At 44.8% G+C, this 120,832-nt stretch overlaps 4 protein-coding genes across 10 annotated transcripts; 3 read left to right on the top strand and 1 right to left on the bottom strand.

The window, feature by feature from the left end:
- The first annotated feature begins 572 nt into the window (after nucleotides 1–572).
- Nucleotides 573–28,526, top strand: LOC107396077 (ceramide kinase). Its single transcript, XM_015975605.3, has 13 exons — nucleotides 573–1,076; nucleotides 10,651–10,785; nucleotides 12,200–12,322; nucleotides 12,392–12,517; nucleotides 18,584–18,650; nucleotides 18,735–18,880; nucleotides 19,480–19,554; nucleotides 21,010–21,162; nucleotides 21,240–21,345; nucleotides 22,538–22,608; nucleotides 22,925–23,130; nucleotides 23,215–23,435; nucleotides 23,521–28,526. The coding sequence occupies exons 1-13, from the start codon at nucleotides 932–934 to the stop codon at nucleotides 23,606–23,608; spliced, it is 1,662 nt and encodes a 553-aa protein (XP_015831091.1). The 5' UTR covers nucleotides 573–931; the 3' UTR covers nucleotides 23,609–28,526.
- Nucleotides 28,527–50,614: 22,088 nt separating this feature from the next.
- Nucleotides 50,615–75,562, top strand: cdhr5b (cadherin-related family member 5b). 2 transcript variants are annotated; one of them, XM_015975597.3, is made up of 15 exons: nucleotides 50,615–50,972; nucleotides 59,215–59,390; nucleotides 59,484–59,534; nucleotides 59,653–59,742; nucleotides 59,828–59,914; nucleotides 60,034–60,135; nucleotides 60,234–60,419; nucleotides 60,527–60,617; nucleotides 60,683–60,780; nucleotides 62,486–62,686; nucleotides 67,458–67,568; nucleotides 67,788–67,854; nucleotides 68,309–68,620; nucleotides 71,846–72,012; nucleotides 74,439–75,562. In XM_015975597.3, the coding sequence occupies exons 1-15, from the start codon at nucleotides 50,867–50,869 to the stop codon at nucleotides 74,997–74,999; spliced, it is 2,406 nt and encodes an 801-aa protein (XP_015831083.2). In that variant the 5' UTR covers nucleotides 50,615–50,866; the 3' UTR covers nucleotides 75,000–75,562. The 2 variants fall into 2 exon arrangements, with proteins under 2 accessions (XP_015831083.2, XP_015831085.1); XM_015975599.3 differs by lacking the exon at nucleotides 68,309–68,620.
- Nucleotides 63,280–109,449, bottom strand: LOC107396067 (GRAM domain-containing protein 4). 6 transcript variants are annotated; one of them, XM_054734153.2, is made up of 21 exons: nucleotides 109,151–109,449; nucleotides 108,945–109,047; nucleotides 99,648–99,880; nucleotides 99,458–99,563; nucleotides 97,597–97,717; nucleotides 97,460–97,527; nucleotides 97,251–97,383; nucleotides 94,441–94,466; nucleotides 94,042–94,133; nucleotides 93,802–93,893; nucleotides 93,211–93,259; nucleotides 93,017–93,088; nucleotides 92,901–92,944; nucleotides 92,711–92,820; nucleotides 92,268–92,422; nucleotides 92,079–92,096; nucleotides 88,884–89,031; nucleotides 88,708–88,801; nucleotides 85,804–85,894; nucleotides 85,431–85,499; nucleotides 63,280–64,473 (listed from the first exon to the last, which is right to left on the bottom strand). In XM_054734153.2, the coding sequence occupies exons 3-21, from the start codon at nucleotides 99,837–99,839 to the stop codon at nucleotides 64,180–64,182; spliced, it is 1,974 nt and encodes a 657-aa protein (XP_054590128.1). In that variant the 5' UTR covers nucleotides 99,840–99,880; nucleotides 108,945–109,047; nucleotides 109,151–109,449; the 3' UTR covers nucleotides 63,280–64,179. The 6 variants fall into 6 exon arrangements, with proteins under 6 accessions (XP_054590128.1, XP_054590127.1, XP_054590129.1 ...); XM_054734156.2 differs by lacking the exon at nucleotides 108,945–109,047 and having other exon boundaries at nucleotides 64,171–64,281; nucleotides 64,352–64,473; XM_054734152.2 differs by lacking the exon at nucleotides 108,945–109,047.
- Nucleotides 109,432–118,227, top strand: LOC107396068 (cytosolic 5'-nucleotidase 1A; the record flags this gene model as incomplete). The annotated part of the gene is made up of 6 exons (XM_054734163.1): nucleotides 109,432–109,509; nucleotides 114,740–114,856; nucleotides 114,932–115,067; nucleotides 115,139–115,261; nucleotides 117,547–117,677; nucleotides 117,761–118,227. Coding segments are annotated over 6 exons (831 nt in total), but the record flags the coding sequence as incomplete, so codon positions are not given.
- Nucleotides 118,228–120,832: the final 2,605 nt, after the last annotated feature.

Here is a 120,832-nt window from a genome sequence, read left to right on the forward strand (position 1 = left end):
ATTATTAGTTATTATTGTTGGGTAAAAACAGTATTGGATATAAACGGTATGGAAATGATTTTGTCTGGGTAACATCTGGTGTTTTTAAATTAAACGAAGGTTCATTTATTCTCATTATATTTTGCTATTACTCTGTAGCTCCGGCGGGGAGGTGTTCGACCTTGCTTCCTGGTCCTGTTATCAGTAAACAGAGAAGTCCAGACGACCTGGGAATGTTTGTCTCCCTGGGTGAGAGTCTGGGAACAGAGTGTATGTGTTTATCTTTCATTGTGTGTTTGCTGAGTAATTTCAATAAAACCTTTCTGCAGGCATTTGCCTGACGAGAGACCGAACAGAGCCTACTGGTGTGTACCTTCTTTCTCTCCGATTTTGCAAAGTCTGATGGTTGATTATTTGGTGATTGGTACTGATAATCTATGACATGATAACTCTAACCCCCTTGTGTGTGTTGGATTTTCTTTGAGGTAATCCTGGACTGAATAATAAAATTACCCAACAATTATTGTTATAATTATTATTATTATTATTTATTACTACTACTACTACTACTACTACTACTATTCTTATGGCGTAGAGGGTTCTTTTATTTTGAAGAAGGTCATTCTTTCAGTCGGTCATATAAATCTTCCAAAAGGTGACAGCAGGTGGAACTAAAATATAAAAGCACTCAACTTTCTGCGACTTTTCTGCTTTTTTTCTGACAGTTAGTGAACGCAACACTAAGCCCCTCCCACTTCCGGTGGAAAACCGCTATCTGTCATTAGGAAAAAGCTCCTGAGCAGGAATCCGCTACACGGTCCTCTTTAACAACACTGTTATATCTGGAGCGTTGCGTCTCCCTGGACGAACAGAGACAACATGACCTGGCGGACCTAGCTGTCCCGGGGCTGCTGTTCCCTCCTCAGCCGGCTGAAGGACGGAGCAGGACGGAATGACTCCGATGGATAAGCCGAACAGGCTGCTGTTGCTGTCCGAGCTCCGCGTCAGGGACACGGCGTACAATGTGAGCCTGAGCCGGTCCCTGCTCACATGGAAAAGACGGGCCTCCAGCCCGGTGTACCACCCGTTCAGACCCAGTAAGACCCGGGTGACGCGTTTCTGTGCCCGTTTCTGTGTTTCTATCCTTTTGTCTGGTTGCGTGCGAAGGCCAAACGCGACACGATCCAGACAAGTAGACCCGGGGAGACGTGAGCTATCCGTTTGCATAACAACAGTCTGTCACCCGAGAAAAACAACATACCACAGTAGCTCACGGTGTTCGAGACCAGCTGAGAGGAAAACGTCTGGACGAACATCCGGGGCTTAATACACACGCGCGCGCGCACACGCACACGCGTGACACGCACTAGTCAACATCATATATGTCTTGTACCACATAATTTTTAATCTGAAGCTACATATTAAGCATATTTAGGGAAGAGCATTGTTCCTGTATGTGTTTAGTGTGAGATGATAGTAAATATTCCCTTTCTTTCTCCAACAACTTTACCTGATAGCTAAGCTAACTTTAGGCAAACCAGCAGCACAACAAATATTTTCAAATAAGACTCACAAACCTGAGTCAACACCAGTCTCATCAAAGCTGGGGTTCTGTCGCGGTACTTTTGGTCTAAAAAACGTCCTTATGTCCATCTTCACTCATGCGTTTCAGGCGACTGCAGAATAAGCCGGTGTCGGTACAAGATCTGCTCGGGTGCAAAATCGGCTCGGGGTCCTTCGACTGCCGATGACGTCAAAGTACGGCAAACCCACTCGGACAAAATACACTACACATCTATACTGTTGGAAAGAATTTAGCAGTTTCGTTATTAAAATAATGTTTTTAAGACGTAAGTTTGTGTTTATAATGGTATTTGTAAAATAAAACACTATATTTTATTCATAATGTTGAACTCCTCTTTGAGCACATCCCTTGAAAAATCATAGGTATTGGCAACACCTGTGAAATTGAATTTGCAGGAAAGAAGTGTGTCCCGTTTATTGAAATATTTTGTGTTTAGAGTTTTTGATGTCTTTTCCATGCATAGTTCAGTTACGCTCATAGCTGCTAGCCAAAACTCTGGAGTTAAAAGTTTTCTGGCTTTACTAAAATACCTGTCTGTACTTATTTGATTGATGGTAGTTTTACTTTCTTTTAGACTCCAAATGTAATCATTTGGCACGTTTCTAATTCATAATTTGTAATAATGTAATCTGTGATATTAGCATTAGCATTCCTATGGGTTTTTCCATGTATATTAGCATTGCGCTAACCACTCGCTGCCAAATTGCAGCCTTTGCGATTAGAAAATCTCATTTGTCACATCGCAATTTAATTGCACATGCAGTTAATCGTTCAGCCCTAATATACATGCAGCTCTATGCTAAAAGTGTATTTTCAAAGAGGTAATGATGGATTTCTTTGTAAAAGTTGTCCATCTTTCCAACAGAAAGATTTGCTTGGACCAACGTAACGTGATTACGTAATTCCGTAAGGTTCATGTTCAACCAATCAACTACTTAGACGTCATCGGTAGTCGACGGACCCCGAGTCGATTTTGCACCCAAGCAGATCTTGTACCGACACCAGCTGCTGAAGGGCTTCTTCTTCAGTGGTGGAGGCTCAGGCAGGCTGTATACAAACTACTGCCAGCTGCTCCCTCTCTGTTGGACTTTGGTACTGCATGTTACTTCCGCGATTTAGATCCGGGGCTTCAGCCCAAGTAGCCGGGCCTAACGCCGCCCCTGAGCTTTGTTTTGTAGATCAGACTCACTCAGCATGAAGCCTAGGCAGATACAGGTTCAGAGGAGAACACACACACACACACACACACACACACACACACACACACACACACACACACACACACACAAAACAGTATGTTATAACTGTAAATAAAAAAAACATTTGATTTTTCTTCAGAAATTTCTGAATAGAAAATGTACATGAACAAAAAATCTGAAATAGCAGAAATCAAGCATAACATGTATTACAACCTTGTATTGATTTATTTATATGTACAACTTTCAGTGTCTGAGTTTCCGTAGATATTGTCTGTCAGTGTTCAGGAGCTTATAGCTGCTGTGGTATTCTGCAGAGCAGTTCTTGTCCTGCTGCAGACTAAACTATTTCTTGCACTCTTTGCACATCCAGGGAGTGTTTTTTATTTTATTTTGTTGTTTATTTTTTGCACAGAGTGTACCTGTTTCACCCCTGACCTGCCCTCTGTGCTTTGTTCACTCCTTCTCCATTGGTCCAGGGACAGGGATGTGATCTTGAGCGGAGGTCGCTGGAGGGTTTTCATCCTGTGCACACTGCTGCTCCTGAGATAGTTGATGTTTCATGGCCTCCTTCTGCTACTTGTTGCTGATGTGTTTGTGGAGCTGGTGGTGAGAGGTAGCTGATAGCCAGGGGTTCTTCTGGGGATAAATCTGGGTGTCGCGGGTCGACGGTACCTGTGTCTGACTTTGTTGTCCAGGAGTCCAGAAGACGTGGAGCATCTCCAGCAGCACCCTGTCTCTGACATTGTCTATTGCTGGTGATGGTGGATGGCTCTTCATCAACAGAATCTCTAAAATTATAAATATATTAGATTTTATAAAACATACTCAAGTGGTAAAAACTAGAAAATGAAAACTGTAAAAAAATAAAAAACAGAACTAAAGCTAGAAATATATTTGAACTGTAGATAAACTTACTGCAGCTGTGATGGAAAATCACCTCCATCCACACCTGAATCCTCAACCACAGATGTACACGGACCTTTTGTTTTCCTGGAAGTAGCAATAATAGTATATGATAGTATAGTAATAGTATTAGCAGAAATACTAGACAATAGAAACCGGAACGGGTTCAAACCGGAACGGGTTCAGTGCAGACTGAGATACTTACTGCATTTGGGATGGAAAAACAATGTGGGCACATCTTGCTCCTCATCAACCACTTTTGAGGGAAGTTTCCGCTTCTAGAAGGTTTCCTGGTTTCTGGTTTATTTACAAAAACAAATCTAACGTATAAAATAATAAAAAGCCTCAGTGGAAAAAAGACTGACCAAACGAGTACAAAAAGCGGCTAAGCAATGCCAAATATGACGAAATATTGTCTAAAATTACTAAATAAAAACAAAGTAGGAAAATTACTGAAAATAATTATTATTTACACCAGTAGAAGAGATAGAAGTTGAAAATATGCATCCAAAACAATCCCTCCGCTCCTTTATGAGCACGGCACACGTTATTTGGAATCTTAGGATTTCCAAGGAAGATCCGGTCTTTGTCATCTCTGATTGGCTAGAAAGACTCTACTACGATTGACCATTTGGTTTAGCAACAAACTGGTTGTCCTCGCTAAGTGCAGACTGTCCTTTTCCCACCAGAGGAAAGCTGGTTTAGGGAGTTTTGTAAAGAAAATTTCAACTTAGCGCTATAGTAACCTTTTTGTTCTGTTTTGCAAAACGTTTTGAATTTATAATCTTGTTGCACTGATCAAAATGTTGGACTTTATAATTGGCTCTCAAGCATTAGAGTACATAGGATGAACATATGTTCCTTACCTGGATATGAAACTTAATAAAACTGCCCCATTCATGTAACATGATGGAAGTTGTTACTTTTACTGAATGATCAATAAGAGGTGATGTTCCATATAAATATGAATTTTCAACCTTATTGGTCTTTGAATATTTGATCGAATGTGAACTTGGGTTCTTTGGACTGCCAGGAAAACACACACTTCATAATAATTCAGAGTCAAGAATGTAGTTGATAAAAATGAATTTAATACTATATTTCTAAACTAAGTCCTAGAGGGCTGGTATCCTGCACATTTTTGTTGTTTCCCTGTTACAAACAGTTGATTCACCTGTGCAGCAGCTCTTCAGGCTCCCCAGAAGTCTATTACTCACCTGCTGACTGAAATCAGGTGTGTTGAATCAGGAAAACACTAAAACATGTGGGATAACGGCCCCCGAGGACCGGAGTGTGGCACCTGTGTGTTGTGCAACCATTACCACAGCTTGCCCTATTTGTCCAAATAATTCCATGATTACCATCCAAACACGAACACACACAGGACACAGCTAAGTTCAGATAGTGGAAGCTAACTATTAAAGTGAGGCCTTCTCTGGAGCTAGCTGGTAGCGCTAGCTCTGATGCTCATGCTACCTGTCAATGAAATCTAAATATCATAATTTCAAGCGTTTAATAATTACACCTAAGCATAAGAGTTACATAAAATACACCCTACTCAGTTGTCATGAATGTAAACTAGATCTATTAAACCTAAAATGATTTTTGAACCAGGCTGTAAACATGTTTATTTTTGCTGTGAAATTAGCATTTTAACGTGAGGATCGTCGCAGTTTGGAAGCCAGCCCCTGGTGGATGAGAGTGGACCTGCAGTTTTCGTGTGTGTGTGTGTGTGTGTGTGTGTGTGTGTGTGTGTGTGTGTGTGTGTGTGTGCGTGCGTGCGTGAGTGCACGTGCGTCCTCACACGACTCAGATCTCTTTATGAGATGCTTTTGGGTTAGCTTGTTGACGTGATCGTCTGCCTGTGAATTGATTCTGATTCTGGATTTTGAACAGCTGCTTCACGCCTCTGCTCTCCTGGTGGTACCCAGAATAGCTGCAGGCCAGTGTAGCAGGAACATGTGTGAGGATGTTGGGAGATGCACTAGAGACGAAAACATGTCAAATTGTTGTGTCATGTTTAGTGTTAAGAAATCTATCCCTTTAATGATATTTACTGGATTTTAATGTGTGCAATAATTCTCTTACAAACTAAAATCATGCAGAGACTGTGGCATTTGTTTTACCTGTCAATGTTTATTATTGCTATTATTATTTATTTGTGTTTGGTTAGTAGTGGAAGGATCCACAATTCTTCATTTTACTCTTTCTTCACTTTACCTTGCAAGTCCCTGGTCATTTGGTGACCTCGTGGGATCAGCTGTGTGGAATGCTTTCGCTGCTGTTTTGCATCTCATAATGAGCTCATTAATGTGTTCATAGAATAATCAGTAATGGAACGAATGTGGGAAAGTTTAACTGTTGTTCTCCTGCAGGGTCTTGTGCTCGCTTGTTTCCTCGTCCACCACACTCAGACAGGAGCTTATGTCCCACAATGCAGTGGGCCACATCCAGCTGATCCGGCTTAGCGACTGTGTTGTTCCTGTCTGAACATGTTCCTGTGATGGATGGATGAACTGTAGCTTCTGATTGTGCTTCAAGCTCCAATAGTGATTTTGTTCCCAGATGAGGCCATTTGGCTCTTCTTGTCACGATGTGGGCAGGAGGAAGTTTAGGACCCAAGATGCAGGAAATCAGATGAACGAGGCAGGAGGTGGAAGATGAAATAAAAATCCTTTATTAGGAGTAATCCAAGACGGCAGGGAGCCAAAAACCAAAAATCCAAATGAAAACACTAGAGATCCAAAAAACACCAGAGAACTAGAGACACTAGATGCTAGAGAGCGATGAGAAACTAGACTGACACGAACAATAGACCGACAAAACACTGTAACACAGACAGGGTTATATACACGGGAGGATGAGAGGGAGATGGGCTGTAGGTGTGTGGGGAGAGAGAGACCAGGTGAACTCAATCAGGGAGGAAACAAACATGACCTAATAATAAAAACTAAAGACAAGAAAAGCAGGAACATAACTTATAATCTAAGGGGGGGAACCTCAAACACCGATGGGAAAAACACACTAGAGAGACTAAATAATATGAACAGCTGTAGCTAAAGGAAAATGACCTGAGAGAAAAGCCTAAAGACCAGAAGGGCAGCAATCATAACTAATATTCTAAGGGGGGAGGTGAACCTAGAGGAAAAACACTACAGAAAGAAAAACTACAGGGGGGTGACTAAAAGGGGGCCACAGGAGCACAGGACCTGGGAGGGGGAAACCTAGAGGGCTGAAGATCTGGGGGCAAATGGGGAACACCAGGAGACACATGAGGAAGACGCAGACAAGGACACATGAGGGCGCTCGGAGACACAAAAGGAGAACCTAGAGAGGGATGGAGAACACAAGGAGACACATGAGGGGAGACACAGACGCAGACCATGACACTTCTCAAATGAAAACAAACCACCGTCTGCTGATATTAGAGGTGAGGTGATCCATTTTGGAACAAACCATGTCTTGTCAGAAAGGTAGAGTGTGTTCTGATCCTGGGTCCATCTCCATCAGGTCCAACAGAGACATGCTTTTCTACCCTGGACCTCCTGGTTCAATGTTCTAGTCTGTTCTTTACTTGCTTCTGATAGAACCGATTGTTGTTTGTAATAAATCGCTGCTTTTAGGTCCTTCATAGATCTTTCTGTTTATTATTGTATTGCTTTATTCTGTGATGTGATCTTCCATCACCTGGTTGATAGAAACAAGCCCACTGTACAACCTTAAACTGTAATGCTAGAAATCATTTTTAGTGAATATTTAAACAGACATTCACTGTGTTGGTTAAACCAAAATAAACCCAAGTTCATAATGGTTAAACCCAACGGGTTCGACTCCTGGTCTTGGCAGTAATTTGTTTTCTTCTTGTTTTAGCTACACTTGCCATTGTTGTGTTTTCAACCCTTTATTTGTAAACGGTTTAAAATATAAGGACTAATCTTTTTTTTGCTCTCTTTACCCAATGTGAGTCCATGTGAGGTGAGCAGAGTTTCAGCTAAAATGCTGCTTAGAAATGACCAAATTCAAAGACACGAAATATTTTGCAGAAAAATATCTGTAAAACGTTCTCTTTCCGAAGTATTTATTTTATCCGATGGCGCCATCTAGTGGCTGACAAGCATATCACACAAATTGTTTCTCCTGTTTTTTTAGGATGGCGACTTCATGTTTCTTGTTTACTAATGGGCGTCTGTAGCCCATAAACAGCTAAAACACGTGTTAAAAGTATTATCTTCATATATTTATATGTGTTCTCATATATTTATGTTTTAGAGACTTACTTGTCCGTGAATAGTTAATCAACTCTGCATCTGCAGAGGTATTCCTTACATTTGAAGCATTTAAGTGGTAATCTAACGCCATTGGTTAGTTCTGGTTGGTATATCTATATCTATGTGTATATATATAATAAAAATACATATTGCTTACATTATATCACAGTACATGTTAAGATAATCACTTAAACGGATTTCAGAAAAATCATACATGAGTTCTGAAAGGGGAAAACTCCGGAAAGATACTTTAAATACTTTAAAAATATCAAATCTGATTCAGCTGGCTAAATAAATAATTGCTGACGCCACTGGGATTCGAACCGACATCCGGACATGGCAAAACAAGATGAAAGGTAGACACTTTAACTGGACTACCAAGACCAATACAACAGCAGACTTGCCTACGATGCGGTTGTAGGCGTGTTTTTTCAGAGCGGCTGTTAAAGTTAAAGTCCCATTAGTTGTCACACACACTGATGTCTGTGCGAAATTTGTTCTCCGCATTTGAACCATCCCCTGGGGGAGCGGTGAACTGCAGACCCAGCTGCACTCGGGAACCATTTGGTGGTTTATACCCCCAATTCAACCCTTAATGCTGAGTGTCAAGCAGGGAGGCATTGGGTCCCATTTTCTCAAAGTCTTTGCCCTGACCTGACCAGGAATTGAACCCCAATGTCCCAGTCTCAGGGCGGACACTCTACCACTAGGCCACTGAACTGGGGTGGAGCTTAACTGAAGCAGACCATTTCATTTCCAGATGAGCATTCAGGCTGATGAAAATAACTCATATTTAGGATAAAATGACACCTCAGTAGTGCCAATGGTAACATTTATCATATATTGCTCTCAAAGGTGATAGAGCGTGATCTGGTCCTTTAGTAGTCTTGTTGTTTATGTTGGTTTCTAGGTTTAGTCTTCCATTGCTCATTTTTGTCTTTGTTTTGTCTGTTCTTGCTGCTGTAGAGCACATCGAGTTTCCTCTGTGTATGAAATGTGCTACATGAATAAACCGTCACGTCTATAAAAACGTACATTTGACCTCGTGGACATGACGTCGTACTGCTCATGAAACTTTCGCTATGACGGATGCTAACAAGAACTATTTATATCCATTAAAACTAGTGATGCTGAAATTTTTGGGCCGATACCAATATCCGATATTAATATCACTGTTATGGCCGATAACCGATATACTGACATGAATTCTTCTTAAATCAGCAGATTTTGTATAGAACTAAATTATTAAAGCTGAATTTATGTTATTATGTACACACAACACGCACATTTGTGGTTCTGAGATGATTTAATTCACTGTTCACATGACTAAACAGTTACACACCACCACCCCCACCCTCTGAAACAGGCAAACAAATGGAGACGAGATGGAAAAAATATTGATTGTTAATATTGGCGTGGTTTTATTTATCAAACCGATACTGATATTGATGCTGATATATTGTCTATCCTTAATTAAAACTCTGTTAAGCTAGTCCTAAACAAGCTAGTTTGTAGCCTTCTATCACTTTTATTGTTGGTTTCACAGTTAATTGGTAATAGCTAGCTCCGCTGTTGGCTGCACTAACAGACACTGTCTTATTAACAAATAACTCTGATGGGGACAGAAGACAGGTTGGACAGCAGCTGTCAATCACACGCACTAGCGAACCTCAAAGTATATTTGGGATTTGCATTGAACTCTTTTTACAGAGACTGACTGATGAGCCTGAGATGAAAAACGTGAAGCGCGTACATCATTTGTTAAGCACTGATAATCTTATTTTTCACTATGGTGAACGCACATTTCTATCCACCATCAATTTCTAGATAGTAATGAAATTGTTCCAGTGTGTGAAAATAACACTATTAATCAGCATGGTGAGCCTTTCTGTCGTCAGAAATCTTGTCCCCCTGGTGGGAGGTAGCACCTGTGACCAAGTCTGTTGGGGATCCAGATCTTTTAGGCTTATGAGGTGAAGCGCTGTTTATCACATAAGGGTACATCAGCGAGAAAGTAAGAGCCGGTTTGTAAGCTAGCTACTCTAACTTTGGTGATCACCGCTCTCCGTGAGCCACAGACACAGGCCGATCTAAAATAATTACAATAAGTTCATTTATTTCAGTCATTTAAGTTGAAACTAATATATCTAACACAAATGACCAAGCAGCAATCAAAATTCAGACATGTTGCTTTGGAAACTCACCACGACTAAGCACCAGTTCACTGTAGCATAACACATCTGCCATGTGGACCGTTTTACCTGCAGCGTCAAACTTGAAAGTCAAGTTGAAAGAGGTTTTCTGATCGTTATGTTCTTTGGGAGAGATCAGAAGCTCCAGCATCGGTACCGTCGATGAGAGCTGTATGTTGACTTGAGTTTATTTGTTTGCCCTCAAAACCAGAATTCTTTAAAACGGTTTCATCTCATCAGCTGAAACCTGTTCATCATGGCCACAGGTTTTTCTGACTTCATCTCCATGGAAACGATAGTCAGAAGTACAGTAGTTCTGGAGGATTTTGAGCCTCAACATCCTCAGAGTTAAAACAAACAAAATAAAAAAACAACATTAACAGGACACACACACTCTCTACAGGAGTGTTTTTTATTGTTCACACAGTGCACTTTCACAGTTACTCTGGACTAAATCATGTACAAAAACATCTTCTTAAAGACAATTTGATGTTCTTTGCTTGTGTGTGTGTGCGTTGCTTCAGGTGTGTGTCACCGTGTACCAGTGTCAGAGATCATCTCTGTCAGAGAGGAGCAGAGTGGCAGCAGACAGACAGATGAAAGCAGCTGGAAGAAAATCAAAGAAGGATCGGGACAGGACTGCAGGCAGGCCTTCACAGGTACAGTCCCTCCAGCGGGAGACAAAGCCCAGACACACTTAGGGTTAGAGAGACTGTTGAAGTGCATTTCATCCATGTGTGTTGCTGTGGTCCTAAACTGCTCTCATCTCCGTGGTTTAAGCGATGTTTTTGCTAGATGTGTACATTCCTTTAGTTGGATGTTCCTGTGTGACGTGACCCCTGGATGCACCTGAAGTACTTCCTGTTGCTGCTTTTAAGTTGGTTAGGGATGTAAGAAAACATCGATATGGCAATATATTGTGATATTTTTCCTCCAATATTGTATCGATATTCAGAAGCCATGTATCTAATTTTTGGAAGAATTTACATTCAAACATTTGTGTATTTTCTTTTCTTTTGGTGCATTTCAAACGCCGACCGCTATTTGGCAGCAGTGTGCAGTGGGTTTTGTTTCCACCACTGAAATGGAAATCCTTCTATTAGTGTTCAGATACCTCATGTTAAACATGTAAAGTGTCAGTTTGAACTGTTTGTTGACTTCTCCTATATTAAATTCTTTCTTTATATATTGTATCCAATCAAAATTGTTCCATCTTATATTTTAAACTTATTTTATCTTTATCCAGTGTTTCACCTGAGGGAGCCCTCTGCCCCCTGGGGCGGTGGTTGGCTGTGGCGTCCTGGGTGCTTTCCGGGTGTGCCTGAGTGGAGGTGGGGGTCTCTGCCCCCCCCCTCCCACCACTCCCCACCCCCGGGCGCCCTGTGGATCTGCTGTCGGGGCAAATGGCTCCCCTGATGGTGTTTCCTTAACTTGGCTTGTCTGGCTCATCTGAACTCAGCCCATTGTGTTCCATTTTTTATCTTATGTCCGTAAGCGTGTGTGTGTGTGTCCGATGATGAGTATAATGGGGGGTATTATTGTCATCTTGCTTTTATATTTATGAGGAGAAAGGTAATGTGGGTATGTGGGATCAATTCATTCGTAAAGCACTTTGAGTTGCATTTATTGTATGAATTGTGCTATATACATAAAGTTTGATTTGATTTGAAAAAATCGCTAATATTGTCTGACTGAATGTGTCGTGATACGAATCGTATCCTCAGAATTTCACCAATACACATCCCTAATGTTCGTTAATCTTTACGTAATTCAGTGAAAAGAAATGTGTAACGAGAATTTGCTGCAATAGTCAGGGTTTAACAATAACTCGCAGCTGTGAAGTTGGGGGGATTAGAGCGGTTCATGCAGCTAAAGCAGGTGAAGCCTGCTTAAATACCCTTTAAAACATAGGCCACGTGTGATTTCTGTGTTTATTCTCATGCAAAAAGGATCTTTTCTAAATTCACACAACAGATTAAAGCTAGACTCTAGTGGAAAGGACAAACATACTAAAGAGGAAGTTTCTTACTTTATTATTCGTGAAGACTAAATGGAGGCTCTGTTGTGTTTCAGTGTCCTATGTGGAGAGGTGTCAGCAGCACCGCTGGCGGTGTGCTGCGGTCACCTTCACGTGTCCTGATGGGGGGCTATGTCAGAGCTGGGTTGGTGCCATCGCAGAGCAGCTGGCAGCTATCAGTAGGTCTTTACACCAACACACACCGGCTGAGTGATACACACCTCTGTGACGTGGTTGTTGTTTAACAGCCAGCAGACCCAGACGCCTGCTGATCTACATTAACCCGTACGGCGGGAAGCGTCAGGGCGGGCGTGTCTATGAACAGAAGGTCGCTCCGCTGTTCGCTCAGGCTGCCATCTCCACACATGTCATCGGTAGGTCCTCCATCACGTTTTTCTGGTTCCTGTCATTACAGGTTCATAAACACCTCTTTCAACGGGAAGTTTTTACATATCGGGACATAATAAATGTTAAAGATCTCATTGTTACCGGGTTTCAGATAAAGTGAGTACAGCCTAACAAACAACAAGATGGATTCCATCATGTTGGCATTTCTCCAGAATCGGGAAATCTGTGGGATTGTCACCAGTGTGATCTTCTCTATGAAAGCAGGAGTTTAGTGAGTTTACCAACAGATCCTCCTTGAACCATCACCTTATCGTGGTGGAGGAGTTTGAGTGCCCTAATGATCCTAGGAGCTATGTTGTCTGGGGCACTTTGCGCCCCTGGTAGGGTCTCCCATGACAGATGGGTCTTAGGTGAAGGGTGAGACAAAGAACGGTTCAGAGGATCTTTCTTGGATGTAAAAACAAAGAGTCGGAGTACCTGGCCCGGAGGGTTACTGGGGTCCCACCCTGGAGCCAGGCCTGGGGTTGGGGCCCATGTGCGAGCACCTGGTGACCGGGCTTTCGCCCATGGGGCCAGGCCGGGCCCAGCCCGGACTGGATACATGGGCTCATCCACCTGTGGACCCACCACCCGCAGGAGGAACATGAAGGGTCCGGCGCAGTGTGGATCGGGTGGCAGACCAGGGCGGGAGCCTTGGCAGTCCGATCCCCGGACAAGGAAACTGGTTATTAGGACATGGAACGTCACCTCGCTGGCGGGGAAGGAGCAGGAGCTTGTAGCAGAGGTTGAGCAGTACCGGCTAGATATAGTCGGACCCACCTCGAAACATAGCATTGGCTCTGTAACCCAAGTCCTTGAGAGGGGTTGGAAACTCTTCTCTGGTGGAGTTGCTCCGGGTGAGAGGCGGAGGGCTGGGGTTGGCTTTTTGTTAGCCCCAAGACTTTGCCCGTGTGTTGGGGTTTACCCCGGGGGACAAGAGGGTAGCTTCCCTGCGCTTTCGGGTCGGGGAACAGGTCCTGCCTGTTGTTTATGCTTATGCGCCAAATATCAGTTCAGAGTACCAACCCTTTTTGGAGTACCTGGGACGGGTGCTAGATAGTGCTCCATCAGGGGACTCCATTGTCCTGCTGGGGGACTTCAGTACTCACGTGTGCAATGACAGCATGACCTGGAGGGGTGTGATTGGGAGGAACGGCCCACCTGATCTGAACTTGAGTGGTGTTTTGTTATTGGACTTCTGTGAAAGCCGCAGTTTGGCCATAACAAACACCATGTTCGAACATAAGGATGCCCATCGTTACACTTGGTACCAGGGCAGCCTAGGTCGCAGGTCGATGATAGACTTTGTATTCGTATCAACTGATCTGTGGCCAAATGTTTTGGACACCTGAGTGAAGAGAGGAGCGGAGCTGTCAACTGATCACCACCTGGTGGTGAGTTAGATTAGATGGCAGGGGAAGATGCCGCATAGACCTGGCAGACCCAAACGCATAGTGAGGGTCTGCTGGGAACGCCTGGCAGAAGAACCTGTCAAAATGGTCTTCAACTCCCACCTCCGGCAGAGCTTTGACCGCGTCCCGAGAGCAGTGGGGGACATCGACTCCGAGTAGGCCTTGTTCCACTCTTCGATTGTTGAGGCAGCTGTTGCTAGCTGTGGTTGCAAGGTGGCCGGTGCCAGTTGTGGTGGAACCCCTGTACCCGCTGGTGGACACTAGAGGTTCGGGGAGCCGTCAGGCTGAAGAAGGAGGCCTACAGGGCCTGGCTGGTCTGTGGGTCTCCGGAGGCAGCAGACCAGATAGTCAAGCGGGGTGCAGCAGTGGCAGTTGCCGAGGCAAAATCTTGGGCGTGGGAGGAGTTTGGTCAGGCCATCGAGAAAGACTATCAATCGGCGCCAATGAGGTTCTGGCAAACTGTCCGGCGCCTCAGGAGAGGGAGGCAGCAACTCGCTTACACTGTTTACAGTGGGGATGGGGAGCTGCTGACGTCAGCCTTCAGAGAGTACAGACGCTTTTTTCTCAGCTCCCTTATCGGCTTCCCCAAGGCTCTTGTCCTGTCTGCCTACAGAGCACTTCTCTGCATTTCTCCTGAAACCACTACTCTTTTTTGGAAATATGGACTTAATTAATTGGTCATTCAACGTGATTGACAAAATTTTCTCTACGATGAGAACGGAGAAGGGGGCTCCCACCTGTCCCGAGGGGACATTCGCATCGGGATATGCACTCGATTCTTGGGAGGTCTGGCGAATCGTGTGCCTCTCTCAGCTGTCCATCGAGGACGTGGAAGATTTGTGGATATTCGGCCTAATGATCACTGGATTTCTTCTGATTGGAGTGGGAGGATATCTGGTTTTCTGGAAATTTGGGAAGACGGGAGCGATTGGAGTGCGACCCGTACCCACGGAATGTGCCGCTCGTGCGGTGACCTCACAGACTGGGACGTTACTCGAGGTGAACCGTAAGCTGGACAATGTCCTTGCGGCGTTGCCTGTGTTAGTGCGCAAGATGGATTTGATCTCGGAGAGGGTCGCCGGACGATGCGGGGATGTGGAATGTAAAATTGGCTTCACTGGTGGACATGAATGACCACTTAGAGACTACAAGACGGAGGGGAAGATTATCTCTGTCTACCCTAAACAAAGTTATGTTTATCCTTATCTGACGCCATAGCAGCCTCTCAAGGCTGCCTCAACACACCCCCACAAAAGGAGGAATGCCGACAGATGCTGTGTCCCGACCTTCACCCTCTCCCTTCAGGCTGACATGTCTGCAGGGACCTCAAATGTGCTCTCTGTTCCTTATCTCTCCCTCCCACCTGTTGTTCTGCAGCTGGTCGATGCGCCGCAGTGGCAGCTCCCATTGGAGGCTTCAGGATCCCGCCCACCCCCACCTCCCCATTGGACTCTGATGTTGTACACGTGCTGTCTGTGCTTCCATGTCGGGTGTTTTTTTGCATTGGAGTGCTACACCCTGCTGGTGTAACCCTGTTAATGCCTTTTTTTCCCCTCCCTGAACTTTCCTCATGTAACACCCTTTTCATCTAACTATTAAGGTAGCGCGACTCATGTTGCGAATGACCGCAGTCACCAATTCTTGTTATGTGTCTTACCCACGTATGTCTGATCTTTGAATTGTGTGTGCTGAAACTGAATTTCATTTCTCTGTATGTCCCGCACATGTGGAGAATATGACAATAAATCTCTCTTGACTCTTGACTCTTGACTATAGTCGGGTGGTGGAAGGAATACTTTGAGGAGCTCCTCAATCCCACCTAGGCGCATTCCAAGGAGGAGCTAGAGCCGGGAGACCTGGGGATGGACTGTCCAATCTCTGGGGCAGAAGATGCTGAGGTAGTCAAACAACTACACAGCGGCAGAGCCCCGGGGGAGGATGAGATTCGACCTGGGTATCTCAAGGCTATGGATGTTGTAGGGCTGTCGTGGTTGACACATCTCTGCAACATTGCGTGGTCATCGGGGACAGTTCCTGTGGAGTGGCAGACTGGGGTGGTGGTCCCCATCTTTAATAAGGGTGACCTGAGGGTGTGTTCCAACTATAGGGGGATCACTCTCCTCAGCCTCCCTGGAAAGGTCTTCTTCAAGGTACTGGAGAGGAGGGTCCAATCGATAGTTGAATCTCAGATTGAGGAGGAGCAATGTGGTTTTCATCCTGACCGTGGAACTGTGGACCAGCTCTATACCCCTGCAAGGGTGATGGAGGGGACATGGGAGTTTGACCAACCAATCCACATGTGTTTTGTGGATTTAGAGAAGGCTTATGACTGTGTCCCCAGGGGCACCCTGTGGGGGACGTTCCAGGAGTATGGGGTGGGTGGACTTTTGTTAAGGGCCATTCAGTCCTTTTACCAAAGGAGCGTGAGTTTGGTCCGCATAGCCGGTAGTAATTCAGACCTGTTCCTGGTGAGGATTGGACTCCGCCAGGGCTGCCCTTTGTCACCGGTTCTGTTCATAACTTTTATGGACAGAATTTCTAGGCGCAGCCGCGGTGTGGAGTGTGTCAATTTTGGTGGCAGGATAATCTCGTCTCTGCTTTTTGTGGATGATGTGGTCCTCCTAGCTTCATCCAGCTCTGACCTTCAGCTCTTGCTGGGTAGGTTCACGGCCGAGTGTGAAGCGGCTGGAATGAGGATCAGCACCTCCAAATCTGAGACCATGGTTCTCGACCGGAAAATGGTGGCTTGCCAACTCCGGGTCGGTAGAGAGGTCCTACCTCAAGTGGAGGAGTTTAAGTATCTTGGGGTCTTGTTCACGAGTGAGGGTAGGAGGGATCGGGAGATCGACAGGCGGATTGGTTCAGCATCTGCAGTGATGCGGACACTGAGCAGATCTGTCGTGGTGAAGAGGGAGCTGAGCCAGAAAGCCAGGCTCTCGATTTACCGGACCATCTACGTCCCAACCCTCACCTATGGTCATGAGCTTTGGGTAATGACCGAAAGAATGAGATCGCGGATACAAGCGGCCGAAATGAGTTTCCTCCGTAGGGTGGCCGGGCTCAGCCTTAGAGATAGGGTGAGGAGCTCGGACATTCGGGAGGGACTCGGGGTAGAACCGCTGCTCCTCTGGATCGAAAGGAGTCAGTTGAGGTGTTTCGGGCATGTCCTGCCGGCAGGAGGCCCCCGGGTTGACCCAGGACACGTTGGAGAAGTTACATCTCCAATCTGGTCCGGGAACGCCTTGGAGTGCCACCGGAGGAGCTGGTGGAGGTGGCCGGGGAGAGGACGATCTGGAGCCCCCAGTTGGGATGCTGCCCCCGCGACCCAGACCGGATAAGCGGAGGAAGACGACAACGACGACCAACAGATCCCACAACATGCCGAAGCCCCTCATCCACGTGTGTGTGGAGTAACTGGATTCTGGTCCATTCTTCATAATGTTGCTTCAGGTCATTCAGGTTAGTGGAGATGCGTTCATTTTACCGCCGGGTTCCTGGACCATTATACAATCTCGATTCTTTAGTTTTTTTGTCATTCTGTTGTAGATATGCTCCTGTGTTTGGATCACGGTTCTGTTTTCTGACCCGGTCTGGTCCAAACTTCAAATCTGTCAGACTGTGACAGACTTTGGTGTACAGGAGTTCATAAGGCGTGTGCGGAGCAGTAACCACCAGCTGGGGTCAGCTGTTGGTGCTGACATGAAGCTTTGCATTATGAGTAATCATCTCTAATTTGGTCTCCCCTGTTCCAGAAGTCTAGGTCCACCATTTTGCTTCCTAATTGTCTCCTTGCTACCTTTAACCTGTAGAGTCTGGGTTTTGTGGCAGGGTCATCCTCTCTTGAGGAGATTAAGTGTTTTGTAGGCATGGGACAATAACACATTTTGCTGGATGATATATTGTCCAACAAATTATTGACGATAAACAATATTATCGTTGACATATCGAGATCAAAATAACCACTTATGTAATATTTATATATCATAATAGTGGAACAATTAAACCTTATTTAACATTAGAATGTCCAGAACCAGAACTTCTAAATAAATAAAACAAACACAAAATAAATAAATAAATACATAAATAAATAAAGGACCCTGTTAGAAAATATTGCACCAAAAACAACAAACTAGACCCCGTCTCTCTAAAACAACAAATACAATGGCCCATCCAGTGTCAACAACCAATGCTTCACTTCAAAAGTGGTAGTAAATAATAATAATAAAAGAGTTGTTCATTTCTTAACCTCGATATATGAAGGCTGGAAAAATTATTGAGTTCATTTTCATCTATCTTACAATTTATTGATTATCGCCCCAGCCCTAGTCAATTCTGAACTCAGGATTGTTATGAAATGACCTTTGACCTTTCCCAAATATCTATGCAGCAACGTCTGGCCATCGCGGAGGTCTTTCCTTCTTGGGGTTGTGTTAACACACGCCTGTCTGCTCCTGCTTTGGGAGGAGCAGCCGTTGATGATGGAGGAGTTCAGTAATCCCTCTGATGTGTTTGTAACATTTAGTTTTGGTTTAGTGACGGTTGAACCAGATCATTTTTATGTCCCGGTGTGTAAAACCCTACCATTGAATAAGGGTGGACTTTCTTTTGGACTCTACTGAACATTTCCACATGTTGCCATAGTAACTGAGCATGCCAATCATGCGAGGGATCACCTGAGGACGGACGCAGAGCTGAAGAAGTATGACGGGTGAGTGCAGCTCCTTCTTAATGAGCTTGGATTGGCTGTTGAAGATTTGACCTTTGACCTTTGCACTTTGCGTCCCTGACTCAGAGTGGTGTGTGTGGGCGGGGACGGCATGTTCAGTGAGATCGTCCACGGTTTGATTTGGAGGACGCAGATGGACAGCAGCTTAGATCCAAACTCTCCGGATGAGACTCTGACTTCCTGCTCGCTTCGCATCGGAATCATTCCTGCAGGTCAGAAACTCGGACCTCTCTCAGAGAAGATGAAGCGCTCTGATTTTATTTGTTGTTCATTTACATCAGATGTGTTCATCAGCTGTTTTTGTGACAGGGATGGTTTAGATGCAGTGAGAGCAGCGCAACAAGGTGCCTCAGGGCTGATTAGTGAAGCTAGTGGATATCTAGTGTCAGGTGTGTCACCAGGGGAATGTTCGGTTTGGTTTTAGGAGTCAGAAGGAAGTTTCTGCTGAGTCAGCATGCCCTCTGTCTTCTGGTATGTTGGTGTGATTCCTGGTGTCAGAATGGGTCCATTGTTCTGACTTTCAGCTCAACGTTGGATGAGATGAAGTCAGGGAGGATGGGCTCCTCTGATGTACAGCTGAAGCATGAACACAGCAACCAAAATACAGAATGGGGTTTGTTAAACAGCCAATCAGGAAGCAGCTGTCTCTGTCCTAAATGTAACTCCAAGCTCTGTCATTTCACACACACACACATACACACACACACACACACACACACGCACGCACGCACGCACACACACACACACACACACGCACACACACACACACACACACACACACACACACTAACTTGCTGTTTCTTTGTTTCAGGTTCCACCGACTGTATCTGCTTTGCTACTGTGGGAACCAATGACCCCGTGACCTCTGCACTGCACATCATCGTGGGTCAGTCCCCCGTTCTCCAGACACAACATTTGTAGCACCATCTCCAGCTGCTGTCCATGCAGCCTGCAGCGCTGCGTGTGTCAAGCACGCCGATAGATTTGATTTTGCCACCATTTAGCTCAATTTATTAACCACTGACAGATGATAACAGTGGTGGTCAAGGCTGGGGGTGGGGCTGGGGGCGGGGCTTTGCGTGTCTATAGCAGCTTTATTGTTTTTCCCAAAATAATTCTAAATGCAAAAATATATCAGAGTGATTTGATTGGTTCACAGTGTAGCTGCTGTGTTTGTAAAAAAAGTCACTTTTGTGTGTGTGTGTGTGTGTGTGTGGGTGTGTGTGCGTGCGTGGGTGTGTGTCTGCGTGTGTGGGTGTGTGTGTGGGTGTGCGTGCGTGTGTGTGGGTGTGTGTGCGCGTGTGTGTGTGCGTGCGTGGGTGTGTGTGCGTGCGTGCGTGGGCGTGTGTGTGCGTGCGTGTGTGTGTGTGCGTGCGTGGGTGTGTGTGCGCATGTGTGCGTGCGTGTGTGTGTGTCACCCCCCGCAGCAGCTCGTCCACGGCTGCAGGTTCCGGATACAAGGGGAAAAACAAGCGACTCATGGTCCAAAGAACAGGCAGGGGAACCACTAAACACTAAACCAGTCATTTATTTGCAGGAGCAAAAACATCGCTGAAAGTTCAGGTCTTTAGAGACTGAAGAAGTAAAAACATAAAAGCAGTCCCAAAAACAGTCTAAAACGTCCTGTGCAGCACCATGGGAGGGACGGTGTCCAGTACAAGGAGCCACCTCTTGGCTCCAGCTGGCCCGTGTTGACCTACGTAGCTGGGACCCAGTCTGCCCCACCTTGTCCTTTGGCTGTCAGGCACAAAGTCGACCTCCTGCAGCAACCTGTCTGTGCTGCCGCCATGGCTCCGGCGTCATCCTCTCGCCCGCTGGCTGCTGCGCACACCGCCAGTCTCTGCAGCCCCCTGGCACAGCTCCGCTCCTTGGACATGTCACACCCTCCTCGGCCCAAGGCCCAACAAGATGCAGAGGCACCAGCACCAACATTGCACCACTCACATGGGAGGAGAGGGCAACTCACAATCCTCCACACTTGGTCGCTTGTCCACATCCCAGGACGGTGCTCCAGGTGCCGTTCTGCATTGCTGGGTGGTTGGGCGTTCATGTCCTTGCCAGAGACGCCACCATCCAGGGCATGTCTCTGGTGTCTGCTCCTCTCCTGGACTCTTTCCTCGGTTCCGTTTATACCTTGTTTAGAGTCCATTGCACCTGTGGGCATTCCACATCTGTTCCCATTTGTTCCAATTAGTGTCTCTGGGAGGTACCATAAAGGGAAAAACCATTCCAAACACAAAATAAGCATGTCAACAATAAAACACAAATCATGCAACTTAAACTGAATCCAAACTTTTCCACTTTGTGACATGTGCATGTGTGTCACTCCCTCTCTCTTCAGGAGACTCTCAGCCTATGGACGTGTGTTCGATCCACCACAACAACACGTTCCTGCGATACTCCGTCTCCCTGCTGGGATACGGTTTCTATGGCGACGTGCTAACTGACAGTGAGAGGAAGAGATGGATGGGACCAGTGAGATATGACTTTTCAGGTAGAATTTCAGCATTTTTTTAGATGACTGAACAGTGCTTCCTTCTGTGATTTAAATGTTTGTTGTTTGTCCTTCAGGTCTGAAGATGTTCCTGACTCATCACTACTATGAAGGAACCGTGTCCTACCTGCCGGCCAGAGGCGTCGTTGGAACGCCACGAGACGCTGCCAGATGTCGATCTGGGTGAGGGGGCTGAAGGAGTTTAGAACAAATAGAAGAAACATGAGAACTGAGCTAATTCTAATAAACACACCACGGTAAAGCAAAGTGCTGCACAATAATAAAATGTAAACAAATGAGACGGTAGGAGCAGATAGAAAAGCACAACACAGGTAAACATAAACAAAACACAATTTCAAACAGCATCAAAAAGAATAAACAAACTCTACCGTGTGTCAGAAGTCACGACGAATAGGTGTGTTTGTAATATTTAGAGTTGGGAGCCGCTACTGAAAACCCCGTCTCCGGTCTTTGGGACCACCAAGAGCCGATGGCCAGGTGATGGAAGGGCTCGCTGAAGGATGGGAGAACAGGACCCATTAGGCATTCTTGGACCAACAGAAGGATTTTAAAATCTATCCTGAGGCACACGAGGAGCCAATGGCATAGTGGATGTGCTCGTGTCCGTGTTCCAGGGAAACGTCTGCAGCGCTGTGGACTCATGGCAACATAACATCTGATTCCAGTTTGGAGAAAACAAGTCTGTCCGTGTTGCTTAGATGGAACGTTCCCTATCTGCCGTAGCTGAAGAAGATTTTTCAGAACAGAGCTGATCTTTTCATTAGATTACCATTTATATCCTCAGGAGGCAGAGCGGGTTGTCCGGTAATCGGAAGGTTCGATCCCGGCTCCGACCAGAGAATGCTGCTGTTGTGTCCTTGGGCAAGACACTTACCCACCTTGCCTGCTGGTGGTGGTTGGAGGGACCGGTGGCGCCGGTGCTCGACAGCCTCGCCTCTGTCAGTGCGCCCCAGGGCAGCTGTGGCTACATCGTAGCTCATCGTCACCAGCGTATGAATGGTTGATTGTGTTGTAAAGCGCCTTTGGGGGCAGTAGAACCCTAAGAAGGTGCTATACAAATACAGAGCGTGTACCATTTGATATTCTGAAGCATAATTATCCTCGTGTTGGTGACCGATTCTTCTTCAGAGGTCTGAGGGGTGTGTGAGGTGCTGTTAGAGCTGAATACAACACATCACCTCTGATTTGTTTCCATTAAACTCAGAGGATTAAGAGTAGTTCAGGACTTGATGTCAGAGGCTCTTCAGTAATGCCTGGATGGATGTGTTAAAGCCCGTTATCTGAAGGTGTCGTTTCCTACAAATACTGAATGTTGTGGATTTGTAAAGCTGTTGCTGTGTTTCTGTGTCTACAGCTGTGTGGTTTGTCAGCATAACGGACCGAAACCTTCAGAAAGAGCTGAGAAGTACGAGACGGATGACTGTGGTGAGTCCAACAACCATCTAGAGCTCTGCTCACAACACACACCATAGTGGATCTTGGCTAAGGCTGCCAGCCACGCCAGACGAGTCGTCCTCAGTCGTGTCACCACTCAGTACAGCTCAGGGTTGGTTTGGGAGCAGGAGTATACAGAAGTAGATCTGAAGTGGACGAGGTCCACATTTTAAAACGTGTGATCGTCCTCATGTCTGGTTAGTCCTAACGCTTTGTTGTTTGATGAGCTCGGAAGTTTCCGGTGCCACTTTGCAAACTTGCTCTGGTTGATGGACCACTAACAGCTGAGGTCACACCTGCTTTTCAGGAAATGACGGTGATTGGAGGACGATCCGAGGAAAGTTCTTGGCCATCAACGCTGCCAGCATGAGTTGTGCTTGTCCCCGCAGCCCTAAGGGCCTCTCACCTGCTGCTCATCTGGCTGATGGGACCACTGACCTCATCCTGGTCAGAAAGTGCTCCCGCTTTGACTTCCTCAGACACCTCCTCCGACACACCAACAAAGAAGACCAGGTAGGTCGAGACAGAAAACCTAGTCACTGATTTGCTGCCCCTGAGTCATCGAGCAACAACAGCCTTCTCGTCCTCCTCAACCAGTTTGACCTGAACTTTGTTGAGGTCCACCGCGTGGTGCGTTTCCGCTTCATGCCTCGTCACTGCCAGAGCGACTCGGACCTGGAGCTGGACCTGCTGGAAAATGGCAAAAGGCAGATCTTCGGCCAGATCTGCAGAGACCACCCAGCGTGTGGCTGTGCACCCGCCTACAGCAGCTGGAACTGCGACGGCGAGATCCTAACCCACACAGCAATTGATGTCCGGTGAGACAGCCCTCCAGAACTTTGACACTTCTAATGTTTAAACTCATACGTCTCTGAAACAAACCCTGGCATCTCTTTTTCCCAGAGTGCACTGCCGGCTGATCAAGCTGTTTGCACGTGGGATCGAAGAGCCACAAGTGTTTGAAGATCTCACCAACCCCTGTGCAATTTAACTCCATCGAGCTGTCGCTGAGGTCATGTGACGCCCACCCCTACAGAGGGAAACCAAAGTTTGTTTTCTAGGTTTTAAAACAAAAACAAAGCGCCTCTAGGTTCTTCAGCACCTCTGGAGCAGACACCAGGGCCTCGTGTGCTCAGACAGGAAGGATTGCACCAGACGGATTCATGAGGTTATATCAAAGGCAGCAAAACAAAGACAAGTCACCAGGATTTCGCACGGTCCAGTTCAGAAACACATATCAGTGATTACATGAAAGCTTTCTCAGATGTTCAGAATATTCTCAGCGTCACGTCCCACCCTGTTCATACATGGGATCAAATTTATGACGAGTCATATTCTCCCTCCAGCGGCTCTTAGAAATGTTTTTATGACCCACTAGAGCTCTGGATCTCTGACGTGGGGAATCCCTCACACCGCAGTCCGGGGCACTGACCCTGGTACATGAATCAGCGTATCTGCAGGTCCTTAAAAAGTCTTAAATTTGCTTTTCCAAATTTAAGGTCTTAAAAATCCTTAAAAAGGACAAATAATCCTTAAATACAGTTTCCAAAGGTCTTAAATGACCAAAGGCCCAATAAACAAGATTCCTTTATTTGTATAAAATTTTCGTGAATTTCTAGTTAGTGTTCAGCATTTTTTGTGTGTGATGTAAGCGGAACCGTACACATTCAGTTGGTTGTGGAAGGGGGCTATTTTTAGATGAGCACATCAGCTGGTTAAGCTAGTGGGCGCTTGTGCCATGGGGAAGTTTAATGGTAACTGGATGGCTAATCCCACGTTTGCGACGTGGTTAGCACCAGTTCCAGCCAGTAGCTGGAAATTATAGCTTAAATTTGGTCAAAGTGGCCTTAAAGAAGGTCTTAAAAAGTCTTAAATCTGGCTCCCTTAAACCTGCAGATACCCTGAGGAAGCACATCCTGCAGGTGTGGTTGTGTTCGGACCCGGGCTTGACGTCTGCCAAGAGCAGGAAGCAGTAGTTAGCCACCGGGTGCGTTTCCACTAGCCGCACCACGCTTCCAGAACGTCTCAAGCTCAGCAGTTCTGATCGGGCCAGACAAGAAGTCAAACACAGTATCAGTGTAAAAAAATCCATAAACTTTCAAAATAAAAGACGCGTGCTGTTTTACAGTTGTTTTACTAGTAAAAAAAAAAAAAAGTCATTTCCTGTGAAACCTCCGTAGTCGAGCTAACAGAACATGAGATAAACCACAGATGGTTCTGGATGCTTGCTGTGGCGTGAACGGGTGAAATGGCGTGATCCTACGGGAGCGACCACGTGGAATGCCTTCGCCGCTGTTTGGTGTCTGAAACGCTCCTGGTGGGGCGTTACATGCTGCTTACGTCGCGATGGTGCCTACTGCATTAGCTGTTGCTATCCTTGTTCTTATAGAGACAAGGTCTCATCGTATTGAAAACCCTTTACTTGTTTAAAGTCCTGTTTTTCCCGCATTACGTGCTGCAGGCTCCGCCTTCCTACGGGATCCCAGAAGGTAAACCACCTAGGGAGCAGGACTCTGGTGCTTTCACCTAAAACTCTGCGAGGCTCGTTGTTGTTTTGCTGCAGATTTTTCCAATTTTGTGTAAAAAACGTGTGCTTACAATCTTTCCGTGAGGGGAACCAGGTGGGATAGCCGTAGGAGGATTCATGCATTCACAAAGCCTCTGCTGAGTAAATCTGGTGGGTTCTGCTGCTTTCGTTCAGATGGTTATGCCAACATTTGATTTGTGTATTTTATACACACATAACAGTCACTGCTGGTGGACCAGCCCAGATCCGTGCCCAGTAGCTCAGCAGGATTGTGATGGCTTTTATAAACTTTGGATGTAAAACCAGAGAAATGAGGTAAACATTAGGAACCTGAGTGTTGTTGTAGCAGCCGGTTGAATAGGCCCTGATAGGGACCCCCATCAGAGACAGGTCTGGGTTCCAGCCTCCCCAGTGAATTTCAATTCAATTCAATTTTATTTATATAGCGCCAAATCACGACAAGAGTCGTCTCAAGGCACTTCACATAATAAACATTCCAATTCAGGTCAGTTCATTAAGCCAATCAGAAATAATGTTTCCTATATAAGGAACCCAGCAAATTGAATCAAGTCACTGACTAGTGTCAGTGACTTTACAGCAATCCTCATACTAAGCAAGCATGCAGCGACAGTGGAGAGGAAAACTCCCTTTTAACAGGAAGAAACCTCCAGAGAATCCTGGCTCAGTATAAGCAGCCATCCTCCACGACTCACTGGGTATCGAGAAGACAGAGCAGACACACACACACACACACACACACACACACACACACACACACACACACACACACACACACACACACACACACACACACACACACACACACACACACACACAGTGCAACACTTAAAACAGGAAACAGGAAACGCCTTACCGCCAGGTGCAGCAGTTGGACTCAGGATTGCGCGGTGTTGACTCAAACATCTCAGTCTAAAGTTTCTGATGTCCAGACCTTCTGGGTTCAGCTTTAGTTTGATTGTATCTGCGATAGAAAGCACCTGCTGCATGTTTGAGGGTTTGCAGGCACCAGCCCGCCATTTTCAGGGTCACAAATCAGTCTCATAGAGAAAAACAATCCAGACCTTGGTCTTCGGACTGTGGCATATGTTGCTGTGTAGCGTTTTCTCCTGTCCTCACTGCTCCGTTACCTCAGGAAGGCTGCATTCAGACTTTTGGCTTCAAAGTTGTATTTATGACATGATTTCATCCAGATATTCTAATAGGTCAAAGGACTGCTTGTTATTCCAGCTGATTGGGATTAAAATGGGATTTTAATTGCCCCTCGGGGATAAATCAAGTTTTTCTGATTAAAAGCCAGGTAGCACATGAATCCATGAGCTTGTGCTCCACATGCAGATGACCAGTTCAAACACTTCCTGTGTAAACGACTGCTCAGTGGTCGGTGTGGTGGGATGTTTTAAACACGTCTGGTGGGTTGATTCATGAAACTTTACTTGCTTTATTATTTTCGCCTCCAACTTCTTCATAGAAACATTTAGATCAAAAGCCTGCAAAGAGAATAATTCCTGTTTTAATCTGGCTTCTGTCCAGATTAGCCACACTCAGCTGCGGCGGGTCTGATGTAAGAGTAGACAAAACGATGACTGACTTCTTTTCTCCCAGTGAGTGATTCAGGTTCTGTTCTGGACCTCCTGGGCCTCCAGGAGATGTTCTAAACCGGAGTCGTGTGGAACCAGAAAATGTTTGCAACCTTAACCAAATTGTAAGTGTCAGAAATGTTTAAAGCAACATTAAATACGTCTTCTGCTTCTCCCTCCTGCTGGTTAAAGGTGGAGCTACAGCTGTTGTAAACAGCCCGCTTCTGACCCGGATGTAGTTTCTGACCAGCAGCGGGCCACAGACTGAAGTTACTCAGGTTTCTGGCTCAAGAACCACTGAAACCAGTTTGAAAGCAACAGCCTTAGTTGTTAAAACTCTCTAGTGTTGTTGGACTTGGCTGCAGACTTCCCTCTGAAGACGTCTCCACGCTCTGCTGCTCTGGTCAGGAGAGCGCTTTGCGACGGGCGTGTGTTAAAGCCCAGTGTTGATGTTCATTGAAGCAACTTTATTTAGATGTTCTGGGGAACGACCCACACTCTTAGCACTATTGTAGCTTTCTCCGAGCAGCTTGCTGCTCTCTGAATGTAGCAGCGTTACAGGAATGCTGTTCACTAACATTAACGTGTTGATGGTTTCTACCTCTGAATGGTTGAAATGGGATTTTAACAGATGAGAGGAAGAGCACCAGCACTGGACCATCGGCTCTTTCCTTCCTGCTGACAGTGAGCCAGACTCAAACAGGTGAAGGAAGGAACCAGTAGCAGGTCACAGTGTTCCAGAGCACTGACCAATCAGCTTTCAGCTTTTTAATGATCCCAGTCTGACCAAACACCTGCCGGGGTTTACTGATGTAGCTCTACTAGTGTCTTTGATGTTTGTGACTGAAGTCGGTGTTTGGGTGCAATCCATGTAAGGATGAAAGATCCACATCAGCTTGCTGTATAACCCAAAATGATGCGTGTCACACCCAGGACAGCTGAAGGTGATGTTTTATTAAGTCAGCTCTTATAAATGAACATTTGAGGTGCTCCCAGGTCAGCCTTTAGCTAAACGCCAGCATCACAGTGGTTTGATGGAGTCCTGTGTGCTAAATGCCTCTGAAGCAGTTAGGAGATTATATCAGGTGGACTTTAACAACTGTAGCAGGAGCTCCTCAGCTGTCAGGTTGAAACTTGAGTCTGAAACGCCCTCTAGTGGCTAGCTGCAGTACATGTTTTAGGCTCCACCCCCTCCATGTTAACAAATGAGATGAAAAAATCAGGATCCTCCTCAGATGATTTGCTGATTCTCATATTTAGTTTCTTGTTGCTTCATGTTCAGCTGTGAGCTTCTCCACTATGCTTACCTGATGATGTTTTCTGGCGTCATCATAAACTCTCTAGATGAGACTTTTCAGAGGAAATTTGGTTAGAGGAAAAGCTTTTATGGATTCGAGCATCACCAGAAAAGAAACGTGATGAACTCATTAAAGGACATGACGGTCGGCCCTGTCCTGTTAGGGTCTTCAGACCATTTGAACATTATTGCCGCCTGGACTAGAAACTCTGAATTGAATAATTGCAAACAAAACCATGCTCAGTAGCTAAACGTAGAATGAAAGGAAACTGGTGCTGTGTTAAACATGCGTGCATGCTTTGATTATCTCTTCATTTTTCTGATCAACCGTTTTGTTTGGGTGAACCGTAGACCTCCATGTTTGATGTGTTAATGCATTAAAACCTTTGTTAACCTGTTTGACTCATAAATCACGTGACCTCTTTATCCACCCCTTCGCCCCACAATAGCAGTTGCATTATCAGATAATAAACTATTTTCAACACTTCTCTGCTTCTATGGTGGTTTTTCAGCAGCTCTTTGGTGGATTTTGAGTATTACTGAGTAACAAAATGAAGTTAAAGTAAGCGTGTGTTGTCATCAGTTAGTGGAGGATTGACTGAACGCCGTTCTATTTGTTTAGTCAATGGTTTTGCTAGATTAACTGATACGTTGTTTGTATTTCTGAGTACCAACATCCGACCTTTCTGAGGCTCAACGGGGTTTTCACACCGTTGCCAAATTTCAGCACTTAGTTTTCTACGTGTCCAAGCACCGTAATCTGGTGAGGGTTTATGCAAACAAACAGTGCATATTTACTGAAAATCACTCACTCACGTTCTCACGTTTAGTTTCAGTACTTTATTAAATACCAGGCATTTTGAAAATAACATTTAAATCACCCTGCATGACAACCCTTGAGATTGGATTTCAAAGTGAGGGAATCCTGCCACCTGGTGGACAGATGCCACCACTGCACACTTCTCTGTGATGAGGAACCATCAGGATTAAAGTTTGTTGTTCGTTCACTAACAAGCATCTGTTCAAACAAGAGTCACATTTTCAAGCCCATCCATTCATCCATTTTCATCCATCCATTTTCATCCGCTTATCCGGAGTCAGGTCGCAGGAGCAGTAGCCTAAGGCGAGAGGCCCAAACTTCCCTCTCCCCAGCCACTTGGGCCAGCTCCTCCGGGGAAATCCCAAGGCGTTCCCTGGCCAGGTGAGAGACATATGGGCCATTCCCATCTGTACCGGGTCGGCCCGGGCCGGGTAGCGTAGGTTGTTTACATATCTGGGTGGCCTGGAATTTTCCCGGGCCAACCAAGGCTCATTCCCGGCCCTCTTCCCGAGGGGTACTGCTTCAGGCCGACCAGGGCCAACACGCCCACTGCTGACAGCAAATTCACACCTTCCATTAGAGCAAGCCTCTGATTGGTGGGTAGAATCAGCCCATTCACACCTTCCATTAGAGCAAGCCTCTGATTGGTGGGTAGAATCAGCCCACATGGGCTTAAGGCAAGGATGTGTGGAATCAACCGGGCCAGGCTGGGGCCGACTGGGGCTACCCGGCCCGGGCCGACCCGGTACAGGTGGGAATGGGGCTATAGTCCCTCCAGCGTGTCCTGGGTCTACCTTTAGGGCTCCTCCCGGTTGGACATGCCCAGAAAGCCTCACCGGGGAGGCGTCCAGGAGATATCCTGACCAGATGCCAGAGCCAACTCAACTGGCTCCTCTCGAGAGGAGCAGCAGGTCTACTCCGAGCCCCTCCCGGATGACCGAGCTTCTCACCCTGTCTCTAAGGGAGAGCCCAGACACTCTTCGGAGAAAACTCATTTTGGCCGCTTGTATCCGTGATCTCGTTCTTTCCGTCACCACCCAAAGCTCATGACCATAGATGAGGGTAGGAACGTAGATCGACTGGTAAATCAAGAGCTTCACCTTCTGACTCAGCTCCCTCTTCATCCCGACAGACCGGTACAACGCCTGCATCACTGCAGATGCAGCACCAATCTGCCTATCAATCTCACGCTCCAGTTTTCCCTCACTCGCGAACAAGACCCCGAGATACTTGAACTCCTCCACTTGGGGCAGGACCTCATCCCTGACCCGGAGAAGGCATTCTACCCTTTTCTGAATCAAGGCCATGGTCTCAGATTTAGAGGAGCTGATTCTCATCCCAGCTGCTTCACACTTGGCTGCGAACCGCTCCAGCGAAAGCCGAAGATCATGTTCTGATGAAGCCAACAGGACCACATCATCTGCAAAAAGCAGAGACCTGATCCTCAGGCCACCAAAATGGATGCCCTCCACACCTTGGCTGCATCTAGAAATCCTGTCCATAAAGGTTATGAACAGAATCGGTGACAAAGGGCAGCCTTGGCGGAGTCCAACTCCCACTGGGAACGAGCCCCGACTTACTGCCGGCAATGCGGACCAAGCTCTGACACCGGTCATACAGGGACCTAACAGCCCGTATCAGAGGGCCTGGTACCCCATACTCCCGGAGTACCCCCCACAGGGTCCCCCGAGGGACACGGTCAAATGCCTTCTCCAAATCCACAAAACACATGTAGACTGGTTGGGCAAACTCCCACACACCCTCCGGGATCCCCCTAAGGGTATAGAGCTGGTCCAGTGTTCCACGGCCAGGACGTAAACCTCTTAATAAATTAGGATCAGCATCGGTCTGCTTTCACAGATGTCATGTAGTCAACATAATACCTGTGGCCTCCATCAACATGAAGGGCTGTGTTTGTCTCACAAAGGTTAACACAACATTGTTCCAGACATATAGAACAAAAGTTTTCCCCCTGCAATACTGACTATTGGCTAAATATCCATTGCATGTGCTGGTCATAAAATAGAACATCATGACAAAGTAGGTTTATTTCAGTAATCCCATTTGTTACGTCCTGGCTATGCTAGGAAGGTAAGGAGGTAACATAAACCTGTGACCAGATGGAATGGAAGGACTACATGCAGTCAATAAAGAGAAGCAGCAGATAAATAAACTTACAATATACAGAATGGCACAAATAAATACTAACAGAGAAAAAACTTACTAAACAAACAGGGCCTTCACAATATTAACTTAAAACGCTCATAGCTGAGAATATACCAAACAAACAAAAACAGGCTCAGGAGGACTTCAAATGAAAGGGCAATAGCATTTACCACACCTAAATCCAACCAGAGGAGCTTTAACTTTCTACACAAACCACCTATGGGTCTAACCAAGCTTCTAAGGAACAATATCACACCAGTAATCCTCCACAGTAGTCTAACAGCACAAAGTCCCAACAAAGCTGACCAAGTGGGGAAAACAGCACACCATCAGCTGCTCCCCATCTGCAGGAAGACCAGGAAGTATCTTAAAAATCCTGCCATGTGAATTCATGGATTTTTTTTTCACATTCTGTCTCTCACAGTTGAAGTGTACCTGAAAATTACTGACCTCTGTCATCATTTTAAGTGGGAGAACTTGCACAATCGGTGGCTGACTAAATACTTTTTTGCCCCACTGTACATTTTTTTGCTGAGCTCAAGTACGGTTTTAGTAAGTATTCTACGCAATGTTTGATAAATGAGACCCCTGCACCCTTTTCTCTTACACTTTCTGTTTTATTTTCTTTTATTTTCAGATCTAAAAGGTTCATTACCGAAATACTGCCGTCATGTCCTAAAACTGAGCTCCATTTCATTCTAAATAATTAAATGGTTAGATTTGTGGATTTAATGTGTTGAGCATCGAATGTTATCCTCGTTAAAATAAAACCTTTGTTAGACGAAGGGGGGCTGATGTGATGACATCACAGCGAGGCCACAGAGGCACCAGCGTTCCTGACAGCGTTCACATGGGAGCTCCTATCACAGATGCATCATCTCACCCACATCACATCGGGCTACAACAGAAATGATCACAATTCTTTCCTTTGACTTCTGTAATGAAACCTAAAAACCTAAAATGAAGAGGCAAAGTCATCTTGTGGGTTTTCTGAGTGATACTTCTGTCTAGCCTAATGAATGATCTACATTTTAAACACGCCTTCTAAAAAAGGAATAAAAACATCAGAATTTGGGTCAAAAACACGTTAGAGATTAAAGCCAGACTTCCAGCATATTTCCCCCAGTGCTGGACCAGTCTGAAGGAGTGGATGAACACCGCCACCTAAAGAACTGCCTCTAGAAGAAGAAAATATCATTTCTATAGCCCCTCTCAAGATAAAAATCACGAGGCGCTTCACAAAAACTAAACATGTAAAAATAAAAAAAGAATTTAGAAAATGGTTAAAATTATATTTTAAATGAGCAAAAAAAGTAAAATAGACAATTGTGATTAAAAAATGTTAAGAAAGAGAGAGAGTGAATAGGAAAGAGGGAAATCAGTGGATCCTGAGGAAGGTGGAATAGGTGGGGAGAGCAGAATAAAGAGAGAGTGGTGAAGAAGGTCATACAAAAGCCAGCTTGAACAAGTGAGTCTTCAGCTGCTTTTTAAAGGAGACCACTGAGTCCACTGATCTCAGGCTCAGGGGGAGAGAGTTCCAGAGTCTGGGGGCCACAGCAGCAAATGATCTGTCACCTTTGACCTTTAGTCTGGTGCTGCACAACCAGTAGGCTTTGATCACTGGACCTCAGGGACCTGCTGGGGGTGTAGGGACTAAGAAGATCACCAATGTAGGATGGTGCTTGTCCATGTAAGCCCTATAGACCAGAACCAGGATCTTGAAATGAACCCTGAAGTTGACTGGCAGCCAGTGAAGCTGGAGGAGAAGAGGGGTGATGTGGGTGTGTTTGGAGGACTTGGTCAGAATCTGAGCACAGGCATTCTGAACCACCTGTAGACGGTTCAGGGAGGTTCTGCTCAGACATGTGAAAAGAGAGTTACAGTAGTCTAAGCGTGAGGAGATGAAGGTGTGGAGAACAGTCTCAAGTTCAGAGCGGGACAGAATGGGACTCAGCTTAGCAATGTTCCTGAGATGGAAGAAGGAAGAGCGAACAGGAGAACTGACATGAGAATCCAGGGTGAGTGCTGGGTCAAAGGTCACGCCAAGATTCCTGACAGAAGGTTTGGTGTGAGAAGCAAGCTGACCAAGAGAGTCTCTGACTTTGGGAACCAGCTTGTCTGGGGCACAGATGAGGATCTCAGTCTTATCTTCATTCAGCTGTAGAAAGCTCCCAGCCATCCAGGTTTTGATAGAGTCTAAGCAGGTGTGTAACAGCTGCAGCTTAGACATCTCATGGGGCTTAAAGGAGATGTACAGTTGGATGTCATCTGCGTAAAGATGGTAGGAGATTCCTTTGAAGGAGCTCAGGATGTGCCGAAGAGGAAGCGGATAGAGGAGGAAGAGCAGAGGCCCCAGCACAGAACCTTGTGGGACACCATGGGTAAGAGAGGTGGTGGAGGACCTAAACTTGGAGACGGCCACAGAAAAGGAACGCTCAGAAAGATAAGAGGAGAACCACTCCAGAGCAGATCCTGATAGGCCTACCCAGTCTCTCAGCCTCTCCAGTAGCAAGTAATGGTCAACAGTGTCAAAGGCTGCAGTCAGGTCCAGCAGGACCAGAACAGAACAGTCCCCTGCATCACTGTGAGTCAGAAGGTCATTAGAGACCCTAAGAAGAGCTGTTTCAGTAGAATGAGCTCAACGAAAACCTGACTGGAAGCAATCGTAGATGTTATGTTCATCAAGAGCAGCTGTGAGTTGTTTAGCCACAACCTTTTCCAAGATCTTGGAGTGGGGCGCACTGACAGCGGCATGGCTTCTGTACTGGCCCCTCTGACCACTGGGAACATCTTTGCATCCCACTGAAGGAGCTTCTGGAGGTGGTTGGTGAGAGGTTGGGTTCATTTTCCCTGCAATAGTTTCTTGTTTTTGTGATCTAGATCCTTAGAAACATCTGACAAGGCAAGAAGAATGAGGTAAGCCTTTTTCTATGATCTGAGTGATGACTATAGCCACGTTAAGTTCTGCTATCAGCCAGAGCTTCAGCTGCATCGAACCCACCTGCATGGTCTCCGTGACGGCTAAGCCAATGCCCGAGCCCACTTTCAGCCTTTCCTCTGCTTTAGCGACAGTCTGAGGTGGTCCTGTGGTGTCCTGAAACTGTGACTGATTCTGCACAATACACAGTTTCTATCAACTACTGTGTCGTTTACCAACATCTGGATAGATGTTGTAGTTTTGGTGAACTGGCTGAGTGGACACACACACACACACACACACACACACACACACACACACACACACACACACACACACACACACACACACACACACACACACACACACAAACACAAATCAGTGTCACCTGGATAAAGTGTCGGGGTTCAAATCCTGGTCAGGTCCTACCAAAGACTTTAAAATGGGAGCCAATACCTCCGTGCTTGACCCTCGGCTGTAATGGCGTTGGATTGGGGGTGTTAAGCCACAGCTGCAGCTCACCACTCCCCATGGGGAAGGGTGAAATGTGGAGAGGAATTTCACCAGTGTGATGATGACTAGTGGGACTAACTGTAAACAAAGCAGAGAGGATATGAACACGTTTAACGGTGGAGTCCAGTGCTGTTCTCTGCCACTTGGGCCAGCTCCTCCGAGGGCATCCTAAAGCGTTCCCAGGCCAGCTTTGAAACATTGTCCATCCCGGTTGGAGTTGCCCAGAAAACCTCACTAGGAGGCGTCCTAAACAAATGCCCGAGCCACCTCAGTTGGCTCTTCTCAATGTGGAAGAGCAGCGGATCATGGGTTGGAAATAGGGGGAAGCCTGGAAGCCCTCCTGACTTCTGCCGGGAAGACGGACCAAGCTCTGACACGGTCGGACGCCTTCTCAAAGTCCACGAAGCACCTTAGGCTGGTTGAGTGAACTCCCACGCACCCCTAGGAAGTCAACCACAGGTTAGATTTTAAACTTTGTGGTAGAAAATCTAAAGCTGTAAACAAAGTTCTCATGAAAAAAAAATGTTTCTTCTGAATTAACTATTTATAACGCTCTAAAAACCAGATTCTAAGTGCTTAAGAATGAAATCAAACCAGACATTCAGATGACAGAAATAAAGGACATTAAACAGACAAACATCAATGTTATAAGTTGATCATTAAAGTCAGATGAAGAAAAGGAAAATGAATAAGCTAATATGAAGGTGGACCTCTGAATGAGGACTGGGGTGGGTGGATGGAGTAGACAGATAACTTTGGAGGAAACTCAGAGATCAGAGCCAGGAAGTGATCCAAGATGAGAGGAGTCCAATCAGTTGCTTGAAGAACAGATGAAACTGGATTATAATCTTACAAAGAATCCCAACGTGGCGCTGACTGAGGACTTCACATCCACTCGCTGCTGCTGAACGCACACAGAACAACTTCTACCCACTCAGAGTCTCCTCTGACAGCAGACACGATGAAGTAAACAGGAGCGTAAATCCTGGCAATAAACCCTCTGGCTGTGTGTCGGTGGGTCGATGGTGCGTTCTGACGTGTGGCTGATTTCATGTGAGCAAACACAGCACATCCCTCACAGGTGGTTAGGTCTCATTAGGGAAGTCAGAGCCGGTAATCCCATTAGGACTTCAGGAAGTCAACAAAGCAACGCCGCTGGAAAATCCAAGTCCAAACTCAACGTGTTGACACGGTAAATAATCACAACTGTAAAGTGGGACTGAGGCCTGGCACGGGGTCGATACCCGAGGGGGTACAAAAGGAGGCGCCGCGGGTTCTCCACCAGTCTGCAGGCCTGATCTGGGGTCCGAACGGGATCTGTCCAGGTGAGTCAGCTTCTGTTTGCGGTCGGTTGGTTTTTAATAGAGGGAAAGGTCACTGGTTTGGACTGGTTAGCAGTTGTGCTGGGAGAAGTTAAAAACTGTTTTCTCTAGACTAAAAACTGGTTTCAATTTGACCAGCAAGGTCCGGCCTGAGTTTACAGAAATAGAGACTAGTTCTGACTCAGAGGACCCAACTGGACTTCTACCGTGATCATGTTGCTGGTTGGTTACAGCAGAAGGTCAGAGGTACCCACAGTCACTCTTATAGTTCTCCCAGAATCATGTGACGCTTCTGAAGGTCACACGAGTTCATGATTGGGTTTAGATACAACATAAATCCACTCTAACTGGTCCCCTGTCTGCTCAGAGTTAAACTTTATTTCTCCAAACTGAGGTTGTTCACAGAGCTAAAATGGTTTACAGACTCACTTGTGTGGAACTGAACTTCTTTAATAAGATAAATGAATAAAAATAAGTACAGAATTTCATGAGAAAACAGAACAAACCTTTTTTTACTCAAACATCTGCATATTTTTAAGTCAGGGTGTGTGATTGTAATGCTGTGGGGTCGTACCTCGGGTTAAGCACACGCTGTAAAACGCTGCCTATAGAAACTACCCAATAAAACAGAGGTAACACTTTGCTTCGTGAATTCATACCCCACATATGCTTGTAAGTAACACCTCATATTCACCGCTGAGAAAAACCTAAACGAGAAAGGTCAAATCTAACTGACATTTATATACTACACAGTTTTCTACGCTAGAGGACAACAAACTAAAATGTAAAACACATGCCAGAACTGGAATTGAACCTGCAACCTTCTGCTTACTTTACCTTCTGAGATGTACTGCTGCCCAATGTAATTCTGGCTTGGATATGAATTCCTTCAAACAAAAGCAACACAAAATAGTAGATTTCTGCTTTACAAAAACTTTCATTCACTCTTTCAGATGTGCTAAAATTTGAGGGCTTCTGTAACTTAAGATGCATGAATAGTGAAAACAGCACGGGAGCCTCCGACCAACATGGGCAAATGTTCCATTTGTAAATGAAATAAATAGGTAAACCATCAGTGCTGAACTAATATTATTGGGTAATTACAATATATTTGTTAATTAAATAAAACAGGTAGAATTAACTCATTTTTCTTTATTTCAGTCTTGAACTAATATGTTTTGTCACATTTAGATGGATTTATTGGGTGATATTAAACAGGAAGTTTGTACTTTTATGTTTTGTAGACAGATGTTCAGTTTGTTTATTTTTGTTATTGATAGATGGAAAAATCTTTACATGAAACACTTTATTATGTATATCTGAACACTTAGGGATGAAATATGGAAATATGAATGTTTTATACATAAACATGTCATCTGTTTAACGTGAGTGAGTGAGTGAGTGAGTGAGTGAGTAAGTGAGTGAGTGAGTGAGTGAGTGAGTGAGTGAGTGAGTGAGTGAGTGAGTGAGTGAGTGAGTGATATTGTTGGATTTAAGGGAAAGCGTCTGACTCTTGGAGTCTGGGATGAGGTCATTTCTCTGTCTGGCCTGAAAAACAAAGGCACTCATGTCTCATTAGCTCTGTTGGACGTCTGCTTGAGCCCATCTGTGCTCTGATTGGTCGGGCTCTGCAGACAAGACCTCCTCGCCAAACAGAAAACTGTGTTTGATGATCAATATGTCTCCTCAGGAGATCATTTTTTAACGCCATCATGATGCCATCCATCAGTGTCACCCAGGTGTTCCTTCTGCTGGCCCTCCTTTACCTCACCAAATCACTTCCTGTCAGGTACCTTTACCTCACTGTTTTATTTCATCTCCACTGATCCTGGCTGTAATGCAGGTTATGGATGGTTTTTGTAATCGGCCGTGTTGTTGTTAAAACCATTACTTCTCTGCATGGCTTCCTGTGAAACTACGAAAGACCTCACTGTATCACTTTTTTGTCAGGCAACATCAACTCATTACATCACTTCCTTTCAATTCAATTCAAGTTTATTTATATAGCGCCAAATCACGACAAGTCTTCTCAATGCACTTCACATAGTAAACATTCCAATACAGGTCAGTTCATTAAGCCAATCAGAAAAAAGTTTCCTATATAAGGAACCCAGCAGGTTGCATCAAGTCACTGACTAGTGTCAGAGTCTTTGCAGCAATCCTCATACTAAGCAAGCATGCAGCGACAGTGGAGAGGAAAACTCCCTTTCAACAGGAAGAAACCTCCAGAGGATCCTGGCTCATTATAAGCAGCCATCCTCCACGACTCACTGGGGATGGAGAGACAGAGCAGACACACACACACACACACACACACACACACACACACACACACACACACACACACACACACACACACACACACACACACACACACACACACACACACACACACACACACACACACCAAGTAGTGTTTCTATGGTTACATGGTGATTTCTTAGTAAATATTCTAATTGGTGAGAGATAAACTTTATTGTATTTATCCTAGTGAATCTATAATTAAATGGGTAAACTAGTAGTAGCACATCCAACGTCAAGAAAAGCAAAATGTTATTATCAGGAGAGGGAGGATGTTTAAGTGGTTAGCAGCAGTGTGCTAGACGATGGCCCCCTCCATGAGGCCACCACAGCTCAGCAGAACATCATTGTAGCTTCTTCTGGGGAGAAAATCACTTAGAGAAAAAAATAAAGTTAACAGCTGAAATAGCAGGAAATAATGCAGTTAAAGAGCAGATTGTAGAAGAAAGTAGTAGAGTGTGGAAAGTGGTCAGTGTGTCCTCAAGCAGTCTAAGCCTATAGCAGCATAACTACAGAGATAACGCTGGATAACCTAGCCTTTTAGATGGAGGCATGTTGGAGGCAGGGCAAGGGAGAGCCGTCTTTACCGACTGTACACTCCACCTCCCTCTACTCCCCCACTTGTCCAGATCTGGGCTAACATCAGATTTTAACCATAGGCCCTATCAAATAAAAATGTTTTAAGCATATTCTTAAAAGTAGACAAAGTGTCTGCCTTACAGACTAAAGCTAGGAGCTAGTTCCACAAGAGAGGAGCCTGATAGCTAAAAGATCTGCCTCCTGTCGTGTTCTGTGTCCCTGTGGTCCCCAGCCCCATCCAGGTTCCCTCGTGTGCCCCCTTGTGTTCTCCATCCCTCTCTAGGTTCCCCCTTATGTGTCTCCTTGTCTGCATCCCCCCTCAGGTGCCTCCTTGTGTTCCCCAGCGCCCTCCAGGTTTCCTTCTAGTCACTCTCCATAGTTTTCTATAGGTTCCGGTTTTCCTTAGTCTCCTTTAGTGTTTGTGTTTTCCTTCTCCACTTATTTATTTCTCCCTCACTCCTCAGGTCTTTAGTTATTTATATTTTGGTTCTCCTGTGCCCTGAGTCTTTTAGGTTTATTTATGTAGTCTCATGGGTTATGGCTTATTCCCCTCCTCTGCTTAGTTTTCCCTTCCCATTTGGTTTATTGATTTGATCAGGCTCTCCTCTGGTTCTCTCTCTCCCCACGCACCTGCTGCTCGTCTCCTATCACCCAGCCCTGTGTATAAAACCCTGTCTTGTCTCTCAGTGTGTGTCGGTCCATTGTCGTTGTCAGTGTTGTTCTGTTCCTCCTCGTGAAACTCTAGGTTTTGGTCATCAAAGAGCTTTTTGTTTTTGTCAGTCGGGTTACTGACTTTAGGCTTGGCTTCCTGCCCCTTCTTGGATTTTTGGATTTTTGGACATTGACTCCTAATAAAAGGACTTTACGTTTTTTACGCTCCTGCCTTGTGTCATTCTGGGTTTCTGCATCTTGGGTCCTGACCTCCTCCTGGCTCAAACGTGACACCTCCCATCCTATGTTTAGATATTCTGAGAACCACCAGTAAACCTGCAGTCTGTGAGCAAAGTGCTCGTTTAGGAACACATGGAACAATCATATTTCAGACAGCACCACTTCACTGCATCCATCTGATAACGGTAGATGTTTAACAGACTGCATTAATACAAAGTTTTCTAGTCATTTACAAGTACTTCAGACTGAAAGCCCCGCATTGCCTCCTCATTACAACACCTCCTCCACACCTTTCCATGAGCGCACTGATGAGAAAGCTCAGTTTGGGCCCGAGAAGCAACATGAGATTCCTGTGAAATAACATGTCTTCAAGAAGGAATCAGGAGGCTTTCCACTCTCACAATAAAAGGACAAAAGTTGCTTTTCTTCACTCCTTTTGAGATGTGTATCTTCCTGTAATGTGACGTACAGAGATGAGGATGAGCTTGAGGTTTTCCTGACTGGGACCAGACCCCTGAACGCACCGTGGTCTCTTTCTGACACTCTGCTCGAGGCCAGACTCAGGTGACTTTTCACCATCTGCAATTCACTCTCTCATTTGCTTACTAAGATAGAGAACTTTATTAACTTTATTAAGGCTTCTGTAAACAGAGAGGTCAGTGATGATCCATGCTTTTCCCTCTATCAGCAGGTGACCTGATCGGTACTCTGATTGTGTTTCAGGCACATCTTATCTGCAGGTCTGGACCGCAGGAGACAGCTGGGAGACATCGAGTTCTCCAACAGGTACTCAGAGTTCCTGCGCTCTAAAGCCAAACACAGCTCCATCTGTGCCTTCCTGCGCCGGATGCAAGGAGTCAAGAAGAGGTGAGAGTCTGCTGGCCCTTCAGAGCAGCTATTATACAACCAATGTTTTTGATCACAACAGGAAAAACTAGACACTAGCAAGGAATAAACACATCAGACTGAACTGCTTCACTACATGGACTAGACCAGGCGTGGGGAACCCTGGTCCTCGAGGGTATCCTGCATGTCTTTGCTCCAACACACTAGATTCAGTGGTTGATTCACCTGTTCGGTAGCTCATCAGGCTCTGCAGAAGCATATTAATCACCTGCTGATTGAAATCAGGTGTGATGAAGCAGGGTTGAAACTAAAATAGGCTGGATAGCGGCCCTCCATGGACCAGGGTTCCCCACTCCTGGACTAAACACTAGAAACATCTCCTTATCACGTACACAGCACTTAGATTGTTGGAACTTTATGGAAAATCAAACACAATTTATTCCAGAATGCTTGTTTGTTGTTATTTTTATTTAACAGACTTATTTTCCTGCATGTTCCACCTGTGCTTCAAAATGTAGGAACTATGACCATGAATTAAAGCAATAGTTCAAATCTTTTGAAGTTTTTTTCCATCCAGAACAATAAAAACAGCAATGTTCCACCTGAACTCTTTGAACAACCTCAGTCTTGAGAAATAAAGCTTGGTTCTGGTTAGCTTGGTGAGCTAATGGCTAGTCACAGCAGGGCTGTCGTTAGGACTAACGTTTTCAAGCACTTCAGATAATTTTATAGATATTTACTCTGTTTGAAAGTTTGCATCACAGAGACCTTCATGGTTATTGACAGTGGGCATTAGCCATAGAGCTAGCCATCAGCCGTTCACGTCTCTGCAAGGCTACCCATGTGATACACAGATTTTTCACATGAACTTTACGAAACTTTAGGATTATATCTGAACTATACATTGACGAGGTAAAATTAATTGTTCTGCATGAAGGATGCCAGTGGCATGCTGGCATCTTTGGCATTGTGCTGTGTGACTGAATGGGCTTTTGTTGTGGCCAGTCCAAGGCACACCAGTACAATAACCAGGCTGTGTTATCTGCATCATGATAGGCCACACCTCTGAGGTGGATGCATCATCTTGGCAAAGAAGAAGTTCTCACTAACCCACATTTAGACTGATTTCTGAACATTTTCTGGGAGAAAGGCCTTTTGTACACAGAAGACTGGAAAAAAATCTTATCACTAAATTATTTTTCACATCAGTCCATATCGATATGGACGATATATCACGATATACAACTAATCACTATAACGGGCTGATGATTTTGCTGATTTCGTTTGCCATGTTGTATGTTGGTGTACCTATGCTGTCTACTATTGGTCTAAGTGGTGTTGTGTATTTTTGGCATTCCATAGATTCTTGGTGTTATGTTTGCTGTAGGAATCCAGTGTTTTCAGTTCAGTAGATATCTGCGACTTTTAGCCCGGTGCGACTTATATTGAGGTGCGCTCTATAGTCCGGAAATTACGGTAGCTAAAATACGTCCACACGTCTGACCTGTCGGGTCCCTTATTCTCCCAGATGTCATTTGCTGTGTCCTCTGACGTCTCCTTTTCCTTTTGGGATGCTCATCTCTTTCTGGTTTTACTAGCTCTGTCCTACCTGTTACCTGCAGTATACAGCCATTAGCATCACATCAGGTTGCTGTGTAGCCCCAATCCAGCCACTGATTGGTCCATAAGGGAACAATACTTAATGTGATTGTCTGTTCATCTGTTCTATCAACCTTTCTATGGACCCATTCTCACAAGTCTATCGAGAAAAAGTTATTTCAAAGTATATTGCTGCTTTTTTATACTGCCCAACCCCACTTACATCAGCCCAGCTCATTCCCAGTGGGAGAAAACCAAGTATTGTGTTTATGATTTTTGTTTAGTGTACTAATGCTTATGACATGTTTTTGTCTACAGTGGTGTTGGGGGAGATGTGGAAAAGGTGAACCAGCTGCTGAAACAATACGTGTGTCCTTCTGTCTACAACAACTGGCCCGTTGACCTGTAATAGGTGCTCAGCAGAGACAGCAGGAGTTTGATCACTGGACATGGACAGTACTGAGGAGCTGGATCCATCTCTTACACACAGCAGTTTCAAGCGGAAACAGATCATTTTGTTATTAAACAATGTTTCATGATGATTGCTTGTGTGTGTATTGATTAAATTGATGGTTTCTAATGTGCATTTGTGTCTCCCATTTTCTTGAATAAACAAAGCTTTTCAGAAATCGAATGATAAAATCTCATTCAGTTGTTTAAACACTGAACCCCCAAACAAACAAACAGCTTCCCTGAGTTTAATCACTCTGAGTTTTAAAAGTCAACTTATGGATGTAAACCAAGCCCGAAAAAATTCTGCAATAAAATTGAAGCCAACAAGGAAGTGGCACCAATTGCAGTTCCACCCTCATCCTCTAGGTGCTGGCGCCAGAAGTGAGCGTATCCTCATTGACTCCCATGTTAAAAATGCCCGTTTCACAGGAGAAATAAACATGTTTACAGCCAGGTTCAAAACCATTTTAGGTTGAATAGATCTAGTTTACATTCATGACACCTCTGAGGGGGGTGAATTTTTCTGCTTAAGTGGAATTTAATGCTTAAATGTCTGAATAATTAACGAGCATCAGAGCCACGTGACTTCAGACCTATCTCTGGAGGAAGGCCTCGGTCTCACTTTAATAGATGTGCGGCCATTTTGGCTCTCCGAACGTTAGTTTTGTCTGTGTGTGTTCGTGTTTGAATGTTAATTGTGGAATTATTTGGACACAGAGAGCAAGCTGTGGTTATTGACCGCACTAACAGGTCATCCAAGCAGTTTCTTCTTGTTTTTATCAGTAAGTAAAATTATATTTCTTTACTTTATTTCTCTGGTTGAATGTTTAAATATGTCGTGTCATTTAACTGCTTGGTCAAACATCTTAGTGTGGCTGTATAAGAACCTTGAGCGGGTCCCCAGCTTCTCCTGTCTCCTGCCCGGGAACGGTTGCTAGAGCAGGCAGCTTCAGGTTAGCATGTAGCTGATGTCCCGCTAAACTCTGACCGTGGAGCAAGAGCTGACGAAGGTCACGACGCCCGGCTACAATCACAACAGTCTAAGGCTCTGCTTGTAAATCAACAGTCCTGGTCCATAATAGATCTCCACAGGTGACCAGCATGAATACAGCCTCGAACGGAAGCCAGTCTGCCATGCGGGTGGGCTACGCCGGTCCCTGGAGCCCTTCTTAGCTTCTTATGTTAGCTAAGTAGCTATGTGGCCTAGTGGTAGAGTGTCCGCCCTGAGACTGGGAGATCAGGTTCAATTCCTGCTCGGGTCATACCAAAGGCTTAGAAAAAAATGGAACCCAATGCCTCCCTGCTTGACACTCAGCATTACGTGGTTGGATTGGGGGGTTAAACCACCAAATGGTTCCCGAGCGTGGCTGTGTCTGCAGCTCACCGCTCCCCCAGGGGATGGGTCAAATGCAGAGAAGAAATTTCGCACACACATCAGTGTGTGTGACAACTAATGGGACTTTAACCTTAACTTATTGTTCCAACCGTAACAGCCCCAGACCCAGCCTCAGCTCTAGCGATGGGTACCGAATTCGTTACTTTTTAAGGTACCAACCGAATTCCATAGTACCGACTGAGCACCGAATCACGTCATTTGAAATGGTGCCTCGTTTCGGTACCCGTCCTTCATAACGAGAACTTGCCTAGACAGCTGCGCATGCGCAAGAGCATTATGTGGTTGGTCGCTGCGAGCCAGTTGTAAACAGAGCAGCATGGTAGAAAGAACGCACGCTAAAGCTTGGGTCCACTTCACTAAATGTGATGGGTAACTGGGTGATGATTAAACCAGCGACAACAATCTAAGTGAGACATCCTCATCTTAATCTGCTCCGGTTGCTTGCTTCTTTCTCTTCTGTTACTCACAGAGTACAGTCGCTTGCCTCTTTGCTCCCTTATCTTTTCCCCAAGGCTCTTTGTCCCATCTGCCTACAGAGCGCTTCTCTGCATTTCCTCTGGAAATCACTATTTTTCAGAAATGGATTTAATTAATTGGTCATTCAACACGATTTTTTTTATTATTATTTTTTCTACGATGCGAACGGAGGAGGGGGCTCGCACTTGCCCTCAAGGGACACATGCAGTGGGATATGCGCTCGATTCCTGGAAGGTCTGGAGGATCGTATGCCTCTCTCAGCTGTCCATTGAGGATGTCGAAGACATGTGGATATTTGACTGGAAGTTCACTGGATTTCTTCTGATTGGAGTGGGAGGATATCTAGTTTTCTGGAAATTTGGGATGACAGGAGCGATTGGAGGGCGACCCGCACCCACGGAAAGCACCGACCGGTTGGAGACCTCACAGACTGGGACGTTACTCGAGGTGAATCGTAAGCTGGACAATGTCTTAGCTGCGTTACCGGTGTTAGTGCGCAAAATGGATGTCATCTTGGAGAGGGTCACCGGATGGTGTGGAGATGTTTAATACCTAAATTGGCTTCACTGGAGGACTTGAATGATCAATACAGACTTCAAGGCAGAGAGGAAAATTATCTCTGCCTGACCCAAACAAAGTCCTGTTATCCAATCTGACGCCAAAAGCAGCCTAGGAGTTGCGTGCAACAACCCCCACGATGGAAGGAATGCAGACAGATGCTGTGAACCCCACCCCCCCCCCACCCCCTTTCCCGCCTTCAGATTGTGGTTTCTGCACAGCGAGGTCATCAAAATGGAGGCACTCAATGTGCTCTGTGCTTTCCCATGACCTCCCACCCACCTGGGGATTCAGTTGGCGAAGCACCACACAGGCTGCTCCCACTGAGGAAACCAGGATCCCTTAAACTGCATTAGTGAGAAGTACAAATGATATTCTCATGGCCTCAGATAAGAATCTTGTGTCTGTTCTAGTCTTGTTAGATCTCAGTGCTGCTTTTGACAGAGTAGATCACAATGTTCTTGTAGAAATGCTTGAACATTATGTAGGGATCAAAGGAACAGCACTAGGCTGGTTTAAATCCTACCTGTCTGACAGATTTCATTTTGTAAATGTACATGACAAATCTTCTTCATACTCCAGGGTTACTTGTGGAGTACCACAGGGTTCAGTGCTTTGAAGATTCTTTTTACTATATATATGCTCCCAATTGGTAAAATCATTAGACAGCATGGGATAAACTTTCACTGTTATGCTGACGATACTCAGTTATATTTATCCATTAACCCTGATGAACCTAATCGGTTAGGTAGATTACAGGCTTGTCTTGAGGACATAAAAAAATGGATGAGTCTAAACGTTTTGCTTTTAAATCAAGACAAGATGGAAGTTCTCATCTTTGGACCAGAAATCCAGAAAAGGAAATTGCTTAGTCAATCACCTGACCTGAATGGCATAAAATTTGTCTCCGAGAACAAAGTAAGGAACCTTGGTGTTATTTTTGACCAGGACATGTCATTAAAATCCCAGGTTAATCAGGTTTGTAGGATTTCCTTTTTCCACCTTCGGAATATTGCTAAGATTAGAAGCATCCTTTCCAGGAGTGATGCTGGTACTAGTTCATGCACTTATTACATCAAGACTGGATTACTGTAATTCATTACTCTCAGGAAGTCCACAGAATGTAGTTAAAAGTCTTCAGCTTGTCCAAAATGCTGCAGCTAGAGTTCTGATGAGAATTAAAAAGAGAGATCACATCTCTCCTGTCTTAGCTTCCCTACATTGGCTACCTGTTAAATTCAGAATAGATTTTAAGATCCTTCTTCTCACATATAAAGCTCTTAATAATCAAGCTCCGTCATACATCAGTGATCTGATTGTTCCACACGTTCCTAACCGAGCACTTCGCTCTCAGACTGCAGGTTTACTGGTGGTTCCCAGAATATCTAAAATTAGGATGGGAGGCAGATCTTTTAGTTATCAGGCTCCTCTCCTGTGGATCCAGCTCCCAGTCTTAGTCTGTGAGGCAGACACCTTGTCTACTTTTAAGACAAGGCTTAAAACATTTTTATTTGACAGGGCCTATGGTTAAAATCTGATGTTAGCTTAGATCTGGAACAGGGGCGGCTCCAGGATTTTTTTTTCTGCAGTAGCTTAATAGTTGCTTAGTGACAGAAAGGAGTTGCAAATCCTAAAATTGTTCCAATTTAGCCTGAAGTTGTGTACTTAATTAAAAGAAATGACTCTGTATGACTTTTTAATAAGAGGAAATTAGAAAGAAAGAAAGTAACAGGAAAACATACTAATATGATCATAAATAATACTAGATATTAAAGTCATTGTCTTTTCATTACACAGTGAAAAATATTGCACTTTTGGACTGTTTTAACACTGTAATTTAATGTACCAAAATAAACACAAATCACATGCATTATGGTCAGGGAGGGTGTAGTTACTCACCAACTGATGTCAGATTAGAATAATGCGTCTGTTGTTGTGGTTCAAGGCGAAAGCATCGATGGTGTCCTGCTCATCAAGGGCTCTTGCACGTTCTGCGTTGATGGACAACAAAGCCAGGTTGCTGTTTCTTGAGTCCCCGCTTTTGCTCCTCAGGCATGTTTTGACGCGCCGTAAACATGAAAAGCTCCGTTCACAGGTTGCAGATGTGACAGGCAGTGTGAGTGAAATGCATAAAAGTCTGTGCAGATCAATGAATGCATCCTTGTATGGATGAAGAAGGGAGAAAAACCCCTGTGTGGTGTTTACAGTTTGTCCGTTCTGTCTTTTCTGGTCAAGCATCCGTTGCACTTGGTGCAGTTCTGCAGAAAGGTTGTCTTTGCTTACTCCATAATGCTGAGCCATGGGTAACAGGAGATCCATTTGAAGAAAGGACTGATGTTTTGGATTTAAAGCAGATGTGCCTTGTAGAACGCCACATGCTTCAGGTGAAAAGCGTCTTTTCAGTTCACTGACAAGTCTATCGATGACAGGGTAGAAACAGTTGTGTCTAATGGCATCAGGAGAGTTGAGGGCTGGACGTCTTCCTGTTGGAGCTTCAACTACAAAGCCTTCTAACTTTCCCGCAGTTTGCACATGTCGCCTCTCTGGTCTCATCTCTGTGAAGATGCCGGCCTTGGTTGACAGGGTTTGAGCTCTATCCCAAATGTCATGCCAGAACTTTTCGTTTGCCTTTTCAGAGAGAGATGCAATTGTGGACTCAACAAGGTCTGTAGCAGATGCAAGTTGAAGATCTGGAGACTGGAGGTGATCAGACAAGAATTTGGTGGTGCGAAAGAGATCCTCAAACAGAGCAAGCTGCACAACAAACTGAAAGTCAATCAGGCCCTTTAGTGATCTTGCTTCTGTCTTCCTTCGGGCATTTGGCTGCTGCATCATATCATCAAGTGACGCACAGATTGCTGGCAGAGTTTTCTGAATGGCTAACAGTGCAGAATACTGACAAGCCCATCTAGTTTCAGACAACTTTTTTAGTTCAAACAGCTTATCTGCAGCTTGAAGCTCCTTTTGTTTCTTCATGAAAATACTGTGCACAACAGAGCCAGAAAAAAAATTATGCAGCATCTGCACAATTTCAAAGAATTCTCCAGCTGGTTCGACATTATTCACACAATCCACCAAGACCAGATTTAGACGGTGGGCATGGCAATGGACATAAAGAGCTTGTGGGACCTCCTGTCTAAATTTTTCCTGGACACCATTATTACACCCTGACATGACAGCTGCCCCGTCATAACACTGGCCGATACACCTGTTGTGATCAATGTTGCATTTGCTCAGAGTCTGTTTGATGGCTGTCAGAAGGGAGTTGGCATCTAGCCCATCAGCTGGAGTAAAGTGAAGGAACTCTTCCCATATTTCATCATTATGCACGTACCGCACAGCCACAGACACCTGCTCCTTCTTACTCACATCTTTACTCTCATCAACTATCAGTGCAAATACGCCAGCCTCTTGTACTTCCCTGCTTATTTGCTCCCTGACCATATTTGCCATGATGTCAACCAGTTCATCTTGTATGTCATGATGAGTGTACTTCACATTTTTGGGATTATTGGCAATTTTTGATTCAACTGTTTTGTCAAACTTCCCAATGACATGTAAAAGTTCAATAAAATTGCCTCTGTTAGATGTTTCAGATTCCCTGTGTCCTCTCTGTGCAATGGTCTGACATGCAGTATAGCGTAAAGCTTCCACAACTGCACGCATATATTCCCGGTTTTCACGTACCGTTTTGGAATGTCCCTCGCTGAGTGCATTGCTTATTTTGGAGCCACTCTCTTTTCTCAGCTTAAATTCAGACCACGCATCCATTGCATATTTATGGCCAGCACTGACATTGTGTGTGTGGAATGACTGTGTAGCTTTAACCCATGTGCTGAACCCATCCTGGGTAAACGCGGTCTCTTTCCGAAACTGCCGGCCTGGGTGAGCAAAATGTCTGCATGCAAAGCAAAACACACTGTCCTTGTCGGCCGAGTACTCCAGCCAACTATATTGCTCATACCATCGGCGGTTAAAGGACCGCATTTGTATGCCGCACTTTTTAGCCCGGTATTTTACCAGTATTGGGCGACGTGGTCCTTCATGAGGGGTTTGGCTGATATCTGATGAAGTTGAGTCGTTGTTTGTTCCACTGCCTGGGACAGAAAGAAGCGGGTCAGGGCGCGTCTCTTCACACAGCGCGGGCACCTGTTCTCCTCTGTGCTCATCACATTCATCCTCGACCCGTGGATCCTCGCTGCTGTTAAAATCCGTGGCGTGGTCCTTTTCAATGGTGGAAGTAGCTGCATCATCCGTCTCCGTTGATAATCGCGGTCGTTTGGGTGGAATAAGATATTTGTCCATGTTTGCATCAGGCTGCTTTGTAATAGCTATGCGCTAGCAAGACAAATCTCAGTGCTTCTAAAAGCATGGGGTCAAATCGAAGTCTCGCGATAGCACCAGTGAGGCACGTCTTTTTTTGTTTTTCCAAGAAATTTGTTCTCCAAAACTATAAGTAAAACTACCACTTTTTATGTTAGATTAAATATATATATTTTAAATTATTTAATGTAAAAACTTTATACAATCTTTGTTACAACATAATCAGGGTTGCTAAGCAGTTGCTTGGTCAAATCTTGTGGTTGCTATAGCAACACCAAGCTACTGCCTGGCGCCGCGTCTGATCTGGAAAAGTGGGGGAGTACAGGGAGGTGGAGTGTACAGTCGGTAAAGACAGCTCTCCCTTGCCCTGCCTCTAATATGCCTCCATCTAAAAAGGCTAGGTTATCCAGAGTTATCTCTGTAGTTATGCTGCTATAGGCTTAGACTGCTGGAGGATACACTGACCACTTTTCACACTCTACTACTTTATTCTACAATCTGCTCTTTAACTGTTATTTCCTGCTACTTCAGCTATTAACTTTATTTTTTCTCTAAGTATTTTTCTCCCCAGAAGAAGCTACAATGATGTTCTGCTGAGCTGTGGTGGCCTCATGGAGGGGGCCATCGTCTAGCACACTGCTGCTAACCACTTAAACTTTTTCCCTCTCCTGACAATTACTTTTTGTTTCCTTGACATTGGATGTGCTACTGCTGGTTTACCCTTTTAACAATAGATTCACTAGGATAAATACAATAACGTTTATCTCTCGCCAAATAGAATATTTACTAAGTAATCACGGTGTAACCATGGACACATTGCTTGGTGTGTGTGTGTGTGTGTGTGTGTGTGTGTGTGTGTGTGTGTGTGTGTGTGTGTGTGTGTGTGTGTGTGTGTGTGTCTGCTCTATCTTCTCCATCCCCAGTGAGTCGTGGAGGATGGCTGCTTATACTGAGCCAGGATTCTCTGGAGGTTTCTTCCTGTTAAAAGGGAGTTTTCCTCTCCACTGTCGCTATATGCTTGCTTAGTATGAGGATTGATGTAAAGTCACTGACACTAGTCAGTGACTTGATGCAATTTGCTGGGTTCCTTATATAGGAAACATTGTTTTCTGATTAGCTTAATGAACTGACCTGAATTGGAATGTTTATTATGTGAAGTGCCTTGAGATGACTCTTGTCGTGATTAGGCGCTATAGAAATAAAATTGAATTGAATTGAATTAAGCAAACAAATTCCACAGGTAGAAAAACTCAGCATTATGATTATATGACACACATAAAAATGATGCTGTCACTTCCTCGTTGGTGTCTCTTTCAGGCTCTGAAGGCTGTCTCCTGGTTTATTAGTTTGTGTTTTCACTCTGTTGTCAACCATAAACTCAAATCAGGAAAGAAGACCTATCGATAACGAGAGTGTAAAGCAAAGGACATACCTGTGTAAAAAATTTAAGAACTGATCAATTTACGACATCATCAGCTGTGTTAATCATCACAAATGTGTAAGCATGCTGGGGTGAGATGGCTCAAGTCAAAAGACACAAATTAAAGGCAGTCAGTCCCAGAAAAAGATCTCATATGGTTTCTCGGCAATCAGAAGTGCACCTTTTTATGATGGGTGAAAGTCCACCACAGCCGTAACAGCAAGCAGATAAGCAGAGAACAGAGACATGAAGGCCAGTTCACACAGAGAGGACGGAGACATGGACGCAATTCATCCACAACTCTTCAGCTTCTTCCTGTTTTTCCTCCAAACCTCCACCGTGACAGCGAACAGTGAGTATTGCTTTGTTTCACTGTTTTATCAGGCTGATGGTGTCTCCTAACAAATAAAGTGGTTCCTTGTGTTTGTTGAGACGGATAAATAAAACGACAAGAAGAAGGTAAAGACTGAAACAGGAAGTGGTGAGTCATGAAGGCAGCACAATGGATGGCGAGTTCAGGAATCATCACATTTACTTACTTTCAGATCTGACAACATTTATCTCAACCAAACCAAGTCATCTCTAAAAGTCTCTGTGTTCTATCCACCATCCTTTATACAAGTGTACACAGAACAGGGCAGCTACACGGCTCTGAATCTAAAGCTGTGATTCAATTAGTCGATACTCAGCACGACTCACGTTGATTCGGTTTGTTTGGACTGCGTTTCCATTAGTATCCAGTCCATGGTCACTACTGAAAATTATTCCAAGTGCACCGAGCTGGGACGAAGACGCGACATCTGTGATAGTCGGTCACTGCTTGGCTACTGGTTGCTTCAGCATTCAGGACATTTTTTTATCTGCAGACAGGCATATTTATTCAGTGTTTTTGGAGAAGTTGACTGATATGTGGCTAATGAAACTACCAGAATGCACCATGCATTAGAGGAAAGAGCCAGTGCACTGAGAAGCCAAATTTAAAAGTAGTGGTGTGATCTAGAGATGGAGAGATTCACCGATCTGACCCGGTGGTTCGTTCATAACATTAGCGACGTGACTGCACTGGTAGCTTCGGGTACATCGGTTACAACTGATGGCTGCATCACATTGTATATTTCCATGGGTGTCTCTCGTCGGTAAAAACCATGGTTACATTGATTACATCATAGTTTACCTGCTGTCCTTATCTCTTTCAGCGAAAACCAGGTGCTGCCCACTGCGCATTGAAAGTGGTAGCATGTTGGGGCTATTTTAAAGGGACTTTTCGGACTTTTAAATTTTTATGCTCACGATTGCCCCCTCAGGCCAAAAACGTAACGGCAGCTTCTATTGTAGGCTCGTGCACGAGGTGTGCATGCTGTACGTGCACACTCCTTAAAGAAAATAACAGCTGAGACAGTACCGTGTGTGTGTGTGTGTGTGTGTGTGTGTGTGTGTGTGTGTGTGTGTGTGTGTGTGTGTGAGTGTGTGTGTGTGTGTGTGTGTGTGGCCCAGAGGACAGAGGACAGGAGAACGCACAGCTAATTAATTAAATACTTTGGTTCTGTACCTTTCTCTTCAGCACAGCCAACAAAGGTTTAAGATGGGTCAGTCCTCCTGCATGCTCAGATCATTCCCTTCCCTTGCTTGAAAAATTGTTCCAAAATGAAACGTATCTGTAACATTTAAATTCTTGATGACAGCTGAAACAATGTCAAACCAAAGAACGGTTCGGAGCGAAAATGACTATTTTGTTACTAATTTGCAGGAAATATCTAGAAGAAAGTTCTACAGAAAGTAGCTAAGGGTCCTCAGAAATGTAGCTAGGTTTGTCACTAGGCGTTAGGAACAGCGACAAAGTCGCTGAGTTGGCACTACCTCTCTCTCTGCTGCTAAAGCTACTAATAGCAAATGCTACGGGCGATGCCTGAGCGTGAACACGCATGAAGCAGCCTGCTCGACCCGAGCATCTCTCTTTTTCTGTGATTTTACAGAAAAACAGGCAATCACAGTAAAAATGCCAGGGCTCATTCTACAGGACCAGGGCATTGCAGGAGAATGTATGAAGAAGAAAAATAATATTTCTATACATGTTTTGGCTGTCAAACTTCCATAATGCCCCTTTAACTGAGATACGTGCTTCCTGTCTCAACTTGCCAACGTAAAATCAACTTCTCCGTGACACTGTCTCTGGTTTGTGCAGCCACGTATTTTTAAGAGCGTTCTTATTGACCTGAGCACCTGAAGCTTTGTGTGAGCTAATTTAAGATAATCACTTATTACTGTAACATGTGCAGAATTAAAAAAACTCCAGAAGGAATGACGTTGTGCCGTTAACTGTAGTTCATAGAAGTCCAATAAACTTCTGAGATACGCTCACATCTCCAGCATTCACTTCCTAAAGGAACAGTAGCTTTAGGCTACAGCAGCTCTCACAATAGCTCCTTATGGATCAGTACAATATTTTATGTTCAGATGCTTACGGTGTTTAATAATAATTCCTAATAATTATGAGATGAACGCTAACACTTTTTTGATTCTGTTGGTTTGTTTTTCTGAAAAGAGTGACTGTCTAAACCGCATTTCAACCCTTCAATGTCAGCAGAGTAATAAAAATATGTATAATATGGAAAAATCACTGATGAACTGCATTGTCTTTTCATGTTCAGTTAATTGATAAATGAAATAATGGAAGATCAAATACATTCTTCTGTGATGATGTTTAAAAACCAGATGTGGGCTTGCTATTTCTTCTTAATGTGCTGAGTCGTTTCACATGAATTGTGTCAAATCGACTTATGGGAGCTTCTCGTAGCACTACTCAGTGTGACACGGATGGGTGTGGTTTGGGTGGACAGCCTTTTCGAGCAGCATGGTTTGGTCTTTTCGCAAAACTATTCAGTACCTGGTTTGATACGGGAGTGAAGTGGGAAAGACCTTCATGGCATCAGGTTTAACCTCTCTAGCACCTACAATGCAGCTCTAAACCTAATTCCCAAACCGTTTCAGTCTAGGTCCCACCCTCCTGCATCTAATCAAATCAACTACTCCATTACAACCAGACCTGACGACATCAACAGCTCCATGTCTTGTTTTTATCTTGTACTGTTTAGTAAAATGTACAGATTGCGAATAAAAACACAGATTGAATGTACGAAAGGGGATATAAACAACTCCTTGGGAGGTAGAAAGGAGGGGCATTAATAGGTAGTTTCAGCTCGTTAAGCTCATTAGCGTTTTTAAGCTTGACTCTCCCATGTTCCAGTCAGAACTGACAAAGCTCCTCGGACGAGAAGCGAAACATCTTCAGGTAACTAAAGAAGTCCAGTTGTCTTCATCTGACCTCCTTTAGATTACCATGACCTGGATGACTAGGAATCTTCACCAGCATATGTCCTAGCATGCTGACCAGGTCTGAATATGCACCGGCCACTGATTGGTTAAGGGGTGGAGTCACTGGTCGTTTCCAGGTTCAACATCACCACCACTGTCACCTCACACTGTTTACGGATCGCCTCGACACTAACACTACTGACGTGGTTCTATAGGACATGTTCTAGGAACCAGGGTCTTCACCGGGTTTTCAATGTTGTAACTACTGTAATAGCTTGGGTCAAAATGAGGACATTTACCCCAGAAAACACTTGTAAATCTAAATATCACCTTCCAAACTAAACTTTGAGTTGGTGAGAGCTGTAAACATTTCAGATTAAACCTTTTTCGTGTAGATAAATGTCCTTTGGTGACAAACACGAAAATGTTTCAGTTGACTTGGATGGAGCAGGTCTCGAGCTGACTAGCTGTTAAACACCTCCAGGCTGAAATCGCTAATGGATGTCCCCTTCAGCTTCAAAAATATTCTCGTTTTATTTTAAATGTACAAAACAGATCATATGATCTTTCATAGATGAACTGTCAAGGAGTCGGAGTACCCGGCCCGGGTGGTTACCGGGGTCCCACCCTGGAAACAGGCCTGGGATTGGGGCCCGTGAGCGAGTGCCTGGTGGCCAGGCTTTCACCCATGGGGCTGGGCCGGGCCCAGCCCGAACCGGAGAAATGGGCTAATCCAACTGTGGACCCACCACCCGCAGGAGGAACATGAAGGGTCCGGTGCAATGTGGATCGGGTGGCAGACCAAGGCGGGAGCCTTGGCGGTCCGATCCCCAGACAAGAAAACTTGTTTTTGGGACATGGAACCTCACCTCGCTGGCGAGAAAGGAGCAGGAGCTTGTGGCAGAGGTTGAGCTGTACCAGCTAGATATAGTCGGACTCACCTCGACACATAGCATTGGCCCTGGAACCCAAGTCCTTGAGAGGGGTTGGACACTCTCCTTTGCTGGAGTTGCTCCGGGTGAGATGCGGAGGGCAGGGTTGGCTTTTTTTTAGCCCCAAGACTCTCTGCCTGTGTGTTGGAGTTTACCCCGGGGGACGAGAGGGTAGCTTCCCTGCACCTTCGGGTCGGGGAATGGGTCCTGACTGTTGTTTGTGCTTATGGGCCAAATATCAGTTCAGAGTACCCACCCTTTTTGGAGTCCCTGGGACGAGTGGTAGATAGTGCTCCACCAGGGGACTCCATTGTCCTGCTGGGGGAATGCAGTGCTCACGTGGGCAATAACAGCATGACCTGGAGGGGTGTGATTGGGAGGAACGGCCCGCCTGATCTGAACTCGAGTGGTGTTTCGTTATTGGACTTCTCTGCAAGCTGCACAAGGATGCCCTTCGGTACTCTTGGTACCAGGGAAGCCTAGGTCGCAGGTCGATGATAGACTTTGTAGTCATATCATCTGACCTGCGGCCGTATGTTTTGGACACCCAAGTGAAGAGAGGAGCGAAGCTGTCAACTGATCACCACCTGGTGGTGAGTTGGATCAGATGGCAGGGGAAGATGCCGCGTAGACCTGGCAGACCCAAACGCATAGTGAGGGTCTGCTGGGAACGCCTGGCAGAAGAACCTGTCAAGACGGTATTCAACTCCCACCTCTGGCAGAGCTTTGACAGCGTCCCGAGAGCAGTGGGGGACACTGATTCCGAGTGGGCCTTGTTCCACTCTGTGATTGTTGAGGCGGCTGTTGCTAGCTGTGGTCGCAAGGTGGCCGGTGCCAGTCGTGGTGGCAACCCCCGTACCCGCTGGTGGACACCAGAGGCTCGGGGAGCCGTCAGGCTGAAGAAGGAGGCCTACAGGGCGTGGCTGGTTTGTGGGTCTCCGGAGGCAGCAGACAGGTACCGGATAGCCAAGCGGGGTGCAGCAGTGGCAGTTGCCGAGGCAAAATCTCGGGCGTGGCAGGAGTTTGGTGAGGCCATGGAGAACGACTATCAATCGGCTCCAAAGAGGTTCTGGCAAACTGTCCAGCGCCTCAGGAGAGGAAGGCAGCAACTCGCTCACACTATTTACAGTGGGGATGGGGAGCTGCTGACGTCAACTGGGGCTATAGTCGGACAGTGGAACGAATACTTTGAGGAGCTCCTCAATCCCACCTAGGCGCATTCCGAGGAGGACCCAGAGAAGGGAGACCTGGGGATGGACTGTCTGGGGGCAGAAGTTGCTGAGGTAGTCAAACAACTACACAGCGGCGGAGCCCCGGGGGCGGATGAGGTTCGTCCTGGGCTTTTCAAGGCTATGATTGTTGTAGGGCTGTCATGGTTGACATGTCTCTGCAACATTGCATGGTCATCGGGGGCAGTTCCTGTGGAGTGGCAGACCGGGGTGGTGGTCCCCATCTTTAAGAAGGGTGACCTGAGGGTGTGTTCCAACTATAGGGAGATCACACTCCTCAGCCTTCCTGGAAAGGTCTACTCCAAGGTACTGGAGAGGAGGGTCCGATCGATAGTTGAATCTCAGATTGTGGAGGAGCAATGTGGTTTTCGTCCTGGCCGTGGAACTGTGGACCAGCTCTATACCCTTGCAAGGGTGATGGAGGGGGCATGGGAGTTTGCCCAACCAATCCACATGTGTTTTGTGGATTTGGAGAAGGCTTATGACCGTGTACACAGGGGCACCCTGTGGGGGACACTCCAGGAGTATGGGGTGGGTGGCTTTCTGTTAAGGGCCATTCAGTCCCTTTACCAGAGGAGCGCGAGTTTGGTCCGCATAGCCGGTAGTAAGTCGGACCTGTTCCCGGTGAGGTTTGGACTCCGCCAGGGCTACCCTTTGTCACCGGTTCTGTTCATTACCTTTATGGACAGAATTTCTTGGCGCAGCCGTGGTGTGGAGTATGTCGAGTTTGGTGGCAGGAGAATCTTGTTTCTGCTTTTTGCGGATGATGTGGTCCTCCTAGCTTCATCCAGCTCTGACCTTCAGCTCTTGCTGGGTAGGTTCGCGGCTGAGTGTGAAGCAGCTGGGATGAGGATCAGCACCTCCAAATCTGAGACCATGGTTCTCGACCGGAAAAGGGTGGCTTGCCAACTCCGGGTCGGGAGAGAGGTCCTACCTCAAGTGGAGGAATTTAAGTATCTCGGGGTCTTGTTCACGAGTGAGGGTAGGAGGGATTGGGAGATCGACAGCCAGATTGGTTCAGCATCTGCAGTGATGCGGACGCTTAGCTGATCTGTCGTGGAAAAGAGGGAGCTGAGCCAGAAAGCCAGGCTCTCGATTTACCGGTCGATCTACGTCCCAATCCTCACCTATGGTCATGAGCTTTGGGTAATGACCGAAAGAACGAGATCCCGGATACAAGCAGCCAAAATGAGTTTCCTCCGTAGGGTGGCTGGGCTCAGCCTTAGAGATAGGGTGAGGAGCTCGGACATTCGGGAGGGACTCGGAGTAGACCCGCTGCTCCTCCGGATCGAAAGGAGTCAGTTGAGGTGGTTTGGGCATCTGGTCAGGATGCCTCCTGGACGCCTCCCTGGGGAGGTGTTTCGGGCATGTCCTGCTGGCAGGAGCCCCCCGGGTCGACCCAGGACACATTGGAGAGGTTTCATCTCCAATCTGGTCCAGGAACGCCTTGGGGTCCTGCTGGAGGAACTGGTGGAGGTGGCCGGGGAGAGGACGGTCTGGAGTCCCTAGTTGGGATGCTGCCCCCACAACCCGGACCCGGATAAGCGGAGGAAGATGACGACGACGAAAACAGACTAAAGAAGTGAACAAATGGCCACATAAAAGTCTTCATTGCATAAAATTGTGCCTCAGACTGTTTTAATGAACATCTCCTTCTAGATTTGGTGGATTATTAATTTGTGGTGGGTGGAGACATGAGTAATTAACTACCAGCATGGACACTGGGAGTTCCTGAAAGTGGATTTCATAATAAAGTGTGTAGGGTAGAATCAGAGAAATCCTATTGTTGTGCGAGTGTCAACAGCTCCAACTCCAACCCCCTTAAAAAGGAAAATTCCTCATTTTAACAACATTTACTGTAATTGTTATTTGTTTTCAACCTGAAACTCAGTTATATTCTTAGGAACTTTCTTCAGCGACTCCAGATTGAACCCCAACAGAGCATCTTTAGTCCACATCTACACACGGAGTAACTGTTATAATGTCCTACTTTTTAGAATAAGACCAACATCTGTAGAAATTTTGAACATGTTTTTTTTTCTTGTTGCCGCGCCACACAGTGCTGGTGCTCGCAGGTGATCCTGTCAACGTTGGTCAGCCCGTGAAACCCAGATTCAGGGGTTTGCTGTCAGAAAACATCAGATCTGACTAAACCTTTGTGACTTAAATGAGAATATCATTCACTCTCAGTGAAGTGAATTTTTCTGTGACAAGTTAAAACTGGTTTCCAAATGTTGTCAGTATTGTTCAGGATGCTTTCATCCCTTCAAATACGACTTAGAGGTTTTCTAATATGAAATCTGGTTTTATTTAAAAATCTGGTTCAATAAATGAATACATTTAATTTAAATTTCAAAGATGTTTCAATTCAAATGCTGCAAAAGTTTTGAAATTTGGTGCATTTTACTCTGAAATGAAAATGTTCTTTAGTTCATGAGTTTAATTTGTATTTTCTGTGGATAATAATCCAAACGGGATTCGTGTTGTCAGGAAGTCAGAACTTCTATAGTGTTCTAATTTGGAAATTATGAATGTAAGGAATATATTGTTAACTCTTGTCTGATAGATGAGGGGGGAAATTACTTGATCTGATCTTTTTCTTACCTTTTCGACGTTGTTTAATGTAAAGTTTTGTTCTGTACAAAGTTAAATTACAGCAATCCAACCAAACAGAGCCTGGATTTGTATTCTGAACAGTTTAAGGAGACGTGTGTGACGCGTCAAAAAGCAGAACCTGCTCAACTATTAAAACCACTAATGGTGAAAAACATCTAAATGTTGTAGCAACTTCTGCATCAATATTATACAAACTGTTTGAATCATTCTTTTCTGCTGAAAGAGAACTTTGACGTACACGAGCGACCGCTGTTGTTTGCCATCAACTGTCGTGATTGGTTAAAGCAGCTCTCGGCTGTGGGCCCAAGTGCAAGTGGGTGGGCTCAGGTCCGGTAGGCCCCACCCACAACACCAGTGTTGTCTTTCCTGTGGGAAACGGGTAACAATGGCTCTTCGATGGGAAAAGGTTGCCGACCCCTGGCTTACACCAAACACGTGTTCTTATACTTGATGTTGGATTTTGTCTCCATCAGACTAATAACTGAATTTCTTTCTCTACCAACAGTCTGCGACGCCCCTTCCGCCGTAAACTTTGCAGAAAACAACAAAGTGGGCGATCCTGTGACAACCATCTTTGTCCAAGCTGGAGTGATCCTTGAACTGACCTCCACAGACATCCCCTTTAGACTTGATGCAAACCAGCTAATAGCTACAGCTGTGCTGGACTATGAAAACACAGAGGTCAGGACTGATGCTATTTCTGGCTGAGACTCGTTTTTATTCATCAGTTCATATTTTCTTTACTATAGGAATGCTTTCTAATTGTATTTCCAGACCCAAATCTTTTCTGTTGGCGTCCTCTGCAGGTTAGAAGAAGTATCTCAAGTAAGACTGGATTTTATTATTTTAACAATAATGAAGCATTTGAAGCAAATATGTAAAACTAAAGTTAAAACTCCACAGCAGCAACAAAGTTCATTCAGATGAAAGCTTTTGTTTCCAGAGAACCCTCAGAATCACCATTCTTGTGGAAAATCTAAACGACAACCCGCCCGTTTTTGACCAGAATGTGTACCACGCCAGTGCCAACGAGGTAGTATTATAGTAGTATTGTGATTCCGTTGGTGTTTTCTTCCTCCCCCCTGACGGCCTTATGTTGAGGGACATGTCCTCCACAGCTGTCTCCCATAGACACAACTGTAGGAAGGTTTGCTGCCACAGATGCTGATGGACCTCGGATCTTCTACCAGCTGGCATCTTCCCCAGTAAGAATCGAGGTTTTTTCTGGTTTGTTTTGTCATCCTTGATCTCCTTCTCTCACCACTCCAGAGCCATCATCCCAGATCCATGATTTATCTGTTTTTATTTATTGTTTTTTTGATAGAGTGAGTTTAAACTCAAGTCATCCATTATCCCAGAAATCCTCGTTAACGGGCGCCTCGACTATGAAAAAGTCAAAGAGTATCAGCTTGTGCTGGAAGCCCAGGTGAGTATTGCTGTCTGGGGATATTTAGATTTTATTCCACCATAAGGTGGAAAAAACGGCTTATTTTTCTAGAGTAAGCAGCCATTTTAATGTCGTAGGACACGCCGCTGGCGTCACCACCTGAGGAAACCTCTTTTACTGCCACCACAACCATCATGATCTCCATCTTGGATGTTGACAACAGACCTCCTTGGTTCCAACCTTGCCACCAAACTGAAGTGAATGGAGCTGTGGTCTGTGAGACAACTGGCTACACTGGCAAAGTTGACCTAGATGAACAAGTGGTGAGTTGCCTCTGTTCCACAGCGCCGACTCCAGATCAGCTGCTGACAGAATATTTTTATGTGTTGCTGCTTTTGAAAAGCTAAACAAGTGTTTTGTTCCTGTTCAGACTGGAGTCCTACCCCTGAAACCAGGTCCTCTCTATGCCATTGATGGAGACTTTGGGATAAATGAGCCGATTAGATACTCGTTCCTTTCCGGTAAGGAGCTTAGAGTTGCAGTGGTTGTTATTCCTGAAGCAGCTCAGTCTGTGTTTGTGTTTTAGAAAATGAACCGGGCCTTTTTGTAATCAACCAAGACACCGGAAACATCACCATGTCGAGGCCAGCCGATGTACTGGAGCCAATCAGACTGACAGTTCTGGTAATATAAAAAGCGCGCGCGCACACACACACGCACACACACACACACACACACACACACCTTCATCAAGGTAACCTCTCATTTTGAAAGAAGGTCCTGGGGGGATGCGAGTCAGGCGCACAGACATGTATAAAGACAGAATCTACAAAACCATTCCTCAGTGCCTGTCTACTATCTTTTAGACCCGCCTCGTCCACACAGAGGTCTTCTGCCTGGGACGTCTGCTCATATGGGTGCTCACTCCCAAATCTTAGTGGTTCCATCCTTCACGGTGGTTCTGACACTTGCTAGTCTTTGGTCTTCCTCCTTTCCCTCAGCCTCAGGAGCTTGAGATGAATTAGAAAAAGCATCTTCTATCACTTGTATTCTGATTACTGACAGATGTGTGTGTGTGTGTGTGTTGATGGCTAGGACTCTGCGCTTACCATTTAGCTAGCTCTTTAGGACCTCTTTAAGAAATCTGAAATGCCTTTAGATACTTCACCCCCTACAGTTGCGACCACCTTGGATACTGTTAGGGATTTTATCAATAACCCAATACCTGCAGCTAGAGAGAGAGAAAGGAGAGACAATTAAGCAGACAAGTCACCAAATTGCAATCGGGGCAGAAGCTCAAGGCAACTGCCCAGAGAATCTGCCCTGAGAGTTTATTCATACAAAAACAAAAAAGATGAGACAGTCTGTGAGAGTGAGAGAGTATGTGTGTGTATGGGAAGTTACAAGGTAACAGGTATGCGTGGGTGTGTCTGAGCGAATGAGAATACTTTCAGGCATAGAGTAATACACTCAGTTAATAGGATTAATGATCAAGAAGTAATAAAACATTACATTTCTATAGCAGATACCATTCGTCTGTTTCTCCAGTTTAAATGGCATCCAAAGTTCTTCCTGGTGAGGTACACCAGTGAGTCTAGTTCATTCTTGGTGTGAGGCTGAATGTGAACCATGTAGAGGGGCATCTGATAACTTCTTTACCCTGTAGTTGGGGTCTGGAGGCACTCTTTGGGGAAGTGGTGCATTCCCAATAGAAACATGTGACTGCTGAGCTTCAGTTCTTCCACACTCAGGGGCGGTCCTCACTGCCGGTAGAGTTGTAGTTAGGACCCAAAGTGCAGGTGATGTAGCAGGTGCAGGTTGCAGGTGCAAAGAATGGAATTTTTTTTTTAAATAAAGGCTGGTATGATGACATGATGGGAAGGGGAGACAAGAATGTGCCACAGACCAGCACAAACAGAGGGTTTAAATACCTGAGGGTGATCAGGGAGACAGGTGGGTAAGGTAACGAGGGGCAGGTGAGCTCAATCAACACTAACAAGGGAGACGAGACACAGGAGGCTACAGGAGCAGATCCTGACAGTGGTTGTTGCTGGCTCTTCTTTATATCGACGGTTTAAATGGACCCGTTCTCATATTTCTATGGAGGAAAATGATTTTGTTGTTGGAATGGAATCAGCCACCAAAGAGCTACAACAGGACAGTAGAGCTGCTCTTTCAGGCCATGTTGATTTCCTCCTTGGTTACGCATGCTTCATAAACACGTGTTAAACTTAGTCTCATTGATTTTTATGACTGGCTTCATGGGGTAGATTTGCCATGCTTGTTGGGTTATTTGAAATGAGCTTAAGTTAATTTGGGACTCCTAACTAAGCGTCGTCATGAGGCACAACTAAACGACTGTATCTGTCCTGAAATGTTCCTCACACAGGCTGCACAGAGGACCAACACTCACCAGTTTTCTACAACTAGTGTTCTGATCGACGTCATTGTGAAGAGCCTTCACGCACCGCAGTTTCAGAGGCCTGAGTACGAAGCTCTCATCACCTCAACAGGCTCAATGGCAGTGGACCCAAAGAACAACCAGCCATTACAGATCCTGGCCACGGATGATGACTATTCTGCTACTGGGGTAAATGTGGCCAACTCACAGAGGTGTACTGTAAAGAGATGATCTAAGGCACAGAACATGACGGATGGTTAAAACATCAGAGGCAATTTACGTTACATCTTTACATTAAACAATGTTATCAAAAGGTCTCTAAGACCTATTCTAAAAATGGTCCTCCGAAGTACTTTCAACCCAGGCCACCAGGATCCTCCCTGCAGGGCTGTCTAACTCAGGCAGCAGCTTGGCATCTCCATGTGGTCCTCTTATCTGTAGTTCTGCGTTCCTGCAGCGCTTCCTCCCTTCGGCACGACTCGCCCAGTCCGCCTGGATCACCACAGGATTATACAGGCCAACACCACCACACTTAAGCCTAATTTATACTTCTCAGTCTACGTCGGGACAAAGACACCCAATGCCATTATGCTCGACGTGCTCACAGAGGAAGACGAAACCGGGTTTATGCTTCTGCGTCAGCTCCACACGGGACAGACACGCATGGATTGACGGAAGCATTTTGCCCTCAGACGTCTCCGTCTCCTGGAGGTGTTGCAAAGCAATTCCCCGCCAGGACAACAGAGGGCGTAGCGCTGTTCTGTGGTATCCTGTCATGTATCGGGTCCAAGTGCATTTACTATTGTTTTTATTCCGTGTGTTTTTTGTTTTTCAGAGACTTTATAACATGTCCCTCATCCTCGTCCACCTCTTTATGAGCTCGTCACCTCTAATAACTACGTTTCCCATCATTTCCATCCACAAATAAAATGCTTGCAGCGTATCTTTTCACCCTCAAGTCATGGGTGAATAAAATGTTCATATTTTAAAATTTTTTCCTTGAGTTATTTTTCAATCTGCTCTGCGTCTGCCGCTGGACATCTTCAGCTCTCTTTATGTCTTTGAGAGGGGCAATGGCAGCGCTGTAGACAAAGTGCCGTCCTGACCAATCATGTTTGCATTCTTCGTCTTGTTAAACGGACGTTTACAAAAACGAGCTTGACTCCGTCTGTCCTTGTGAGCCTGCTGGAGAGCCCTCACAAGGACGGATAATGGCGCTGCGTGTCTGCACTGATGCAGAAGCATAAACTAGGCTAGAGACGTGCCCCAATTTCTAACTATCTGTCGAAAGAGACGGAGAATGCAAGCTTGTTATTGGGCAGGAAGCTGCTTCCTGTAAATTTGTCAACAGCTCCGTCTTTGCCACCTGAAAAGGAAAGAGATATTTAGCAGAGGGATGTAATTTTTGGGGGGACCCACTTTTTCCGGAGTCAAGTTTTGACCCCTGCACCTCTTACTATCCAAAACAATATTACGCTATACAAAATAGACACTGGTTGAGCACTAACCCCCCCCCCCGGTCCTCATGCCAGTTGTGTGTCCCCACCTCAAAAGTCAAAACTACGTCCATGATTTAGTGAAAGACACAAAACAGAATGAAAAATGAATTGAGGGCAAAGTGTGAAAATATAACTGCTTATTCACCCGTGACTGAAGTATCACAAAGATGTGCAGCAAGTGTTTTATTTGTGGGCAGAAATGATGAGAAACGTGGGTTTAAAGGTGCCGATCGCAGGAACACATGGAGGAGAATGAGGGACAAATCTGTTTGTGTTCATCAGTCTCTGAAACACAATAAAACAATGTAAACACAATAGTAAATATACTATCATGGACGTAAAGGTGGCAGGATACCTCAGAATAGCGCTGCACCCTCTGTTGTCCTGGAAGGGAACTGTTTTGCAACAATCCCCAGGAGACGGAGAAGTCTGAAAGCAATGCGTCTGTCGATGCGTGTGTGTCTCACCCTCGCGAAGCTGACGGAGAAGCATAAATTAGGCTTTATTCATCACACATTTTTGAAAATCTTAGGCTTTAGCTAGGGCGTGCATAGACACATGCCCAACGACCAGTGTTGGGAGTAATGCCGTTTAAGTATAACAACATTACTAATGGCATTATTTTGTTTGTAACAGAGAAATCAAATTAACATATTTTTCCATCGTTGCAATGCCGTTATTATTACTGGTCATGTAAAGCGGCACGCTACTCCGTTGCTACGATGTGGCTGAATGAAGTGCAGCGGTTGTCAGGCTGCCTGAGAGCCACACCAGTGATGTGTTGGTCATGCATGAAACGGCTCTTAAGCCAAGCTAAGCCAGAATGGGTGACGCCGGGGGTTCTTCTCAACGCCGAGGAACCTTGCTTTGATGTCTTGGCCCCGCCCTGGTTGCCTAAGATACGTCATCAGGAACCGCCAAAGCGTGTTCCAATGTTCATGTTCGATCGAGGCGTGTGTTCTCCGTTTTTTAGCCATTTAGCTAGCTGAGCAAGGATACATGGAGGTGTCTTGTAGCCTAGCCTTGGTCAAAAATTACCGGGAATACTCTGCAATATTTTCACAAGGATGGCGGATCAGAAGCCGGCAGATAACTTATTTACAATGTTTTTCTTTTAGATCCAAAGAAGTTATCTTTTATTGGTTAGTTGCTTAGTAGTTGCAGCTTAGCTGGCTAGCGGGTAGTAACTCGTTTTTATACTTAATTTAACAAATATATACAAAATTTTAAAAGTAAAAGGCTCGTTATATATTTATATTGAAACTTATACGTATGAAATATAACATTATCTCCCGTGTCACGTGACGTTACGTGACCGCCGTGGAAGCCGCGGTCACATGATGCAAGTCTGTTCCATTTAACCGTTTTCTTTGACCAAGTTAAGGGCAGTGTCCTCGTAAGCAAGGCGCCTTGTGCGGCCAGGTGCCTTGACATTGAAAAACACCCCGGCTTTACGGCACCTGCCATCCCACCCCGAGCAGGTATTACAAATGGCAAGACGGTACACAGCGCCGGACACATCAGGGTGTTTGCTTGCAGATCAGAGGCGAGTGTGTGTGCACAGCACCGCGCACACTCATCCCTCCGATCACTATAAAGTAGGGAGGAGATTGGCACGAGTACAATTCCTAGGACAATTATTACAACATGATGGACCTGTAAATATTAGTAGGGACAAATTTGTAAAAGATGAGGAAAGAAAATTAAACAGCACTTCAGAAAGGTGACGAAATGAGTGAAATCAGCACTAATTACTTTTTTAACATAAGATGCCCTGCTGGTGTGGTACACCTATGTGTGGGGCAGCTAATCATTCTGCTCCCCTCCCCACTCTGCAGCCAGCCCAACTTAGTGTCTCTGGGGAGCTTCACAAAGAAAAAGCATCCAGTTACAACAAAATAAACCACAAACATAAGTCATCATGCAAATATGAAAACAACTAATTGTGCAACTTAAACTACTGAAATGGACACACTTCCCACTGTGCAACATAAAACCCAAAAAAACACTTTGACTTAGTGGGAAAAGTTGTGATGTTAATAACGTTAACATAAATTCATTCATTCATTCATTTGATAATGGCACATTATTGAAAATGTATTCAAAAACCAATAGATGTAAATACAGTGTTATAGCAAAAATGCTAATTTACATCCCGAGTTGCTGGGCAGAACAAATTCAAAGAATTAAATGTTAACAATAGACTTGCAACATCCTGTTTTTAATAAAAACAATGTGGCTGAACAATTAAAGTGTCTGTAACTATAAGTATTTCATGTGAATGCTAAACAATGCTAGCCTGGTAAGGCATCCTATAAATGTGAGATATTTAACCACAACCCATAGGGAGAGGGGCAGAATCTTTCAGACTGTCTCCAACACAGACATGAAATACGCAGCTGGAGTGCAACAGCCTCACCGCCATATTGGATGGGTTCCTCACTCTCCAAACCCAACTGGAGTCAACGCAGAGTGAGCAATGATGCCAGTTTATTTGTGCAGCCTATGGTTGCACCAACCGGCATACTATTGAAGACAGATCACGTGGGATTTCTGTTGACCTTTCCAGCCTACTTGATGGGATTTTATATTTTATTTATCATGTCATATCATAAGTCTGATTTTGTGAAAAACCGTAATAAAATGTGTTTTTAGTTGGTAAACACCTTCCTCAGTAGAAATAAATGTGCTGAGGGCACATGGAGACCCATCCAAGATGGTGGCTGGCCACTACTGCAGCTTCAGCAGGCAGCACCATCTACAGGGCTTCAACGTATATGACGTCTGTGGTCTCCACATGCTATTAGACAACAACCAATGAGACATACTCCCCGCTACATATGTCAGTCAATGGGGCAGTCCACCATCCACGGACAACAACATCCTTTTTCCAAATAAAGGACCTAAAGACTTCTGGCTGCTCTTGACTCAAAGAAAAGCCCAAGCCTAAATAGTCCACAGTTAATGCCAAAGCCATTTCAAATGAGCTGCCACCATCTTGTGGTTTTGCTCAGTCGCAGTTAAATCCGCCCACAGACCAACAGAGCGCTGTGATTGGCAAGACACCAGATGTTTGTGCCTGCTGAGGCTACAAAGACACGTGGCCAGACCGACCTGCCAATAAAATCCTTTTGCTTATGCTACAGTCTGTCTAGATTTGCAGGCCAGAACAAGGCCTGTTTATTTAGGGGGCCTTTCTTGCATTACACTAACTTGGCTCATTAAGATAAAATCTTTTACAACCACAAGACCCTTCAAAATGACAATTTACATTCATTTATTATAAGCCAACAGTCAGTTTGCAACCAGAAATGACCATTTTCACAAAATATGAGAAGAAATAACATGAAATTAGGATTCATTATTGGTCATCACTTCTGTTTACGTTACAAACTACATTATTTCTCATTCAGTCTCTAACCACCATATGAGCTGTAACGATTTCCTTTCTGCTCCAACAGGGAATTAATCCCTACATAACTTATTCAGTTGAAGGAAGCAGTGACCTTGCTATTGTTGGAAGCTACTTGTTCATGGTCAAAACTCTCCCAGAAGGCACATCCTCCTTCCAAGTGAGTTTAACCGTGACCGTCTTCTAAAAAGAGTACATTGTTGGTAGCACTTTACAATAAGGGTTACGTGGTGCATCATTAATAAGTTTTATACATTTATTAACGTTGCCATTATGGTTAAGCAGCTAATACTTTAATTTAAAGTTAATAAAGGGACCCTTATTTTAAAGTGTTTCCAAGTGGTTTTATTGGGCTGTCAATATCATTTTCAATTTTCAGATTTTGGCCAAAGACACAAAGACTGATGATACAGCAACAGCGCGACTTCGGGTGGAGGTGAATGTGGGTAAGTTAAACCTCTACAAAAATCATTGAAGCTTTCCTGCTCAGTTCTGCATGACATATACACGAACGTAAAGCTGACAGAAAGGGAGGCTTCCTATTGGTCACCAGACTAAGAGCTCCTTTATGTAAATTCTAGCTTCAAATGGAAATAAGAACTTTCTCAAGAAGGAAGCTCTTGCATATAGACGGGTTTGGGTGTGTTACATTTGCTGCAGCAATGCCCTGTGGTTGGTCAGCTCTGATGTCAGTTAAAATCACTGAGTTTACCTGAATTTAATGACAGAGCTGCCCGTGTTTTCCTAGAGGCTGGTTGGTTGGCACTATTACGTCACTCTGGGTCAGTTCCATTTGTAGAAATGTATTACAAACATTCAGATTTTACAGAATAGACGAGACAACAATGTGAAAGTGAAGCTCTTAAAAGAAACCAGCTTCTAAGTGTAATTTCCTCCCAGGTTCTTCCACCAGCAGTTTGCCCCCGAGCACCACAGACATTACGAGCACAAGCGTGACCATGGAAGAATCCACTGCCAGTGGCGAGATGACTAGTGAGCTCATGCCCACAACCAACCCCAGTATGTCCACTGGCTTCTCCAGCACCAGCACCAGCACCAGCATAACCATGTCCACTGGCTTCTCCAGCACCAGCACCAGCACCAGCATAACCATGTCCACTGGCTTCTCCAGCACCAGCACCAGCATAACCAGTGAGAACCCCACATCCCCCACTGAAGGAGGACCCTCAACTTCGATCACAGCTCACCCAGGTGGTCACGTGGTTCTTCCAAGAGTTTCGCTCTTAGATGTGATACGGTGTAGTGGAGCAAAACTAAAGGATTCAAGGATGCAATGCCACAAAATAAAAACACGTCAGGCTTTGGGATGGACCACTCCAGTTAGAGCAAAGTGGAGCAGTAGCTCATGCAGCAGTATGGGTCTTGCTGTTAAATTCAAGGGCCGCCATTTTGAACTGATAAAAACCATTTTGACATAAAAGCCATAAACCAACCACAGAGCATTGCTTTGTCATGTAGGGATAGCAGAAGGAACACAATCACACTTCCCAGGGCGACAGTGGTTCCAGCCCCCTAACCAGAGGGTTGTGAGTTTATGTCTCTCTCAGTCTTTGTGTCCATGGGCAAGATACTAAACCAGGGCTCTTCAACTCCGGGACTGGAGGGCCGGTATCCAGCAGGTTTTAAGTCTAAGTTATACTTCTCCATCTGCGTCGGGACAGATACACGCAACGCCATTATCCGTCCTTTGAAGGGCTCTCAGACAGGCTGGCAAGGACAGACGGAGTTGAGCTCTCTTTTTTAAACATCCGTCCATCCAGACGGAGAGAGCAAGCTTGTGATTGGTCAGGACGCTGCTGTCGTCTACAGCGCTGCCATTGCACCCTCAAAAACAAAGATAGCCGAGGATATCTAGCGGCAGACACGGAGAAGCTTGAAGCATACCTTGCGGAAAAACTATCAATATGAACGCTTTATTTTGCGGTGACTGAAGGAGTGAAAAGATACGCAGCAAGTGTTTCAGTCGTGGATGGAAATGACGGATATACGTGGGTTTAGAGGTGGCGAGCGCATGAAGAGGTGGAGGAGGATGAGTGACAAATTTGTCTGTTAAAACGTGTCTTAAATACAAAAAAAAACACAATATAAATGGATACGTGACAGGATACCACAGAACAGCGCCACGCCCTCTGCTGTCCTGGCGGGGAACTGCTGTGTGACGCTCCCCAGGAGATGGAGAAGTCTGAGGGCAAATTGTCTCTGTCAATGCATGCCTCTTCTGTGTGGAGCTGACGGAGATGTGTAAATTAGGCTTTAGTTTTAACCCTGCTTTAACACACCAGCAGGTGATTAACAGGCTTCTGCAGAGCCTGATGATATATATATATATATATATATGTATATATATATATATATATATATATATATATATATATATATATATATATATATATATATATATATATATATATATATATATATACACCGGTAAATATATATGTACATACATATATACCAGTAAATATATATATATGTATATATATATATATATATATATATATATATATATACATACACTGGTAAATATATATGTACATACATATATACCAGTAATATATATATATATATATATATATATATATATATATATATATATATATATATATATATATATATATATATATATATATAAACTCTCCTAACAAAAGAGACTTAGCCAAACTCACATATCAGGATAGCATAAAATAACTTGGAAGCAGTTACAGGCGTGTAAGACATGTAAATAATCACTGTTTCTAAATATTGAAAAGAAGTAACTGACCGTTTGTCAACAGGTAGATGGTTCCAATCCAGCGGTGCTTTAACACTAAAAGTACATCTTCCCACTTCTTTCTTTAACTTTGGTACAACAAAAGACATTTGTTCGTTAAACCTAGTATTGTAATGACAGGTAGAATGCACCATGTACCTTTTTTAAGACAACTGGGAATCAAAGAATATATGTTATACAAAAAATAAACATTAACCAATGGCAAGCTTTCCTACATGCTACAGTGGTGTGTTGGGAAAGGACAGCACAAAATAAAACAACAGATACGGTTATAAACAACATCAAGAGGACGAAGGCAGGACATGGTAGTATTTTGGTAGAATCTGCATAATCTAAGATTGGGAATAAAAGTTGTTTAGCGATACGATTCCTCATTTTAAAATCAAACCAATCAATTGATTGATAAAGAATTTTTAGTTGATAATTCACCTTATTAGTAATTGATTGGATACAAGTTTTAAAGGATAGATCAGACTCAAGCCAGACACCTCGGTATTTCACTTTATCAACACATTTCACTCAGGAAGAGTCTAAAAAAATAAGTTTAGAGATTCAGTAGAAGCTGAAATAGATGTTTGTCTCCAAAAAAGTATTGAGTGTGATTTCGTTTTATTTAGAATATGTCTATTGTAAACCAGCCAATGTTGTATGGTGTCAAAATTACATTGAAGGCAATCAAGAATATCAGGTACAGAGGGCTTAGAACAATATAAAATAGTATCATCATGTGAGCAGAATACGTAGAAGAGTACAAGGAGAGATCATTAATAAAAATAGCAAAGGCCCGAGAGAAGAGCCTTGAGGCACACCCCTGGAGATTCCATGTAGAGAATCCTTTAAATGAAACAAACGGTCAGCGGTGATGAAAGAATGAATTAAACCAGAGTAAAGCTGTTCTAGACAGTCCAATCACATTAAACTTATCCAAAGGCAAGTAGTGATGGAGTAAATCCAAAGCTTTAGTGAAATCCACAAAAATGGCACCAGACAGGGAACTCTGATCAAAGCCTAAAAATATCTCATTGACAAGTTTGGTTAAGGCAGTAGTAGTCGAGAAGTTTTTTCTGAACCCAGATTGAACCTGAGGAGAGTACCTTATTAGTGTCAAGGTAGCTATAGTTGGTTCAAAAGTAGTTTTTTGACTTTAATTAATGAGATGGGCCGATAACTATTACATTCACAAGCATCACCACCTTCATCAATCCCATCCGGACCATGGGCACAAGATGATGAGAGTGAGCGTATTGTCTTAGTAACCTTGGAAGGTTACTAAGGCAATACGCTCATGAGAAAGATAAACTACCTGAGAAGATCCGTGGTAAGAAACCAGCTCCAGACCGGAAAGATGTTGAAACAAGCTGCTGTGTTTTAGCTAAGTGAATGAACAAGCTGAAACTGACTTGCCTGTTTGAAATCACATGAGGAAACACAAAACATGCATCTAAACCTTTCTTCAGTATGGCTAAACACATTTTCCTGTCGCCTTTGATTGGATGAAATAATTTCTCTGGAGATTACCAGGTGGCCGCTATACTAAGTAAGGCCCCGTCACAAAATCCTACAAATTGTAGAGTCGTTTATGGCTGACCACCAGACAGATTCAGACTCTTTATTCTTCTCTGATGTACTGACTTTTGCTCTTCCAGTGGTCCCATCAGGTGGATTTGGAGTGGTGGACATGGCAGCACTCGGAGCAACCCTGGGTGTTCTTTTGTTTGTCTCTCTGGTGGTCATCGGGGTGCTTATTTATTGCATTCAGAAAGGGAAAAAGGACTGGAAGAAGATCCAAGAAGCGGCCATGTTTCAAAACTCTGTAAGTTAAAGTGTGGTGAGTCTTCAGAGTGAGGGCTCTGCTGTTCTATGTAGGCCTCTGCTCTGGGCTGTTGTTTTGGTCATGGTGAAAAGGCAGGTTTAGTTTTTACACACAGAGAATTATTGAGCACAAACCTACCATTAGGCTTACTTTAAAGGTAAAATTCATCGTTTTTATAGGAATCATAGGAGGTTCATCAAGAAATAACTCATCATATGATCATATTTACTGTCAAACAACCCAGTGATGGCTGCTCATACTGAGCCAGAAGGCTCTGGAGGTTACTTCCTGTTAATAGGGAGTTTTACTCTCCACTGTCACTACATTAGGTGCAGCAGTAGCTGTGGAGGTAGGGCGGGTTTTCCAGTAATTGAAAGGTTGAAGGTTCGACCCTGGCTCCCACCAGATTGTGTTCTTGGGAAAGCCATTCAACCGGCCTTGCCTGCTGGTGGTGGTTGGAAGGACCGGTGGCGCCAGTGTTCAGCAGTCTTGCTTCTGTCGGTGCGCCCCAGAGCAGCCGTGGCTACAATGTAGCTCATCCACATCAGCATGCGAATGTGTGGATGGGGGATTGTAGAACCCTAAAAAGGTGCTAAATCCAGGCCATTTAAAGTTAAGGTTCTATTTAACCTCATTTATACTTTGTCTGCGTTGAGACAGAGACACGCAACAGAGTGTTGGTGCAAGAGCCGTCCAATGTGCTCACAGAAGCTGTTGCCCCAAACTTCAACTGTCCGTCAAAAGAGAAGGAGAACACAAGTTTGTGATTGGTCAGGATACCATCCATCCATTTTCATTAGGGTCGGGCGGGGCGGGGGGGGGGGGGGGGGGGTGCCTATCTCCAACGGTCGACGGGCAATCAGGTGGGGTACACCCTGGACAGCGAACCAGTCCATCGCAGGGCAACACAGAGACACACAGGACAAGCAATCACACACACACACTCACACACACACACACACACACACACACACACACACACACACACACACACACACACACACACCTAAGGGCAATTTAGACAGACCAATTAACCTAGCAGTCATGTTTTTGGACTGTGGGAGGAAGCCGGAAGACCCGGAGAGAACCCACGCATGCACAGGAAGAACACGCAAACTCCATGCGGAAAGATCCCAGGCCGGGAAGAGAACCCAGGACCTTCTTACTGCAAGGCAACAGCTCTAACCACTGCACCACTGCACAGCTACTGGTCAGGATAGTGTTTCCTGTAAATTTGACACAATGGTAAATGGTAAGTGGCCTGTATCTGATATAGCGCCTTCTAGAGTCCTGGAACCCCCCAAGGTGCTTTACAACACAATCTGTCATTCACCCATTCACACACACATTCACACACTGGTGGTGATGAGCTACGATGTAGCCACAGCTGCCATGGGGCGCACTGACAGAGGCGAGGCTGCCGAGCACTGGCGCCACCGGTCCCTCCGACCACCACCAGCAGGCAACGTGGGTTAAGTGTCTTGCCCAAGGACACAACGACAGCGACAGACTGAGCGGGGCTCAAACCTGCAACCTTCCAATTACGGGGCGAGCACTTAACTCCTGTGCCACCATCACCCCAATTGACATTTGTAAATACACTATTGTGGACCGAATATGTGACTAATGGTGGCAGGATACCTCAGAGTAGCACTGCACCCTCTGTTGTCCTGGAGGGGAATTGTTTTGCAACAACTCTGTCAATGCATGTGTGTCTCACCCTCGCAAAGCTCACGAAGAAGTATGAAGTAGGATTTATTCATCACACACTGGTGAAATTATTTTCTGCAGTTGACCCATCCCTGTGGGAGCTGCAGCTGTGGCTGCACTCGCGAATCATTTGGTGGTTTAATCGCTGACGATAACCAGTGACTCGATGCAATCTGCGGGTTCCTTATTTAGAACACTTTTAACTAATTATCACAAAGAACTGAACTCAGTTGTTTACTTTGTGAAGAACCTTGAGACGACTCTTGTGGTGATTTGGTGCGGTATGAATAAACCTAACTGATTTGTAAAAGAGGTGATGCGTGGTGGCGCAGCTGTTAGCACTGGTGCTCGCAGCAAGAAAGTTGCAGGTTTGAAACTCAGCTGTGGCCTTTCTGTGTGGAGTTGCATGTTCTCCCCATGTACTCGTGGGTTTCCACCGGGTACCCCGGTTTCTGCCACAGATCCCAACACATTCTATAGGTTAACAATTGTACGTCACTTTGGATAAAAACGTCTGCTAAATAAATAAACGCAAACATATAGGTGCTGAAACCTACCGAAGCACTGGGCTCTGTAGAAAGTCATACAAATAAAAGCCTTTGGAGAGGTCTACTGTCAGACGAATGGATGCTTTGAATTTTGTCAAACCCCTTTTCCAGTAAGAAGTTGTAAAACGACACTTGTTTGTTCATTTCTACTTTCTTTTCTTCAAAAAGCTAAGCCAAGGCCCAGAAGGTAAGAAGGATGGAATGCAGTACACCAATGAGGCCTTCCAGGGGGATGTTGATGGAAGCAGCATGGGCTCAGATGGTCCATATTGGGGCATCAAGACAGCTCAAGGAGACCAACCAACAGAGTGGAGCATCCCTTCCAACGAGATGAACCAGAGGTCTTCTGCTGTTCCACTCGCCATGCTTCCAGACAACACCAGTGACACTGGCTTAGATAAGTCTGATGATGAAAAAGAGGTGAGGCCCATTCTGACCAAAGAACGACGGGTTGAGGAGGGATACAAGTCAGTCTGGTTTAAGGAGGACATTGATCCTAATGCCAAGGAAGAGGTGGTCATTATCCCAGACAGCAGAGAGGATGAAAGTGAGGAGGAAGATGACAAACCATCATCTAGTGGCAAAAACACACCTGACGAAAAGAATTCACAAATAAAAGCATCCAGGGTCGCCTTTGCTGACTCGGACCTAGATAGTGGTCTCGGGGTGAGGATGGATGAACCAGCAGACGACTCAGATAGTGACCATGCTCTGAACATTTCTCTTTGAGAACCGCCAAGAGAAAGCCATAACAGGAACCACACTCGACACACCAGCAGTCAGAGCCACAAGGCTTAAAGTTTAACGGTATAAATATCAGTTTGACAAGTTAGATCACAGGAACTTTAATCCCCTTTCTGCTTTCTTATGTTTGCAAATATGTCACCTATAGACAAAAATCTAATTAAAATCATCAGCTCAGGTTTAGTGCAAGATAAAAAAAACACGTAAAGGAAAAGTTACTGTCATTTAGATTCTGCATAAAATACCAACAAAAAGAGTCTGCTTCTGAAAAGAGGAAAAGCTGAAGGATCATCATTATTATTGCTGGTTTATCGTTTAATTAAAACCTCGAGTTTGTTTCTCAGTGCTGAGAGATGAGACGGTCAAATACAGACAACAGGAAAACCGTTGCTGCTGGTGATAAAACTGGTGAATATGTTTTAGTAAAACTAACTAATCTGTTGATCTGAAATCATTTAACCTGGATTACAGCAGTAAACTCTTTGTTTATATGTTTCATGGGTTGCCTTAAAATTTTACCTCCTTTAATAAAAACATCCTTAAATTTGTGTTTATGGTGTTTTTTACTGAGTTCTTTAGTTAAGGGATTAAAGAAGTAAACTTAATGGTTTCCACACATATAGAAACATTCTTAAATAATCAAAACCATCAGTTATGATGTGATGAGAATCTGATGGTTTATAAAATACGTAAACACTCAAAACTTTCAGATATCAGTTGTTTTCAGTTTAACGTCAGCTATTCCCAATTCATTATTTTCCTAGAAACCAGTTTACAAATGGTCTAAAACATAGATTCCCTAAGTGTGGTGCGCGCACCCCTTGGGGTGCGAGAGCTGCCGCTAGGGGGTGCGCGAAGTGAAAAGTGTAATGGCTGCGGAGCTCAGAGAAGTCTGTCATATGTCACCATTAGCGTAGCCAGAAACTCATTTGTGGGTGGGCCAAAGAAAAAGTGGGCACAATAAATGCAATTGAAAACAAGCATATTTTGCATGTGTGTGTGTGTGTGTGTCCTCCGCATGTTCCCTAGCTTCATAATAATGCGCGCCGAGCTTCAGCACTCTGGCCTGCGCAAGCTGTTAATAGCAAGATATGTTCCGTATTTGATCATTTTTAACAGTGTTGGAGGAATCAGAAGGAGGCGAGCCATTCTGGCAGATTGTAATTAACACCCTGTCTCATGCAGGTGTTCTGACATTGTAAACCTCACACACAGAACATTGTGGATGTTACAAAATAAATCAAGAAAGAATTCCCATCTGAGCATTTTAGCATTATTATATTAGCACACTGACTGTGGGACAGCATTCTAAACGTGTCAGGCTATTAACAGCGCGCTGAAGATCTGAAGTTCAGAGTGCGTCTGTCAGAGGTCAGACGCGTTCCGGCGGAACCACGGCTCACGGGTGCACATGTGAGCATATCTGGGCTGGGCAGAAGCAATTGTACAACATTGGTTTGAATAGCACCAGTAACGAGACGTGGTGACTGGAGCGGCTCATGGAGCTGTGCCGCACACACACACACACACACATACACTGATTCAACAAGCGCACGTTGCGCAAACTCCGGCATTGCGCTGCACCGTCAGACTGAAGGCAGAAATGAGTGCTGCCTCCTCCGTGATAAAAAAACTTTTAAGAGGTTTTATAAAATTTTTCATTCAAGGTCATATTAAGATATTAGCTTCTATTTTGGGATGACGTATTAAAGTCGGGTCCGCTCCAGCCAGTGACTCCTCATGAACCTGACCACAACTCATGTTACTGCAGCACTTGTTATTCCAGTCCGCGTGGCAGCGGATCGCAGATTCAGCCACACCATAAAACAGCAATAAGTCGGTCTGAGGCAAAAGTGAACCTCATGGATAGCTTACCATCTTCTCCCCTATTGACATTTGATTACGCACAAGTAGGTGACCAGCTCAGGTTTACGCAGAGCAGAAGGAAGGAGAGCGCTCTGGCTGCACAGGTTAAACGTTCCTGCTTTAAGAAAACCTTTAAATTGCATTGCTTATGTGCTACCTGGGCACTCTAAATATTTATTTAAAATTAAATAAAAGGAAATTGTAAAGGTATCGAATGTTTATTAATTACTATTTAAAAAATAAAAGTGATGGGGAAAAAGGTCGATCACATTTTTTTAACCCTGTTTGTTTAGCTTGACGTCTGATGCCCTGATGTTGGGGCTGGGGGGTGCGTCGACATGGTCGGGACATAGAAGGGGGTGCGTGGCTAAATAAGTTTGGGAACTGCTGGTCTAAAAATTTCTGTATTTTGTGAAAAATATTTATTATTATAAGTCAGTGCCCAAAACGTCTTATGCAGCTTCATTAGAAACAGCTTGCTTTGTGGGGAGTAGGATTTTGGTCCATTTCCTGGATGTTCCCTGGATTATGGGGACCAAACACCTAGTCTCTATATTCTGAGGGGTCCCTAGGCAGCAGTGAAGTGTGCTGTAGGAGGGACAAGGTGGTGATGGGAGGTTAGTTGCAGCAAGACAGAAAACGTGAAGGGTACAAGTGGAACGGAGATGTTACAGGAAGTAGAAGTAAAGAAAGGGCTTTAAGTACTTTGGGTCTACGGTCCAGGGAGGTTGGAAAAAGAAGCGTGTGAAACAGGTTTGAATGGGAGAGAAAAGTGTCAGCTGTGATAAAAGGGTTTCAGCAAGAATGAAAGGAAAGCTGTAGAAGACAGTAGTGAGAGCAGCCATGTTGTCTGCTTTAGAGACCGTGTCCACGAGGAGAAGACTGAAGGCAGGCCACCAGGAAACTGGAGGTTGCAGAGCTTGAAATGTTGATGCTTATTTTGGGAGTGAAGGAGGATAAGATCAGGAATAAGTTAATCAGAGGGAGGGACGTCTCGAAGGCGAAAGAGAAAAAAGATTTTCTGAGTGCTCCCCAAGATGTTACTGAACTGGGTTTTGTTTTTATTAGTGATAAATACCAGCGCGCGCGCACACACACACACACACACACACACACACACACACACACACACACACACACACACACACACACACACACACACACACACACACACACACACACACACACACACACACACACACACACACACACACACACACACACACACACACATGGAATCACACTGTAAGTGAAGGATATTTGATTTTACTTGAATACAAAATTGACATCAAATTTTACAGCAGACATAAAAACATGACACCTGTTTTAATGACACTTTTATAAAACACTTTTTGTTTAGAGAAAAAAAAGCAGTGAGAAAAGTTCAGTGTCCAGATCTAACATTTAACCTGGCACATTAACAAATTCCAATAAACTGGAAATTTGGGGTGGAGCAACCAGGCATCTTGGCATCAAAAGTAACGATCAGTAACAACTTGGCTTTATTTACGCTGAGCAAAAATAGAAACACTTTTTTGTTTGCTCCCATTTTTCATGAGCAGAACTCAAACATCTGACAATGTGTCCACATACACAAAACACCCATGACTCAAATATTGATCTGAAATCTGTCTACATGTGTGTTAGTGAGCACTTTTCCTTTACCAAGATAATCCATCGCACCTCACAGGTGTGGCATGTCAAGGGGCTGATTAGACAGCATGAATAATGTACAGGTGTGCCTTAAACTGCCCACAATAAAAGGACACCCCGATGTGTGCGCAGTTGTGCTTTATGGGGGGTGGTGGGGCAGAAAACCAGTCAGTATCTGGTGTGGCCACCATTTGTCTCACACAGGGTAACACATCTCCATCCCATTGAGTGTATCAGGTTGTTGATTGTGGAACGTTGGTCCACTCCTCTTCAATAGCTGTGAGAAGTTGCTGAATGTTGGCAGGAACTGGAACACAATGTCGTATACGCCGATCCAGAGCACCCCAAACATGCTCAATGGGTGACATGTCTGGTGAGGATGCTGGCCATGCAAGAACAGGGATGTTTTCAGCTTCCAGGAATTGTGAACAGATCCTTACAATATGGGGCCATGCGTTATCATGCTGCAACATGAGGTGATGGTCGTGGATGAATGGCACAACAATGGGCCTCAGGATCTTGTCACGGTACCTCTGTGCATCAAAATACCATCAAGAAAATGCACCTGTGCTCGTTGTCCATAACATATGCCTGCCCATACCATTACCGCACCACCACCATGGGCCACTCGTTCCACAACACTGACATCAGCGAACCGCTCATCCACACAACACCACACACACAGTCTGTCATCTGCCCTAAATAGTGAAAACCGGGACTCCTCTGTGGACAGAAGGCCTCCCCAATGTGCCAAATGCCATAGAATGTGAGCGTCTGCCCACTCAAGTCGGTTACGATGACGGTCTGCAGTCAGGTCCAGACCCCGGTGAGGACAATGAGTAGGGGAGTAACGGTACTCAAAAATGGTATTTGGTTCGGTTCAGTGTTTTGAAGAGCTCCGTTCCATTTTTTCCCAGGTTATTTGCGCCGCTATGAGAGACACGCTCATACAGAAAAGTGTTATGTTTGACTGTTGATGCTCCATATTTTTATTTCTGTAGCTAGCCTTAAAAAGTCAGCTTCCTCTGCGCCGTATTTTTTGTTGTTGGATGAACACTTTACATCAATTGTCTCAGGGGAAAGTTCAGCAGACGTGTTTGTTTCCATATATGCCGCTGCGTGTCTGCATTGTGAGGGAAGGGGAGAGGGGCGAAGCGATGCCCCATTCAGCGTCTCTACGGGCTCCAGTAGCAGCGACAGCCAGCTAGTTTGATCCGCTCTGAAAGGCGTTGATCAGAATTTGCAGATCACGTTTTTAAACGGAGATCGGGCGCGTGCAGCCATCATGCGTCACTCAATACAGCGTCCGTGCGGAAACTTGCCTAGGAACTTTTATCTGCTGCTCTTAAATCACGCAAATAAAAGTTCATTATTTAAAGGAAAAAATAAACCAAAACGGTACACAAGTGGACCGAACCAAAACGGTTCAACACTCCCCTGTGAACCGTTACACCCCTAACAACAAGCATGCAGATGAGCTTCCTAGAGACGGTTTCTGACAGTTTGTGCAGACATTCTCTGGTTATGCAAACTGATTGTTGCTGCTGCTGTCCAGGTGGCTGGTTTCAGGTGATCCTGGAGGTAAACATGCTGGATGTGAGGGTCCTGGGCTGGTGTGGTCAAGTGTGGTCTGCGGTTGCGAAATGCTGTTGCTTATGGTTGCGAATTAATTTCACGGGCAACATCTCTGGTAGACATTCCTGCAGTCACCATGTCAACTGCACGTTTCCTGAAAGGTGGCGATATCTGTGGCATTGTGCTCTTTGATCAAACTGCACATTTCAGGGTGTCCTTTTATTGTGGGCAGTCTAAGACACACCTGTACATTATTCATGCTGTCTAATCAGCCTCTTGATATGCCACATCTGTGAGGTGGGATGGATTATCTTGGTAAAGGAAAAGTGCTCACGTAGACAGATTTCAGAACAACATTTGAGAGTCATGGGTGTTTTGTGGATGTAGACGAATTTTCAGATATTTGAGTTTAGCCCAAACACAAAAGTGTTGTGTTTCTATTTTTGTTCATTGTATTAACCTACAATCAAGCAAACAAGAATGGCCATAAAGGAATGCTTAAGACTCAAAGATAAAGAATTACTGAAGTTACAAAAATCACACTTGCATCTTCAGAATCTCTTCAGCTTTCACTTTCCTTTTAAACCAGCTGTTACAAAGCTAAAGCTAAACTTAGTGGCAATACACAAAGAACTACAGGACACGTCACATGAACTCGTTTAGGAGAATTTCTACTATTATATTTGACAAAATTGTATTTAAAGAACAAATATGCAAACAAAAAAACCTGACAACACAACTGCTTTAAGTTTATTAATATATGGCAGTAAAAACTAAATAAACTTACTTTTAAAACTGTAATCCTTTTTAGTCTGCCGTTTTAAGAAGAACAAAAATCTCCCGTTGAGCCCGTAATGAATCCTTGGATATTCTTTGCCAATGAAACACCGGGCTGGTTAAAACGAGCAAATGTGAAAACGCATTTTGAATATCCTTTGAATTTGGACAGCCTGGTCGCTTCGCTGTGATGTCATCAGCCTTAAAACGCGTACTCGGAAAGACGAAGCCCCTGGATTTGGACACAGCCACCATTAAAGCTACTGGTTGTAGCAACAATAAGCTAGGTTTAATGGACACATAGAGATGCATACAATCAAGCTAATTGAGCCAGACTGGCTAAATGATCAGGATGATCATGAAGGTTATGTTTGATGAAGGGAAAACTCCAATAACATACTAAATTAAACCATTTCAGATTAAGTACGTTACTTATGATAGGGTAGAATTATTTTAAAACATAATCTCTTAAAGTAGCATTTGTACTATTTTAGTTGTATGATTATTTCATTTCATTTGAAGAGATGATAAAAGTAAAGCTAAACTAATACAAAAGCACTAGTAGCCTCTGAATGTTTTTCCACAATCAAAAGCAAAATCTTATATAGGAGTACATATCCCTCCCGGCAGTACACGTACAACTATGTTTTAGGTTGGAGGAAAACCCAATTAAATCTATTAACATTTATCATTTACAAAATGCTAGTATTGGCTAACTGTAAGGTTTAGTTACAATACAACACAGAAGTGTGTAACTAGCAGTGTTGGGCAAGTTACTTCAAAACTGTAATGCATTATTTATTACTTGTTACCCTCATTTTAAAGTAATTCATTACATTACAATATTACTGATTTTAAAATGTAAGACATTACACTACTTTTGCATTACTTTAAGTTACTTTCACCAAAACAACTTCAACATGTATCTGGTAATGTGACGCTCAGTGAGCTCATGACATACAGTATGTGGAAAGCCTATAAGCTTATGAGTTTGTGTAGAAAATGATGCAATCTTAATGAACTTGTGTGAGTAAGCTTTATAAATGCCTCAGGACATTACAAACAATCTTTTTTAAGTCAGGTTCTCAAATTGTTCCACTCTTCCCAGGTGTACGAAAACAATTCCACCTTAAAAGCATACCGAAAAACTGAGTGAGAATTATGCAGCAGCCAAGAGTTTCACTGCAAAACTCGTCCAGTCCATGTTTGTTTGTTGGTCAAAGCATAATTTTCTCTGAGTGTGAGACTTTTGGATTAATGGCAGCAAGCAGCTCCACTCATCGATCCTTTAATAGGTAAATAAACACATTACAAACTAATCAAAATGTTCATACAAATGTTTCTGTGCAAACAGATGTCTTTAAACATCAAGACTTTAAAAACTAGAAATTTGCATTTAATAATACAAAAGCAGTAGAGAAAGGCAACAGATCCTAGATGAAGATAGCAACCTGCTTAGACCATCTGCCATGCAGCAGCATTAGCCCGTTGCTCAACCGCCACACTGAAGCTTCAGCCAGACCTTTACCGGAAGGAGAGAATCTGAAACCAACGTCCGAGGGGAGTAACTGCTTCTGTTTAGCATCTTAGGGGAGAAGTTTGTGTTTTTGTGAATGGAAGTGTGTAGGAGCCAGTGAAGCGGAGGTGCCTGGTGGCGTTACCGAGCTTTAAGGCACGTCCACGTCATCGTCTAACTAAAGACCACGTGCATCTACCACACCGGTCAGTGACGAAACATCAGCCGTGTGTGTGTGTGTGTGTGTGTGTGTGTGTGTGTGTGTGTGTGTGTGTGTGTGTGTGTGTGTGTGTGTGTGTGTGTGTGTGTGTGTGTGTGTGTGTGTGTGTGTGTGTGTGTGTGTGTGTGTGTGTGTGTGTGTGTGTGTGTGTGTGTGTGTGTGTGTGTGTGTGTGTGACATACAGCAGTTTTTAAAGAAATGCTAACCTAACAGACAAAATCCACAAAATTATTTTCCAGTTATTCTCCATTTTTGTTGAAGATATGAACACTTTTTGTTAGTGGACTAGATTTGAAGAGGAGACGTTCTGGTGATCTCTTGCATCCTATTGGCTGCCTGGATTTAAACTATAAAATACTGACGTCTGAAGAAGCGTTTGGTTAAGATTTTCAAACACGCCTAAAAGTTCTTCTTGGGGATTGTTTGTCAGGACGGGTCCTGCACCAGACAACAACTTTTGAAGAAACGGTTTAAAAACAACCAAAGTTTAAAAAGAGCTTGAATTAGATGATTCAAACCCAACCAACGATGTCGCTGATTTGATTCATTCACACTGAAACTATGAGAGCAGACCAGCAGCTCAACCTGTAGACAGCAGCTGACTGAAGGAACCACAGAAACTAGAAAAGTTTGTGTTAAGGCTGCGATCATGTGAAGGCATACGGGGCTGGATTAGAAACCACCTACAGCACACGGCCCCCACACACACACTCAGGGGCATGGAGGTGGTTTCCAACATGGCCTACGTCTCTGGGTTGGTGCTTTTAGCTTTATCCACAACCTTTGTGTACTGAGAGAAGATTGCGTCAAAAGCTTCGTCTCTGTGGATCATGGCTCCAAAAATCATCGGCTGCAAAAGAACAGAGAGTCAGCTTCGATTTCAGTCGGTTTACTTCATGCAAACATCCGTCAGAGGAGTAAACGTTCCACCGGTGTGTGATGACTAATGGGCCTTTAACTATAGACATAGAATTACCATGGAAACGGTCTTAACGGTGATATATTTACCACACACATTAAACTCAGCCTCACTGGGCTATGGCTGTTAGCGGCAAAGGGACAATCTACAGTATCTCAAACATTTGCTGTTCGCTGGATTCAGTGTCTTTGTAACGGAGTTGCTGCGGCATCTCACCTCAAACTCTTCTGGGTTTCATCTCCAACCAATCAAACAACAGTAACTGCCTAGAGATTCTGGCCCTGGAACACTGCTCCAGCTAACATTCCCTCTGCAACAGTTGTCCTCACATAAGCTACGTTTCGAAGGAGGAAACAGATTCTTTTAAATGCTTTCTGCTGTTCTTGGTGCATTTATTTGGGCACAAGGTACAGAGACTTTTACATGAAACCCCTTTTTTTATATTAAACTAATTTCCCACAATTTAGAGCCTCAAACCAGTGGCAGCCCAGTGATACGCTGAATGCATTTGCACTGTAGATTGTCCCTTCACCTCCCCCCTCCTGGACCCTCTGCAGTTCGCATACAGAGCCAACAGGTCTGTAGACGACGCCATCAACCTGGCTCTCCACTTCATCCTGCAGCACCTGGACTCCTCGGGAATCTACGCTAGGATCCTGTTTGTGGACTTCAGCTCTGCGTTCAACACCATCCTCCCTGCTCTGCTCCAGGACAAGCTCTCCATGCTCAACATACCCAACTCCACCTGCAGGTGGATCACTGACTTCCTGACGGACCGAAGGCAGTGCGTGCGGCTGGGGAAGAATGTTTCCACCACTAAGACTATTAGCACAGGATCTCCACAGGGCTGTGTACTTTCTCCTCTGCTCTTCTCCCTGTACACAAACTGCTGCACCTCCAGCCATGACTCCGTTACACTGATCAAGTTTGCGGACGACACCACCCTCATCGGGCTCATCTCTGACGGTGATGAGTCCGCCTACAGGAGGGAGGTGGAACGGCTGGTGTACTGGTGCAGCAGCAACAACCTGGAGCTCAATGCTCAGAAGACAGTGGAGATGATTGTGGACTTCAGGAAAGTCACAGCCCCATCTCTCCCCCTCGTCCTGACGGACACCCCCGTCACCACTGTGGTCTCCTTCCGATTCCTCAGAACCACCATCACACATGACCTTAGGTGGGAGCCATCCATCAGCTCCCTGAGACCCAGCAGAGGATGTACTTTCTGCGGCAGTTGAAAAAGGCCAAGCTGCCGGCCCAGATGATGGTGCAGTTTTACACGGCCATCATTGAGTCCATCCTCACCTCCTCCATCGCTGTGTGGTATGCTGGAGCCACGGTGAGGGACAAACAGACTCCAGCGCATTGTGCGCTCTGCTGAGAAGGTGATAGGCTGCAGCCTTCCATCTCTCCAGGACCTGTATGTCTCCAGAACTCGGGGGCGTGCAGGTCGGATAGCAGCTGACCCTTCTCACCCGGGACACAGACTTTTTGAGCTGCTCCCCTCAGGCAGGAGGTTACGGTCCATCCGGACCAGAACCTCCTGCCATAAGAACAGCTTCTTTCCATCTGCCGTTAGACTTGTGAATAGCTTATAAACACACAACCATGCTGGTCTTCTGTACTCGACACATCGTCACGTTATCGGCCATGTTACCATTACCTGCCATTTTTATAGCTGAAGGTTTTATTCTATTTTTATTCTTATTGTGTGTTCATGTTATATGTAGCACATTAGTACCAAAGCAAGTTCCTAGTTTGTGAATCGTTTGTTCACTGACAATGGCAATAAACCTTTTCTGATTCTGATTCTGATTTCACTAACACACAGTAGCAAAGTGACGCTAGGTACATGTGATTTGGTCGTTGAACGCCACACTGGGATCTTACCTTCAGGGTGTACGGCGTTGCTACAGAGATACCCATCCCTGACCCAGGCAGCACGGACAAAACTTTGTACTGTAGTGGACGGAAGAAGAAACGCCATTAGAATGAGTCTGCATCAGCTTCTGATGCAGGTCTGCTACGTAAATACGCTTATTGGGGTGATAAACCTAAAGTTTATACCTTAGCTATCAAACTAAATGCTTTACTGAAAACATTTACATAGAATCAACAGAAGCTGCTGAGTGCTCAGACCAAAGAGAGACGGGAAGTCAGCTGTGGAATAAAGCCCTGGTCAAAGAGGTCAGATGTATTGTTGGTTTGTTCAGAAGAGAAGATCCACCTGGACAAAAACAAACGGGTGACGACCAACACCGACCTTCTGGATTTCAGTGATGTCAATCAACTTGATGACTTTGTTTCTTTTTGAGGATCCGGACCTGGAGCTGGAGCTCTCAAAACACAGGTGGCTGAGAATAAAAGACATTTTTATAAGCATTAGCGGAAATCCACATTTTATATCCTCAGGTTAACTTTGTGTGGATTTACACGGAAAAGAACAATAGCATTTTCACACAAAGGTTTCTTTCACACTTAGCAGAAAAAGGGGACCAACGGACCATTTTCGAACATCTGGCCAACACTCCTACATCTTTTCCCAGGAACGTAAATTTTACCAAAAGACTTGTTTGTTTCCCTCCTTAAGCAATCGAAAAGACGGACATTATCAGGACTTGGTCTGGTCCATGTCAGCCTGCCAAGACCTGGCTCTCCCCCAAGGTTTGAATGCTCGTTAAACCTTCTCAAGGGACATTCTGGAAGATTCCAGGATCTCGCTTTTATCAAAACCCTGGAATTTTTCTGTTTATTTATAATCAAAGAAGGTGTTTAGGTTGTTTACCCTTAAAATAGAAGTCAAGGTGCTCTAAGTTAAAATCGTATCAGCCACAGACCTAAACTGTTTGTTTTGTGTTTTCTTTCATGTTAAACTTCTGCCATTGTGTTTCACCAGATCAAAACCATGCTAAAAGTGATACAGTCAAGCTTAAGACCTGAAGTTAATTCTTTCCCATTTAAAGTAATACTTTGATGCTAAAGTAAGACTTTTTGAGGCTTTATATAAATAACCGTGTTAAATTGGGAGCATGAATTTCCCTTGGTTGTAAGACAGGGCTATGTGAAAGAGCCACATTGCCATCAAGTGGTTAAGGAATGAAATACATGTGGGTGTCACCCAGAAGGTTATAAAAGCCACAGAGCAAACCTCGTGTCAGCAGACTAAGGGCCAAAGATGCCTTAAGCAAATCTCTGCTTGGCTTTTCCATCTTAGCCTAGCAAAGCGTCACTCTTAAAAGTTACAGTAAAAACTTAGGTGTTTGGAGCCTCTGACCACCCTCCCGGCGACGGAAAGCAGGTCTGTGAAACATCTCATCTGGCTGACTTTTGTGCTAAGCTCGATTAGTGAACTCAGATTAGTCCATTTCTTTTATGGCTTGTTTATTTTGATCCCGCATTCATGTTTAGCTCTCAAGATTTATCTTCTTTCTCTGCCGCACACAAATCCTTATTCACACTAGGAGTTGTATGAACTAGTCGACTAGTCGACTTCACTGCTCTGTAGTGATTTTTTATGCCTTTCAGAGACTAGTCGCTGTCACATGATAATGAGCGACAAGATGCAGTCCTCGGAAAAGACAGCAGGTGACGAGCCCCTGCGCATTGGGAGGCAACGTGCTGTGCCAGAGTGCCGGTACTGACGCCCGCTGTGAAACGGACATTTAATCAAATTGTGACCTTTACCCTCTTGCAATTTAACCTTCCCCTCACCCCCATCCTAACCTTAACCAGCGTGCGCATGCAAAGCTCTGATTGTTGACGCACTCCAGACATCTGCGTCGTGAGCACGGTCACAGTAACATCAAATTAGTTGTCGCCACCTCAAAAACGAATTTAACACGCAATCGTTCATGTCGGCTCATTTCCTTTGATGTTTTCTGTCTTTTATTTGTGCCTGATGCGTTTCGCTGCTGTGGAGCGGGGTGCGTCACCTGTTTTGTCCTCCAATAATTTCACCTCACTGATGTAGTCGGTGAGCAGCGCGCACTCCACTGTTTTTGCGGTCGGTAGATATTTTAGAACTGCAGTTCAAAGGTAACTCATAAGGTGAATATATATGAACCCAGGTAGCAGTTTCTCTTTAGGATTGAGAGGAGATGCAGGAAGATAATAAACAGGCAGGACAGAAAAATAGTCAAATAAAAACAAGTTAGTTTTTGTACCTGGTGGTTGCAACAAACAGACACCATTGAAGGTAATCAGAAGTGAGGAACAGAAAATAAAATAATTATTTTAATGTTTAGAGCAGCAGGAACTCTGAGAGGCTGCAGGCGCATCAGTGAGTTTGTGGCTGCTGCGCAGGGGGAGGGGGGAGATGGCTGAAGTGGAGCAGTATAGATGCAGAAACTACCGCTGTTAAGAGATGTGTTTAACTTTGAAAATGTGGGTGCAATTTTAATTGTCAAAAACTCCAGCGACCCCCCCCCCCCCCCCCCCCCCCGCTTCAGGTGTATGACGTCATCAACGACTAGTCAAAGTCGACTTGATTTTCATTACTTGACAGTCGACTTTAAAAAAATTAAGTCGTGCAACCCCTAATTCTCACACACACACACACACACACACACACACACACACACACACACACACACACACACACACACACACACACACACACACACACACACACACACACACACACACACACACACACACACACACACACACACACACACACACACACACACACACACACACACACACACACACACACACACACACACACATTTATATCAAATTTTATTTCATACCACACAAAACCATCAACCCTAACCAGCTCCAGTTCAACCGCTGACCATTAGCACACCTTCCCAGAGCCTGTCTGTGATGCTTTTGCACGCTGCTGCCATACTGGCCTCCACCCCACAACCTCAGAACTTGCCAGTTACTTTTAGCCACATGACACCGTTCACAGCAGTCTTTCAACCGCCAGCTCACAAGATTTACGTTGGATCTCTCGAGAGCCCAGTCTCAACAAGGGGCTCTGTTACCAATGTCAGTTGTACTCGCCAAACTACCGATAATCTTGAGACTGGTGGTTTATTTTTAGCTGCCCGCAGGAGCCCGACGACAACCTGCTTCCCTACGCAGGGCTCTCCCACCAACCGCACCAGCAGCACACAACGCGATGACAGAACGTTGGTGAAAGAGGATGCTAGCTGCTCACTTTTCCGTGACATAAAGAACTCCATGGCGGATGTAGTCCGTTGGCGTCTTCCTGTCTCGGTTAATCAGGCAGCATCGCCAGCCGTTCTCACACACTGAAACAAAACCACAGAGATAAAAACTTCAAACTGGACTCGTTTTGTGACCAGAACATTCATCAGCTGCTTCTGTCCTCACCTGGCAGAGGGCGCTCACTCTCTGAGAGATTGAAGACCTCGTGGAAAGCTCCTCTCTTGGTGCTGTAGTATCGTCCTCCATCTTCCTCTCGGCTGACACCCAGAGGAGCAGCTGTGGAGACATTGCTCCGAGTTCCCGCAGGCTGAACCTGAACATGAGGGTGAGGGAGGTAGGAGAGTCAGAACGCAGTTCCAGCTGGTGGAGAAACCAGAATCCTAAAAAGGGCCCGTGTCAGATAGCGATGTGGCGGCACCGTGGAGTGGCTAGCCCACCGGTCTGACAGGCTGCGTTTTAACATCTGGTTGTTCATCTTCATTTTAATACATGCCTGAAAATAACTAGTTTGGGAAATCCGGGTGCAGAAGTTTAACTCTGAAAAAAGTCTTTGGATTTGTTACATCTGCACATAAAACCATCCTGACCCTTGACCTTCTAACAGCAGTTACCAGGATAAAAGACCCAACGCAGACTGTCCACCCACTTCATGCCGCAGTGTTTCAGTGGGAGTGTCTAAGGATCATCAGGGCGACGGTGGCAGAGGAAAGCCAACACCACAACCGGAGGGTTGCAGGTTCAAGCCCCGCCCAGGCACTCTCAGTTGTGTCCTTGGGCGAGACACTTTACCCTCCTTACCTGCTGGTGGCAGCTGTGTACGAAGGCCTCGCTTTAGTCAGTTGTGGCTTCATTGTAGCTCACTGCCACTAGTGTGTGAATGTGTGTGAATGACTGTTGTGTTGTAAAGCACCTTGGAGGGTTCGAAATAGTTCTAAATAAATACAGGATATTTACCTCATTTTGAAAACTGATATAAATGTTTTTGCCTTTAAAACAACACGATCACCATAAATCCCCCATGATCCATCAGCACTCGGAGCACGACTCCACCACACAAGCTGGCGGCGCCATGTATGAGATTTAATGTGGTTTAGGACATGTAGTGTAAATCAAATCCTGAGATGTGAATTTTGGCTCCATATGATCAGAAAAACAACGTCATAGTCAAAAAACTGTTTGTTTAGTCACGTTGTGTCTCTCAAACATGCTCCGATCTTGACTTTTCTTGGTGTGCCCCTCCTTTTCTTCCAGAGGCTAAAATCACACGAGTCAGGTTGGGTCAAAAGCTGGCAGAAAACTAGCACCATGTCACACACATCAAGATATGGAGTTGCTGTATATTTAGTCATCCTCTGTGGCTCGGCTATATTTTTTACATGACTTTTAGTCTTTGAGTTGAGGATGGTCCAGCGTGGACCTCCGGGCTCCCGTAGCAGCTCTTCCCTGTTTTCAGCTGTTCTTGTCTGCCTGTTCTCTTCCTCTGACCGATTATCAAGCATCTTAAGTTTCATTAGTTGGTCTCTGCGTCTTTTAAACTTCATGTTATGAAATTATTTATAATTCTTATCCCAAGTCAGACATTTTAATGTAAATTATTCATTCATGCTTTAACGTCCGCCGCCCATCTACAGCAGCCACCGGCAGTGATGTGCCCGTGTGCTGACTGGGTTTCTTTTGCCCTCGAGTCAGAGCCATTACATTTTGAGAATCTGCCGATACAGAGTCCCGATCTGATACCTTCAATACTTAAAAGAATGAAAAAAGCCAGAATGTTCCTTATTTTTAACTGAATCACTAACATTTAACAACCCTATTAACAAACAGGACACTTCTGTGAGACAGCTTGAACAAGTAATAAACAACATTAATTCTTCACTTTTAGACATTATTGCAAATATAAAAACAAATAGCACCTCAACTTAAAATATCTGACGGGGGTCTTTTTTGCCTCAGCCCCCAAAATGCCTTGATACGGCCCTGGAATGAGTTTTGAAGGGGATCTGAATTGTATCAAATACATAAATATGACATGCTGATAAATGATTGCTTTATAAAGGTAAAACATGGAGTGGGATAAATCTAACTTTTATTTCAACAACTTTGTTTTGTTTTCTTGGTTTTTATTTTCTATTTTCTGTCTCTGATCTTCCTGCATATCCTCTCAGTCCTCCAGAAAAATTGCTGCCTGCTTCCTACTTTTTCACCTCACCAGTTACTTTTTAACTGAGCAGATCAACTGGATCTACCGCGTCTGGACCACGGGTGATGAGCGCTGCAGCGACATCTTAACGCGTCAGGGCCGGCTCCAATAAAAGACAGAAATTATAGAGAGAACGTGAACGACCGTGTGTTAATTAAACATTGAAAATGTGAACAGGTCTTTTCACACACACTCATATCAACCTGACACACATGTTTTTGGTCTGTGGGAGGAAACTGAAGAAAACCCATTCATGCACGAAGAGAACATGCTAACGCCACACAGAAAGCTGCACAGGCAGGATTCAAACCAGCAACCTTCTCGCTGCAAGGCAGCAGTGTTTCCAAATGCACCCCCATACAGCCCATGCTGAATAATCATGATTTCAACATGACCAAAAGAAACATGATGTTTACTGTTGTACTGAATCAGCCTACTGCCAGACTAAGTATCAACCTTCTGGGTCATTTTACCAGACCTTCACAGCGAGCGCGCATCTAAAAGGACACCCTGAAAGAACCGCTTTTCGGGCCACTTCGAAGCGAAGAAAGTCCCCCCACAACAGTGTTTATACCACTCTCTGGTCTCCAACAGAGTCTCTTAAAAAACGTGTTATTTCTGAACGTTTATGTCACGCAACGGCTGGCCCTGTAAAATATGGCAGCTAAATAAGTTTGGGAACCGCTGTAGTAAAGTATGGATATACAGTGTAGTATGGATGTATAGTGTAGTGTGGATATATAGTGTAGTTTGGATATGCACCACTCTGGGTTTGTGTTTGAAGGCACACTCTGATACTAATATTAACCCATTACCTGTGAAAACACCTGAATTAAAGATGTTTTTGTGTTTGCTAATAATATCATTGTGGCGGCCATCTTGAATTGAATTGACTCCTGAAGTTTGTTCACTGAATACTTTCTGGGAGTTTCATTGAAATCCATTCAGCGATATCAGAAATTTAGCTAAGACGAAAAACATGTGTGTGCATGCACACACACACACACACACACACACACAAACTATCACTATCACATCTAATGAGTCAGCGAATCGGTAAAAAATACCAGCTGGTGGTAATACCTATACCTACAACGCGCACACACACACGCGCACACACACACACACACACACACACACACACACACAGCAGGTCCTACCTGTTCACACTCAGACGGCTGAGAGAGAAGAATAAAAACAGCTCAGAGACGTCACCGCAGCAGCGACACAGTGTCTATGTGCAGCAGATTCATTCACTCATCACTTGCAGATGTGTCACCTGCTGTCACATGACTCACACATGAAGCTGACCTCAGAGCAGCTGTGTGCATTTGTGGGACTGGACTGACCCGTCTGCTCAGCGTGATGTTGCTGCGCTCTTTTAGCTGCAGGTCGGTGGGCAGGTTGGTCCAGATGATGTAGGGCGTATCAAAGCGCCGCCTCAGCTTGGGACAACTCTTAAAGATGAAGTCGATGATGAAGAACTTGATACCCACATACACACCTGAGGAGGAGGAAGGACCTGATCAGACACACACAAGCAGCAGCCGTAACAGGCAGACTGGCCATCAGGAGCTCCAGGACATTTCCTGCTCGGAGATTCTACGTCTCTGAGATGTTCTCCTGCATCATGGTCCAGCAGTTCTCCTGCTACAAGCCTCCAAGTCAGGATGTATGCACACAGACTAAGTCTAACATGCTTTATTCTGTTGCAGGTTCATTTTTTCTGCTCATTTAAGTGTTTGAAGGTGCAAACTGAATGTGTCAATATAGAAAAGAAATAAAGACGTACCCATAATAAACCCCAGCAGCTGAAACGGCAGGAGGCACGAGGCGATGAAGGCCAACCACAGTCCCACATACAGCTTCTGGGTCAGCTCTGGCTTCACCCACATGAAAAGACTGCACACACACACACACACACAGTGTTAAGCTGCCCTGTAGAGGGACCGTCAACAGTATTTTAAAGTTTTTAAACGTACTTTTTTATTTTCTCCAGAATGTTGGCCATCCTTCCAAACAGATTCTGAAAGGTGGAAGAAAAGAGGATAAGTGACTAGTAGCGACTTGTAGCCACTGATTGTGAGTCTCTGCCCACCTGAGCCTTCTGAGCCACATCCAGAACCAGCTGGAACTTCTCAGATACCGTCAGGTCTTCTTTAGGTGGCTCCTGGGAAAAGACCGACCCACACAATCCTTTAGCGTTTTCCTGCTCGTGTTACACATGCTCAAAACGTTGATACCAGGTGATACAAGCCACATTTTCTGCTGGAGTAAGGAGAGACTTCTCACCACTGGCTCAGTCACTTCAGGTACGATGCTCCACTGGATCCTCCATCCCCTGAGAGCAAAGGAACAGCAGAACACAGGAAATCCCAAACTCAATAAAATGTCCAAGTCAGATTGTTATGAGAGAGAAAAACATCCAGGTTGTTCCATCTATCGGTTGCGTAGAAACGTCCCGACATTTTCTCCCTCCTGAGGGGACACGTTAGCTCAGCATTGGCCTGCTGGTTAACACCTACATGCTAGGGTGTCTGGGAGTTGACGCTCTAAAAAGGAGTGGTCCACATGTCTTTGTGACAGCTAGCCTAGCCTGGCTGTACTCATTATCACTTCCTGATATTTGGACCAGCATATGTTGTGTTTTGGTGCTGGTAAGAGGGTACTGGTGATGGGATGCTGGTCCACCAGCTAAACTAGCACCATATGCTAGTTTTTCCAGCAAGGGAATCAGACATTTAGCTCTACAAACTAAAAACTAAGCAGTTGGAGAAATTCAAACATTTTAAGCCAAAAATGTGTTTTCTGAAACAGCAGAACTACTGACTTCTCTGGTTTGGTTTCTGGCCATGTGATTAGCTGGATGCAGGAGCAACTGACCTGGAGATGAGGTTATTCAACGAGAGACGTAGGATGGCGAGGAACAGGAACATGGGGACGGCCAAGCCTTTCCACGCAGCGTACATGTAAACCTGCAGAGGACAAAGTTTGACTCGTCACCAGGAAACCAGTAAACTGCATACAGAACCGTTAACCCTTTGTATACGTGTGTGTGTGTGTGCGTGCGTGCGTGCGTGCGTGCGTGCATGCGTGCGTGCGTGTGTGTGTGAGTGGGCTTACAATGAAGGCAATGGCAGATGTGTAGACGGAATTCCAGCTGGATAAGGCAGAGAGGTTCCTCTTGAAGTTGGTCACAGGTCTAAAGCCTCGTTCTGAACAGAACTAAGCACACTCAGACTCTTTCACAAATATAAATATGAAATTTTGGGCTGAAAATAATAACGCTAAGCAAAGAATCTAGGATTATTTTGTCTGTGTCAAAATACTTTAATACACAAGCTGAAGAATTCAGTCAAACTGAAACTTTAAACTTCTATATGATTGGTGGAGTCCCACCAGGGTGTGTACTTGGGCCTCTACCGTTTATTCTGTATGTTTCACATAGACAGATGAGCCCCTGCTCTACAAATCACTATCACATAGAAGGCTACACACTGGTAGTGAAACAGAAATACTCACTGAGCCGCCTCATGTTTTCAGTCAGCCTGGAGATCAGATATAAACAAACATTAATTATGACTTCAAACAAACAGAATACATTGACCCTTCTAACAGATGCTGAAGGTGTCTCTTTGTGGGAGCGACTTCATCGTAATCTGTGTCCACTTATCATATATAGCTGAATTCTTTATATGCATCACAGCGTGGTACGAAAGCTGCACAGATGGTGGCAGCTCCCACTCCCAAGGGATGTCTGAGAGGAGCCATTTAGACAAACAATTAAATGATTAGTTTTAATTAGTGTTTGTCTAAATGGCTCCTCTCAGACATCCCTTGGGAGTGGGAGCTGCCACCATCTGTGCAGCTTTCGTACCACTCTGTGATACACGGGTGAAAGCCTGGCCAAACAACTCAATTAAATGATTAGGTTTAATTAGTGAGTTATTTGGCCGGGCTTTCACCCATGGAGCCCGAAGAGGAGACGTGGGTCCCTCTTTCCATGAGCTCACCACTCATGGGAGGGGCCAAAGGGGTTGGGTGCAATGTGTGTCGGGTGGTAACCGAAGGCAGGGACCTTGGCGGTCTGATCCTCGACTACAAAAACTAGCTCTTGGTACATGGAACGTCACCTCTCTGATGGTGAACGTGCCGGGCGTGGTGGTTGAGGTTGAGAGGTTCCGGCTAGATATAGTCGGACTCACCTCGACGCATGGCTCTGGCTCCGGAACCAGTTTCCTCGAAAGAGGTTGGACTTTCTACCACTCTGGAGTTGCTCCCACTGAGAGGCGCCGATCACGGGTGGACATACTTGTTGCCCCCCATCTTGGTGCCAGAACGTCGGGCTTTACCCCGGTGAACGAGAGGGTAGCCTCCCTCCACCTTCGTGTGGGGGGACGGGTCCTGATTGTGGTTTGTGCTTATGCACCAATCTGCAGCCCAGACTACCCACCCTTCTTGGAGAGCTTGGAGGGGGAGCTAGAGAGTGCTCCTTCAAGTGACTCCCTCGTTCTGCTGGGGGACTTTACGTGGGCAATGACAGTGAGACCTGGAGAGGTGTGGTTGTAAGGAATGGCCCGCCTGATCTGAATTGGGGCGGTGTTTTGTTATTGGACTTCTGTGCACATCATGTATTGTCCATAGTGAACACCATGGCACCAGCATAACGCAGTTCGATGATTGAATTTGTTGTCATTTCATCTGATCTGTGGCCACATGTCTTGAAAACTCGGGTGAAGAGAGGGGCGGAGCTGTCATCCTCCGGGAGTATGGGGTACAAGGCCCTTTGTTATGGGCTATGATGACTGTATGACCGGTGTCAGAGCTTGGTCCGCATCGCAGACAGTTAGCTGAAGTAAGTTGGGCTCGTTCCCAGTGAGAGTTGGACTCCGCCAAGGCTGCCCTTCATCACAGATTCTGTTCATAACCTTTATGGACAGGATTTCTAGGCGCAGCCAAGGTGTTGAAGGGATCTGTTTTGGTGGCCTGAGGATCAGGTCTCCGCATTTTTAAGATGATGTGGTCCTGTTGACTTCATCAGAACGTGATTTCCAGCTGTCGCTGGAGCGGTTTGCAGCCGAGTGTGAAGCGGCTGGGATGAGAATCAGCTCCTCTAAATCCTAGACCATGGTTTTCAATCGGAAAAAGGGTAAAATGCCTTCTCCGGGTCAGGGATGAGGTCCTGCCTCAAATGGAGGAGTTTAAGTATCTCGGGGTCTTGTTCACGAGTAAGGGACAGATGGGAGTGAGATCGATAGGCGGATTGGTGCTGCAGGCATTTTACCGGTCTGTCGTGGTTAAGAGAGAGCTGAGTCAGAATGCGAAGCTCTCGATTTACCGGTCGATCTACGTTCCTACCCTCACCTATGGTCACAAGCTTTGGGTAGTGACCGAAAGAACGAGATCACAGATATAAGCGGCCAAAATGAGTTTTCTCCGCAGGGTGGCTGGGCTCTCCCTTAGACATAGGATGAAAAGCTTGTTCTTCCGAGAGGGGCTCAGAGTAGATTCGCTGCCCCTCCACTTTGAGAAGAGCCAGTTGAGGTGGCTCGGGCTTCTGGTCAGGATGCCTCCTGGACGCCTCCCTGGTGAGAAGACCCAAGACTCGCTGGAGGGACTATGTCTCTCGGCTGGCCAGGGAACGCCTTGGGATTGCGCCGGAAGAGCTGGCCCAAGTAGCTATGGAGACAGAAATCTGGGCGTCTCGGCTTAGGCTGCTGCCCCCACGAGCCGACTCCGGATAAGCAGCTGAAAATGGCTGGTTGGATTTACTTGATCAGCACATTTGTCAAGTGGTGAAAACCTGGACAGGCTGCGTTGCTGTAAAAGCAGAGAAGAGTTGCTGCAGGAAAACTTAATGAGTTTGATAAGTGGAACGTCAATGTGGCGGTGCGCAGAAAAGGAGGGGCCGCCGGGGTCCTGCAGGTGCGCACCAGGCAACGTCAGCCTGTGGCTGATTATAAGGGAAAGCACCGCAGGTGTGGGGGAGACCGGATGCGGGCTTGAGGAGCTGGGAGAGCTCCTGTCCCAGTGTGGCAGCTACGCTGACCTGTGAGTGAGGTGTGAATGAAGCTGTGAGCAAAGCAAAAGCTGCGTCTACAGTCTGTGCGCGTGGGTCCGGTAGCTGATGCATGCTCAGTGAACAAATCTTATTTCTCAATTGGAATTTTTTTTGAAGGTGTGTGGCCAAAATGATGCACTGTCGGTTGCTGCTTACATCCGTCTGTACCATACTCTCAAATCTCCACAATCAGGAAAAGAGGATTAAACTTATGTTATAAAGACAAATCATTAAAATAGTATTTTTTTTCTTTTGTAGCATCTCTCCTTACCTCCTGGCACTGAGTGGCTCCTCCGTCTCCACTGCCGTCTCCTCTGGTTGGAAGCGGAAGTCTTCAATATAAACTCCAAAGCGATCGTTGAGCCACTTCAGGAAGCTGTTGGACAGAGTGTCTCTCTGTTTGTCTGTGGAAAAGAAAAATAACTGACCAATAAAGGCTTTCGCCTCAGATGATGCCGACGGTCAGCAGGTGTGGCATACCTGTGCTGCTACCCGCGGGTGGAGGAGGGAGTGGAGCTTTCGGGCTCTGAGATGGTGAGTCATCAAGTCTGTTAGTGGACGGAAAAGTTCAGTTCCAGAAGAGAGAAAGACAACGCTGTATCTTCACGGCGACCCACCTGGCTCTCAGGACATCAGTCATCTTCTGCTCCAGCTCCACCCGCCTGCAGCGTTCCTTCTCCAGTTCCTGTTTCAGCAAATCCACATTTGACTCCTCTCTGAATTTCCGCAGCTCCTCCTCTGAAACAGCAACAAATGAGTTTGAAATGCATCTTCAGTAAAAACTCAGCAACACTACAGATTTAACACGTGAAGTTGTTGCTTTCAAACTGGTTTCAGCGGTTCTTCAGCCAGAAACCTGAACAGCTCCACACTAGACAGCACTCTGCTGCCCTCTGCTGTCCAGAAACTGCATGTAACAGTTTTGGGGCTCGGACCGTGGCTGCAGTCTAACAATAGTCTCATAACAGTTCTATCAGCTGGAGTCCAGATTGTAAATTTTTAAAAAGTAATTAATTGAAGAATGAATTTAAAGAGGAGATGATGATTACATTAGGACATTTTCACCCTCCTGTGCACAGACAGAAAATGGATTACAGAAAAATAAAGTATCAGTTTGCTGCCTCTTGGGTTTTAAAGGGACATTATGAAGTTTGACAGCCAAAACATGTATAGAAATAACAAAATTTCTTCTTCATACATTCTCCTGCAATGCCCTGGTCCTGTTGAATGAGCCCTGGCATTTTTACTGTGATTGCCTGTTTTTCTGTAAAATCACAGAAAAGGAGAGCTGCTCGGGTCGAGCAGGCTGCTTCACGCTCAGGCATAGCCTGTAGAATTTGCTATCAGTAGTTTTAGCAGCAGAGAGTGAGGTAGTGCCACTTTGTTGCTGTTCCTAACACCTAGTGATGAACCTAGCTACATTTCTGAGGACCCTTAGCTACTTTCTGTAGAACTTTCTTCTAGATATTTCCTGCAAATTAGCAACAAAATAGCCATTTTCGCTCCGAACCGTTCTTTGGTTTGACGTTGTTTCAGCTGTCATCAAGGATATAAATGTTACAGATACAAAAGACATCACTGGCGATTCTGTATGTGAACATAGTTCATTTAGAGTTTCTTTTTTACATTAATGATATATTTTTTTACAGTAAGATGCCCAAATTTTCATTTCAGACTTGCCGAACGGCATTGGATTGCAGAAAGACTGACCCATCATAAACCTTTGTCGGCTGTGCTGAAGAGAAAGGTACAGAACCAAATTATTTAATTAATTAGCTGCGCGTTCTCCTGTCCTCTGTCCTCCGGGCCACACACACACGGGACTGTCTCAGCTGTTATTTTCGTTAAGGAGTGTGCACGTACAGCATGTGTGCCTCGTGCACGAGCCTACTATTGAAGCTGCCGTTACGCTTTTGGCCTGAGGGGGCAATCGCGAGCATAAAAATTCAAAAGTCCAAAAAGTCCCTTTAAAAGGGACATTTTAAAAGCACGCCCTCTTGTGGCTACTGCAGGAAACAGAACAAGAAACTTCTCAAACCTCTGCTGCTAAAAATAAAACTCAATGTTTTTTTTTCCTGTTGACATTTTAGAAACGGCTTTAGAAAGCTTCTGTCTCCTGAAAACTAAAATGTTTTGTCATCTGTTTACAAATGATAAAGAAATGTTTCTTTGTCGTTTTGCTGCTTTTAGACTGGTTACTAACCACTCTAGTGATGAACGGCACATAAAAAGTCCAACACTGACCGATCACCCAGATGTGCTGTGAGGCGATGGCCTGATGACTGGAGGGCGGAGCTAATGTGGAGTTTAATCAACATTTCCTGCCCAGCTTTTAGAGGATTTACTCTTCTTTTAGTGAAATGCAGCAATGGTTTTAATGACCAAATTGTCTTTGAGCTCATCTAAAACTTCTCAGGTCGAGTCATTTTGTTTACTTTTGTAAATCCTCCAAATGTGAAAAGTCCCATAAAGACTCACCAAAGAAGTGCTTCTCTAACAAAGCCACTTCTAGCAGCCCTTTGACATGATTTAGGTCTGTTTTTGGGTCGTCTTGGAGAGCTGTGGGAAAAGATCCAGGACCCGCCTAAAACACACCAACAGACAGGAGAGTTTTAGGATTAAGATAGCAGAATGGATCAAGTCCAAACTGAAGCAGTCTGCTCTGCACCTGGACATCCATCTGCGGCTCGCCCTCCTCCCTCAGCTCCTCCGGCTCTCGGACGGTGATGCGAGGTTTTATCACCACATCCTCACTGCACTCCGTGTCGGAGGTGTTGGGCGAGTCGGCCAGATCCAGGAACTCGTCCCGTCTCGGTCCCCGGAACCGGATCCTGTCCAGGCGCTTCAGCATGGTGGACATCTTGGAGTCTGGCTTCTACCTGAGCATGATGGATACTTGATCTGCCAAAATATAAAAACCAGTATCTTTTCTCACTGACCATCTTTTCTCTGGCATTAGTTGTATTCATTGTGCTGCAGAAACATTTTTTGGACTAGGTGGACAATCAGCACATGAAATCCTTCATCAGCTCTTAACACGAGTCTACAGAAGATCAAACGCACAGGGTAAAGGAAACGTTTCACCATCTGCTCTGCCTACAGGCTACGTTCACCGCTCTGACATCACAACTGAAGGTTCTTGGTAGCACTTCTTACAACCAGTTTGTTGGAAAAAACCTGCATCACTGCTGCCTCTGAGCTTCTTCAGCAAATAAAACAGGAAAAAGCTTTGAAAACGATTTGAATATTAACCGTCTTCGTTTACACAAACTCAAGAATGTTCTACAGAGATCGGGTGAATTATAACCAGGTCCCTTCCATGCATGTTTTTGGGATCTGTGAAAACAGGTTCAGCATGCTCAAGAACGTCCAGCAGCACCAGAACGCTCTCCTAAAGTTTCCCAGCTGTTAGAGCAGAAGTGAGTCCTTCTGCAGCAAGGTGAGAAGGCTTTTGGAGGATGGCCTGGTGTCAACACAGGCAGGTAGAAACTCCCCAGGGACACAATGGTGTTTGGCTAAAGGTGCAGAAACTGGACTGATGGGAACTGGAGGAAAGTCATGTTTCTGTGATGAATCTGATTGTTTAGACTAGAGCATCTGGATAAATGATCTGGAGAAGAACGGGGGAGAGCTCCCATCAGTCCTGTGTCCCTCTAACAGTAAAACATCCTGAGACCATACATGTGTGTGGGGTGTTTCTCAGCCAAAGGAGAGGACTCATTCACAGTTTAGTCGCAGAACAGCCATGAATGAAGAATGGTACCTAAACATCCTCCCAGAGGAACTCCTCCAACCTTCCAACAACAGTTTGGTGATGAACAATGTGTTCTCCAGCCAGAGAATTCTGCTGTTGTGTCCTTGGGCAACACACTTAACCCACCTTGCCAGCTGGAGGTGGTCGGACGGAGCGGTGGCACCTGTGCTCGGCAGCCTCCTCTCTGTCTGTGTGCCCCAGGGCAGCTGTGGCTACATCGTAGCTCATCACCATCAGTGTGTGAATGGATAAATGATACACTGTAGTGTAAAGCGCTTTGGAGTCCTTACTCTGAGAGGCGCTATACAAGTGCGGGTCATTTATCATTTCTACAGCCACAGAGCTAAAGTCAGAACTAAGGTGATCAGGAACATTTCAGGTCACCATTGCATTTTCTTTAACTTGTCAGTTTCTGCATCCCCACCTCCTGCTCGCCGTATGGTTAGTTCTCGTTTTCTTAATGAGAGCACAGCTAGAAATATTTCTGCTGCTTTTGATCCACCCTGTTCTTCTGATAATGACCCAGATTCCTTAACTTCTCAGTTTAACGAGCACTGCCTCTCCATTCTGGACAACATCTGTCCTGTCAGAACCAGATCAGTTCCTGCAGTGAACCCTACTCCCTGGTTTAATGACAGCCTTCGCAGCCTGAAGTGCCAATGCAGAAAAATTGAGCATTTGTGGAAGAAAACCCATCTCCACGTCCATCTGCTGCACCTAAAGGATCTTCTGACATCCTTTAACTCTGCAGTCAGAGATGCTAGGGTTTCCTATTTCTCCAACCTGGTGTCCCAGAGCAAAGGGAACCCCAAGGTGCTGTTTAACACCATCAGCAGCATCGTCTCTCCTGCCTCTCCTACAGCCTCCATCCACTCTGTTACAGACTGTGAGAACTTTCTGTCTTTCTTTGTGGACAAAGTCAATAAGGTTAGATCTAGCATCTCTCCTTCAGCCTTATCGCTGCCTCTCCCGACTCCAACCAGGCCCGTCAACCTAGATAGCTTTGCTCCTGTTTCTTTGCCTGAGTTAACCAAACTAGTTAACTCTATGAAGACCTCTGCATGCCCCCTCCACATCTTACCCTCATCTTATTCTTATTGTTGTTGTTAGCCTCAAGGGCAACATGCCGATTATCACTTGTAAGTCGCTTTGGACAAAAGTGTCTGCTAAAAACATAAACATAAACATCTTTGTTTAAAAGTGCTTTTCAGTCCATCGGTCCCAGTGAGTCTTGACCCCTCTCTATCTCTAAACTTCTGTTCATCTCCAAGATCTTGGAAAAGGTTGTGGCTAAACAACTCACAGCTGCTCTTGATGAACATAACATCTACGATAGCTTCCAGTCAGGTTTTCGTAGAGCTTGTTCTAATGGCCTTCTGACTCTCAGTGATGCAGGGGACTGTTCTGTTCTGGTCCTGCTGGACCTGACTGCAGCCTTTGACACTGTTGACCATCACCTGCTACTGGAGAGGCTGAGAGACTGGGTAGGCCTATCAGGATCTGCTCTAGAGTGGTTCTCCTCTTATCTTTCAGAGCGCTCCTTTTCTGTGGCCGTCTCCAAGTTTAGGTCCTCCACCACCTCTCTTACCCATGGTGTCCCACAAGGTTCTGTGCTGGGGCCTCTGCTCTTCCTCCTCTATCTGCTTCCTCTTCAGCACATCCTGAGCTCCTTCAAACGAATCTCCTACCATCTTTATGTAGATGACATCCAACTGTACATCTCCTTTAAGCCCCTTGAGATGTCTAAGCTGCAGCTGTTTCATACCTGCTTAGACTCTATCAAAACCTGGATGGCTGGGAGCTTTCTTCAGCTGAATGAAGATAAGACTGAGATCCTCATCTGTGTCCCAGACAAGCTGGTTCCCAAAGTCAGAGACTCTCTTGGTCAGCTTGCTTCTCACACCAAACCTTCCATCAGGAATCTTGGTGTGACCTTTGACCCAGCTCTCACCCTGGATTCTCATGTCAGTTCTCTTGTTCGCTCTTCCTTCTTCCATCTCAGGAACATTGCTAAGCTGAGTCCCATTCTGTCCCCTCTAAACTTGAGACTGTTCTCCACACCTTCATCTCCTCACGCTTAGACTACTGTAACTCTCTTTTCACGTGTCTGAGCAGAACCTCCCTGAACCGTCTACAGGTGGTTCAGAATGCCTGTGCTCGGCTTCTGACCAAGTCCTCCAAACACACCCACATCACCCCGCTTCTCCTCCAGCTTCACTGGCTGCCAATCAACTTCAGGGTTCATTTCAAGATCCTGGTTCTGGTCTATAGGGCCTTACATGGACAAGCACCATCCTACATTGGTGATCTTCTTAGTCCCTACACCCCCAGCAGGTCCCTGAGGTCCAATGATCAAAGCCTACTGGTTGTGCAGCACCAGGCTAAAGACCAAAGGTGACAGATCATTTGCTGCTGTGGCCCCCAGACTCTTGACCTCTCTCCCCCTGAGCCTGAGATCAGTGGACTCAGTGGTCTCCTTTAAACTCACTTGTTCAGGCTGGCTTTGGTGTGACCTTCTTCACCACTCTCTCTTTATTCTGCTCTCCCCACCTATTCCTCCTTCCTCAGGATCCACAGATTTCCCTCTTTCCTGTTCACTCTCTCTTTCTAAACATTTTTTAATCACAGTTGTCTATTTTTGCTCATTTTAAACATATTTTTATCATTTTTAAAAATCTTTTTTAAATTTTAAGTTTTTTGTTTTTGTGAAGCACCTCATGATTTTCACCTTGAGGGGCTGTAGAAAATATCTTTCTTTTCTTTCTTTTTCTCAAAACACCAACATGTTGGGTCCAAGTCCAGGAAACTCCCTAGACCTTAATCCTAATGAGAACTTGTGTCTCATCTTGAAAAAGCAGGAGGACAAACAAAAAACTACAAATTCTGATAAACTCCAAACATTTATGATGAAGAATGAGCTCCATCAGTCAGGATCTGGAAAAGAAAATGAGTGACTAGCGATCAAGATGAGCTACAGAAGTCCAGCAGAAGCAGCACCAACACTAAATCTGAACCTTCTGCATCAGCAGAATCTTGTAATTATGCTTCAGAAACCGTAGAAATTTATGATAAAAAGGTCTGAAAGCGCTGGAGCAGCAAACAATGTCAGCATGCATGTATGAAACCATCCAGTGGAGAATGACTTCCACACACTTTACCTGAACTGAGCTGAGATGTCAAACACATTCAGGACCGATAACTTTAACGTGGATGGAAGGGTTGAGAAGAAGTAAAATGTTGGCGGTTCCCACAGTCTGATGGCAGGTTGTAGCACGTTTCCCAGGAGCGGTGCGTCTAAACCTCGCGGGGTGATCCAACAGGTCCGACTACTGCACACATGTGCCTGAACAAGACTGAACAGACATGCTGTCTTCTGTCAGTCAGATTAGACCTGAAGGGTTTCCAGCCCTGCTTCGACTAGCTAACTGGCAAAATAAGTCCTTCTTAGCTGCTCACTGTGAAGCTGCTGCAGGTATATCTCCAGACACACAATAACTAAAGGTGGATCCAAACAAACAGCAGAGCTGTCACAACTGCTGCTCTTTGGTTTGCTTGAAGGTGATCAGCTGCATGTTTCCTTTGTAAACCGTTTAAATGGTCCACTGAACCCTTAAAGGGACAGCTGGTGACTTTTCACTCAGCTCTAAAGGCTGAATGTTCCATAATCAGTGTACATTGCTGTAAAGCACTGCTTTTTGCTGTAACATGGTAATGTAAGGCATTACAGGGAAAGAAAATGATGATATTTACTCAGCTGTCAGTAACGCGGTTTTACACCCAGAATCAAGATGTGGGTTTCGTAAAAACTTAAATTGCGAGAAGCCTGAAAAAAGATCCAGTATCTACATATATGACATCATTTATGGATTCAGCTTTGCGGGCATTTTAGAGAGGACGCAGTGGTAACGGCTCAAATACTCGACCTGCGTCCTGCGCGCGACAACTGTAACGTTCACAAAAGTCGCTCCACCAAAACAAAACAATTCACTCGTTCATATCAGCCCGTGTTCTCTGGTACTTTCTGTACTTTTCTGACGTGCTTTGCCTCAGCTGAGTTCATAATCTGTGGCCAGGTGCTTTCACCTCATTGCTGCTGGAGCGCAGCGCATGTTAAGATCCCACTGGCTGATTAGTTAGAAAGTAGGAATCTAGGAAACTGTTCTTCTGGAAGAGCATGCAGGAAGGTTAGAGAGAGAAAGGGCCAGAAATTATTCAAATACAATCAAGAAAACCAAACTAAGTGTGTGAAAAGAAAAAAAAAGTAGGTAGATTTATCTAAAATACACATTTTTACCAGTGAAAAGCAATAACATATAAGCATTTAATATTTACACATGTGATAGAATCAGATCACCCTCAAAAGTCAGTCCAGGGCCGTATCAAGGCATTTGGGGGCCAAGGTTAAATAGGCTTGGAGCCCCCACCACCTAACTCCCTGCTCAGATGGCCCTATAAGTTGGCAGTGTGCTGAGAGCACAGCTTGTTGTTGTGTTTATTTAATAAACAACTGTTATTATATCTGTTTTAACAGCAAAACTAGCTCAGACACATCACCTTCCACTGGATGTGTCACCAGTTCACCGAGCGTCACATGACAAGATTCATACTCAAGTTGTTTTGGTGAAAGAAACTTAAAGTAATGTAAAAGTAGTGTAATCTCATACATTTTAAAATGAGTAATATTGTAATGAATTACTTTAAAATGAGGGTAACAAGTAATAAATAATGCATTACAGTTTAGAAGTAACTTGTCCAACACTGCTAATAAGCTGCCGTGGCATGTTAGCGTGTGGCTGGTTTACGCCGGCTCATCAGTTAAAACCAACCACGACCACATGACTGTTCTGCTCAGCATCTAGCTGGAAGGTCTCATTCAGGGGCGGCACCCTCGTCGGCCGGATTTAAAGGCCGATCACGTCAAAGTGCCGCAACGACGGCTGTCCAAACTTGTGCACCCCTTCATATGCAGCCTATGAATCCAGCCCTCTTCTATCCCGGTTTGAAGGACAGGTCTGACGTATCACACAGCTCACATATCCCAAGACGCATCGCCAGGGGCGTGTCCAGGGAGTGGCCTGGGGTAGCACATGCCACCCTCGGAATCTGATTGGCCACCCCAGGTGCCACCACACTAACTTACCTTTAAATCGGCTTTTCATTGTCCACGAAAGGCTTGGGGGTAAAACAAAAAAAGCATAACCATTGGTGCCACCCATGCACAAAGTTGTGCCTCAGCTGGGCCACCCCATTTTAAAAGATCTGGACACGCCACTGCGCATCGCAGGCCGAATGGGGGAGTTTTCTAACAACAACAGCAAACTAAAGTACAAGCTTCAAATGTTTAGATTCAGGGCTGTAGTCAGAAAACAGCTCAGGTGTGTAACATCATTCTGCTTCCTGGTCCCTAAAGTATCCTATCAACAGGTAGGGGTGGAGGTTAACCTGAGCTGGAAATGACTTTTAGCTACGACTTCGCCAAAGCTTACACTCTGTGTATAAAATGGCCGCGTCGCAGCTACTCATGTGTAAGCTGAAGTCATTTGACTGAGTGTCCAGTAGCTGGAGAGTTTAATTACATCCATCTGTGTGTTGAAGACGCATCTGCCTTTCAGCAGCTCCTGATGTTTGTTCTGGTTCAGCCAGAGCAACACAAACTCAAAACAAGGCCGCAGGGCGTTGTCTTCTACACGCCGAATTAGTCTGTTAGTTTATGTGTCCGATGTGTGTGAGGAGGTGTGACTGATGAGGTCACCTACAGGTTGGGTCAGCTTGCTCACCTGCTGATCGAGTGAAGATATTTCAGATGGACTAAAACGGCCACTCTGTCCTCAGGCTGCGTCTCCTGGTTTATTCTCCATTTTCACATTTCAGCAGCACAGGAAGTAAACGAGAAGCCCAAAACTAATGATGTTATGACACGTTTTGTCTCGTTTCTACTGAATGGGACTTGACCTGGATACGCAGCAGAAAGGGGAATGAATGGATTAACCCATTTAGAGGATAACCTGTCCGGCCTTGTTCCAGTTTTGGGCCATTCCCATCTGTACCTGCTCGGCCTTGCCCGGATGGCTCCAGTCGGCTCCAGTCGGCCCCAGCCTGGCCCGGTTGATTCCACACATCCTTGCTTAGGTGTGCAAGGAATGCAGTCAGAGACATTTTCAGCTTCGAGGTAATCAGCATGATAATGAATGATAATGAATTGAGCATGCCTTAAGCCCATGTGGGCTGGTTCTACCCACCAATCAGAGGCTTGCTCTAATGGAAGGTGTGAATTTGCTGTCAGCTGTGGGTGTGTTGGCCCTGGTCAGCCTGAAGCAGACCCCCTCAGAAAGAGGGCTGAAAAACAGTCTCGTTGCATCCTGAAAAAAGGCAAGCCACCAAGCTATGCAAGCAAGCTATGCTATCCGGGCCGGGCCGACCAGGTAGAGATGGGATTGGCCCATTCGTGTGTCGATTCAGGAGGATGACGAGTCACAGAGCAAACGGAAAAGTGTAGAACTTAAACAAACAAACAACAGTGATGGACAGTAGCAGGTCAGGCTGAGCCTGGTTCAGGACTCTTCAGACCACCACACGCCACCAGAACAGCTTTATGTGTGCTGGACTGTTTTTCCACTGTGACTCTCAAAGGGAACACGCCCTGTAGGTGTTGTCACATGTGAGTTTAGTCAAGCACGGAGTTGAAAGAACTTGGTAAACTGTGATCCTAAGTTACTGATTTTGCACAAACTACCTAGAAGTAACCTTGGAGCTGGACTAGTTAGGAAATGACACGCTTTAGTATCTAGTACTTCACCCTTGAGCTGGAAACCGTATCCGAGGTTAAACTTTCAACTGACTCTCAGCGTTTTTTACATTTAGCATTATTATTCACACTTTTGCAAAGCTGAGCGTTAGTTGTGTAATAATGCCGAACTGAAAAGGAACAGTAATTTCACTTTTTCAAGGCCTCGTGTGTGAAATCCATTCAAATTAGCGCCACGCAGTTCAGAGACAGCTACGGTGGCCCACTCATCACATTCAAATCTCTCTAGCCTAACCCACACAGAACTCATAGCTACTGGACCAGTTACAAAAGCATTTTTAATTATTACTGTTTTATCAACCTGCCAGTCCTGAAGCTCTGTTAGACCCAGAAGCCGCCACGATTCACACGGAGGAGGGGTGACATACGCCAGGAGGTCAGGTGTTGTAAGAAACTGTGTTCCCCTGAAATATTCTGTCCCACCCACCCGTGTCGGGAGATCGCTCCTCAGACTATCTTCACAACATTTGTGATCAACTTTTACGGGAACATGGTGTAATGTAATAATGTCATGCTTGTGATGTTTTTCTACATTTCCTCCTAAAAACAATAAAACGAGACAGTAAAAACATTCTTGTTCACTCTTCTGTAATCTGACTCGGTTTAACCATCTTTTATTTGAGGTAGTGTAGTCCTCATAATGGACAATAAGTTCTGTTATTTAGGAAACATTTGCTCTTGACTGCCTAAAGGTAACAGAATGTTTTAGGGGAACATAATTTCCCACAACACCTGTTTTACGTGGATCATGGTGCGTTCGATGTAAACAAGCTGGCTCCTGCTACCAGAGAAAAGTCTGTCATCTTAAGTCAAGTTCATGATGCATCCTTGTCTCATGCATTCTCTAGTTAGGATTACACTCCCTATTAGACTCACTATTTGACCCTCTCTGCTCTCGTAGCTGTTTGCTGACCCTTGGGAGGGGTTTGGCATAAACAACGCTCCAGTCGGCATCCACGGTGAAAAGGCTCGCTAAAACACACACAAACGTCTCCAAATAGTAAAAGTCACAAAGTTTAGAGCAGAATATTGAGCAGACGCGTGAGAATACGCTTAATGATAGGATGAAGGAAGAGCAAATGTAAACAATTGTTAATGAATTTAAAATGGAGCAAATAATAAAGTTGTGTCGAGTTTCTTGAAAATAAAAACATTTTGATGAAATCTGTTAGAGGAGTTTCACACATGAAATATAACGTGAGAGTTTAAGGCAGACAGACAGATAATTATTAAAACATCTTCTTGGGTCTTTCTGTTATTTTTAGAAACATAAAACACAGATTTTACGTTTTATATCAATATACTAATGACTAGTATTTATTATGGCCATCTGTTAAATGCTTCCTCTGTAAATGTGTCACTTATTCACATAATGAAAGAGTGAAAAGTCATTTCTTTGTTCTTACAGCTGCAGCTCGATGGTGTTTACGGAGATGCTCCCAGTCACCAATAGGCTCCTCCCACTGACTCCAGTGGCGAGCCAATCAGGTGAAGGAGCTGAAGAAGGATCTGAAGTGACGCAACCGGTCCACAGGGTTCAGAAACGGAAACACACAGTCACACCTTCATGTCCAGCTGTGCTCAAACAGAAAGAGAAGGTGAAGTTTCTCACCGTACAGCCGCGGACGAGGCTACATTTCACCCCCTGTCGCTCCTTCTCTCCCCGCTGTTAGAGCTCACAGCCCCACCAAACCGGGCCAGAACCGCTCCGAACCACAACGCGCTCCTCCGCCGGCAGGGCTGCGTCCGTCCGCGGTCCAGACGCCGAACAAATGTCGGTGCTTAGGGAATAAGCCGAATGGTGTTTATGCACCTGTCAAATACTGGTGCGGGCGGGGTGAGCGGCTGGTTCTAACAGGAAGTGACGCAATCACGCAGCGCTCTTGAACGTGAAGCTGCAGGTCGGGAGGAAGCAAAACAAACCCGTCCGAGTGGATAAGTTTGGTGTTTGCTGCGTTACAGCTGGAGCGGGTGAGTAGAGACGTTCACCGGGCCTCCAGGATGGTCTCCACGCGCCAGAACAGCGACATGACGCAGGTGAGGCGCTTCGCCTTTACTCAGCAACCATTCACACAGACCGCGCTGCTCTCTGCGTCCTACCACAGCCAGTTGGAGGGTTAACATGCTGCTGCTGGTGTCATTATCAAATCTTAGCTGCCAATATAATCAATACAACTATTTACAGTTCCACATCTGGAGAACACAGCATATAACCAAACGACCCATCACTTGTACTGAAGCCAAAAGAGGCGAAGTGATCAATCACCCTCTCACTGAGATCAGGCATGTTCCTGACAAGCTCCCTGTCCACTGAAAGCATGGCCCATGCATCCAGACGTTCCTGTCCCTGTGCTTCCCAGGAGAAACACCTCAGCTTCAGCTGTCGTCATCGGCGTGGTGATGAGAAGATTCAACAGCACCACAGTCAGAAGGTTTCCTGGCTTGCAGTTCTGTAGAACCTGAGCCAGTGCACCACAGTCACAGCAGTCGCTGAAGTCTGGACCTTCATAGATCAGAGAAAGTTCAGTCCTGAGCTTCTCCTTGTGGAGCACGGGGTATACCCTCACGGTGGTTTTCAGAGCCTCTTCAGAGAATGTTTGCTGGTGCTGGTCGAACAACCCTCCCTCTGAAAGCACGGCACTCGCAAGGTGGCTTGTGAGGGCCTGTCATGGCCCGTGATGGTGTCACAGATCTGTTAAATTAAAAACACATATCAATAACAGATAATATTCTACGGGTGTTGGCTAGAATGTGGCTATGATCTACACTCTCAAAGTTACAAAGTGTGCATTTTGGTGACTGCAGAGCTCACCAGGGACCATGTCATGTTGGGGTGTAAATATGGCTGTCTAACCAATGAGAGCTGGTAACGTTCAAGGAACAGCTGTGATTGGTTGGACTTTGTTTTACATGGTTTTCATTGGGGGGACCAGGAGGGTCACACAGTTCCTAAACAGAGAGCGTAACTATTTAGGAAATGCAACTGAAGACGGATCTGGAAATGAGAGGGGAAAGAACACGGATGTAGAAAAGGAATAACCTTGTTCAGTTTATAAAATGAAAAGATATTTAAACTCAAATTCACAAATAGTGTTTATTCTCATATTACAAACAGGATTAGAAAAAAATCCAATTGCATTATTTAACGAATAAACGGTTTGCAATTCCTCCCAGTGTTTCAATTTAAAATGTGCAATCTCAAAATGCTTTGCAATATTGATTTTTAGTGATTGTTGAATTTGAAATTAAGAAACTGAGCACAGTTCCACTACAACACTTTTATTGTCTTCCAAAACAATCCACACCCACTGCAGTGTAAAGAAATCATCTCACAGATGCATCCACAAAACCAACAGTACCACAAACTGTCTGTTAACTGTCCTGAACTGACCAACCAGCGCCGCTTGTTCAGACTTGCTCATGGTCTGCCTCAAACACTGGGAGACAACTGAAGGTGGTAGTGTAAACTAAAGTGTTTATTTAAACTAAACCATGTCCAGTCACTAAATCCGTCATGCGTGCCTGCATGAATGAACCTGTAGGAATGAACCTGAGGAAGCAGAAACAAAACCACATGAGCCGAGATGGGTGGGTGAATCCCCACTGCACAGAGGAGCCAGCCAGTGAACAGACAGCAGCAGGCTTTTAAAGGGGCAGAGGCACACCGGGCACAGGTGCACCCAGCGCTGCTAATGGCACTCCAACCTACAGCCAAACCCAATTAGGGCGACCCCTAGTGGTTCATCCATCCGTCCATCTTCAGCTGCTTATCCGTACTCGGGTCGCGGGGGCAGCAGCCTAGGTCGAGACGCCAAGACTTCCCCTTCCCAAGCTACTTGGGCCAGCTCTTCCGAGGGAATCCCAAGGCGTTCCCTGGCCAGCCAAGAGACAAGGTCCCTCCAGCGTGTTCTGGGACTTCCCTTGTGTCTTCTCACCAGGGAGGCGTCCAGGAGGCATCCTGACCAGATGCCCGAGTGACCTAGACCTCGAGGACCCAGCCACCCTGCGAAGAAAAATAATTTCGGCTGCTTGTATCTGCAATCTCTTTCTCTCTCACGACCCAAAGCTCATGACCATAGGTGAGGGTAGGAATGTAGATCGACCGCTAAATTGAGAGCTTTGCCTTCTGACTCAGCTCTCTCTTCACCACGACACATGTTACACGTGTTATATTAAGGCTTAAAGAGTAGTTTCAGTCCAGAGGTCGGGGCTGTGCCGCATGCGCCCTGTTTGGCAAACCTCCTTTACATTTCTGCCAGGAAACGTCTTTCCACCCTTTTTTAATTTTGAATTTTACTTTAGTTTCTTAATTACAGTTATGAATGTACTGTACTTCATTACAGTTATAAATGCACAGTACTTAATTACAGTTATAAATGAGCTGTACTTACAGTTATAAATGAGCTGTACTTACAGTTATAAATGTGCCGTACTTAATTACAGTTATAAATGCACTTTACTTAATTACAGTTAAAAATGCACAGTACTTTATTACAGTTATAAATGAGCTGTACTTAATTACAGTTATAAATGCACAGTACTTAATTACAGTTATAAATGAGCTGTACTTACAGTTATAAATGTGCTGTACTTAATTACAGATACAAATGCGCTGTACTTATTTACAGTTACAAATGCGCTGTACTTAATTACAGTTATACATGCACTGTCCTTAATTACAGTTATAAATGCGCTGTCCTTAATTACAGTTATAAATGCGCTGTATTTTATTACTTATAAATGCGCTGTACTTAATTACAGATACAAATGCGCTGTACTTAATTACAGTTATAAATGCGCTGTCCTTAATTACAGTTATACATGCACTGTACTTAATTACAGTTATAAATGCGCTGTATTTTTAGTTTTAAATGTGCTGTACTTAATTACTGTTATAAATGCACTTTACTTAATTACAGTTATAAATGCACTTTACTTAATTACAGTTAAAAATGCACAGTACTTTATTACAGTTATAAATGAGCTGTACTTAATTACAGTTATAAATGCACAGTACTTAATTACAGTTATAAATGAGCTGTACTTACAGTTATAAATGTGCTGTACTTATTTACAGTTACAAATGCGCTGTACTTAATTACAGTTATACATGCACTGTCCTTAATTACAGTTATAAATGCGCTGTACTTAATTACAGTTATAAATGCGCTGTATTTTATTACTTATAAATGCGCTGTACTTAATTACAGATACAAATGCGCTGTACTTAATTACAGTTATAAATGCGCTGTCCTTAATTACAGTTATACATGCACTGTACTTAATTACAGTTATAAATGCGCTGTATTTTTAGTTTTAAATGTGCTGTACTTAATTACTGTTATAAATGCGCTGTACTTTATTACAGTTATAAATGCGCTGTACTTAATTACAGTTATACATGCGCTGTCCTTAATTACAGTTATGAATGCACTGTACTTAAATACAGTTACAAATGCACTGGTCTAAAATTACAGTTACAAATGTGCTGTACTTAAATACAGTTACAAATGCGCTGTACTTAATTACGGTTATAAATGTGCTGTACTTAATTAGTTATATATGCGCTGTACTTAATTACAGTTATATATGCGCTGTCCTTAATTACAGTTATAAATGCGCTGTCCTTAATTACAGTTATAAATGCGCTGTCCTTAATTACAGTTATACATGCACTGTACTTAATTACAGTTATAAATGCGCTGTCCTTAATTGGAGTTATACATGCGCTGTCCTTAATTACAGTTATACATGCGCTGTCCTTAATTACAGTTATAAATGCGCTGTCCTTAATTACAGTTATAAATGCGCTGTCCTTAATTACAGTTATACATGCGCTGTCCTTAATTACAGTTATAAATGCGCTGTCCTTAATTACAGTTATACATGCGCTGTCCTTAATTACAGTTATAAATGCGCTGTCCTTAATTACAGTTATAAATGCGCTGTCCTTAATTGGAGTTATACATGCGCTGTCCTTAATTACAGTTATACATGCGCTGTCCTTAATTACAGTTATAAATGCGCTGTCCTTAATTACAGTTATACATGCGCTGTCCTTAATTACAGTTATACATGCGCTGTCCTTAATTACAGTTATAAATGCGCTGTCCTTAATTACAGTTATAAATGCGCTGTCCTTAATTACAGTTATACATGCGCTGTCCTTAATTACAGTTATACATGCGCTGTCCTTAATTACAGTTATAAATGCGCTGTCCTTAATTACAGTTATACATGCGCTGTCCTTAATTACAGTTATAAATGCGCTGTCCTTAATTACAGTTATAAATGCGCTGTACTTAATTACAGTTATAAATGCGCTGTACTTAATTACAATTAATGCGCTGTACTTAATTACAGTTATAAATGCGCTGTACTTAATTACAATTAATGCGCTGTACTTAATTACAGTTACAAATGTGCTGTATATAATTACAGTTACACGTGTGCTGTACATAATTACAGTTACACGTGTGCTGTACTTAATTACAGTTACACGTGTGCTGTGCATATTTACAGTTACACGTGTGCTGTACATAATTACAGTTACACGTGTGCTGTACATAATTACAGTTACACGTGTGCTGTACTTAATTACAGTTACACGTGTGCTGTGCATATTTACAGTTACACGTGTGCTGTACATAATTACAGTTACACGTGTGCTGTACATAATTACAGTTACACATGTATTGTACTTAAAGAATGCTTTTCTAGTCGTCCAGACATTCCCCTTCCCATTTCAATCAATCAAACCAAAGATACTTTATTAATCCCAGAGGGAAATTAGAGTTTCAGTGCACACAATTCTGAGATCAGACATACATGGGCAAGACACATGACAAGAATTGGTGACTGTGGTCATTCGCAACCCTGAGTCGCGCTACCTTAATAGAGATAAGAGGGCTACATGAGGGTTGGTTCAGGTGGAGGGAAAAAAAGAGGCACTTCAGACTTAACCTCCACCAGGAGGGCAGCTGTGCTTTTAAAAAAACGGGTCTTCCAATGACAAGGGTGGGGAAGCCGGGATCGCACCACCAACCTTGTACCCACTCTGCCACGGCTCTCCTTCTCATCACATGTGACTGTGAAGATTCTCCATCTCCCGTCCAGGGCATTAGCCAGAGGAGGTCCCCGTAAGGTCTGACTTTGAGGTGCGTTACAAAAACTAACCACTGGTTTTGCTTCTCCCCTGCAGAAGCATCAGGGCCATGCGGTGGTTGTGGCGATAACTTCCCGTGCGGTTTTCGACTCAGAAGCTGGTGATGACGGTGGTGATGTTTATGGTGCAGGTGTGGCTTTTCCACTACTGCAGGTCAGAATTAATGCTGTTAGCAGTCAAGCTATGCAGACAGTAATTCGATATTAATGTCTCCCATGTTTACTTCAGGCGCTGCAGAGGGTGAATGCACGTCTGCTGGAGGACAATTCAGCTGCGTCTCTGCTGTTTGACGTGGTCCTGATCACCACCAGCAGCCGACAGCAGCAGCAGAGTTCTCGTATCACGAACAGCACCAGACATCACGGTAGTCTGACTCCAGCTGTTCACAACCGGCTGTTCTCTTCCCATCCTGAGGTCACTGCTGCTCTGTTGCAGGTCTTGAAGTTGGTAGATTCTGTTTTTCAAGTGAGGAGGACTTCAACGAGAGCCTGCTAAAACAAAACGTTCAGTTATTTCTCACGACAGATGAAAATGAATCACTCCAGGCAACGCAGCAAGGTCAGGAGGTGTTTTTTCTTCTCTTTTATGTTGCAGCTGGAGGCACACACTTGCTTAGATACATCTACAACTCCAAACTGTTAGGCCCTTGAATCCAGTTTACGAGATGTTGGAACAAGTCGTAAAGCGTGGGGCACACAGAAGATAGAGGCGCTGCGCCACGGAAGCACCGCGGTTTGGGGAAGTCAAATGGTCACACAGGACTCACTGTGCCGCGAACGCTTCTTGGAGAATTGCGAGATAGTCACTACATGATGCGGGATTTTAGGACAGGAAGTGGAAAGTGACTCTTTAGATTATACGTGATCAGACTTGACGTCGTGTTTTGTGAGACTAATTCATTAAAAATGGGTAAGTCCGCAGTTTATTAGACTTTTGAGATCGACAGTCCTTTAAAGTCATCAATACTGTGATCAAGTAGCATTTATGAGCTCCTCGTCCGTGTTTTGGCGGCTGGGTTTGTGCCGTAGAGCCGTTCCGCGTCGTAATGTCTGTTGTAAATTACTCCACAATGTCGTAAACAGCCGCACTCGAAATAGCAGCGCCGTGGCACAGACGACGCGTTGCGCTCCCCGTGTAACCACTCTCCGTAACTATAATGGCCTCTTTTTAAAATGATGGCGTGGGCGTGACGTGGTGCGGTGCATCTGACTGTGTTCCCCAGGCTGTAGCATGGAAATCTGGACCAACTGTAGCAAAAGATGTAGCTCTGCAGGTCTAGCCACCCCCACTGCACCCTCAGCAGGTCTACCGTTGGACCAAACCAATCACAGCGCTGTTTGTTGGGTGGGCTTAACACCAGAGCTGCGACAGAGAAAGGGTAGATTCTGCCTCAGGACTGAGCTCTGCCTATGGCACGTATGTGAGAATACCAGGTGTTGCATCTTTACATTAGTATAGAAGTCTTAAAATACTATCGCTAGTGAAAGTCAAGGTTTTAGTCCTGCAGACGTTTAATGTTTACAGTAGTTGTGTTTAAACATAACACATCAGTGAAATCTAACGTCAGGCAAAGAAACGCACGGAGAGGTCCAAACTGGAATGAACATTTTTCAGAGTTTAGTAAAATTTTAGTGAAACATCTTGTCAACAATACTAAAATAGAGTTGGTGGTTTATTCCTTTTCTCTGGATCAGCCAATCCGCGGGTCTGACCGCTGCTGCTCACTTGCAGCCCGGACCTGTTTCAGGCTTGTGCTTCATGAGGAAATGTGAGAAACAGCTGAAGCTGCAGAGGGAATTTTGTTCAAACTAAATCACAGAAGATGTCCAACAAGTTTGGTGTGTTCATTATGTGTTAAAAAACATTCAGCATTTAAGGGAATTAGCGTTAAAAGCTGCTAGTGCAGATACCGCTTAGCTCTGACCCAGCATACTCAGGACGTTTTCCTGCTCAACGTCCGACTCCTTAAACCCAAACCAGGTCCGAATAACCCACGTTGCTCTGTCTTCTTAATCCAACCGATCCCAGCTGCTGCTTTAGTCTAGACTTGACGCAGTTTGACATAATTTATGGACAATCACAGCTATCATATCAACATTATACTACTTATAGACCCCGTGAAAGTTAACGTTTGCATCCGGGTAACCAGTCAACTTCAGGGTTCATTTCAAGATCCTGGTTCTGGTCTATAGGGCCTTACATGGACAAGCACCATCATACATTGGTGATCTTCTTAGTCCCTACACCCCCAGCAGGTCCCTGAGGTCCAGTGACCAAAGCCTACTGGTTGTGCAGCACCAGGCTAAAGACCAAAGGTGACAGATCATTTGCTGCTGTGGCCCCCAGACTCTGGACCTCTCTCCCCCTGAGCCTGAGATCAGTGGACTCAGTGGTCTCCTTTAAAAAGCAGCTGAAGACTCACCTGTTCAAGCTGGCTTTTGTATGACCTTCTTCACCACTCTCTCTTTATTCTGCTCTCCCCACTTATTCCACCTTCCTCAGGATCCACTGATTTCCCTCTTTCCTATTCACTCTCTCTCTTAACACTTTTTATCACAATTGTCTATTTTTTGCTCATTTAAAATGTTTTTTAAACCATTTTCTAAATTATTTTTTATATTTTTACATGTTTTGTTTTTGTGAAGCGCTCGTGATTTTTATCTTGAGAGGCGCTATAGAAATGATATTTTCTTCTTCTTCTAGTTTTGATACAGAGACTGCAGTACCCACCTTTGACCACAGGATGTCATTCTTGCTTCGTGGACCTTTATCATTTACATTCCCTTGAGGTTTTCTAGTTAAATCTAATCTGGTATGCATCCTCTCACCTGCTGCTGTTCCAGGTGTTCCCTCAGCACTGCTGGATGAGTCCTCCAGATCCTGTTCATCAGACCAGCTCAGAGTTTTGTTCTGTGAGAACGCTGTCATCCCACCTAATCCTGGTCCACCACCAGCCAGCAGGCAAGCTGCTCAGGTACCAACTTGAACTTTTCCCTGTCTCTTAGGGGTCACGCTGCATTTCCATGTTTATGTTAGGGGCTCATATTTTGTCCATAGAGGCTTGCGGCCCAGCTGGGGACCATGCGGCAGAAGTTCGGGATGTTTCACAGCCCTCTCTGCTTCACACTTGTGATGTCACGCGGCAGCAAGGAAAGCTGCTGTGATGCCCTGAAGGCCTTACGGTCCATCGGTGTCAGCGTGGATGAGGCATATTGCCTAGCCGGAGCCCCACGCAGCCCCATCATGTCTCTGCTCCGACCTCACTTCCTGCTCAGTGAGGACATCAGTGGACTGGAGGACTGATGCTTCACAAAAACAACGTTGTCTGCCTTCGTAAAACTCATGAAATTACTGTAACCGTAATGTTTCTGGTAGCTTTTCCTTTTCTTTCAATGTGATGCAAGAACACGAGAAGGGTCCCGTCTGAGTCTACCTGCTCCCCCCAGTCAGAGGCTTGTTTCGGTTCGATTTCTCACTTTTCTGATGTGCTTCGGGTGTTTTAAAATAAAAAGCAAAAAAACAGATTTTTGACCAGTTCTAAATTCATTTATTTGGTACTGAAACATAATGTAGCCTAGGCTGCTGCCCCCACGACCCAGCCCTGGATGGATGGACATGATGTAGCTGTAACGTCACGAAATGGCCTGATTTTGAGACCCACAGGTCAAGTCCACAGCCAGGACATTTTGCCCTGGCTACGACTCCAACCTACAATATTTTCCCTCATAGGAGACTGAAAGCCTGACGCCCTGAAAGAGATAATAAAATCAAACAATAACATTCTCTCCTACCAAGGTCCCTCTACAGAGGAACTCATTAAATGAACTCCTAGATTCACAGAAGAAAGAAGATTTTATAATTAAAGATAATCATTAAATAAACATTTGTTTATTGCTACTTATAATATAAGACAATGAAATGTTTCATTAATCTGTGCTTAATGATATATGTTTAGCATGTTTACTTGACGAGGTCATCATCATCTGCACTCACACAAAAACAAAGTAAAGTTAAGTGAACGGATGACACATAGTTAACCTTTTACCCAGTTCAGAGCCTCCGGATCAAGGAGGGTGTGTCTCTGAGATTCTTGGTAATATTCCTCAAACTTGTCAACTTCTGGTTGGCTACTCCATCATAATATTGTTCCATTAAAACTAGATCACTCTGGGTTTTCTGGAGTTGGAGAGCAAGCTTCAGACCGGCCATCTGAGCAAAACATCTTTAACCATCAAGGATTTTGACGCGTCGTCAAAACCTTTAACTTTTCCACACCTGCGAAGCTGAAACAACAAGATAGTGTCCTGCAGAACAAAGCTGATATTGTTACAACTCCTCAAGAGTTATTCCTGAGGCGCAAACTAGTTCCAACTGTCATTACCTGGAAGATGGCCCTGGACTGACCTGGTCGTACGAGGAGTTGGTCTACGGACTCCGGTACCGGGGTCTCCTGACATCTCGGTTCCACTTGGCTATGTAGAACACAGTGAGATTGCGTCTGAATGTGGTTTTGATAATAATCTGTTTATAGCTTAAACAAACCAAATTCCTTCAAATCCAGAACTCAGCTCTCTGAGAAACGGAGATTCTGACTATATTATATTCACACATAGGTTCCAAACACACCTTTAGTTCCATCCATCACAGTAAATGCTTAGTTAGCCTGTCAAGTTTTAATTGTAAATAAATTCTTACTTTATAAACCTGACTGTTTCTGAATCAAAACGAAGTGTGTACCATCCCCTAATGAATAAAGAATCCTAGAATCTTCTGACTAAAACAAATAAAGACCAGGCAAGGTGAGATTCTATATTTAAATAGAGTAGTGCAGCTTATTGGTCTCAAGTGGTGTTAGTAATATAAATAGCTCTTAGAGCAATTTACACAACCCAACATATTATTTATTAACATTACATCGCACTTAAGCTGTATCTAATAAGATTTTTAGGGGAAAGGGAATAAAATTGATCCACAAATCTTAGTTTTGGGTCTTATTCTGAAAATACTGATGCAGAATACCCACTCGTTTAATTCTGACTTATAAATAGAATTTTTTATACGAGAAACAAAGATGTTGGTTCTAAATCAGGTACAGTTTCTGGCTGGTAAATCACTGTCAGTGTCTTGGTGACTTCTTAGGGTTTATTAGTCTGTTCCTTGTTTGTTTTTATTTTGGGTCAAAAGTGCCTCCTAGATTCACCTAACCGTCACTTTCCTGTTGTCCAGCGTCACCAGCCTGTCCCACCAGCTACTGGAGTGCTCCCAGTAACCCAGAACCTGCAGAAAACCTACATCAACGGGGAGAACAGGCTAACTGCTTTCAGTAGGAATTTAGACCTGCAGCCTGCTCGCTGCAGTGCGACGGTTCTACCAGCTGCACCACCATTAAAGCTGTAAAAACCAGTAAAAGACCAGATTTGAAGTCACGCGGTTCTACACAAGTGTTTGCTCTCTCCTGGAACGTTCTATCGGTTATGTGTGAGATTGACCAGCAGGCAGCAGCAGAGTGTTTCGTGCTGTGATGGGATGGAGGTCCAGCTGGAGGAGATGGATAACTTCTGGGGACTTACAACATTTGAATGCATTATCATGATTTTATAAAGTCACATTTTCACTATCAGCTATGGCGTAGTCAGGCTCCTCTAGCTGAAAATGTGGAGATCAGGTTCCCCCAGACCTGCAGCTCACGCAGAGGGACTCTGGGTTTGACCCCTCCCTGATGAGTGGGTGCCATTTGTAGGCTACAGCCTCCCTTCTTGGTTCTTGACCGATGTGGCCTTGGGATCGCACCACTCAGCTATCAGCGACCCTGCAGCTCTGACAGTCTGGGCTGATCAGGAGCAGAAAACCACCCAGTAGGGCTGGAGGGAGGTCCCCAGTCCAACACAGAGACAAACACTCACACAGAGACGGTCTCCCATTAAAGGTGCAGTATGTAAGACTATAGTGAGAATTTTACAGTGAGCAAATCCCAAAAGACACTAATGTTTCAGTCGTTTTGGAAGGAAGGTTCTACTGAAACATATTTCATATCCAGCTGGCTGCGTACGTATTGTTTACCATCAGTGAGTGTGGGGGTGTCTCCTGCGAGCTAATGCTGCAACGTTAAGGAGTGGCGACAAATGTGCC

This window comes from Nothobranchius furzeri, chromosome 14 (assembly GCF_043380555.1).
Source record: "Nothobranchius furzeri strain GRZ-AD chromosome 14, NfurGRZ-RIMD1, whole genome shotgun sequence".
In the NCBI taxonomy this organism is placed as follows: domain Eukaryota; kingdom Metazoa; phylum Chordata; class Actinopteri; order Cyprinodontiformes; family Nothobranchiidae; genus Nothobranchius; species Nothobranchius furzeri.

Bases quoted from the DNA above. Each gene is read 5' to 3' on its own strand.
- LOC107396077 (XM_015975605.3), top strand. From the start codon at position 932: ATGACTCCGATGGATAAGCCGAACAGGCTGCTGTTGCTGTCCGAGCTC. The intron at 21,346-22,537 runs GTGAGGGGGCTG...CTGTGTCTACAG, and splicing joins GCTGCCAGATGTCGATCTGG to CTGTGTGGTTTGTCAGCATA. The intron at 23,436-23,520 runs GTGAGACAGCCC...TCTTTTTCCCAG, and splicing joins CACACAGCAATTGATGTCCG to AGTGCACTGCCGGCTGATCA.
- cdhr5b (XM_015975597.3), top strand. From the start codon at position 50,867: ATGAAGGCCAGTTCACACAGAGAGGACGGAGACATGGACGCAATTCAT. The intron at 59,535-59,652 runs GTAAGACTGGAT...TTTTGTTTCCAG, and splicing joins GGTTAGAAGAAGTATCTCAA to AGAACCCTCAGAATCACCAT. The intron at 60,618-60,682 runs GTAAGGAGCTTA...TTTGTGTTTTAG, and splicing joins TAGATACTCGTTCCTTTCCG to AAAATGAACCGGGCCTTTTT.
- LOC107396067 (XM_054734152.2), bottom strand. From the start codon at position 99,839: ATGTCCACCATGCTGAAGCGCCTGGACAGGATCCGGTTCCGGGGACCG. The intron at 92,945-93,016 runs GTGGGCAGAGAC...TCCACCTTTCAG, and splicing joins ATGTGGCTCAGAAGGCTCAG to AATCTGTTTGGAAGGATGGC. The intron at 64,474-85,430 runs GTAAGATCCCAG...CTTCTCCGTCAG, and splicing joins CAACGCCGTACACCCTGAAG to CTTCGCGAGGGTGAGACACA.